The sequence below is a fragment of the Equus przewalskii genome, chromosome 13 (assembly GCF_037783145.1).
Source record: "Equus przewalskii isolate Varuska chromosome 13, EquPr2, whole genome shotgun sequence".
NCBI classification, from domain to species: Eukaryota; Metazoa; Chordata; class Mammalia; order Perissodactyla; family Equidae; genus Equus; species Equus przewalskii.
Genome location: NC_091843.1, coordinates 20,730,712 through 20,859,332, shown reverse-complemented (window position 1 = coordinate 20,859,332; position 128,621 = coordinate 20,730,712). Strand labels below are relative to the sequence as shown.

The following is a 128,621-nucleotide window of genomic DNA, read 5'->3' as shown; positions in this document are numbered from 1 at the left end:
TGTATGACCTTGGACAACCCACGGAAGCTCTCTGGCCCTTAGTTGCATTATCTGCATAAATGGACAAGAGTCAGCTTCTCTCTCAAGCCTGTTCTTTAGAACAGGATGTTAATAGCATTGTGTGTGTGGCCAGGGGTGGGAGTGGGGAGAGATTCCATGATGAATGAGGTCTGGAAGTCTCCAGGTTTAACTAAATTAAGCAGGATTTTTACAACAGGACTACTGGGTGCCTTTAATATGCTACTATGCAATAAGCATCTCTAAGAGGAGGGCTGAGGATGTAGCATTTCCCAAACTTTATTGAACACAGAACAAGGTGGAGTGGTGTTTCATGGAACACAGTTTGGGAAACACTCATTCAAGAAGTTTGTTTGCAGGAAAAAGGTAATTTTTCCTGAGATCAGATGGAATTCTCTTCCCTTTCGGTAGCTTAACTTGCTGGGAGAGTGGGATTGTGGACGTTTGTCATCTCCTTCAGGGCTGTAGAGGACCTATGGGGCTTCTAGCATAGGGACAAGGAAAGGGAACCCGTTTACTGAGCACCTATTACATCCCAGCTCTGTGATTATGCCTTAGGTTATCTTTTGTGATTCTCAAAACAGCCCTTTGAGGCAGGTTTCATTTCAGAAGGCGGTATAATGTTGCAGGTGAAAATGTTGTCTTTGGAGTCAGATAAGCTTGGGTTTGCATCTTAGCTCTACCTTTTGCTAGCTATGGCTGTGTGAACTTGCACAAGCCACCTAACTTCTCTGTGCTTCGGCTTCCGTATCTGTAAAATGGATAATGCGACACCTACCTCATGAGGTTATTGTGAGGGTTTGCCTATATAATACACAAGAAGCATTTACATGAAGTCTGCACATAGCCAATATTCAGGAAGAGGTAACTTTATTATTATCTTATCATCCTGATTATCCCTGTTTTACAGATAAGACGTCTGAGGCCCGGAAATGTAAGTAACTTGCCTAAGGCCACATAACAATAGTGTGTGGCCAAAGTGAGACCCACACAGGACCGAAACCTGCTCTTCCTCCCCAGGAGCCCCGAAGGAGGCTGAGCTAGTCAGAGGCTTACAAGTGAAACACCTCTCTCAGCGCACACCTCACACTGCGTGCCACTCAGGAGTGTGTGGCAATTTCCCCCTGGGATTCAGACTGTGTCACCCACACAGGAGTGTTCAGACCCATTTGGCAACAAGGTACTTGTGTCCAAGGTCCTGACAAATGGGCCTGGAGAACTGAGGAGGTCCTGAGCCTATGAGCATCCCTTTAAGAACCTCCTCATGCAGTGGAGTCTCTGGTCATCCTTCTGAAGCCTAAACCAGCTCCGTGGGAGCATCCCATGGGAGGAACGGCCAATGCAAGTGTTGTGTGCCCGGGACGCCCCGACTATCAACCTGGGATCTTCCCTAGCCTCAGTGGGGGATGTCTTAGCTGCTGTGGGGGAGGGGGCAGCAGGGAGACAACATGGAGGCCAAGGGGACAAGTTCCAAGCTCCTACACGGAATCAACAAACGAGGCTCCTCTTTAAAGAGTTTGTATGTTGTCCTTCCATGTAACTTTCTGTTTGGAAAGAAGGTTTTGCTGCCTACTCCAATCCCACAGAAAAAAGGGGGGAAAGCTCTAAAAACCACCGAACTAGACCTTCATTTTCATTGCATATGTTCCAGAAACTGAGACCCAAATGGGAGGCAACTGCCAGAGGTCCCAGCATGCTGGCGGCAGAATGGGGCCTAGAACTCACATCGCCTGCCTCTTTTTCCACCAGCCTCTCAGGCATCAGAGTCTAAGATGGGTTTATTTTTCGACATCTGAAAGAGAAAACAGCTGATGTTTGTCCTTCATTTTCAAGCTGACTCTTCCCACCTTTGTATCAGAGTCTTCACTCTGGCTGCGAAGCTCACGAAGCTCACGGTGCCCTGACCCTCCCTGTTCCCACATTCCAGATGTTGCAGGTCCAAACAGCCCGGGGGACAGGCATCGCCACAGGCCCCTGGAGCCCCCACCCTGAGGTCTCTGTCCTGAGAGTGACTCAGAGATGCAAAAGGCAGGGAGCATGGAAAAGACTGCAGAAGGAGCTTCGAGGACCCGCTCAAATCCAGCTCAGCCACTTGTTATCTGTGTGACCTTGAGCAAGTCACCAGACCTCCCAGAGTCTCAGTGTCATCAGCTGTAAAACTAAGATAACTTCATATGCCTCGTGGGATGGCTGTAAGGATTGGAGGTTAATTCATGCAAAAACCTGCTACCCAGAAGTTGTGCAACACGTAGTAGTTCATCTCAGTATTATTATCTTAACTATAGCTGGGTTTCCATAAGATTTAAAGTTCTTTTCCATAAATTAAGTGCATTCGGCTCTCTGCACACCCACACCAAGGCCAAGCGATGCTGCCCTTCCACGTGTTCCTCGGGATGAGCTCTGCCCTCCATAGTAACGTGAAGCTTCTTCTACCCGTAAGCAGATATTCTGATGGGAGATCCCAAAAACACAGTGTGATCAGCCTGAGAAGAGTGGTCAAGAAACTGGCTCTAGGGGCTGGCCCGGTGGCCGAGTGGTTAAGTTTGCGCGCTCCGCTGCAGGCGGCCCAGTGTTTCGTCTGTTCGAATCCTGGGTGCGGGCATGGCACTGCTCATCAGGCCACGCTGAGGCGGCGTCCCACATGCCACAACTAGAAGGACTCACAACTAAGAACATACAACTATGTACCGGGGGGCTTTGGGGGGAAAAAGGGAAAAAAATAAAATCTTTAAGAAACTGGCTCTAGAATCAGTCTGCTGGGTTTCATCTCGCCTCCACTACTTAATTGCAGACAAGTTACTTAACCTTCCTGAGCCTCAGTTTTCTTATCTGTAAAATAGGAATCGTAACGGTACCTAATTCATAGGCTCACTGGGAGGAGTAAATGGGATTAGGTGTGTGAAATCCTTAGTGCACTGGCTCACCCTTAAAAAGTGGCCAATAAAATAATAACTCATCGTATGCCTTAAGGGCAGCCCTTTCTGCCCAGAAAGAAAGCATTGAGGGAGATAAAAGTGCTTGATTCGGATTCAAGTGACTTTGAGTGAAGCCCTGATTCTGCCACAAATTAGTAGTGATGCTGGGCATGACCTTGCCCCGCTCTGTGCCTCAGTTTCCCCATCTAAAAACTATGGTGGTTGGATTAGTTGAGCCCTTCCAGCTCTAACTCTGAAGGAGAGCTGATGAGAAGGCTGTACAGCCACCCCATTTGGTTTTTGGATAGCCCTAGTCTTCTTAGCTACTCCAGACAGAGGAGGACCAGGAAGAGGTCTGGGAAGAAGGCTCTGGCCTATTCAAACCAATGCCTTGGTTAGGAGAGTGGCTCTGGGGATGCACAAGCCCAGCTTGAAATTCTGTCTCCACTACTGTGTGTGACCTTGGGAAAGTCACTTCACTTCTCTGAGCCTTAGTTCCCTCATTGGTAAAATGGGACTTAAAATGGTACCCAGAGTAAGGGATTGTAATGACCATGTGAACCAATGCCTGCAAAGTGCATAGCCCACAGAGAAAGAACTCAGTAATAGTATCCTGTTTTAATAATCATTATTGATGCCAGTTTTGTGCAGACTGCATTCCTGGGCATGGTGCTCTTCTTAGAGTTGGTCTGAGTGCACCTGTGTCCATTCCAAGCATTATTTCCGATGACAATAAAGCTCTTTGTGAGGACAGAGGCCATCTGGAGAAGAAGGGTGGGCCTGCCTCTGCATGTCCACCGTCCAGATTCCCATGATTCCAGGTCAGCATGATGGAGGTGACAGCCATCTGTCCTTCCCCACCCTGCCCAGAAGACCAGCTCTTCAGGGCTGGAAAGAACTGAAAGCTACAACATGCCCAGCCCTTTCACCTAGGTTGGGGTGCCAGGAGGAGAATGACCCAATGGAGTCTTGTGGCGTGGTTCTAGACCCAGGACTATAAGAAGTCTGTGTAGTATTGAAAAGAGTAGCTGCGTTTGGTTCTGGCTTCTCAACGTACAGGCTGAGTGTCCTCACTGGACTTCAGTTTCCTCATCTGGAAAATGGGAATAATAATAGAACCTACTTCCCAGGATTGTTGCAAAGATTAAATGAGCGTGCATATAACATATAACAAGGGCTCTATAAACACCATTGATATTATTCATGTCTCTACCATCTATTCCTCCGTCAGTGCTTTTTGGCTGAACCACACTGGAAACACCCAGTGCATTGATTTTTGGATTTCCTTTCAGCCATGAAGCTGTGTGGAGCAGTCAAGTTGGTCTAGGGTGCCTGCCTGGAAACGTGGTTGGAGCCCTGACTCTGCCTCTCTGTTGCTCTGGCACCTTCCGCTGGTCATTTTCCCTCCCTGGCCCTCAGTTTCTTCTTCTATAACAACACTGTCCAACAGAAATACATGTGAGCCACATACGTGATTTTAAATTGTTTAGTAGCCACTTCATAAAAAGTAAAAAGAAATAGGGAAGATCGATTTTAATGATATATTTTACTTAACCCAACATATCTAAGATATTGTAATTTCAACATGGAATCAATATTAAAAGATCATCAGTGAGATATTTTACACTTCTTTTTACACTCAATCGGGGAGATTCTGGCAATTGTCTGGGTTGTTTTCGGTGGTCACAACAGGGGAGGAAGGGGACGGGGGGGTGCAGTGGCTGTGTGCCACTGGCATCTAGAGGGCAGAGACCAGGAAAGTCACTAAACATCCTACAGTGCGTAGGACAGCCACAAGCAAGGGTTATCTGGTCCAAAATGTTAAAAGTGCCTGTTATCACATATACCAAGGTTCAGAAGAGCCACTTTCCAAGTTCTCATTGGCCACATGGGGCTGGTGGCTGCCATATTGGACACTACACCTCTATAACATGAAACATTTAGACATGCACTTAGAAAAGTCACATTTTTAGGAATTTGGGTTTTGGTAAATTTGTTTTCCTGCTCATCCCTGAATAATTGGCCAAATGAGACGTGACTGGTTCACCAGCGCCTGGCTGGCTAAGGACACAGCCCATCTGTCCCTGGCCGGTCAGACTCTTCTAAAGCCACCCGCCCTCCCTGGGAGTCAGAGCCTGGGACAGACAGTGAACCCCATTGTTCTTTTCTGGGGAGACAATGCTGCCGGCCTTGCTACCTGCCTGACAGGGCTATTGTGGCTCAGGGAGAAAAGGGCTTTGTCAGGACAGCAGCCAACGAGCCTGCAGTTCAATGGGGCCCTTTATGTCTGCACTCCCAGGGTGCTTTGGGGATGCTCATGCCAGCCCTGGCAAGGCCTGCCCCCTCCTAGAACAAATGGGGAGCCTGAGGCCCAGAGACCGTGTGGAAGGCCCTCCAGTAGATCCCAGCTCCCTGCACCTCCGCCCATTGCCCTAAAACGTGAAATTTACCTAACTCTGAAGAGCCCAGTCTCAAAGCACAGGGTGAACTCAGTGTTGCCTTTCACTCAGGGCAAGGGGCCCCTGCCGCATACCCTGAAACTTAGCAGCTCCACAAATTGTAAACACATACAAACAGAAATGTATTAAAGAACGTGTGTGCGCCCGTCCCTCGAGCTCCGGGCTCAGTTCCGGCCAAATGCAACCGTAAACTAAACGTCCTCTCTTGTAATTTAAAAAGCCCGGGCCAGGAGGAAACACTCCGTATCTCTAGTCTGATGTCCTTGGAACAAAAGCAATCGAGTTTGAATGCTGCGAGAGTTTGAAGGCTGTTCCCTGGCCAGCCTCAGAGATAGACACTGTTTTGTGGCACAAATTGGATCTGAGCAGCAGAAATGCTTAGGTAAGAGAAAAGACAAATTAAATTCTCTTGTGCAATCCTCCCTCTCAGGTAGCACGGATGCAGATATTTTTCTATAATGAAGTATCACTTCCTAGTGGGGCTAGTCATCCCATCTCTGGCTTCTCTGTGTTCCAATTCATACTGGTCTTGGAGGTTCTCACCTCCATTTGAACTGTGGCCCCACATCCCTCTAAAGTCAGGGGCAGGCCTGGGTGCCCTTAAAGACCCGTGAACTTGGATACATACTGTTGGCAACATCTGTGACTTCCCTTTCCCTTCTAATCTCTGCCCTGCCCACCCACCCTGGGGGAGGGTGAACCGTGGTGGTTCACACACACACACACACACACACACAAACACACACACACACACACAGAAAGGAGCAGGAAGGGCTGTCTTGTTTGACAGGTGGGGAAACTGGTCCTCATGGAGATTAAGTGACTTGTTTAAAGTCACCCAGCAATTAGGGGAAGCCATATGCTGGGAGAGCCCGGCTAGAAGGCCGCAAGTAGAGGGTGGAGTGTGGTGGCTGGGAGGACAGGCTTGGGGGCAGAGCAGCTCCATTTACTCCGGGTGCCCTTGCTTTTAGCTGTGGGACGTCGGGGGCAAGTTTCTCAGAGTGTTTACAATATGTTTTTTCTATATGGGAACTCTCTGTACTATTTTTGCAACTCTTCTGGAAATCTAAAATTATTTCATAATCAAAAGGGTTTTTTTGTTTGTTTTTGAGGAAGACTGGCCCTGAGCTAACATCTGTGCCCATCTTCCTCTACTTTATAGGTGGGACGCCTGCCACAGCATGGCTTGATAAGCGGTAGGTAGGTCCACGACTGGGATCTGAACCTGATCCAGCGAACCTGGTCGGAAGTGGAGGCCGGAAACTTAACCACTACACCACTGTGCTGGCCCCCATAATGAAAAGTTTTAAAATACAGTTTCCTCTCATCTGTGCCACGGAAATAAGAATGGTACCTGCCTCACAGGAGGCCTCGGTGAGATAGCGCCTGTCAAGGGTTAGTGCAGTGTCTGTCCCGTAGTGAAGACTCGGTACAGAATTATTTTTGAAAACTGCCTCGTGCAGGAGGCCAGTGACGGACACTGTCAGAAGTGACCACTGCTTTCTTGGCAGTCCCACATCATCACTGCACCAGAGCAGGAGTTTATTTCAGTCTAAAATGACAGGCAGTTTAGTGTGGGTGCTGGGACCGTGCATTTGATCTTGGCTCTTCCCCTCGCTAGCTGGGGTCTGAGCAAGTTACATGATGGCTCTGTGCCTCAGTTTCCTTTCTGTAAATCATAAAAGTATGTACTGCGTGTGGATGTCATCAGGATGAAATGAAGCAGGATTTTTCAGCACTAACGACTGTGCCTGGCCTATAGCAGGCACTGCACAGTTTTTTTACGGTCCAGGTCAGTATTTCTCTAGCTTCTTTTACTATTACCCACAGTAACAACTATTCTTTCCATCACCACTATTTTTTAATGGTGATTTGGAAAACACCGGTCTCTAGATAGTTGACCCCATTTTGTTTCTCCTATTACTATATAAGGTTCTTGGGGGACAGGCAATTTGGCTCATTTTGGTCTCCATTCACTTCCTTTCCCTCTTCCATTCAATTTACCAAGCTTCTATCACCCATTCATTCCACATGTATGTATTGACCATTTATTGGGCACCAAGATGTGTCTGCTGTGTAGTGTCCTAGTGCCCAGCACAGATCAGGCCTATGTTGAATGAATGAATAAGACAGGGAGGTGGGAAGCCAGGAAAGCATGAAGGAAGGAAAAAACCCAGGGTCCTGGACCTCCTGGCCGGAAAGGGCCCCAACTGGAAGCAGTACCCCTTTCCAACACCCACGTTCCAACTTCCACCTTGGCCTGAAAATTTCCCCCTCCCTCACCATCCTGGGGCCATCAGCTCTGTCACTGAGGATGGAACTGGGTGCGGCTCCCGGCGTCGCTGAGGGGCGGCGCCCAGGGACCCGCTCCCTCGCCTGCTGCCGAGAGCGCCGGGCGGTGACTCCTCGGCGGCGACACGGGCAGCCTCTGCACCCCGGGACGGCGCGCGCTCCTCCGCAGGCAGCTCGAGCGCCGGGCCCCCGGCCCATGGAGTTGCCCAAGACGCCGGCTGACTCCTCCCCAGGGACCCTCCCCCTCTGGGGCGCGTCATTCTCCCCACCCCTGGGTTCCCACCCCGGCGGCTTCTCGCACGCCGGCCACGCAGGGGACAAGTCTCTGCCACCTGCTCCGGAGCCGGGGATCCGGGGGCGCCGTCCGCCCGCGCGTCTGTCCGCGCGCCCAGGGCCCCATGGAGCTGCCGGCCAGCAACGCCAGCTGCGGGAACGGTGCGTGCGGGCCGGGCGGGGACACGGGGGCCTCCGCGCTTCGCGCCTTCCCTTCCCCGCCTCTCCTTTCCTTCGCGTCCTCTCCTGCCAGGGACCCAAAAACTGGAGAGTGGGGGAGATCAGCACGAGTTGTCTCCCACTCAGTTCTCAGGCCCGTCTTGGGGAGGAGCAGGATTCTGGCTGACTTCCCCCATCTGTGGAGCTGGGTGACTGAGAGGGAGAATGGGAGAAAATGGGACGTATGCGGGAGGGAGGAGGCGGAGGCGGGCATTATCCGTTGGGCCAGGTCGACCTAGAGGTGGGGGGTTGCAGGGTTTTTTACGTATACAGGGTGGTTGCTGCAGATTTTAGTACCTGCCCAGGTCTGGCTGTCTCTCTGGAGCGCACCAAAGACAGGAGCGAGGGGCGCAGACTCAACACCCCAAAACCCACACACACCTTTTAGAAAAAGGAAGGAAAGAAGACCCTCAGGAAAGGATACAGAAAGACCCTTGGCTTTACGTTGAGTTCTTACCATGAACCGGGTAGTGGACTAGGCCCTTTACTTGCGTTATCTCATTAATCCTTAATACAACTCTAGAAGGCAGGTGGGTATTATTACCTTAATGTCTCCATTCTGGAGACAGAGAAACTCAGGCTCTGAAAAGTCTGATAGTTTGCTCAAGGTAATATAGCTGGCAAATGGAATTTGAAACTAGAGCCTTTGGATTCTAAAATCTGTACACTCTTATTAGGATCCTCAACTCCTTTCTTGGTATAGCTCCATTTTCCTCTTGGAACTGCAGCTGTGGCATATCCCTGTTTCTCTAACTTCTCTTCTCCAGTGAAACTTTCAAAGCCAGCCTGTTGGGTGTTCACTGGCTTTGGTGTCCTGACCAAGGCAGTCCGTTTCCAGCCTCATCTTCCCCTGGGGAAGAGTGTGTTCTCCGGTCCTAGCCTATTCGAGAAGAGAGGCAGGAATCAACTGGCCCAACGCCCATTTGTCAGCTGAGCATCCTTCTCAGAATGGACTTCTGAGATTTGGGTGATTTTGGCCACCACCCCTCTCTCTTTTTCTTTTTACCCCATGGGAGAACTTAATTCAGTGGAGGGTGCTGCACCCCTTGGGTGCTTCAGGACTCCCCCAAACAGCCAAGCCCACCCTTTGGCTCCACCTGCTGCAGACACACCTTCAGGAGGGCAGGTGAAGGATGTGGGAATGGGCTTGGCCTTCCTCTTGGGAGTCACCTTCCTTGGCCCACATCCTCCCAGGCTCTGGCTCATTTCCTGAGCTCAGGGAACTCCCCAGACTCAACTCTTGTCCAAACTGAGGAACAGGAGTGAGCCATCAGAACCAGTTTGATTAGAGACCGAGATGGCTTCTTGTCTCATCTTCTCTTGATTGTGACACAGGTGTCAGAAAGAGAGATCTCTCACTGCAAAAGACACATGGATGTCCCGTGGGGTGTTCCAGACCCAGCTCTGCTACCAGGGTTTTTGTGAGACTCAAGCAAGTCCTTCTTCTTCTCAGGGGCTCAGTTTCCCCAGCTGAAAGTAGGAGGGTTAGACTGGCTGCCATCTAAGGGCTCTTTCAGCTCTGTTGTTCTGTGCCTCTGTGCCAAGGAAGAACAGTCAACATTGCCCGTACTCTGTTCCACCAAGATGCCACTCTGTACTCCAGATATGCCAAAGCCGGGGCTGCCTGATCTTGGACTTTGCGGCCCTTCTGGTACTAACCTCAAGTTCTAATCGGTCCAAGAAGTGCCTGGCCCAGGCTTATGTCCTTGGCACGGGAGCCCAGGCCTTTGTGACACACAGTTTGAAAAAGACCTCCTACCACCAGAGGTCACAAACTCAAATGCTTCAGGGGCTGAGCACATAACAAAAATGCCTGCAGGGAGCCAGTACAGACTCTGGGGAATTACAAAGAGCTTGTCCTGTCTAGGGGGGCAACCGCTGCTCGGCTGCAGCCCATCATTGCCTGTGGAAAGGTATGCCCACTAAGGTAAGCAAAAGCAGCTCAAAAGCTGAATTTTCATGGGAAATCTCCTGATTTCTACAAGTTGGTACTGAATTCATGTTTTATAATTTCCCTCAAGAAGCCAAATGAAGCCCCACCCTCCTTGCTGCCTGCTTCATGGGAGGACAGGGGGTAGGGGTGTGTGATGGTTAAGAGCACGGGCTTTAGGGTCAGATGGGCTTGGGGAACAATTCTGGCTGCACCACTTGCAACCAGTATAGCTTTAGGCAAGTTACTGAACTTATCAGGGCCCAGCATCTTCAGCTAAAACCCTGGACCTGGTCATTGTGCCCTCTCCATGATAGGAATGCTCATGGAAAGCCGCAGAGCAGAGGCCATGTGAGTACTGGCACTGGAGGATTATTGGCTATGCTTTGTACTGTTTCATTGAACTTGGGCAGCTTAGTTCTTCTCACTGAGGATCTGCCCCTCATGCCCAGGTTTGTCCTGTTGTCCTTGGTGTTTGTGCCAAAAGGGCAAGCAAGGGTAGACTGGATCTGGGGCATGAGGGCTGGTTCAGACTCTTGGAAAGCAAACTAAAGACAGATTCTGCATGAGGTGGTAGGGACACCTATCCCTCTGAGGCCTGAGGGAGGTCCCAGCCACTGACCACTCACACCAGAGGTCTTAGAAGTAAGGGCTGGGAATGGTCAGTTCTAACCAACAGGAGGCTTGTGTTTGCTCATCTTCAGGCCTAGAATGGGCTGTGGACTCTCTACCTTCACTCCCTCGTGTTACCTGTCAGGTGTGTCCTTTATGGCTGGAGTTAGGGATACGTAAGTGAGGAGAAGGAAAGAATCCTGTGTGATCCTGAGCTGTTGGAGGCCGGTGTGCCCAGAGGCTAGGCGGGAATTCCTGTGGAGGGCAAGAGGTTATATTCAGTGATGCCTGAGAGCTTGGGGGACCATGCTTGGTGTATGGGGCATCAGCATAGCTTAGTGGTTATGTGCTGGAATTCTGGAGTCAGACAACCTGTGTTATTGGGCAAGATACCTGACCTCTCATGGCCTCCATTTCCACATCTATGAAATGGGAATTTAACACAGCACTTATCTGACAGGTGGTTGTAAGAATTTGATGCATTCATGCAAATAAAGCCCCTAGCCTGGAGTAAGCACTCAGTGAATGTTAACTGTTATTTTTAGGTTGAGGCCCAGTGTGTGGACAGACCCCCACAGTAGCTGAAGCAGCAGGTCTGAAACAGTGGCCAATTCCAATTGTTAAAGTGTGCAAACGTCCCCAGCATGACTCTCTCTCTGTGGTCTTCCCCTCTAGGTTCCTTGATCAGCCTATACTGCTCCTCCCGACAAGTCCTGTGCCAGGTCGTTGGTGACCTCAGCCCTGAGATGCCCAGCAATGTCACCTCTCACAGCTGGCAGGAGAGGTTTAGGCAGAACTACAGCTTCTACATTGGCTTGGGTCTGGCCTTCCTGTCCAGCTTCCTCATCGGCAGCAGCGTCATCCTCAAGAAGAAAGGCCTCCTGCGACTGGTGGCCTCGGGGGCCACACGGGCTGGTAGGCTCCTGGAGGACGGGTGGGGATGGTGTGCTAGGCAGCTGAGCCCTTAGCCAGCCCCGTGAACCTCCTTACAGGGACCACTGCAGCAGTTTGAGAGCCTGGCCTAGTTGGGCACAAAGGCTCATTGTCAACCCCGTTGGGAATTCAGTCCACCAACAGGTGACCTTCCTTTGCAATCCAATATTTCCTGCCAACTTCAAGATACGCTAATTGGAGTGAAGAGAGAGGAAAGTCTCAGGGTCAAGAATCAGAAACCCTAAGGCTGGTCCTGGTTTTATTTCTTACCAGCTGTGTCATCATAGGCAAGGCAAGTCACAACTTCCCTGAAAAATGGGAATATAAATACCTCTGCCCAGAAGAATGTCAGACACTAGTATGCCCTTGCTTACCATCAAACTGAGTTCCCTTATAGGCCACAAAAGAATTGCTGAGTCTCTGTCCAGAGAGATTTGCTTGTTTGGAAAATAAGATGTGTATCCATGAAATGATTCTTGAGAAAAGGAATCATGTGTAAAAGAATTCATTCATTTAATCATTCATTGAGTACCTGCTGTGTGCCAGGTATCTTGTCAGACAGGGGGACGCAGTGCCTTGTGGGGCATTGAGTTGAGTGGGAGAGACAGGCAAGACAATAGACAATTGTTCTGTAGTGTGTTAAGTGCTATCACGGGGAAAATCCAGAATGCTATGGAATATTTTGGAGGGGCATGTAAAGCTCAGGCTTAGGGGGTAGGGGAGCTTTCTGTAAGAGGTGATCTAGAAGCCAAGAAATAAATAATGAGGAGATAGCAAGGTGGAGGGGAAGAGAGGGAGATGTAGTGTTCCAGGCAAAAAGAACAGCATGTGCAAAGGCTCCGAGGAGAGAGAGCGTGAGTGACACTAGGAACTGAAAGTGGTTCAGGATGGCTGGAGCATGAGGGCTAAGAGATGGGGTGAGGGCCAGACCATGAAGGGTCCTGTAAAGTGGGCTCCAGAGTCTGAGTGCAATTGTCAGTGACTGAAAGGCTCTATGCAGAGGAGTGACTTAGGCTGGCTTATGATGTGAGAATATCCCCGGTTGCTGGGTGGAGAATGGATTAGAGGACAAGACTGGAGGCTAGGAGACCAATTAGAGGAGAGAGACAACAGAACTTGGGCCTGGGAGTAGCAATGAGAGTCCAGAGACAGTCTTTGAAGAGAGAACTTACTGGATTTGGTGTTGACTGGCTCCAAGGGGAGGGTGAAAAACAGGGTCAAGAATGACTCAGCTTTCTGACTTGAGCAACTGGGGAACTGAGGGTGCTATTTTCTGAGATAAAGAATGCAGGAGGAGCAGGTTTATGGGAAGATGTTCAAGCTTGGACATGTTCAGTTTAATGTTCTGTGGGACATTGAACTTTGGAAGCCGATTCCTGGGGCTCCAGCTCCAGCTCTTCAATTCCTGGTCATGTGAGCCTGGGCAAGAAAAGTATTTTTCCTGTGCCTCAGTTTCCTTATCTGTGAAATGGGGATAAGGATAGTTCCAGACTCAAAGACTGTTATGAAGACCTGTAGTGTGTTTAGACAGATGCTTGGCACAGGGTAAGCACTGGTATTAGGATTACAGTTAGCTAAGCGGGATGGCCCAGCAGGCAGTTGGACACCCAGGTCTAAAGCCAGGCTCGCTCTCCAATGGAGAGCTGTGAGGTGTGAGCATGAAGTCTGGAGCACTGGTCATTGCTGCTCTATCCTTCACTTCTGGATAAGTGTTTGAAAGGCCAGAGCCCTCCCAAAGTGTGAGAAAAACAGCTGCTTGACTTCAGGGGAGAGCAGGGGAGGTATCATTGCCCATTCAGAAAGGCACCTTCCCTGGAGTCAACTTTTTCCTCCAATCTGCTATTTCAACATCTTCTGAGATTTTAGCCCTTAGAGTAAAATGCTCTCAGAGCTCTTAGCTTTTATGGGAGAGTCTGACCCCTTTAGGAACCTGATGAAAGCTAAAATCTTCTGAGAAAAATGGGCATTCACAAAAAGCGACATACAATTTTTGGATTTTCACAAAGCTGTCTAAAATCCTTCCATCATTATCATCATCATCATCATCATCATCATCGCTAATATTATTGAGTATTGACTATGTACCAGGCTCTGAGCCCCCCATGTGAACAAAGCAGACACATTTCTGGCTTCATGGAGCTTCCATTTTAGAGGGAGAAATGCCAGAAAATAAACAGATCAATGCAGATAATAAATGAGAAGTGTCATGAAGGAGAAGAGCTGGGTGTGATGAAAGAGAATCCCAAGGGAAATAGTAGAGATAAGGGGGTCATGGAGGGCATCATAGGGGAAGCAACCTTCAGGCAGAGACCTATAGAGTGGGTGTAGATTTACGCAAATATCGTTAAGAAGACTATTCTATTCCAGACATGGAAAAGCATGTGCAAAGCTCTTAAGGCTGAAAAGAGCTCATCATTTCTGAAGAACTAATCGAAAGCCTGAGCAGCTAGACTGTAGTAAGAAGAGTGGCAGGAGATGCCTTTGGAGAGGTGAGCAGGGTCAAAACTAAGAACAGGCTTGTGAAGGATTCTGGTCTTTATCCTAAGAGTGTTTGGAAGGCATTGGCCAGCTGTAAACTGAGGAGTGACATAATCTGATTCACGTTCTTAAAAGACCACAGACTGCTCAGAAAGGAATGGATTAAAAAGGGATGAGAGTAGAACCAGAGGAACCATAGGAAGCTGTTGCCTCAACCTAGGCCAGAGTTGATATGCCTTGGAGTAGGGTGGTGGCAGTGGAGTGGACACACGTGTTGCTTTTTGGAGACAGAATCAGCAGGATGGAGTAGATGCAGAAAGTGGAGGAGTGGGAGGAGTCAAGGGGGATTCCCTGCTTTCTGGCTGAAGCAACTAGGTACATGGAGGTGCCATTTACTGAGTTTCATTTGATGGATAGGTGGGAAGCCCCATAAAATCAAGAGTTCCATTTAAGATGGAGTTTGAGATGCCTGCGAGAGATCCAAGAGTTATCAAGTAAGCAATTAGATATACATCAGGGCTCAGAAGAAAGGATCAGGGTACATATACGAAATAGAGACACCAGCATATAGACGGTATTTAAAACTTTGGGAATGGATGAGCTCACCCAGGAGAGGGCCCGGAAGCAAGCTCCCAGGACTAACTGCAGCTGACATATATTGAACCCTTAGAGACTGGGGAATGAAGGTGCCTGAGAAAGTGGGGCCAAGCTCTAACTTTGTGTCCATTCCTTTCTACAGTGGATGGAGGCTATGGCTACCTGAAGGATGCAATGTGGTGGGCTGGATTTCTCACCAGTAAGTGTGTTCTTTGCTGCTAATGACAGTGACCTATTGATGGCAGAGGCAGAGATGAAAGGAGGGGTGGATGGGGCATTTCCGTCTCTATTGTGCAAAGTATGAACCTGAGCCTTGGCAATCTTTGCAGGTAGAACATCTTACATGTTTCTCAGATCACTTTCTCAGCCCAAAGTCAGTCTTTCGTCCATGAAGCATCTATCCCCAGAGAGGTTTGTACAGAGTGGGTAAATGAAAAAGGCATTTTTCTCAACTTCCCTTGAAACATAGGGAGATATTACTGCCTATTGGAGTCTCCTGGTCTTCTTGCTGGGACTTCTAAGCCAGTTTCCCCATTCCACAGGCAATTTGTTGGCTCACTTAGGATATGGTTGGTCTACCACTTAAGGTTTGCCCAAATTTGCACGTTTACACATTTCTCCTGCTTTCCACCCACCCTCTCTGGCTTTCAAACCCGAATTCCTTTGGATGGAAAATTAGCCAGCTTTCCATTTATAATTTCCTAAGTCAGATTTTGATGTCAGTCTTAGCCAGAGCTATCATATTCATCATCTGATTTCAAAGGGCAGACCCAGATCATTCTCCACCAGCAGAAAGACAGAAAAAGCACTTGCAGGAGTCTGCAAACTGAAAACTCAAATGGGGTGAATTAGGCCCTTTGGAAATATCAGACTTTCTAACCACCTGCCTGTCAGTCTCGACTATCTACAGTTCCTCTGGGAAAGATAGCTACATCGGCCAACGCGTACCTAAAGAATCAATAGCTGTAGTTGTTTCTTTATTTGATAATTAACACTTTCTAGACCTTACCTTGAAGATACAGACCAAACATTGGCAGTCCCTGAGATACACTTAACAGTGCCTGGACTAGAAGCCAAGAGACATCAAGAACAAGAAGGCGTCTGCTACAAACACGTCATGTGACCTTGGACTCTGGGCCTGGCTTCCTCATCTTTAAAACGGAAAGATTCGATCAGAATAGTCTGGGCCTGACCTGATCAGATTCTCCAGGGAGAGAGCGTAATGATCAGGGTTTTAAGGAATGCTGGGCTGGGATTCTATGAATGGTTGAATACTGAACGAAGTCGTCTCTACCCAGATTCATTTGGGCTGGAGATGGTGCATCGGCTCCATACTAGCCTCTTTTCTCCCTTAATTTCCTAGTGGCTGCTGGAGAAGTTGCCAACTTCGGGGCCTACGCATTTGCTCCTGCAACAGTCATCACACCTCTGGGAGCACTGAGTGTCCTCATAAGGTTATTGTCACCTCTCTTGCTGTCTCTGGCTCCTTCCAATTTTCAGTTTGTTGAGGTTTGGAACTGCCAAGTGGGGTCACCTGCCACTTGCAGTCAGTCCCAGCTCCCAGAAAGTGGCAGTGTGCTGTCCAGCACTCTGGACCCTTGGATTGTTTGCTGCCAGTTGCTCTAGCATCCCATTGACTGACTGGGCAATGGAAGGGCAGGCCAAGCCCAAACCAGTTGGAAGGGCTTCCACTGCCGCCAAGCTGAATGTCTCAAGTCAATGTTTTGGTGCCGCACTGGGAGAAGCATCAAAGTCAAAAACATCCTCCCCAGATTAACACTCCCTGAGTTCTAACCTTGGCTTTACCACCTAGTAATTACGTTACCATGGGCAAGTCAGTTAACCACTCTGAGGCTCAGTTTCTCCAGCTGCTAAGTGGGGATGCTAATAATACCTACCTGAAGGCATTGCTGCAAGGACTAAATGACATAATGCACAGAAAGTGTGTGGTACAGACCTGGCACTGAACAATAACCACAGCTAACATCTATTGAGGGCTTACTATGTGCTAAATCTTCTAAATGTCTTGCACGTATCAACTCGTTTAATCCTCACAGCATCCTTCCTAATTAGAAAGTAGGAGAGCTGAGGCAGAGGCTAAGCAATTTGGCCAAGGTCACCCAGGTCCCAAGAGTCTAGGCCAGGACTCCCATCCAGGCAGTCTAATTTCAGAGTTCAGGTGTTAATCACAATGCCATGTTGCCTCTCAAATGTTTCATAGTTTTACAAATAAGTGATGTTAAATGCATGTGATTCCCATTGCCCCATTCTTCCACGCTACAAAAAAATGGTTCCTCTGTGGGGGGTCCTGAAGCCCCATTTGAAGCTGACTCTGATTGTCCGCTTAACCTTGGAGCCCTGGTAAATCCCAGCTAACCACACCCCGTTCTCGTAATTTCCTCTGTTTTGTATTACCGTCTTGATGACAAGTTTGCAGCATTTACTCAGTCAAGAAACAAATAGGACCATGACTCACATGGCACAATTCGCTGATGTAGCTGCGGCACACTATTGTGTGTCTGATTAGTTTATAAATTCCCGCCCCCAGGAAGTTGGAAGAGGCAGGGAATCCTCCAGTGTGACCTCTGCCTGTGCTGATGCCACCAGACTCTCTTGAGTGGGCATTGTGGTTAAATGTTTTTGGTAGTTTTAGAGGGGCCGTGGGAGACATGCAGAGGAACTTGGACATCCGTTCCCTCTCTCCTGATACCTTTAACCAGGACTTCGGAGGCTAGTTGAGTGCTGGGTGAGCCAACAGATTTTTATCCTAAACGGATGTCACCTTTGTAAAGAAACAGAAGTGTGCCCCAGCGATCATGCCTCTCTTGCCCAATTTCCCTCCCTTCTTCCCTCACTCCTGCTGGCTCATCTAAAGGATACGAGGGGAATGAAAATCACGCCACCAAGGATAGCAAGGAACCAGAGGCATTTTGCCAAGAAAAGAGAAGACTCAGGAAAGTCACAAGAATTCTCTTCAATGAGCTGTAGAGGAAAAACCATAGGCTTTATAATTAGACAGAACAAGCCCAAGTCCTGACTTAGCTACTTAGCAGTCGTATGACCTTGCGAAGTCATTTTGACTTCTATAAGACTCACTTTTCCCATCTAAAAAATGGAGATAGCATATTTTACTTCTCAAAGGGTTGTGAGATGTAGGTGAGATAATAAATGGGAAGTTTCTAGCATAATATCTAATACATAATACATGCCCAAGACAGAGTGCTAATAATTGTCATTTGGGTTGTTTATATTGGCTTATAATATATGGAATTATTATAAGGAAATGGAAGAAGGAATAGATTTGTTCTGTATGGCTCAAGGAATAGGAATGGGACAATGAGTAGAAATTACCATATTTTTGGTGAATAATTACAATGAACATATAATAGATTCATTTGCCTCATGAAGGAGTGAGCTGCTTGTCACCAGAGATATACAAGCCAAGGCTGAGAGCCATCTGTTTGCAGTGTTAAAAGAAGATGTGCTCTTTGGGTAGGAAGTTAGACAAGAGTGCTTTGAAGGGCCCTTCCAGCACTTCTGTTTTGGGACACTCCCAGCCTCTAAAATGAAAGAAATCCATGTGTATGTCAATTCCTCCAGCACACACTGTAACCCTCCCAGAAATGAGTTTCTATTTCAGATGTTTTTGGGGGGTCTAGAAAAGCTTTCGTGAGAGAGTAGTGAGTCCTGATCTGTTGTTCTCTGTGAGCACTTGCTCAGCCCCCATTTTTCTTCAGGACCCTGAGGCAGGCATGGCTGCCTAATCTCTTTCTCCCATTTCCACGTGCAGTGCCATCCTTTCCTCATATTTCCTGAGAGAGAGTCTGAATCTGCTGGGAAAGCTGGGCTGTGTCATCTGTGTGGCGGGCAGCACAGTGATGGTGATACATGCCCCTGAGGAAGAGAAGGTCACCACTGTCATTGAGATGGCTGCCAAGATGAAAGACACAGGTAGGCTCCAAGCCCTGGTGAACAGGAAGGCACTGGGGGATGAATCTTGTGGAGAGCCTGACTGGATTCTGAGCATCTCAGGTGCTGCCACCTGGAGGACGAGGCACGCTAAAGAAAGAAAGTTGGGCTGGTCCTAAGGTTAGCTTACAGGTTCCTGACCTGATATATAGTGATGCCATCTATTAAGTGTTTATTATGTGCCAGGCACTGTTCTAAATGCTTTATATGCATTGTCTTCATCAGTTAGGTCTGCTATAGCAGAATACCATAGACTGGGTGGCTTGTAAACAACAGAAATCTATTTCTCACAGTTCTAGAGGCTGGAAGTCCAAGATCAGGGTGCCAGCAGATTCGTGTCTGGCAGGAGCTTACTTCCTGATTCATAGATGGCCGTCTTCTCCGTGTCCTCACATGGTGGAAGGGGCAAAGGAACTCTCTGGGGTCCCTTTTGTTAGGGCACTAATCTCTTCATGAGGGCTCCACCCTCATGACCTAATCACCTCCCAAAGGCCCACCTCCAAATCCCATCACACTGGGGGTAGGGTTTCAGTCTATGAATTTGGGGGGGACACATTTAATCTATAGCATGCGTTATCTCATTTAATCTCCCCAAAGTAAAGCCCTATGAGGAAGGTCCTATTATTAGCCCTATTTTACAAATGAGGAAACTGAGGTCTTGGGGGTTTAATTAATACCTTGCCCAAGTTATTAAAGAAATTGTGAAGCTGGGACTGGAACCCATGTTTGTCTGACTCCAGAGCCCAAGTTCTTAATGCAACATCCCATTGCTGTGGGCAGGGGGCTCTAGGTGCTAATTGCATCCTCTAGAGCTCAGGTTCTCTCTCTTCCTCCCTTCCTGAAGGGTACATCGTGTTTGCTGTGCTTCTGCTGGTGTTCTGCCTCATCCTCATCTTCGTCATCGCCCCACGTTACGGGCAAAGGAATATCCTCGTTTACATCCTCATCTGCTCTGTGATCGGGGCCTTCTCTGTGTCCGCCGTGAAGGGTCTGGGCATCACCATTAAGAACTTCTTCCAGGGGATGCCAGTTGTGCGGCACCCCCTCCCCTACATCCTGTCCCTGATCCTAGCACTTTCGCTCAGCACTCAGGTCAACTTCCTCAACAGGGCGCTGGACATTTTTAATACCTCTCTGGTGTTCCCCATCTACTACGTGTTCTTTACCACAGTGGTGGTTACCTCCTCCGTCATCCTGTTTAAGGAGTGGTACAGCATGTCTGCTGTGGACATTGTGGGCACCCTCTCCGGCTTTATCACCATCATCCTGGGCGTGTTCATGCTTCATGCTTTCAAAGACCTGGACATCAGCCAGACCAGCTTGCCCCACATGCACAAAAACCCAACCCCACCTCCTGCCCCTGAGCCCACTGTCATTAGACTAGAAGACAAGAATGTCCTTGTGGACAATATGGAACTCGCCAGTACCCCATCGCCAGAAGAGAAGCCCAAAGTATTTATAATCCATTCCTAAAGCTTGGAATACGTGAGCAAGAAGATGAGCCCTACGGTACAGCCTGACTTCTCAATTTCAGAGCCACCTGGTTATTTTCAGCACAACTGTTACCAGTGGACTCTCTTTTCTGACACGTTTATTTATACCTCATTGCTGTTTCCAGGAGAAAAGTCCCTACCCAGTGAGTGGTGGTGGTAGAATTTCCTGGAAACACAGCCTCAGTGACCAAATACCCTACTTTACGTTGGTGCCAGCAGGTCCCAGGGACCTGCCTTCTCACTTGTTTCCTCGGTGCCGTCTCTATGTTGTTGGGAAGAAGGTAGAATTTGACCCGTTGAATGTAGCACAGGCCAAGAACTTTCCTGAAATGTTGGTCATCAGGAAATCCTTAGCACTAGCTCTCCTCCTGAGACTGAATCGCCATTCCTTAGCCCAAGGATGAAGTGCAGCTGGCTTCCAGGGACCCAGAGAGCTGTTCGCCAAGCCTCTTCATCCAGAGCTGATAGAGACACAACTAATGTAAGATGTCTTCCTGCTTTCGCCACTTCTTCTTCGGAGACAAAAGCAAGATCTCAGCTGACCTTCTTACTGCGAAAGCCACCTGATGTCTCAGGGAAACATTTCCACCAACCCCATTCCCCGAGCACTCCAGCCTGGAGGTCAGCATCTTAGTTTCCATCAGCTCCACCCTCCTCCCCACCCTTTCCCTCTCTCTATACGTCCTAAGAGGTCAGTCACTGAGACAGTCAGTTATCGTAGAACTCAAAACATCAATTTGCCTCCCTCTGGAGAGAGAACAGCAGTTGCACTGCTCTTAAAAGTAGCCTGGCTGTCCAGCTAGAATTTGGCAGAGTGCATTTTCCTTTTTCTCGAGGAGTAAACCAAAATATGATTGGGGGACCTGGGGAGAAGAGTGAGGAGCTAAGTCAGGATCTGGCAGAAAGCAGCCACAGGCTCTCTGGAAACCAGGGGGCCACCTTTTGTATTTGCTCTGGTGCCCCACCAAGAACCCAGGTGGAAAGGGCTCTGGGTAATTTCTGGCTGCAGCCTCAGAGGCTTGGCCAGTGGAATCAGCTTTGAACTTCAGTGACCACGTAGGGGTAGAGGCTTGGCGTGGGGTGCATTCTGGCTGTTGACCAGATTGCCGCCAAGTCTCCAACTCTCTGATGAACTGCCACACTGGGAAGCAGCGTGTCATGACTGCTCCAACACCACCTGCTTCGGGGACTGCCTTTGGTCCCCTCACATTTGGCCAGAGGCGTTCAAAACACAAGAGCAGCTGGAGAGATAGAATTGTTATTCCTTCCCTTCCTGTCTTCTTTTTAGCTGCAAGAGTGTGGGAGTTGGTGTAAGGACCATTGAAATGGAAGTGAGGGAGCCAGCATATTTGTAAAGAGGGAAGACTTGATCCTCAGCCCCCTAGCTGGTGCAGAGCTTCTCCTGTCTAACTCCACGTCTGTGTCCTGAATTTACGTCCCATGCCCTAAGAGAGGCAACCCCAGGCCAAACTCCTGCTGGCCTTGGAGCTCCAAAGGCTCAGCTGACCAACAGACTGGCTTCCTGCGCCTCCAGCCTCAAATCTCCAGTTTTAAGTGAATGTGGATTTCTGTCTGTAACTAAAATCAATGCAACATGTTGGATCTTGAGAAGAGCCATAATCTGTGGGCCCTGGGAGTGTGGTCTGCAGGGTCAGGAATAAAGACCTCTGAGTGTGTTTACTTGATACTTGCGTCTTGGCCTTCCTTGGACATGGAGCAATTAAACTGGTTCCTCTAGTGCTGGGGGACCAGTCCCACATCTCTGGAGGGTTGTGGCTGCCAAGGATGTCCCTGCACTGCCTTCCCCAGCCATGCCCTCACTACAGTGGGAAAGGCTGTTTTGGGAATAGAGTCAGCTGAAGACACTCTTCCCTTGTTAATGCCTGAGCCCTGACTAGGAGCCAAGCACAGTGTTAAGAGCTTCACGTGAAGTCTTTAAGTCCTCACAAATCCCCAAGGTAGATATATTTTTATCTCCGTTGTATATATGAGAAAAGGTCCCAGGGAGGTTAAGTAATCGCTCAAGGTCACACAGCCAGGAAGAGTTAAAGTTGATATGTGGCTCTGAGCCCACAGTCTCAAGGGCAGTGTGTCTCTCTAAAAGATTAAACTTGTCCCTGATTGCATAGTCTGACATTCCTCTGTTTGTTTCTTCTTGTGATCTGTGCTTCTCCCCTCTGGATGTATGCCCCATGAGAGTTGGTCTTTATTTACTGCTTATCCTCAGTGCCTAGCACATAGCTGGCACTCATAAAAACATATATTGAATGAAGGAACAATACCATTCCAAATAGTCCTTCTTTGCCCAAACTCTCTTGGGGGCCAGTTCCCATCCCAGAACAGATCCTAGTAGAAGCCCAGCATGTCAAGCAGAGCAACTCTAAAACAGACTTAGGCAGCAGTTTCTGAGCACATAGCCTGCACCAGGTATGGGTGGGTGCTTTCACATGGGGCACTTCCCTGGTGATCACGACACTTTTGAGGTGGGTGTTATTCCCACTGTACAGCAGAGCAACTCAGAGTTCTGGAATTTATCCACTGTCACACATCTAGGAAGCAGCAGAGCCAGGATTTGAACCCAGGTCTGTGTAGCCAGGCTCTGTCTTATGCTGCAGACCAGTCCATGACTATCAACCCAGAGACTGGCCGGCAGAGTGGGTACAGCGGCTGGTTTAGATGGGGGTGTTAAGTGGGCAGGGGTGTTTGGGTGGCGGCTCATTTCATGAGCAGGCATTTTAGTAGTTAAAGCATTTGTGTTTCGATGCTTTTGAGGTCCTTAGGCAATCTCATAATGGTGAGAAGTTAGAAAAGTATCATCAGCTCTCAGAGACCCAGGGCTTGGTGAAGATCGGATGAGCTAAAGCCGCATGCTATGCCTAGCATGTGTTAGGAGCTCAGGAAATGTTACCTCTTATTATGATTATTATGATTCCATCTGTCTTAACCTCAAAATTGAGGGTGGGATCCTTTTGCAGACTGGGAAGTACTAAAGGATGTGAGCTGTGTTGTCACACACGGCTCTAGAAGCAGAAAGCACACGCTCGGCACCTGCCCACCCAGCCCAACGGACCTTGGGCAAGTCCCTCCCCTCGTTGAAGTACAAGATCCCCAGGAACAAGATGAGGAGGCCAACAGAGGGTTTCGGCTGTCTCCTAAACGCCATAGTGTAGGATGAGAAATGTCTCAAAAATCCCACGGTCTTTCATGTCTTTCGTGACCTGAGACCTAATTAAACCAGACCAGCCTGTGTCCAGGTGCAAAGGGAAAGAGCCCCCTCGACTGGTCATGGGAAAACCCAGGGCTTTTCTATCAGCTCGAGGTCTCGCATTATGGCCTGATAGGCTGGACGGATGGTCTCTGTGGGAACTCTTCGGAAGAGTCCTCATGTGATGGATCCTACCCAGTCTGAGCAGTGGGATCTTAAAATAAAGAAACAAAACGAATTGCCAAAGCAGGCAACATCTCAAATGACAATTTATTTTAATTAAATACAAACAAGGAAAAAAGGCACCATGGCCCATTCAAGTATTTTGCATAGATGTACAAATATTGTAAACAATTAATAGGTGGACGAGAGAGAAGAGGATCTGTTTTCCATGAACAATCTCCCAAATAAAAAGAAAATTCACATTGCCCTGGATCCCAGACACATACGTACACACAGTGGATGGTTTGAGAGGATGCGCGGAAGGGCGACTTTGGGGGCGCTTGGCTTGGATTCTGCAGAACCTCTCCTTAGCGAGCTTCCCTAGGGATGGGGCGCCTTTCCAGTTGGCAGTCCCACGGCTTTCTCGAGTGTCCAGTAGAGCTGTTATACACACATTTAACGCAATCCCTGACTTTAGAACTGGTCCCCGATGTAAAATATGCAAGTCTTCCAGACCCTCTGCTAAATAAGAACAAATTTGGACATAGGTAAGGGGAGTCTTTATTCAAAAGGATTATTGCAAGAGATGAGGGAACAGCTATTGCAATACCCTAAGATCTGTAACGAGAGACCAGAAGATCTGCAAGCATCTCTGAGCGGGGGCAGAAGAGGCTTTTCCTTTACAGGGAGAAGTAAACAAGGCTAAAAAGAACCTATGGCAAGCAGGTAGCCACAGCCTGGGGGAGGTGCCCTAGCTAAAACTCCCACTGAGACAGAAGACAGGGGCGCCATCTCCCTTGAGGTCCCTTGAGGTTTACATTTCAGAGATGGCTCCCAGGCTCTTAAGAAAAACATTTCCAGGGTTGTAAAACTGGCAGGAGGCTAAGTTAACTTTTAAAAAGATTTACGTACATCTCCAGCTGAACAAAGGGCGGGTTAACTCACCAAGCCGTGGTTAAGTCTCTCCTCCCCACTCGACCCTGAGCCAGGATACAGCCCCTCCTCAGAAAGGCTGAGGACAAAGACGTTCCCTTCTCTGAATGCGGCTCCTTCTAGCTGAGGTCACTCCTTCCCATAAAAGAGGCCTCTTTCTTCTGAGCTTTGAGATGCTCACAGACCTTGCAACAGCTCCCCTGAGCATTGTCGCAATGGCCCCCTGCTCCTCTTGTAATAGTACCTCTCCTGGTCTTGCAGTAATCCTTTCCAAGAAAGTCCCTCCTTCCTGAAGTCTGTCTCTGTTTTTATTTGTCACCTCAAAGCAGCACATGGGCACAGGAGGGAAACAGAGCTTTGTAATGGCCGGTCTTGCTCCCCGGCAGCCTCCTTGGTCTGCCGAAATGGCGACTTCTGGCTCCTGAACAGAACCAGGAGTGAAACAGTAAATAGAACCGGCTGCCAAAACTCTCTATCAAATTTTAAAAATTCGATCGTCTTCCAGTTCACAGTACAATTTTATGGGGTGGAGGTGGTATTAAAAATGATGGAAAACAAAAACAAAGACAGAAAACAGCAACAACCTAGGTCTCTTTCCCATGTGGTTCCAGGGAGGGTGGATATCAGATTCAAAAGACTCATGCAGCCACGGTGGCTGTGGCATTTTCACTTCAGAGCCTCCTGCCTCCTGATGTGAGGGAGAAAAGCTGGATAAGCCATAGGAACTCTGTGAGGCAGGGCCTGGGTTTAAGGGTGATTTTTTAAGGGGGTGTTTTCACCTTTACTTTTCTGGGACCCGGCCTTGAGGCCTGAGGCATCTGGAGCAGCACGCTTAGATGGAAGGCTGTCCCCTGACTTAATCAGGCAGCAAAGAGAGTGGAGATCGGCTACGGGGAGCAATGGGGGCCATGTCAGGGAGACCCAGGGACGCAAATATCACCACTACCTGAGGGAAAAGAACCTCGTTTCCTGAGAGCGTTCTAAATCCACCCCACATGTGTACCCAGGTGCACATCCCTAATATCCCACTTGGCTACAAACCCCAGAACATCTATTGAGCACCTGTTGTGTGCAGAGCACTGTAAGGGCGTCCTGGGGGTGGCTGGGGAGTGAAAAGCTCAAGCCTCTTCTTTGCTTTGAGGTTTCAAGAGTAAACGACTGCTCATGCAGGAGCGGGGCCAGCCGCCCAGCACCCTTCTGGGGGTGGGAGACAGTCCCAGGGAACGTCTCCGGGGACTCGGTGAAAATCATCCTATCTAGCAGAGCACCACGCAGCCTCCTTCTCTGCCGCAGGAGGCCGGGGCCCGTGGGATGGCATCCCCTGGCTGCTCCAAGTTCTCTTTCAGTGAGGGTCAGAGGAGGGCCGTGGCCAGAGGAGAGGACACCAGGACGTGGACAATCAAAAAGCCTGGTTGGCCCCAGCTCAGACCACCCCATCAGGGCTGTGGATTGCTGCTTCTCCAGAGATCTCCAGAGGCAGGTCTGCTCTCTGCTCAGAGGGCAACAATCCTGCCTCAAGTCACTGACCAGACCTAGGGACAGGCTGGGGCATCTGCTTCCTTCATGGCACCTGTGGCCATCCCTGGGGACCTTACTCAGACTTAGGTGGGGGAGGAGGGGAGAAGACTCTCACCCTGCTGAGGTCACGAACACAATGGAAAATAAAGCTACGGCCCCCACAGCCCAAGTCTACTCCAGACAACACTCTTGGGAACCACAGCAGGAAATCCAGTGGCCAACCCTTGAGGCAGGACCCTGATGTGTGGGTCACAAGCACCAGGTCCCCAGGAAGTCAGGACTGCTGAGGGTCCACTCTCAGAGCATCGCACATCAGGTGGGTCCGAGCAGGGAAGGAGAAATCGAAAGCACAGGGCACTTGGAAAGTGCAGAAGAGAAAACAGAAGGCAACCAAGAATGGTGAGAGTGGACAGTGGCACCTTTGGCATTACGGCTCAGAGGAGGCCCAAGCCTGGTGCTCCCCCTGCTGTCTACACGGCCTACAAATAGTACCTGTGTGAGTCAGAGTGACCCGTGTGAATAAGGAGATGCAGGGATTTGGGAGGGTGTTGGGGGGGAGGGACTTGATTTGTTCACATGTAGCCAAAGAGCCGGGAGCTGTCACCTCACCCAAACCCTGGGCAGGGCCACAGCAGTGGCTGCTTTGACTCCTCTCAATCTCAGAGCTAAAAAGGATGGGTAAGTGCCCAGCCTCTATCTAGCCTGGGACCTTCGAGGATGACAGAAGCAATGGAAAGCTCTCATGCGTACCCTCCACCGTAGGATGTGGATGGATGGCTTCTCTAAGCTAAGTCCTGGACTGAAAGACTAAAAGAGACTTTTCCCAGCTGGACTCGCCAGCTCAGACAGCCTGGACCATCTCCATTGGCACCTCTAAGGTGAGGGGCCCGTTGAAGGGAGGTGGGAGGAGAAGCTGCCATTCATCCTCCTCCGTGCTCTCCCTTCCCTACCTGGGGCTGTCTATTGCACAAAACAACACTCAGATACCATCGGATAGCAGTCCTCCTGGGCCTCCAAGGAGGCCAAGGGGGCACTGAGTCAAGAAGGAGATTTGGAGATGCAGTGGTTCCGGGAGGAGGGGAGGAGGAGCTCGGAGGCGGCCAGACGTGCTTCTTCCAGATTCCGAGGTCACAGATCTTCCATGGTGTTCAGCAACCTCAAGGAAAGGGAGAAGCCCTTTCAGATGGGTCTAGATTTTCGAGCTAGTCATCATCCCAGACCTCTGTGATCTGTAATCAGGAAACTGTGGAAAGAAAGAGAAGGGAGAGAGAGACACATCAGCCAAATGCTGATCAGTGGCATCAACGGAGAGCTGTCCTCTTGCTTTTGACAGGTCGGAAGGATAGACAGACCATCAGCTGAGAAGAATGGTTTCCCGTAGAAGTTTGTCGACGTGTCTGCTTGTCCAGATCATCAACCCTACAGTGAGAGGCATGGTGGTGCCCCTACCCCGAGCTGATGAGCCATTCCCCCCTTCCCCCCCGCCCCAAAGCTGCAGCTTAGTCCACAGATTTCCTAGGGCCTTGTGGGAACATAGGGCAGTTAGCCACACTTCCTCACCCCCTCCCCTCTGCCCCAATTCCCAGGACTGGCAGCCTGAGAATATGTCAGCCCCACAGAAGAGGTAATAAGAGGGGCCATTTGTGTGCAGCCTAGCATAGGCCAGCAGTTCATATATAATCGACTGCTTTGACTTCACAGCAACCTGATGGAGCTGGTTATGGCTGCTTCTTATTGCCTCCTTATAGATAAGGAAATGGAGACTCAAGAAAGTGACTTGCTCAGGGCCACTCAGCTGCACAGTTGAAGATCCAAGTTTGAAGCCACTGTAGCTCAGGCTCCTAAGTGTCACTTTTCACACAAAACCAAAAACCCTATTGCCAATTTAAGACAGTCAGGCAGGAACCAAGGAACGCTAAATGTTTGCTTGTCCTTGGCTTTTGTTCTGGAAGCTCAGCCCTACCTACAACAAGAAGCATGAATTGGTTTGTTTGCTCAACCACATTCTTGCCCCATGGAGCTCTCCGGCCCCAGCTTTTACCCCGAGGGCTTCCACAGACTCACCTTTGGAGCAGGTGCTACCAGAGGCCGGGACTGCTGAGGGTCAGCGGCAGTGGGCCGCAGTATGGAGGTGCCACCCGGCCGGGGCAGACTCTTGCGGCCTGGCACTGGGTTAGCTGGGAGCGCCTTCTGGGGTGGCCGAGGCCTGGAGAAATCCTGCGGAGAAAGCCACAAGCCTGACTCAAAGGCCAGAGGGGCCTGTTCACAAGAAAATGTTCCCAATATATTATGGGTCAAAATGAGATGAGAAAAGAGATTTACTACAGGGTCCCATTTAAAAAGAAATTGTGTGTGTGTGCACATGCTCAAGAAAAAGCCGTTTTAGAGAGCAAGTTGGCAGTATCTATTAAAATTAGAAACGATCATTCTCTATCTAATAATTCCACTTCCTATTACCCATGCTAAAGAACTATTTGCACAAGGGCATGAAAATGAAACTGCAAGGATGTCCCTTGCAGTACTATTTGTGACAGCAAAAGAAATGATAAATAACCAACATTTGCATCAATAGACAAATTACTAAAATTATACAGTGATGTATGATGCAGCATTTAAAAAGAATGAAGTAGGCTGATATGTGCTGATGTGGAAAGAGGAGCCAGCCTCACTGTAAGCTGAAGCTCAAATGGTTGAGGTTTAGGTAAAATAAGTCACCATGCACCCCCACCCCACGTAAACGTAAACTACAGAAGGACGCCGGGAAGGACACAGACCAAAGTGCTAACAGAGGCTAGGGAGTGGGCATGGGGGCGCTGCCCAGGTGAACATTCAAGTTTTTTAAGGAGAGCATAAATGTGTATTACGTGCACAAATAAAATTTAGAAAAGAAGAAAATGCGTTTTTTCACACTGCTTGTCTATGGGTGGCACAATTAATGGGGATTCTTCCCTTTAGATTTTTATATCCCCTTCATGTCCTGTCACCTTCTCAATACGACCTTCCCTGACCACCTTATTTAAAATTACAACACCCCAACCCTGGCACTCAGCATTCCCAGACCCCTGTATCCTAATCTACTTTTTTTTTTTTTAATAAATCACTCATCCTCTTCCACATACTATACAATTTACTTATTTCGTATTTTCTGCCTCTCCATCCCACACTAGACCAGAAGCAGGGGCTGGGGTCCTTGTCTCTTTGGCTCACTGATACAGCTCAAGCTTCTAGAACAGTGCCTGGTATATAGGCAAACACTCAACACATATTAGTTGAATAAATAAGTTTCTGTGCTAGTCAAAATTTTTAAAATACGTATTTCTTCTGTGATCAAAAAACATATTGAAGGGGGGAAGAGTGGACTGTGCCACTACTCGCAGATCCCCAAGCTGGTGGGGTGTAAGAGAAGCCAGTTCGATAGGTGGGAGCTCCGCCTGCTGTCCTTGATTGTTCCCCTTCTTGAGTGGGTCACTAACAAGCACAAAAATGACCAAAAGGCAAGCATGTGGAGAGGGCGGGAGCAAATCAAAGAACTGGGATTTTCTGCAAGAAGCTTCTCGGCCATCAGTAAGCTGAAAGCAGAAACTAAAGCTCAGAGAAGAGAAGAGCAGCAGATTCTTGTCACCAAAAGACATATTCTCCAGCTCCATCCCTTCCCCAGAGGACAATGGGATCCCCCACCCTTCCAGCCCAGACAACAGCCAAATGGCCAAATGGCGGTGGTCTCTAGAGGCCAGGACAGAGACCTTCCGAGGGAAGAAACAGCTGGGTGCAGATGTCAGGCTACAGTTGGGAAATGCTGTGCTCCCTCAGCTGCTTGCTGTGCAAAGTGAGCTACTGGGTGGGGGAGGTGTATCCAGACAGGAGCCTTAGCAACATGGCAACACTGGGCCTCCGGGAGCAGCACCCTGCCGCAGGCCACACCTGCTATGACCCAGCTCTGCTGGACCAGGGGCCTCACCCAGCACTGTTTTCCAGAGGGAGGAACAGTCTCTGAACCCCCCCAGCCCATTGCTCCTTCCTCAGGGGACCGCACCTTCATCACACAGGCTGCACAAGCCAGTCACTGTGGTGGGGACGGGGGCAGGGTCTTCTCCTGCCAATCCCCATCAGCAACTGTTCCCCAAGTCTCGTCTATTTTCTCTTCTACACATCTCTCACCAGCTTCGCCCCATCACCCCTGCCCCCTCCGGCTCCAAGCTACCATCAGCTCTCCTCTGGACACCCTTTAAACCTTCTAACCAGTATGTCCGATCACCCAGTCTCATGCCCCTCCGATCAGTAATTTGCACTGCTGCTAGAGTGAGCTGTTCCTTTTTCAAAACTATTTTTTAATTGAAGTGTAATGTACATATAAAAACACGAATCATAAACAAACAACTGGATAAATTACCCCAGAGTAAATATATCTATGTAATCGCCACCCAGGTCAAAACATAGAAAGCTCACAGCCCTAGACACATCTATGGGCCCCTCCCAGGCACTGTGCCTCCCTGCTGCCTAACAGGCAGCCCAAAGCACGATCCTTGTAAATGGTAAATCTGATCACATCACCCATGCCCCACCACTATCCCCTTCCCATGGAATGAGACCGAAGCCCTGACCAAGGCCTGTGGCACAGCCTGGCCCCTGGGCTCTCCAGCCTTAGCTCAAAGCTCCTCGGCCCCCAGGCACCTGGGCCTTGAAGTTCCTTCCACGTGTGGGCCTCTCTCCCATCACTAAACCTCCACACCAGCAGGTCCCTGGACCAAGAAAGCTCTTTCCTGCTAACTCTTGCTCATCCCTCATGTCTCAGCACAAACATCACCTCCTCAGGGATGCCTTCCTGAATTTCCCAGACTAGGTAAAGTCCCCCTGTAATTTTCTTTCTGAAGCTCTCCTTCATAGCACTGATCACTATGGTAACCACATGTATCTGAGTCTCTTCCCCAGCAGAAAGTGAGCTCCGCGAGGCGGCGATGGCATCTGTTTTGCTTAGTGCTGCCTGGTACAGAGGAGATGCTCATACACATTTATAGAGAACAGAAGAGGTTACAAAGCTTCACCCACCACCTCTGCAGGGTGGTGCATGTCACTCAACCAGGAGGTGGGGGAGCTGAGCTCCAGAGAGGGTGCAGGACCCCACGGCAAGATGGCATCTCACTCAGCTCGAGATCCCAGGGTCTGAGCCAGGACCCGGCAGGCAGGTGGTGAAGGGTTTGGAGTCAGACCTGGGTTCAAGTCCTGACTCCTCACTTACAAACTGCAATCATGGGTTAGTCCCTCCAACCCTGTGAGACTCAGCTACCCCGGCGAGAAAATGAGGGTAGCAATAACTTGCTTCTTGGAATGGTTCTGAGGAAGAAGGCAGCTGCCCAGATCTAATCCCTGCAGCCTGTCCTCAGAGAAACCCCTGTCCGGGCCCCGGGGCCCAGGAGAAACTGTGCTTGGGATCTGTGTTTTGGGATGCCTGCCACTGGTTGGAAGCCTTCTGTGCTCTGGTTCCAGCCAGCAGCCACCAGGGAGAGCAGGAGTCAGGGCAGGACATGGAGCATCAGAATTTCTCCCCACAGCTGGATTCCACTACCCCCGGTGCCCCCCTGGCTACTGCTTGGCTTCTTGGGGTGACACTGACACCATCTTTGGTGAACAAGTCTCCAGAGTGGGTTTTTCAGGAATAAAGGTCTAAAAAGGCTGCTCCTCCCGCCCTTCCTCCCCCTGCACCTCTGCTCTCCCCTTACACCCTTGCCTCTACATGGTGGCTTTCTCCTCTCTTACTCCCTTCCTCTTCTTTCCTCCAGTACGGGCTGAACTATATCCCTCCACCGCAATTCATATGTTGCAGCCCTGACCCCCAGTAGCTCAGAAGGCGACTGCATTTGGAGACAGGGCCCTTAAAGAGCTGATTAAGTTAAAATGAGGCCATTAGAGTGGCCCTAATCCAATCTCATTGGTGTCCTTCTAAGAAGAGGAAATGTGGACACACAGAGAGACACTGTGGCACACATGCACCAAAGAAGGACCATATGAGGACATGGGAGAAGATGGTCGTATGCAAGCCAAGGACGGAGGCCGCAGAAGAAACCAAACCTACTGACATCTTGCTCTTGGATTTCTAGCCTCCAGAACCATGGGAAAGTACGTTTCTGTTGTTTAAGCCTCACAGTCTGGTACAGATGATCCCTGACTTATGATGGTTCGACTTAGGATTTTTCGCCTTTACAATGGGGGAAAGCAATATGCATTCATTAGAACCTATACTTCAAATTTTGAATTTTGATCTTTTCCCAGGCTAGAGATATGTGATAGGATACTCCCTCGTGATGCCGGGGCGAGGCAGTGAGCCACAGCTCCCAGGTAGCCGCGCAACCCCAAGGGTGAACAACCGATACACTGGTCCCATTCTGTCCCCAGACAACCATTCTGGTTTTCACTTTCAGTACAGGATTCAACAAACTACATGAGATATTCAACACTTTATTATAAAATAGGCTTTGTGTTAGACGATTTTGCTCAACTGTAGGCTAATGTAAGTGTTCTGAGCACATTTAAGGTCGGCTGGGCTAAGCTATGATGTTCAGTAGGTTAGGTGTATTACGTGAATTTTCGATTTACAATATTTTCAATTTATGATGGGTTTATCAGGACATAACCGCATCATAAGTCAAGATCTGTACTTTGTTACGGCCCCCCGAGCAGACTAACACACTCTCCATCTCCTCTTCTCTTCTCTCTACTCCTCTTGCTCTTTTCCCTTTCTCCCTCCATCTCCACTCTCCCTGTTAGTCTTTGCCCTCCCTTTCTGCATGGATTTTTCTATCCCACTCTTGCCCCAGATGAGAAAAATGGGAGAGTGGAGGTTTCACATCATCAGAGAACCGAACCTGATGCTCTCAACTCTGCTGAACTGTGACAATGCTCCATGTCCGAGGGACCTTCCAGAGCTGGTGCCAACTCTATAGTCTTTAGGGTCAGCCTGGGCCCCAGTGGAGCCCTCTGGACCATACCCAAGAAAAGCAGTCACAGCAGGAAAATGAGCAAGTCCCCTCTCCCACTTGAGGGGTCACACCCAAAACACGCAGGCCAGCTCCGGAAGGCACCACACCTGATCACTGCCCTGGACCCCACTGCCACCCTGGAAACATCTGTGTCTGCGGTGTGGGAATTTCTGCCACAAGGTACAGTTGGAGCCGTCAGAGCACAGACATGCCAGGTGAACAGGCTGCTGAGCAGCGCGGTTCTGCTTCCAACGAACACCAGTCACCGCGAGGGTGTACAGCCAGACCCCATTCACACCTCCCAGAGGCCCCTGCTCCTCGAATGAGCATGGCATCACAGTACCCTCCTCAGTCAGACTTCCCGACTAGTGGAAGACACTAATAGGTACAATTCGGTGGGATAAGTACTATGATGAGAGAAGCACAGGGGCACCAAACTCAGGCTTAGGGATCAGAGAAGGCTCCTCAGGGGGGGTGGCATCTAAGAGGAGACCTAAGGATGCATAATAGGCCAACCAGGGAGAAAATCCTCTGTGGTTTAGGGGCTGCCCAGGGCGTGTATCTCCCCATGCTCATCACCCTTACCTTCTGTGCGACCCCCACATTTACCAGAATGCAGGAAAGGCAGTCAGCTCATGACTCAGTAAGTGATCTGTCATTCTCCGCTGCAGTGGCCTTAAAAGCAACACCCCCGGCCTAGGGTTTCCAAGAGTCCACTTACCTGGGAGAGAATGCAGTTTGGTGCAGGGGGCACTGGCCGGCTCGGAGGAGGCCTCCTGGATGACTCGCTCCTCTCGACTTGGGACCCAGCCCCGAGGGAGTTCCTGGCAGCCCTGCTGAGGTGCGCTGACAATGGTGCAGGTAGGGTCCCGCCATGCAGATAGTCCGGAGGGGGCCGGGGAGGAGGCTGTGAGGGCTTCCGTGGGGTTTCAGGGGTGTTGGTCACCTGGATGCATAAGACAAGGAATGACTGAGACACAGGAACCCTCGATGCACTTAAAACCTCAGGGGGGCCCTTGTGTGTCTCACTGAGATGACCAGAGGCCAAGAGGAGGACAAGCTGGCCTCCTAGATCCCCAGGACCCCAGAGGTCAATGCAACCTTTAAAGTTATTAGGGGATGTCAGAACCAACAGAATGTCTCTCAAGCTAAGAAAGTGGCTTTTATTACCAATCCCACAGGCCACAGGGGCTCTTAGAAAAATCCAGAAGGGTCCTGAGGGATAAAAGAAAAACAGTAAAGTTCAACAGTGCAAATCCTTACCTTTCGCTTGCCCTGAGGGGTCTGTAACTTGAATGTTGGGTTGGCATGGCCAGTTCCACTGTTGTGAGACACCCTGAAGGGACAACTGGGAACAAGGAATGGGGGAAGAGGAGGAAGGGGGCATTTTCATCGAGGGTCAGTGTCTTGAGTTCCCTCTGACCCAAGCACAGCCAAGAAGCAGCTAAATCTTCCCCAGGTCTGCTCTGGAGGAAGCGGGATGGGTCCTCCTAAACCCCAGCTCCCTAGGTATGGAGACAGTGCATGGCCAATGGAGAGCTCTCAAGGAAAGGGAGTTGGCCTTTACGCAGCAGAGTTTTCCTCAGCACCTTCTCTTTGCCCCTTTAAAAACTTTCTCCCCCACGGAGACATAAGGATGTCACCAGCCATCAACCAATTCCCCTCTCCACAACAAGTGTAATTTAATAGAGGACTCAGGGCCTACACATCATCAACATCCAAAGCAATGAACTGCTTAAAAAAAAGTTAGTCTTTGTCTTGAGCTGATGTCCAGCGACCCCTGTGATTGACTTGGGCTACTCAGTCATTCTCTGTTGCCTCAGTATCCTGGATGGGGAGCAAATAAATTCGATAAAGGATGGCAAATCGATTTCATTTCATACTCCAACTTGAATTGGTTGGGAACATTCTGCTGAGAAGGACTCTGAAGAGATGACCAGGCTCAGTAGGGCGAACTTATAATAAAACCATCCAGCAAGGTCTGCCATGGTCATGGAGCATAGCAGATGGGGGAGGGGAGTGTGTACCTTGCATTTGCCTTCCTTGAATTAGATCCACCAACACAACTTTTTTACCAGGTATTGCTTACAGAAAGCTTTATGATCCATAGAGGACCCCAAGTCCTTCATGGTACCCCATCATACCTGAACTGTTGCCTCAACTTGGAAGGGAGGGCCAAGGGCTTGAGTTGGCCCAGTTTGTTGTTCTGTCTACAGCAGTAGTACATCAGCATAAGGGCCACCAGCACAAAGATAGCTGTGAACACTCCAGCTACCACAGCACCAACACCTTCCAGAAACAGAACCGAAGTGAGAGATTTAGAAGCGGTCTGGGCTGTGGATTTCAAACCACATACTCCTAATTCTTCTTCAGATATTTGATTTGCACTTAATTTGTATTACTTATTTTAACTTAAAATTATAATAAAAAACACATATTATGTACCACTGAGAAACCACTAATATTAGCTTAAATAGCTAGGTCAATTTGCTTTGTGCACACCACATAATAAAATTTCTCCAGCCACTTCTGTTTAATTGAAGAGAGTCCCTTTCAGGGCAAAGAGTTCCAGCTCTATTATTATTTATCACTACTTTTCAGCCTAAGTCATCGTTTTCCTAGACACAAAGAAACCAACACAAAACACTGAGGGACTTAGACTGACCTAAGACTAGAACTGTCACACATAATCTACAATTTCACATTTGGTTTCATCAAAGCTGCCCCAATGTTCTCATGAATTATCAATCTAACATACAAAATATATATATACCAGTGACACACTTTTATATATTGGGGTTTCTTCCTTGAAGGATTTTGTTAAAAAAAATACTTTGCTACTATTTTTTTAAAAAGCTTAGAAAGCAAAGCGTTAGAATTCCTGAGATTTCCACTAAAAAACTAAAATTTTCTTAGTGTCTGGTTCCCCATTTTAAGCTTTGTTCATTCAAGGGAATCTGAACCACTATAATTTGCCCCAGGTTCATGATTATTTTTAAGTGGCCGAGAAGGACTAATCGCCAACCTACCCCCCAAAAAAGGATGCAATTATTCAATAACCTACAGACTCTCTTAATCTTTCTCTTTCTAAGCAGGTTCACCCTCCTCAGTAGAAAGGACAGAGAAATAGCTACTGAGCTGAGCCCCCACGCCAGGCTGCTAGCCTCAGCCACTCCTCCCACTCAGCCCCTCTTTTTCTTATTCTCTTATCTACAAAATCAGGATCACGGAGCTGACTCATCTCTCTCCAACATGCCACTTGCCCCCACAGCACCCAACTCTCCTCACAAATGTGGGCAGAGGCCCAGAGCAGGCCAAGAACTCACTCTCAGGGGGCATGGGCCCGCTGTCGATGCTGCCCCCCAGGCCGGGCGTGTTGCAGAAGGGCGGGGCCCAGCCCCGGAAGCAGTGGCAGTTCTGGTTGTTGTTGCAGACCTGGAACGAGGGAAGGGCGGAGGCATCAGCACCCTGGAGAGCTCTGGCCTCCCACGGGGCCTGCTCCCATCGACACCCTCAAGGTGGGGCCCCGGACCCTGGGCACACGTACCCCTTGTCCATTGCACTTCTTGCTGCAGCCTTCCGTTTCAAAGAAGGAGGTGTTCCTGCACTGCCCCTCGAAGCAAATCTGCAGTGGGGAAGAAACCGAACCGTCAGTACAATGGAAGGAACACTGTTGGCAATCAGGAGACTGGGGTTTTGCACTTAGAACATATGGGACTCAAAAAGGCAGCCCCCTTCAGGTTATTTATTACAGTGACAACCTAAAAAGCCAAGGGCAGGACAGTAGTTAACTAAATTCTGCTATTATTTTTGTGACTAGGGAGAAAACAACAAATATTATATTGTTAAAACATTATACTTAATAATATAATATATATGTGTTATTACATTCTACATTACTGCTGTTGGTTATATGTTAATTATTTAATTGTATATTGACATGCACTAATTTTAATATTATACTTAAAAATAATGATGATGATGACAGCAGTCTACTCTGTGCCAAGTACCATACCAAGTGCTTCATATATTTTTTATAATTTCATCCTCATAGTTCACTCTGAGATAGGTACCACTATTTTCCCCTGGGCTTTCCTGATTCCTAGAGGAGTCCATTTCTTAATTCATATGATAATTAATGATGAGGATGATTGTGATAATAGCTAGCCAGTCTAAACGGTTTACAGGGATTATCTCATTTAATCCTTATAACAATTCTATGGGCTGGCTGCTTGCTATTACCAACACACTTTATAAAGGAAGCCACTGAGGCACAGAGAGGTTGGGGAAGGTACGATTCGAGCCCAGGCCTCCTCCCTCCTGAGCTCACAATTCCCAATCACTGCCCTCTACAGCCCAGCCCCTGAGGGAGGCTGGAGGAAGAGACTCACATGGTTGTAGCCACACTTGGTCCCAGTCATCACCAGGCCTGGGTCCAGCATGTCACCCTCCTCCTCAGGACCTCGGTAGACGTGGGTGCCCCGGCATCGGATCTGCCTCCCGTTCATGGTGATGGTGGTTTCAATGGGCACTGCGTTGGACTCCAAGGGCCTGGCCTCGTTACTCTGACACTGGATCTTCCCACATTTGGCATCTCTGGGCCCAGGAGAGGGAGAGAAGGAGGTGGAATCAGAGGCAGAGGAAGAGCTGGGGGGAAGAGCTTCAGTTTCTCTTGACCAGGACAGCAGGCTTGGATGGGGAAGGGGTGAGGGGGCAACAAATTTCCTCTAGGGACCCACCAGGAGAGACCTCATGTGGCCTTAGATCATGGGAAGGAAATAGGATTGTTGTCCCTAAGCAGATCTAGGCCAGAGAGTTGGCCTTGGGAAGTCCTCTTCACTTGTAAGGACAATGACCCAAACTGAGCAACGTGTCCCCTAATGATCCTTGCACCGTCATGCACCAAGGTGCTCCAGCCAGAAGCCTGGTATCACCCCCAACTCCCCATTCTCCCTCACTCTTGGGTTCAAGGAATTTTCAAGCTCTGTCAATCTTCCCTCCTATATATCTACCCTAATTCACCCCACCATCCTCTCTCACCTGGACACCGGGAAACCGATCTCCCTGTGTCCAGTCTTGCCCCTTTGGAATCTAATTTCCAAACTGCTCTCAAGCCACATTCCAAACTCCCCTAACCATGCATTCAAGACTTTTCATGATCTGGTCCCTGCTTAACTATCCAGGCTCATTTTTCAGCAGCTCCCTCTGCATTGTTCCCCAGCACTATACATTATATCAAATTGTTATCAGTTCTTCTGACCACCAGCTTTTCTCTGCTGATCTTTCTGCCTTGGACACTCTCCCATGTACCAGCACCTTTCCCCACCCTGTTCAACTAGATAATTTCTCCAGATCTCAGCTTAGGCATGACTTCCTTTGGGAAACCACCTCAACTCACTAAGATTGAGTTGGGTGGCTCTCTCCACATCTCCATTATCACACTACACCGTATTGTTAATTAAAAGTTCCATGTACTCAGCATGGTTTCTGGCATGTCGTAAATACTCAATAGATAAACTAAGTGGATGGGTGGGTAGGTGGATGGATGGATGGATGAATGGTTGGCTGAAATGAACGAACGAATGAGTGGATGAGTGAATCAATGATGGGCTATTCAGATGAAGGTATAATTAGCACCCTGCAGAAATGACCCAAGGGGGCTGATTCCCTGCCCTACTGTAAGAAGGTCCCAAAAGGAAGTCTGACCAGGTTTCCGGGAAGCATTCCCATCCACACCCTCCCTCTGACTTCTTTGGGGCTGAATGATGCATTGTCCAACAACGGGCCTGGAATAGATCACTGACTACAACCAAATTATTGAAAGGCCCAGCTCTGGGGCCAGCCAAGCTGTGGGGCTAGGGAGAAGTGAGGACAGAGCTCACCCCTCATCTCACGGGGTCTTCCCTATGGTCATCACCTCATGTTGCACTTCTTGTGTTCCCCATTCATGTCCTTCCCACAGTTTCCAAAGGTGTCCCCTGCCACATTCACCTTCTCGAAGCAGAGATCAGGAGCAGGCCGGGCTCCTGGGTGGGTAAGAAACATTTATCAGTACACTAGCCAACTTTAGTAGAAGTCAGAAGCCCCCAAAGGACAAAGCTAGCCCTTGGTAAAATGACGAGGGGAAGAAAGTTTCGGGGGAGGGAACATTCAGCCTTTTCTTCCTGCACCCCCATGAGGTTATTCCACTCCCATCTTCTCAAGACCTACTCATAGAAGGTTTTATATCAGTCCCGTATATCTTATTGTGGTTTCATATCTGTGGGAGGTCTGTGTGCTGAGCCTTCTCTCTAATGAAGGAGCCCTGTCCTACTTCAGGAATTTTAAAAATAGGCAATACGTGTACAAAATTTTAAAGAAATAAAGTCTGTCTTGGAAATTTTTCCAACTAGCCGTTCCAGTTCCTACTTCCCTACCCCCTAGAGAAGCAATCATAATTAACAATGTATCTTCCAGAGAGAATCTAATAAAGAATGGCAGCATATCCTATTCACTGTTCTGCATCTTGTATTTTTTCACCTAATTTATTGTAGGAATGATTTTATTCAGTACACACAGAGTTGCCTCCTTCTTTCATTCAGCTGCATTATGTTCCACCGTACAGATATACTAGAATTAATTTAAGCAGCCCCTACTGAAGGACATATAGGGTTGTTATTGCTATAACTAACAATGCTGCAGTGAATATCCTTGCAAATCTATCTTTACATTATTGTGCAAATACAGGTAAGATACATTCCTAAGTAGTGGAATGGATGGGTCCAATTTAACGGCATTTAAAATTTTGATATCTCCAAATTGCTTACTATAGGGGTTGTATCTATTTCTTCCCCACACTTTCCAAAAACACTATATTATTGTTCTTGTTATTGCAATTATAGTATCATTATTATATTAACTCTTCAGTCTTTGCCAATCCAATATATGAAAAATCCCATCTCATAGTAGTTATAATTTGCTTTCACTTAATACGAGTGAGGGTAAACATCTTTTCATAGCTTAAGGGCCACTTGCATTCCCTTTTCTGGCTCCATCCTCTGCCCATTTTTCTTTTGCATTACTCTTGTCCACCTACCCACTCTGAGAACTTAAAGCATCAAGGGACTGGGAAGAACACTGTCCACTGCCTCTCTCTGAAAGTCTACCCTGAGTCAAGGGGAGTACCTGGAGATGCTGTTTTGAAGCCAAGATTCTAAGCTACCCCGAGTGCCTGAAAGGGGAGGCTGGCTCGGCCATAGGGGGGCGGGGGGCGGGGGGGACCAGCAGAGCACTTACCAGGACCCCACAGCTGCTGGCACTGCTCTTGGTAGGTGAGGCACATGCCGTTGTAGCAGTAGGCCTGGCCACCCTCGCAGGGGGTGCCGTCCATCTGGTAGAAGTTGGTGGGGCAATGGGGAGACTCGCCCGTGCAGAACTCTGGGAGGTCACACTGCCGCGCCTGCTCCCGGCACAGGGTGCCTGGGGCCAGCAGCTGAACCGAGGAAGGCAAGGAAAAACAGTCAACCTCCTACCTGCCCTCAATCCTCATGAGCGTCACTCTCGTGGAACAGCATTTCCCATTACCATTATTTCACAGCACTTTTTACATGACCTCATTCGCTCAAACCATCGTCAACCTTCTAATATGAATAGTGGCTTATGAGTTTTCAAGGTGTTTTCAAAATACTAACTCACTTCCTCTTCATAGCAGTCTTAAGAAGTAGGTTAGAAATAATATTTATGCAACTATTTACAGTTTACTAAGTCCTTTAATAATTACAGCTATTTTTATGGAGCTCCCATTTAAGTGCCCAGTACAAATATTAATTCAGTTAGTTTCATGATAGTCCTATGTAGCGTAATTATCTCTGTTTTATAGATGATGAGACCTGAGGCTCAAAGAGGTTAAGCAATGTACCCAAAGTCTCATGGTTAGTAAATAGCAGAAGAGTCAGCCCCACTAATACATACACACAGATACAGACATACACACACACAGAGGCATACACAAACTCACATATGCAAACATACAGATCCATTTGCAAATATACATCTGCAAATACAATACAAATATAAGTACACATTCACCCCTAAACATCTACATGTATACCCATGTGTGGATACACACACACACTAAACTAGCATTCACACAACATCTTTGAACTTACAAAGCACTTTAGCAATAATACATCTCCATTATTGAGCCAGGCACCAGGCTGAATACGTTACACATATTTGTCTCACGCGATCCTCACAGCATCCATGAGATAGACACTGCTATCTGCCTCATTCTGCAGATGCAGTAACCTATCAACAGCACACCTTGGGCAAATGGTAGACTGAGCTTCCACTCGAGTCTTTCAGTCACTCTGGGTGGTCAGTGTTATCAGTACTCTTCCCATTTTACCGTTGAAGAACCTAGGGTATGATGGTTAAGAGGCTGCCCCAAATCACACAGCCGAGGCTTGCACTGAAGGCCTCAGACTCCAAGCCTCATCTTTCCCCACACACTTCTCTCTAGGGAATCCCTTCTGAAACTCAAACTGAAATCCTGGGATGGAACGAGACGAGTACTCTGCTCTGCATGCTTATTCTCAGGCCTTGGTCTGAGACTCGAAGGACCCGACCCAGCACAGCCTCCCAGGGGGGACGCCGGGTCTGCCCTTGAGTCAAACCAGATGGCGTTCTAGTTCGCCTGAGCCAGGCAAGGAGAGCTACGTCTGAGTATAGCACTCACCCTTGCTTCTGAGTGACTTCACGCCACCCACAATACGTCCCCCCAGAAGACAAGCTGAGAAGGGGCCATCTGAGCAGCTTGCTGAAAGCACAGAGCCTTGTTGCAAGGGTGGGCATGGGCAATGTGTAGAGGTGGAAGCCGCCAGATGCATCTCTCCATCCAGGAGCAGGATGGGGGAAGAGGACTCACCCTGGAGCCAGCCTGCCTGGGTTCAAATCCCAGCTCCTTAACCAGCAGCGGGGTCTGGGGCAGCTTCTTAACCTCTCTGTATTCACGCACCCATAAATGGGGATAACAACCCTCTCGTGGGGTTGCTAGAAGGCATGAGTTTGAATAAAACATGTGAACAATATCTGGCACATAATGAGCACTCAGCAAGTGGCAGGAGGAGCACAGGTCCACAGTTCCTATTCAAAACCTTGGGGCCAGATGGGCTTCGGACTTTTCAGATTTCAGAAGGCAGACAGTATACATATGTGTGCACATATGTGTATATACACATGTACATCACACATGTATATTACATAAGCCCCCAGCAAGGCCTGGGATTACACTTTATAATCAAACACATTAATATTTCTGCAAAGAAATATAAATGTTCACTTTAAGTCTGTGTGTGTGTATGGTTTTTTTTAAAGTCTATAATTAGTCTCATGGCAATTCAGGTCAAATTTTGTAGCCAAATGAGTTAAAAAAAATTTTTTTTTCAGTTTTTAGAACTTTCTGAATTTCCAAATCGTGGATAAGAGACTGTAGGCTAATAGTAAAACCTGTGGTCATATCTTCCACATCAATATTAAGAGCATGGGCTCCAGAGTCAGGGAGACCTGGGTTAGCCCCTTTCCGGCTGTGTGATCCTGGAAAGGTCACTTATCCCCTCTGAGCTCCAGCTTCCTCATCTTAAATGGAGGATAATAATATACATCTCATGGACTTTTGTGAAGACTGAATGAGAAGACATATATAAAATTTTCCACACAGTGCTTGGCATCTAATAAGAGGTCCACTAATCTTGATCAAATTTATGATGATTATTATTATAAGCTCCAAATAAAACCAAACCTACTCTCTCAGGACACTTCTTCTTTTAAAAAGAAATCTCCCATCTCCCAGGAGTCACAGCCCCCTGGGATGATGTCAACTCAGCAAGGCCCAGTGGAAGAAAGAGTAAACTTTGTTCACAGGGCCTTTCCAACTTTGATGCCGTCACTTCCCCAGGATGGAGCCTGCATCCCAGCCGTCACCCCCAGCTGAGCTTTGGGTTCCAGGTCAGACCCCGGGCAGGGGGAAGAGGGCCCCTTACCTTGCAGTGGTGGCAGCAGGATCCATGGGCACACTCCGCCCCTTCTCTCAGGGTGCAGTTGGAGGCATTGCAGCACGGGTTACTACATTCCTGGGGAAGCAGGGGCACGACGTGAGCCTCTGGGGCAGCAGGGAAGGGCGACAGGAGTCTGGGCAGGGTGAGGGCCTTCCCTGTCGCCTGCATTTCCCCGTTCCTGCCCTACATGCCCCTGGATCCCAAGTCCCCTGGAAGTCTTTACCAAAAAAATCACTGCATGGCATTATTGTTAGGTAATGTGTATTTATCATAGAAAATGGACAAACGCATAATCGTCAGTAACACCACAACGTTCAAACAGCTATGATTTGAGTGTGGATATTTTTCCAGGTGTTTTCCTCTCCACATATACAGACATATACTTGTTTTACAAAATCGCAATATCCTCATTGCTTTTTAACTTAACATGGTATGCACATTTCCCCTTGTAACCATGTATTCTTCTAAAATATGATTTTTGGCATAGTATCACACCATATGGAAATTCTGTCTGTCTTGTCCCCAACAGAACATCCAGGGACTCTGTGTTCTACAGCTGCCCTCCCTCGCCCGACACTCCCAGGCCTTGCTGCCCCGTAAAAAGTGGCCATCAGGAGTAAGGGCATGCTGGAACCACCTCCCTCCAAACACAGTTTATGTCAGCTTCCTGGCCTGCTTCCTCAGACTTCTTTCACTACCTGCTGCTCTTCCTCAACCCTCACTGGCCTGGATCTTTTCTGAATAGAAAGTCTCTACGGAGTTCCACGCTCTCCTCTCTTCCTTCCTGCCCTATAGGTCCTGATTTGTTAACATACGTGAGATTTACAAAGATGATGAGACACCCTAATGACTCTGAATGTCCTTATCACACTCCTACTCTGTTCACAGGCCTACCCATAAACCATTTCATGACAATGGTTTGAGCTCCATGCACAGATCCATCACAGCCTGGTGAGGCGGGATTATTCCAATTCACAGATAGGGAAATCAAGGCTCAGACAAGTCCAGTGCCTGGTCGAAGCACACGCCTCACAAATGTTGGAGCCGAATTCAAGCCATTTTTGCCTGGAGCCCACCCCATGCTTATTAACCATATCATAAGCATAACCACGTCCAGGGGTCTAGCATGGCACTGGCCAACCACAGATACCCATCCGCCTGTCTCTGCTAAGAGAAGGAACAAGAACACTTTCCTTCCACTAATCTCCCACCACCCTGGGCTCCAGGCAGACATGTTCCTTCCCTTCTAACATACCATGTTTCTTCCCATCTCAAGGCACAGTTCCTCCCCGACCTGAAATGTGCCTTCTCTCCTTGTGTTCCTCCCTAACTCCTAACTTTGTCTTTGGATATGGGGTCAGAGGTCATACTCTCATCCAGTAGGGTGGCTCCCTTCACACCACATATACTCACTCATAGCCCTACATCACAGGTTGCATTTATATACTTTGCAATTAATCTGGTCAGTGTGTGTTTCCTCCACTAGACTATACACTCCACAAGGACAGGGACCACATCCATTTTTGCTATCCATTCTATACCTAGCATGCAACATAGCACCCCACACTCCTTGCACATGTGTTGAATAAGCAACTGCTCCAAATATAAGCCAACTTGCTGAGCCCACTCATGGGCTGCTCCTCATCCCCACTGGGCTCTCCATGATAACACCACTCCCTCCTTTCTGAAGGGTCTGGGCTTATCCCTCTGAACTCCTGGTGGTGGGGGTGGTGGAGTCTTTAAACAGTTCTTGTTTTATTATGAAAGTTCTATGCTGGCATTAAAAAAAAAATCAAACCACAGAGAAGGTTATACAAATAGCCTTTTCCACATACACAGACCCTCAATCTCCCCCCATCCTTTACTGTTACTCATGTATTCCCCCCAGATTGTTTTGCATATGTTAGCCCACATATTTTCATTCTTCAAAAAATAGAGATGAAACTATCCAGTTCTGCTTTTTGCAGAACAACACACATCTGTTACAAACGACAGAGCTCCGCTGCGTGCTGGCCACACTCATTCTGAAGACAGAAGGAAGGGAACAGCTCCCACACAAACAGTTCTGCTCCTTCTTCCTCCTCGCAGCCCTTTCCAGGCCTGACAGTACTTCCTACATCCCCTTTCAATCATCTCTTCTCCAGGCTAAACAGCATGAGCTTGTTATTTTAAGCATCCTCCTAAGGCCCAGGTTCAAGTTCATATATCCGGCTCTGTGGCCTCCAGAATAAATTCGGTGCAGCTGGAGGGCCAAGGAGGCCAAATGGGGAAGAGACTGTGGTTTCTGGTTAGAACAGATGCTCCCAAAGAGAATGCCACCTTGACTTGGACCTGAATAGTGCCAACCTCAAACTGGGAGAGTCGGCAGAAATGGTCCATGTTTAAGGCCTACTCTCCACATCTGATTTATGATGGGGTCTTTGATAGCCACGTGTATGTAGGAAATGCCTACGACTAAGAAATTTTCAATTGCATTCTTTTTGACATTGAGATTGTAAACCAATGCATATTCTTCCCCTCCCAATAGCATTGCTGTGACACCTTACCTCTTCCTCCCCACAGTCACACTCTTCCCCTTCTTCCAGGTACCCGTTCCCACATCTCCGGCCACCATACAGCGTCCTGGTATCTGGCATGTTGGAGAGACACATCCCACCACCTGATTGCAGATACCTGTCTAGCTCCTTCCTGTTGCATCCATTGAATACTCGGGGGAAGGGATGCCTGGCAGAGAATAAGGTCAGAGTTAGTTGGGCATCTGAGCATCAAGCAGCCAGAAGAGCCATCAATCCTGCTGCCCATTAGGCTGATTCCACCTGGACTCAGACTCCCACAGTCAAATGCACATACATTCTGCTCCCTTAGAACATCACTGATACATTAACTTACAATCCTTTCTAACCACCCCATAATGTTTGGGTTTCTTTCCCACCTTCTGCATGGAGGAAGTATTTGAAAATCAGAAGTAGTACTTTCTGCCATTTGCATGAAGGAGTTGCAATAAATAAAGGGTTATGAGTATGATACAACAGGTTTCTTGAGCCTTAGAGCTGAATTAAATACCAGCCAACCCAAACTTTTCCTGAAGCTGATATTAGATGGAGAATTTCTTGGAACAGAGGACCAGGCTGAAAAAGGCCAAGATCATGGGTTTAACTTCTTCATTGGACCAGTGATTTGATCTCTGTTCTAAGGATGGAGGCAGCACTCCAAATTCGACCAGCCAAATCACAAATGCATGGTCTTTATCACAAGGGTATGAATGGTCCTGGGTCCCGCTGTTGGGAAAAAGAATCAAAAGTCATACATTCCCTGGTGGCAAGATAGTACCACCATTTGGGTCCATAAAGGGAGAATTATCCTGATCCCAATTCTCTAAACCAACTAAAGCTTACGCACAGGGGGTTTCCTTCAGTTGTCGCGTATGTCACAAGGAATTTTTTACTAACGATTGTTAAACTACTAAAATTTGTGAATAGTTTAAAAACAAACTGGAGTAGTAATTAACTCTCAACCATTTGTCTACAAATATGCTTTTTAGATTGGGAGAGAAAGGGGTAGACTTAACAGTGGGCTCATAGGGATCTGAGCATGACCCATGAACCATCTTTTACATATCACAGCTGACAGGTGACAGAAAAACACTGGACACTGGAGCTCCAAGAAAGCTGCATTTTCTCTAAGAAGTAGAAGCAGGTCCTAATAGTCTGGGGTGGGCTCCCACCATGACGCTTTCCAAAGAGTGACTCAGGTCCTGGAAGAACTCAATGCTCTCTGCTGTCTGAGTCCAGACACTAAACATAAGTCCTCTGAATAAACTCCAGAATTCTCTTTCAAAGGCTCTAGTTTAAAAACCCCTCACAACTACAGGCAGATGCTGCTGCCTTGTCCTTGTTCCTTATGGTAAACGCAGCCTGTGAATTCCCTGAGGAGTCACCCTGGGGTGTGTGGATGCTCCCCTTCCTTTTCCTTGTTCTGGATGCTACATCAGCACTTTCAATCAAGGCTGGGACATAACAGCACTCATCAAACTCCCTTGACAAGGAGAGATTAAGGGTTTTGGCTGTTATCAAAATGGTCCTTATCAAAAATTCACGCAGAGAGGGGCTGGCCCAGTGGCGCAGCGGTTAAGTGTGCACGTTCCGCTTCTCGGCGGCCCGGGGTTCGCTGGTTCGGATCCCAGGTGCGGATGTGGCACCACTTGGCAAAACACCATGCTGCGGTAGGCGTCCCACACATAAAGCAGAGGAAGATGGGCACAGATGTTAGCTCAGGGCCAGTCTTCCTCAGCAAAAAGAGGAGGATTGGCAGTAGTTAGCTCAGGGCTAAGCTTCCTCAAAAAAACAAACAAACAAATAAAAAATTCATGCAGAGAAAAAGATACAGGTGGTCAGGCCAATTTTACAGCTGAAGATCTTAAGACAGAAATTAAGTATATCCAGGGTTCCACCAGCACCAAACCTCTTGCTAGAAACCTAGTGCTCCTTCCATACATTTCCTTTCTTGGTCCCCTTCCAGTGTCTTTGTTGTCAAAGCTGCATTTCCCTCCAAGGCCCCCAGCAGAGGTATAGCAGAGGCTCCCTGGGGCCGGCTGGGAGGAGCACATGGGTTGCACCGGCCTCATATGCTCTGCCTTCTGCACCTTCCTATCTGACTCACCCAGTGGCAGCTGCCATGATGCACCCACCGTCGGCTGCGCTGGCTGAGCAGCAATCTGCAGAATCATGGCTCATGCCAAAGTTGTGGCCCATTTCGTGGGCCATGGTGGCAGCCACACCAATGGCATTCTCGGAATGGTCCTGCTCAGAGAGAGAGTTTAGGTCAAGAAGACAGCTCTCCCTACCCCCAACCCTGCCTTTTCTTTAGCCAAGCCTTGCAGCTCTGCACTGATTCCATGATCACCGTGCACACAGGCTGTGATAAAAGCCTATGCTTTTAAGTACCATGCTGCGACTGCTGATACACAGGATGGATACAGAGGGGTAGACAAACCGATCACAGCAGCCTCCTTGATACCTAATTCTCAGGCTAGAATTGAATAGTCAAAACACTCTCACAAAGTCAGAGAGAATTTCAAAGGAAGGTAGTAATTTCCCAATCATGACTTTGAGACAGGCTCTTGTTTCATAATGATATACATAACAACACAAGACCTAGAATAAAAAACATTTTTTATCTCTGTTATCTTACTACTCCCCAACCCCTGGTTTGGAATATATGAGAGATCTAGTGATGTATTAATGTAATCGTTTCAGGGTTCTCCTGAGCTTGAACATCGGGGATTAATTACAAATAAATGAAAATTCACCCCTGGCTACCTCCATCTCTTAGAACTTTATGACTTCATTTTAAACAATTGCCCTTTTTGATGTCAAGCTTTATTTTTTTCTGCAACAATAAATATAAAATTATTTTTTACAAGATGATATCCTGTCTTGTGAGGCAGCTTTCCGCTTTCTGCAGCATCAACATACTGGCTGAGACTCACCATGTTGACGCCTCCAGACTGGTACACAGAGCACATGGCCATGAGAGGGGCCAGGCCGATGGTGGTGCCATGGAAGGACATGCCCCTGCAGGAGGGAGGGAGAGACGGTGATTCGGATGGGGGCTACACGGGCTGTTCCAATGTGCCCAGGAGCAGGTGGTCATTATGGTGTTCCCAGGCCCCACAGACATTCCCAAGGAGAGAGGCCCTGGTATTCTAGCCTAACTGGACAACTTCCAGGTCACCACACCTCTCACTTCCTCTCACCTATTCTCTTACTGCTCCAAAGAAACAGAAAGAGAGAGCAAAAGGTCACTTTTTCCCACAATATGCCCATAGCCCCATTCCCTGGAAGGAAATGGGCAGGGCTTGCAAAGCTGCATCCCATTCCTGCTGCAGAGGAAAAGGTCAGAGGGAGGGGTAGAGGGAAGGGTGGCACAGGTTCTGGTGTTGAAGTGAATCACGCCCACTTCCGCCAGCTGCTGGGTTCCCATGCCACATCCCTGGCTCTCTGGTATGTGTATTGGAGTCGGGTGGGGGGATTGGGCAGCAGCTGTAGGGGCTGATGCTTCATTCCCACATCATTCAGGGGCCAAGGAAACAGATGTGTCCCATCAGGAGCCTCACAAAGTGCAGCTGGGTACAAGGATGAGCTGTTTCTGCCTCTGTTTTTCAATTGTGATCCTAATCTGCCAACAGCCAGACCTACATTCCCCCAGTTTAACACATCCCTCTCTGAGCTGTATACACCCAGGGCAGGGGAGAAGGAAAGAATAAAATACCAGTGTTTCCATGCATGCCACAAACATGTACTTCACTGGAAAGATCTACGTGGAAATTCATTACGTGGTACTTTTATATCTCTTCCATGTTTGTCTTCTCATCTGAAACACGATACCTTTGAGAGCCAAGACTCTCTTATTTATTTGGGGTCACCAGAACTTAGCATAGAATCTGACACATAGTAGGTGCTTAATGTTTGCTGAATTCAAGGCAGACTCTTCTTTAGGGAAACAATCTGCAAAGGAATATGTAAAATACATTCAAATCTAGATGAAGCCCTACAGGTTATTTCATCAACTGAGACATGGCTCTGAGGAAGTCCTTCCCAAAGCAGGACAACAGGCTTCCAGAATTTAGGTAACCAAAACCTCTTCCTGGGTGAATGTAGTGCCATGAAGTAACCACGCACAGACCAGACTTGGGGTACTTCCAGGCTACTTCCCTGGTTTCTTTTAAAGAGTAAACAAAGGTTTAAATGATTGCTGATTCAGAGAGATATTTAGGGAACAGAAGGAAAATGATTTTATTACCTATATGCCCTTGGTTGTAACTGCCTCAAAATAATAAATACCAGAGAATCACCCTCGGGGGACTTTCAGGAGCCACCATGACCCCCAACAGTGTCTATTCTTTTCTCTCCAGGATTAAAGAAACTCCCACCCACCCCCAATGTCTCCTTCCACTGAACACATGGTTCCTGCACTACCTGCCACTTTGACTATCTCGGCTCTCATCCCTGAGCCCCTGGAAATGCAGTGAAGGACCACCCAAGGAAGCCCCTCTCCTGCACCTGCTTTGAGAGCTTAGCTCACACACTAGAAAAAAGCGCCGAGAAGATCACGATGCGCCCCTTAGAAAGTCTGTTTCAAAGAGGCCCATGAGCAAGAGCCAGTCACTTCCCAAACACACCCCCAAACATTTCAGACGTTCAACATCTAAGTCTATTTTCCCATCTAGGTTGTAAACATTTCTTGGGACTGTTACGACTTGTAGGCCTTTTAACATTTTCCGGGGTGTGCTGGGTACAGAGCACAAGTCTGAGAATTCCTTGATTACCTGGACCAGAGAGGCAGCATGGCCTAGGACAACCAACACTCGACACTGGGAAAAGAAAGGGGCAGACAGCACACGCACTGGGGGCAGGGGCTTTGCAGCCAAGGCCAAGCCAACACACATGGAAAAAGGCTATTTACGTGATTAATTGTGCATTGTCATGGTTCTTCTGGGTGAGTAGTTTGCGCCTCCAACTGAGAAATGACCAGAGAGTAGAGTACGGGTTCTCCGAAACTTCACACATGTTCCCATGAGTCCACACTTCCAAGCCCACGAGGGCAATCCGGATGTTCAACGATCGGTAAAACTGAAAGCACACAGAAGAGCCACAGCGTCATCTGTCAACACCACCTGAGATTTACAAGGCCCTAAGTGCTCAGAGCAGACACCAGATTGCTCTGCTGCACATGCTGCCAAGGGAAGGAGACAATAGGTGTTATTTACCTTTTTCAGAAATGGGAACTGAGATCCTGAGAGAGATGCACAGCATTCTAGTGGCAGAGCTGGCGTGACTTAGCTTAGAGAAAAGACTGAGATAGGACATAGAGTTGCTTTCAAATATGTACAGAGCTCTCATGGGGAAAACGGCTCACTGTTGTTCCACATGGCCCTGAAGTAAGGTTCAGTCAATAGGTAAAACAGACAAAAAGACACATTCCATTTTAAAATAGGAAAAACACTTTCAAGTCAAGCTGGTTGTAAGTAAGCTCAGAGACAAGCCTTGCCATTGTCTGTAATAAGTACCCTTGGTCTGACTGTCAGGGATGATTATCCCTCCCAATTCCTTTCCTGGTCCTTATCTTTTTCATACTTGTCTACAATGTTCTCTCATATATGAATTTTTAAAAGCAATTTTATTGAGGTATAATTTACATAAAATCCACTCATTTTAGATGTACAGCTCAATATTTTTTAGTAAATTTACCAAGATGGTAAATTTGGTATTACGGTAAAGAGATCACCATAATCAAATTTTAGAATATTTTCATCACACCAGTAAGATCCTTTATGTCCATTTATATTTATTTCCCATTTTCACTGCCAGATTCTGGCAATCACTAATCTAGTTTCTGTCTCTATAGATTTACCTTTTCTGGACATTTCCTATAAACAGAATTATACAATATATGGTCTTTTGTGTCTGGCTTCATCCATCTTGTAGCCCATATGAGCTTGTCATTCCTTTTTATATTGCTGAATAGTCTTCTATTGTATGGATACTCCAAATTATATATGGATACATTATTGTAAGACGTCTCCTACTCATTTTGGAAGTAGATGGGTATAAATGATATACAAGTAGATAGATATGCTTACTCTCAGAAGTTTCCTTCTCCATCACTGGAGGTGTTCAGGCTTTGGCAAAGATACCATAAACAAGTTGCAAGCATTAGACTGCAAGGTCCCAAATAACCTTCAGGATTCTGTCCAACCTGGAGATCCTGAAATTCTATAAATGAGACCTGACTCTTGGGCTCCTTAAGGCCAGAACTACATCTGACCTTGATGACATGGGATCTTTCATCTCACACACAAATAAGCAGGAAGAGGGTTCTCTTTAAAGCTAAGTACTGGAAGGCCTAGGTTCAAGAAACTCGTTGACTGGCCTAGCCTAGAGATTACTGAGCCAGTGACTTTGAAAAAACAAAAGTCACATGTAAACCTAGGTCACCTGAGCAGGAGACACCACCTTAATCCATAAGTGACACGTACTGCCCTAGCTAAAAATAACAATGGTAAAGCCAATGTTTATCAAGCACTTGCTATGTATTAAGCACTGAGGCTTAGAGAAGGTCAGGAACTTGCCTGAAGTCTCAGCAGGAAGAATGTGGAGCCAGGGTTAAGGCCCAGATTGTGAGACCTCAGGGCCTACACATGATCCTACACTGCTTAAGACTTGGCATAGTTATACATCCAGAGAATCAACTTGCCTCCAAGAAACTGTGGTATGAGATGGGCTCCACGTGCAGTGAAATATCAGTTGATTTCAATGGAAATTTGATTTTCCTCTTTTGTGCCAGGTCAATCATTACAGAAAATAAATGGTTTGGATTCCAATTTGAACTGGCTTGACTAGGAATCTTTTTAAGGACTTAAACTTGGCTTTTTCACAGTTAAGAAAAAACACTTTGGATTGGGTTCAGGATTCAGCAAATTAGTGCAGTTCATTCCAGTTTTAGTTCAACAACAGTTCAGTTTGAGTAGCTGGGTCAGCACGCCTCAGAGAAGTGGATTCGCCTTCCTGCGCCCCAGCTGGGAGGGACTAACATTAGCCGCTGAGAAGAGAACCATGACTGCATCAGAGAATGGACCAGCCAGCAAGGCTGGGGCTTCACGTGAGGACTGGCGTTTGCTGATGCTCTCTTCTCCTTCCACTTCTCATCACACCCTTGGTTCTATCACCCAGACCAGCTGGACAGTTCACAAAGGAGAGACCTAGCCAAGTCTCCCACCTGCTGCGTCTCCAGAACAATAGATGTCACGTGGGTGACAACAGTGTCTGCCTCCTGTAGCTTTTCTTGTTTTCCCAGATGTTGAGTGTTTGGGATGTGGGATAATTTAGATGTTATTGTTGATTGAGCTGAGAGCTAGAGAGAGTACTAAACTGTGTCCCTGGAGTCCTTCCTTCCAGGAAATGCTAGTGTTTGACTTTCACCTGTCACTGACCACTGACTGGTGTTTCCAGAGCCATCTAGGGCAGAAAAGAACCATATGGCATAGATTCTCCCACCTGATGACTTCAGAACACCACCATTTGCTTGTAAATCCCTAAAAAATACTTAAGTTCTCTTCTTTATCTTCTAGTGTTTAGAAAAAAATGACTTCCCCTTTAGACCTGTGATGCAAGAATCCCTAACAGACTCAGAGTCAAGCTTCAGAAGTTCCGAGTGCCCTGAAATTGTACAATAAATGTTACCAGATTCTCAAAGAGACCTGTGACCCCAAAGATGTTAACATCTACTTTTTAAAACTATTTACACTAGCCTATCAAGAGGCTACTGTCGTTCTATGTTACCTATTCTACTGCATTTTGCACTATAAATACCCTCTTTCATATAAACAATATATAAATAAAGTACTCTCAAGTCCCGGACCAGCCTGTTCTAGTAAAATTCATGAATTTGGGTATTTCCGAAGAACATGTTTAAAAGGGTCTGACCTAAGAAAGTTAACCATCCGCACCATCTTTCTAAGAGAAAAGAAATAATTTCAGAACCGTTTTACAGATGAAGACTACTCTGATTGGCCCAAAATAACCCACCCCTAAACTTTTAAGGCTCTCTACCTTTCCCATGCTGAACTACCTCATCCCCTCCTAAGTCACAGAATTCCTGGGTTTTATACTTGGAAGGAACCTTAAAGAACCTTAAAGAACCTTAAAGCATTCTTAAACTGGGCTCCTCCATGTCCTAAGTTCCCCAGGAGGCACTGCAGGGGTGAGGGGAAGGGGTCAGAGGACAGTACTCTGGGTCCTCACCCCTGCTTCAGGTTAGAGCAATCTGTTTTCATCTGGCTTTTATATTAGACATTGGCATAAGATTTCATTTAAAAGAAGGATTCCACCAGAAAAACAAAAATAATCGAAAGCCATTGATTCAGACCAACCCCTCTATTTTGTAAATTAACAAAACAAAACTGCAACCCAAAGAAGATAAGTTACTTGGCTAAGGTCAAAGTGAGGGCTTTGTCATGACCACTCTGAGCCTCTATGGCATTATTATTGTCTCAGAAACTGGTTGCGGCAGCCATTCCATTGAAAGGCAACTCAGGTGCCACGTGATCTCCTATCCTTCGGCCCCTGAAAGGTGCTGGCACCTTTCCCACAAAGTACACACCTGGTCTCACCTTATCAACGTAATTGGCGATCTCCATGAGCTTGTATTTGGTGGCATCCTGGTCTCGTCGATTCTTCTGAAACTAAACGGAGCAAGCAGAACTGGGTGAGACTCCAAAACCCCTTGCAGGACCCCTCCTGTGCCCCATTACTTGTCTTTGAATTAGCTTTTGTCTTCTTCCATCTTCTATGAGCAATCGTTTTTATACAACTGTCTCCCCTACACACAGAGTATCAGCTCAGCAAGGGCAGAACCTGGGTCACATCCATCCTGGTATCCCCAACTACTCGCTCAATGCCGGGCACAGGTTGGGCATGCAATAGTTGTGTAGTGAACTGAATTCTCTTTCTCCAGCCCTTGAAGTCAACCTTGTTCATCTGTCCTTCAAATTACATGGCCTCTTGCAAACTCCCACTGGGACTTAGAAGAGGGACCAATCCAATCCTTGCCTTGGTCATCACCCCAACATGAAGCTACCATCACAGGGATCTCATGAGGCCTCCCTACATGTGATCAGTCAACATTGGTCAAATTGCTGTTGAATGCCTGCTTATGTGCAAGGCATTGTTCTTGGCACTAGGGAGGACACAGAGTGTGAAATCCTGGTACTAGCCTAGGGGAGCTTCAATCAAAATAGAGAGAGGGCCAGAAATAACAATAATGGCAGATTCCGTATTTAAGGAGTATACCATTGAAATGAGCTGAGAAAACGTGCACAGAAATAACTGCAATTAATAACTCAGATCGATTGGCAGTGCCTTCTACAGTGAGAAGAATTCTGAGACTGAATGGGGCTCGGCAGCAAAGAGTGCTGGGCTTGATTAGAAATGTGTGGCACGGGTACCAGGAGGAGGACATTCAGTATGTAGCCTCACATTTATCATTCCTGCTTCAGAAGGGTAGATCTCTTTCAGCTCCAACAATGAAAGAAAGCTTCACAGTGTAAAGATAAAATTTGCTACAACTGCAACCTAAATTTGCAAATGATGAGCATTTCCTGCCACTGCTATTCTTAGAAGGAATCTGGGTAGCTATCTGATTTACCTTTGTTACACGCTACATATGTCATTTCAATTCTAAACTTTCACGTCCATTCTCCACCACATCCCACAAGAATATCCAAGCAAGAAACAAAAAACAAATAAAACACTCTAAGATATTTGTCGGGATGGGGGTGTGTTCCAGCCATGACATAGGGAAGAAACCCACTGTTTCCTATTCTCCCACTGCTTTTGGACTTTCCTGGGCTTCCTCGGAACTGCCACTCATAAGAACTGTCAATTATCTCACTTTCACCGTCGCTTTCTGCAGAGTTAAATTCAATGTAAGGCCCTGTGACTTACAGTTTTCCAAGGTGCTAATCCCGAAATTTCTCACTATAGAGTCACCTCATTTCTAAATTGGTCTCATTGCACAGAAAGTGTTGCAGCATTTAGTGAATATTATTGAACACATTCAGATTTCCTTGTCTTTCAAAGACATTAATTCTGTCTTCCAATGACTGCCTGATAATCCCCCTGTAGTTTAAGGAACGTATCATGTTGGCCAGAAGAATCTCAAGTAGGAGTCAGAAAACTTTATCTGTAAATGGTTTTATTGTAAATATTTTGTAAATTATAAATTTATAGATCTGTAATTATAAATTACAAATATTTGTAATTATTTACAAATATTGTAAATATTTTGGACTTTGCAGGCTTATTTTCTCTATGACAACTACTCAACTCTGCCACTGTAGCTCAAAAGCAGCCACGAACAACATATATGGCAGTAGGCATGGATGTGTTCAGTAAAACTTTATTGACAAAAACATGTGGTGGTCTGGATTTGGCCATGGGCTGTAGTCTGCAGACCCCTGATCTATAGAAAGGAACATTTCAACCTTACACTTTCTAGGGTGACACAGGAAGTAAAACCTGGTGTGTCATCTGGCCTTTCCCAACTACCCCACATTCTGTCCGTATCATGAAAGTCCTCTGCATCTCTGTTTTTACAGCTATCCTGTCCCCTACAACATCTAACCTTGCTCTTCCCCCACCTGCATTTCCTGTTTCTGCTGAGGACTGAACAAGCTGAGAACCACCCCAGGCTCTCCCACCCACGCCCAGGGAGTGAGCAGCTGCTTGGGCATATTGACTGCTGACACCTTTCTCTCTAGGCAGCAACACTACCCGTGTCTCTGCTCCCCGTATTGAGCTCAGAGCCCAGAGGAGGAGCCTGGCCTGTCTCAGCACCAGGCTGTAAATCACAGATAAGGCAGCCCTCCTCTTCCCTGTCTTCCCATCCTCTCAGATTAATTAATTGTCAGGGATACATTTCTGCCTGCAGAGGATGAGAGGCCGCTGGAAGAGGGAGCGGGGAGGGGTGCTGAGGAGGGTGGGGATTTGTGAACCTGTGAACCCAGCCTGGCCTATGATGTCCCTCCCGCTCCGGGAACCATTCAAAGTCCAGGACCCTGAGAAATGAGCACGTTCCCTAGCCACCATGCTGCGTGAATCATGCCCTGCCGGGAACGCCTGTGAGGGTGTGCTGAGGGCACTCTCCTCTGGAACAAGAAGATGGCTCTAGGTGACACCACAGTCCTGGAGGCACCTTGGGCAGACACTTTTCTCTTGGGGGTTTGTGACCCTGGAGGTCAGGAGACTGAAGATGCCCAATCCCTACCCTGCCCCCACTACTCCAGCTTCCAGAGACTCACACCCAATGGGTGTTAAAACCCTGCACCAAGATTCCACCGGGGAGGGTGCAGGGTGGAAGGGGAGGGTCCCCGCACCTTCACATTAGAGCAGCTGCGTTTCTATATGCTTAGCTATCAGCGTCCCAGGAGCTTTCATCTGAACAAAGGATTCTGTGGCTGGAAAAAAAATGGCTCAAGACCACTGTATTAGACGATCTTAGATGCAAAGCTTAAAAGGAAAAATGTCCTGGAGTCAGAGGAGCTCAGCTTTCTTCCAGCAGCCCTCCCAGCACAGGTGGTCCTGCCCAGCAGGGGCCAGTGTCAATTACCTCCTCCCATGACCATAGAGCCTCCTTGGCTTTTAAATTAGCTTCATATTTTGCCCCTCACACTGCTCCCCCATCCTACACACACACCAGTCTTTAGAAAAAAAAAGAAAAAAAGAAAAGGCTGCTGGAGAAATCAATATCAACGCCAATTAAAAGCAAACCTCTTTTCAAGCAGAACATGATGTCCCCTAGGCCTGGAATGCCCTTTACCTCCACTTGCTGTGCAGTTAACAACTCTTTGTCTCTAAGACAACTCAAGGGACACCTCCTCCTGCCACTGGCCCGAAGTCTAGTGTTCTTTCCACTATCCCGCACTGCCTCCAGGATCTGTGCTTTGGGACTGTGCACTAGGTAGATCCGCTTCACAATGAGGCCTTTTGGAGGAGCTGGCAACTAAACCATCTGGATGGGGTACGAAAGAACCCGGAGCTGTGATGAATTTTGTCCTAAGGGAAGCTTCAGGTGAGCGTGCAGTCTTAGAACATGGCGAGTGCTCAGTTCATGATGACTTTCCATGGCCTGAAGATGTGTTTAGTTATGTGGTTGAGTCACTATGTAAAGTGAGAATTGGAGGTAAAATACAGCTAATTTGTGCAAATATGGGCTCTAGGGCCTGAACCCACTCTTCAGGTGTCAGCTTCAACATGACCGCCTCAAAGAAGCTTTCCCCAATTCCCAAAACCACGTTGGATCCCTCATTGTCTGCACTCTAATCCTCTATAATAAACCACCTTAGCAGTTATCACACCTGCAACTAGGGCATTTTTGCACTGCTATTGTAAACTCTGTGATGCCAGGGGTGGGTCTGTGCTTGGCACATAACAATAGAATCAAGAAATCATGGATGAATAAATGAAATAATAGAATGAGAGAGATGAGTTTCATCAAATCTTAGAAGCCAAGGCCTGTGAGAACCTGTTTAATTTGAGGAATATGGAAATAAAGGCCAAATAGCTATTCCTTTAGGTCAATAGTTCGCAAACATGCCTGTGTATCAGAATCCCCTACAGGGCTTGTTAAAATGTGGATTGCTGAACCCCAGCCCCACACTTTAGGATTCAGTGCATCTGAGGTGTGGCCCAAGAATTTGTATTTTCTCAGGTTCTGGAATGCTGCTGAAGCTGCTCGTCTAGGGACCACATTTTGGGAACCAAAGATTTAGGCTCTCATTTGGCACCAATATGATTACAAAAATGGACTCATACATGGGCAAGAAAATTGCATTCAGTCAGATGATTGAGAACACACTAGTAGTGTAAAAAAATATTTTCTAAAGTTCTGTAGAGAATTCATAGACTCCTTAAGAACAAGCATCAAAATCTAAAAGTCTTCAGACCCAGTCTAAGAAATGTTAATCCAAATAACATTAATTGTCTTCATTTTCTATCTGATTAATGTATCAAGCTAGAAGAGACTTTTTCTTGTTTTTTCCCCAACTATGTTTAAAATAGCAAAAACAGCCCTTGGTCGGATTTAAGGTCAAAATCACAGGACAAACCGGAAAAAGATGAATGCTTCAGCATTTCCCCAAAGCAGTTTGAAGCCTGGAATGGAAGCTATCAAGAGAATAGTTGTTCTGCTAAAACTCATTGCCTTCCCCTTACCTCTGCATAATCAGCCACGAGGTAAAGCTCCACATACTTCATGGAGTGTAAATCTTCCCTTTTTATCTAAGAAAGAGATATAAGCAGATCAGAGATGTAGAAATGGTGGACTTGGCCTCATTTCAAAAAACTGCTAAGAAATGGTAATAGTTGATAAGCAGTGGACCTCCTTACTAATTTTGTACTTGGCACTAGAGATAGGCCCGGCTGTGGTCGTCATCACCCTCACTACACCTTCCGCCCGCCATCTCGGTTATCACTGGAGGCTGGTCTGGGACACTGGGTCCTGTCCTTTATTCTCAAAAAATAATGAGCTAGGATGGTTAGTACAGGCAGAACAGAGGCCAACATACTGTGAGAGAACATGCTGACAAGGAAGTTCCCAAAAAACATTTAAACCACACACCTCTATTTGTGGTATAAATAAATACAAGCATTTTGTGCATATGGTTAAGTGGCTATTCCAAAAAGGGAGGCATATACTTTTTTCTCACATTTTAAAGTTTCTGAACTCAGCATCTCAGAATATTTTAAATGTAGTAGTGTTTTTCCCCAAAACAGTTATTCTATCGAATACAAGGGTATCTCACACTCGATAGTGACTTAAAGTAAAAGAAGAAAGTGATTTCCTCTTTCTTGGCCACATCCGTTTGATTTAGAAATACTCCTGGATGCAAAGGTCCTCAGAGGGGACAAGGCTATCCCCAGGCTGACTCCTGTGGTGAGGAACTCACCCTGTGAGGTCGTTTCTTGGTCTGGTTTGTAAACGGAAGGACCCAGTCCCTGGCGGTGGGCTTGGAGTGCTCGAACCCACAGTTCCCCGGGGGCAGCTTGAGATGTTCAGATCTGTAAATTAGGTGGTGGCCCTCGCTGTCAGGGAGGGGCTCGATGATGTAGCTGAGGTTACTGCTCACCATAATCAGTCCTCTGTCGACAGGAGAAATAGAACCTCGGGTCAAAGATCATGGTCTTGGAAAAGTCCCTTGCTCAGGCCTGTTTCCCCATATGCAAAATGACACAGATGATTTTGAATATTGGTTCTTAACCTTATTATGGGGTCATGCACCCTTTGGTGAGAATCTGATGCAAAGTCAGAGAAATAAATATGTATATGAAATGTGGTGCACAATTTCAGGGTACTAAAAGCTTGTCGTAGAGAAGCTCAAAAGGTTCTAAAAAGGCCAGACTAGGGACAGTTAACACTCATAAAGGACAGTAGGACCAGGATTCCAAAAAGCCTCCCCAATCCAAACATGGCATATGACAAATAACAGGTCGAAACTTTATGGACTCAGAAAAAAACAGTATGGTGACTGGAGAAAGAACACTGGCCTGGGGTTGAAGAGACCCAAGTTCTGGTCTTAGCACCAACATTGAATTGTCAAATGCTCTTCAACAAACCTCTTAAATCACTTTGAGCCTCAGTTTTCCCATGTGTAAATGCAAATGATAATTTACTAACTTAACGGGATTCTTGAGATAATTAAATGGGAAGACAAGTGCCTTTGTGCTTTAAAACCAAACCTAGAGGCATCACTAATGGCCTTCCTACCAGCCCCAACTTCCCTAGGTGAGCAAGACAGCCTTTTGGTGAAGTGACAGCCACAACCAAGCATGTGGGGCCACTTTTCTCTCAGTTATAGATGCTAGCGTTGAACTCAGAATATGTGTTCGTTCACTATATTCTTTCACTCACTGAGCCCTGACTCTGCACTAGATGTGATCTAGACATAATCCTTGTCCTCGAGTAAGTCAGCCCACTGGAGGACAGACAGTCATTCATTCCACAAATATTTCCTGAGCTCCTGCTATGTGCCAGGCATCATGCTATTGGATGACATCTATAAGGATGGAGTAGTGAACAAGATAGACACAGTGCCTGCCCTCATGGAGCTTAAAGTCCAAACATGGAAGTAAATCACTAGGGTGTATAACAGAGGCAGCAAAAAGGTTTCATCACCACTAACACAGAGGGATTGGAGGCAGCTGCCTGGAGCAGTGCATCAACGAGGCTTCTGAGAGCTTCGTCTGGATGGGGAGAAAGAGTGCCACGACTTACCGTCAATCACTATCACAAATATCAATGGAAGGGTGAGTAGGGGCCCGTGTAGCAGGTATCTGCCATCCGTGATACAGTGAGATGAACACTACAGTGAGGGAAAGTCCTCAGGGCTCTGGGTGAGGAAGAAGCCCAGCAGCAGTATGTGTGCTCCAAAACCTCAGGCCCTCATCCATCCCAAGATTTCAAAAGCAAAAGTATCTCCAAGCCAGTCTTTGCCACTCCAAATTAGCAAGATGTCTCTTGTGGCTTCTCGGCTTCCATCCTCTCCCTTCACCCCTCGGGATCCCTGCCCAGGTTTTGCCCTTTGGGAAGCGCCTGTGATGCTCTCAGGAGAGACAGTGCCAGGCTCTGATCAGCAGCAGCCCTTCCTGGAATCCATCCCTGGCTGACCTCATTCCAGTGCCATGGAGCCTGACGACTTCCTGGCTGCCTCGCCCAGGCTGACGCAGCAATCCCGGGTCAGCCCTTCAGCGGGACAACCAAGGTGCTCCCTGAACGGCTAGGGGTGGGAGTAGGGCAAAGAGCAAGGGTCACATCTGCTCCCAAGTCCAGACAGGAAAGGGCAGAAGGCAGAGCTGCTATGGGCATCCTGTTCCCAAGCTATCTTCTCATCTGGGCTGACCAAGTTCCCTTCCGTCACTTCAATTTCCCCCAATGGCTACAAATGTGAATAGAGAGATGACCACAAACCAGCTGATGGTTTGTGTGTATCAGGTTGTGGCTGCGGAGATAACACCCAGTGAATGGAAAGTTCCACATAGGGATTGGTGAACGTTCCAGTGTAGTCGACTGGACATCACTTGAATAAGCCTCTGGGCCAAATAGAGACCACACAGAAATTTGGTGCACAGTGAATAATAATCATGGTGGCTATAAATTATCAGGACTTTACTATGAACCAGGCACTGATGCTGAGTATTTCATTATTCACACCAACTTTTATGATCCTTACAAATATTATCCTCTCTATACAAACAAGAAAACTAAGGCTCAGTGAGGTTAATTAACTGACCCAGAGTCACACAGGCAGTAAGAATCTAAGCAGTCTTGTCCCAGGTCCCTGCCTCAGTCACAATAGCCCTGTAGAGAGGGTCAGAAAGACATCTCAGTCTACAGATGGCTACCAGTGACAGGCACCAGCAACTCTCCTCTGAGGTGTGAATGGCTGTTACCCAACTGGCCATCTGAAGTAAGACACCCGCTGGGAGATAAGAAGGCAAAGGAGGCATTCAGCCTCCTTTCCATTTTTACATACCACTTTTTGGGAGTTAACCACAGGCCCAGCACTATGCTTACAACTCTCATTCTTATTTCATTTCCACATCAACACTAGAAGGCACCATCATGAGTCCCATTGTATAGATGAAGAAACTGAGCCCCAGAAAGATTAAATAACAAGCTCTCATGGGTATCGGGAGCCAAAGATTTAAGGTCTGGGAGATTCTGGACCCCACGCCCTTAACCTCTATGCTATCAGCCTCCATCAGTGAGTTCCAAACCCATGTGTCAGAGATCTCTAGGATCAGAGCTTCCAGAGCTATTTATTAGAATATTCTATCGATTATATTAAAAATACAGATGTAGGAGCTATGGATTCTGTAGGCCTGAGCATCTGCATCGTGAACATGTCCCACAGTAGCTCCCTGCACAGCCACATTCAGCAACTTTGGCCTGGAGCCCAGGCTCTGCAGCAGGAGCCTGCCTTTTCACAGAGCCCCAAGCAATTCCACTTCAGGGAGTGGGCACATTATACTTTGAGAAACACAGGCTCACAAGGACGCTGAAGGTCTTTCCAGCAACAGGATTCTGTGGCAGCTCCCCTCCCTCCCCCTACTGTGGCCCTTGGTAACTCACCCCATGTCACAGATGCAATCCTCCCAGACTGCCCGGGATGGGGGATAGGCTGGCACCGACCCCAGCACTCAGAGAATGTCTGAGAATCTAGTTCCTGGGCCCCCCTCCATCGCCATCCCCAAGTCCTGCTAGCTGCCCTCCCCTGAGCACCCACCAGTCATTTATCCTTCTAGCAGCCTCTGTTGATCTAATTTGCTAAATATTAGCACTGGCAGAGCTCAGCTCGGGGCACGGGAGGAGGACCCAGGAGGCTGGGTGGCCGGGACCTCACACGCTATTCTTTGTTCTGCTCTGCATTCTATTTCTCATTGTTAAGAGCTTGATACAAATGAAATTGTACAGAGGAATCCTGGTGGGGCAGGCCAGGCAGGCAGCGGGGCAATTCATGATTAACCCCTGACTGACTAACTGCAGGACTCACCCAAATGCATCCTTCAAGGAACTAGGCAAGAACCACTTCCTGGGAATCTGCCCATTCAGAGCTACACCTAAGGGGACATATCCCACATCCCCACATCCAGAGCTATCTTAAGAGGTAACCACCCTGTTCCCCTTCTTTCCTTCCCCCCTAATCTGCATCCAAGTGAGACAGAGGTACAGGAAACTTCAAAGGCAGCCGAGAAGGGAGGAAAGAAGGCACAGAGGTGATGTGCTCCCTCTGCGATGGGGTGGCAAGGCACAAGAGGCAAGTCTGGGCTCAGGGGTGAGACACACCTGGATTCCAATTCTGGCTCTGGTTTCTACTAGCATTGTGTAAGTCACGAATGCTACCATCACATGGGTTTGCTATGATAACCGACTGAAGTAATGGGCAATGTTTACTAACAATCAAAGTCACATTTTAAAAGAATAGCTAAGAGTCATTGAGTGTGTATTAGACACTACACAGAGTGCAAACATTGTATTCAGTAGGCATTCAACACATATGTATTGAAAACCTGCTATGTGCCAGGAACTATGTTCTAGACAGGGGGATGCAGCATGACAAAAAAAAAAAAAGCCCTTCTCTCAAGGAGTTGGCACTCACCACCTAATGTAAATCCACCAGTGACGTCACTATTGTTTTCCCCATGTTATAAGTGAGAAAATTGACGCTGGAGAACTGAAGTAATCTGTCAGGCTTTAAACCAGGAACTGTCTGACTCGAGAATCTACACTTGTCATGACTTAACAGTACTGTCCTGTGAGGGCTTACTCCCCAAAGTACCTGACACAGAGGTAGCATTTATTATCTATTCTGCTCAAGGAAGGCCAGGTGTTCAAAGAGGAAAGGGCCATGCCACTCCTTGGCAAAGGGGCAGACAGGTATGCACTGGCTGCGTGCATGAGCCTCCTCCTCCTGCACCGGGCGCCCGGTCTCACTGCAGCCCAGAACTTCTGATGCTCAAGGGTCCTTTTCGTGGTCTGATCTACCTTAACGTTTCAGACGAGAGGAACCAAAGCGCAGAGGAAAAGGAACTTGCCCAAGGTCACCCAGTGAGTTACTGTTAGAGCCAGGGGCAGAACCCAGTCTCCCGATGTCCAGGCTCATTACTCCAAGGTGGGGCCCTGACTCCAGCCCCTACTCTCCACCCTCAACTCACAGCCTCCTGCACCGTGAGCACCATCTACAGAACAGAGTAAGGCCTGTGGGAGGCACCAGCCCAACCAAGGCAAAGATAAGGAGAAATTGAAATGAGGAGCAGAAAGCTCAGAGACCACACAGCCAGGAGATGTGGAGGTAGATCTCAAACTCAGGTCCCTCGATTCGAAATTCTGAGCCCCTTCCAGGCCATCATGCGCACACTCCCACACATTCTCTTACATTCGTTCTCAGTCTGATATCGTCTCTCTCATGGAATCTAAGTCCAGGGACCAGGGAACCGGAGTAAGCGTAGGCCCCTGAGTTTTGAGGACAGAGCTGCTATAATATGAGTGATGCATCAAATAGATCACTACAGATGATTGATCGTCTATCTTTGAAAGACTTTCTCTGTAATTAAACTTGCCAGACATTAGTACACAAGATACTACACAGCCATTCAAAGAATGAGATAGATCTATGTGTGCCTAAGACACAACGTTAAGGTGGAAAAAAACTACAGAATGTTTTGTATAGGGTAATCTCATTTGGATAAAATATAATACATCCATACACACACACACGTATTTCAACTGCGAATACCCCAACAGGGATTACAGATCTGGAATAGACTAACCAAGGAAGGGTGGGACAGGATAAAAATCCTTCACTTCTTTTAGTTTTACACTCCTGTATTATTTGAACGTTTAACACACTAATTAGTTATGTAATGATAACTTTTAATAAGCATTTTCTTTAAAAATGAACAACCTACCAATCAGATTAAAAAGAAAAAGGGTTTTTACTGCAATCAATCAATACCGCTCTTGCTGATAGACAGTGAGCTAGGAACACACACACACACACACACACACACAGAGCATCTCCCAGAACCCACAGGTTCAGTTAAGGACACTTCATCCCAGCACTATGTAGATTTCTTCACAAATAACCATTGCTCCTAACATTTATACTGTGTGTTAGTTTGCAAAGCATTTGCTGCGTGCAAGAAGTCATGAAGACATTTAGAGGCTGAGTCCTTAATCAGAGATGGCTTGGAGGGCATGGACACTCAACATCCCTAATGAAATGGCATGCCGTATCTTTTTATTGGTGTATTCTATAGGTATCCATGGCCACCACTTAATTCTCAAAGGGGTCAGTGGCCCAAATAAGATTATCAAGCACTATATCACATATCTCTGTTCTTTTTTTTGCAAGAAATATTTCTAAAAGGATACACAAGAAACTGGTAACAATGGCTGCCTCTGGGGAAGAGGCATCTGGAAATCTACAGGGAAAAAGAGACTTGCCTTTCACTGTATACTCTTTTGTACTATTTGAATTTCTTTTCACTATGATCACTTATTACTTCTACCATTAAGTAGCCTAAGGTATTGCTTTGGAGAGAAGAGGGGCCTAGCAACAATCGAGAGACTCAGCTGAATTCCTCTGTATTTGTATCATCAGCCTGAAGATCCCATTTGGTATAAATCCTACCTATTTTCTCCAATCACAAGGAGCATGTTTCCAGGAGAGAAGCACAATCACTATGGAGATTTTCCATTGCAGCATCGCTTTATGGGTCTTGGGGGGGCGACTTGACTGTTACAGGGGTTTGAAGGCTTCTGCTGCAGCTGCTCCTTCTCCAGAGTCTGAATCGAGCCATCTGGCATGCATCTCCAGCTCTTAAATCAGTCGGGCCACAGACACCCTCGGTTTCTTAAGGTGTAGTGAGAAGGCTGGGAAAGTAAGGCGGGTGGATGCCGCCAGAAGGAAGTGTGCAAAACAGAAACACATGGACAGCTCACCCGGTTTCCCCCTGTCAGCACGGCTGCGGGAATGATTTACAAGCGGCCACGCTGAGTTCCCACTGCTCCAGACCAAGGGGACAGAGGAAGAGGCAGGGAGAAGCAAGTCACACCCGCATGTTCCCTTTCCTCCTTCTTGGGACAGACATTGTTTACTTGCAGACTGCAGGTGGTGGTGGCTGGGCTTGTAAACACCACTGGGAGGCCAGTTGGCTTGGCTCAACCAAGTCACTTGAGCGGGAGATTTGGAGCCACTGTTACGGCCTCCCAGCCAAAGCTTGTTTCCTGCCTAATTCCCTCTGGCCAACTCACCACGGAGCCTTACAGAGGAGACACGTCCCAGTATACAAACAAACACGTGGCATCTGCAGCATGAGGAGCCTTGCATTTGCATGTGAGCCTGGCTAAGTCTTAGTGTGGTTTCACTGTTATAAGATGATACTGATCCTGTACATCTGTTGAGTGCTGTAGGGTCAACACAGCACTTAACACTCTCACCACACCTATCATTGATGCCCACTGTACAGATGAGGAAACCGAGGGCTCAGAAAATGACTTCTCAATGCCTATCTTTCTTCTACCTGTGTAGGGCATGGGTACAGAGTAGGCGCTCAGTATTAATTTGTTGAATGAAAGAAACAATCATTGAATGAATCAATTGACACAGAAGAAAGGTACACAGTGGAAACACCTCCTACTGGCTCCTGAGATCCACTCGTGTGAATATTTTCTCAATTCTGCCTTCAGTAACACCATATTGACAGCTTTAAATTGGTCATGGTGGGAGTATTTTTGCCACCATATTGGAAGATGCTACAAATCAGGGTGCTTTTTTCCTTTTCCTTTTTCATGGACCCAGTTTATCGACACACTGGGTATAGGTACCACACAACACAGGCAACTAAAACCCAGGCAATTAGTACAGGCAATTAGGATACAGGTTTTTCAGATCATCCTCTCTTTCCCAAAAGGAGAGGAGAGTGGGAAGAGTCTAAATAAATATTTATTACTTCAACATACACGTGTAGATCCTCTCACCTGCCAAGCACTAGGGTAGGCTGGAGGAGAAGAACAGATATTTGAGATATAATTCATATCCTCAAGGAACACACATTCTCAGGTACAAACTATAAGGTGCACACGAATCACCTGGGGATCTTGGTAAAATGCAGATTATGATCCAGTAGGTCTGGGTGGGACCTGAGAAGCTGCATTTTGAATGAGTTCCCAGGTGATGTTGATGCCACCCCGCTAAGGGCCACACCCAGGAAGCAAGGGTCTAGGAGGTTACTGAGTGCTCCTATGTGCCAGCCAGTTCTAAACATTAGGTATCTACAACAGTCAGTCCTCATGGTGCTAAGGATATTCTCATCCACGTTTTACAAAGGAGAGCATGGAGGCCCACTGTCCAGCTGGTAAACTGCTATTGGCTCAAACCCAGGTAGTCTCGCTCAGAGAATGAAGAGTCATTCTCTTTCCAACATGCCACCTAGTTGGAACTTTTCAGTTAATTTTCTGTCTTGAAAATTCTCCTTGCTTCTCCTTTCTCTTCCCACCAGCTGCCCATTTCCTTTTTCACCACCTACAAGTACTTCTACCAGAGAAGAGCAAAGGACAAGTGGGAATAAAGGCTCAAACTCATCAATTTCAAGAGTCTGAATCTGGCCTTCTATTTTCTATATTTTGAAGCTTTGACATCTGGGCCTTGTCCCTCCAGGGTTGGCCAATTCCTAGAGATAGTAAACAACTCACCAGTCAGCATGCCTTTCAAATGCAGCTCTCAACACCTGGGCCACGACCCTCTGCCCTGTTCACCCCAGGGCCAGGTACCAGACCACCAGGGACAGCCCCTGTGTCCCAGAGCCCGCTGAAGTTTTTCAAACTAGCCCAACCTAGGCCTGCTTACCCTGCCCCACCTGTTCCTTCCTGCAGAAACCACAGAAGGGCTCTCGCCCACATTTCCCCCCATGGCTCTCTGCTTCCTGGTGACCCCTGTGCTTCCCTCTGTGGCCCCTGGCAAGGCATGCCCCCTCCTCTTGGGAGCTTGAGAAGAACAAACTGTCTTTTCCATGGCAGTCATCTCCTGCTCCGTTGGCTTCACCATACCTAAATAATAATAAAGCCTCAGTTCCTCAGGGAAGAGAAAGCTGAATCTCAGGGAATTTGTGGATTATCTGGGATTTCCCTTGTCCCTCCAAGCTCAGCCCGTCTCAGAGCTGGCTTGCATATACTCTCAATGGACAGTTTCTCGAGGTCCCTGCCCAAGGCCAGCCCTGCTTGTCCTGAAAATTCCATTCCTGGGGAGAGTGCCAGGTGCCCCCCCACACCTTCAGGGCCTCTTACCTCATTCCCCGGCAGGTGCTAAGTGTGACACTGGACTGTTCTGCCTTCCTCACCGTCCCGTGGTAAAAGCAGTGATCCTAGCAGGGAGAAAGGAGGTAGTCAGGCCAAAGAACACTGACAGGCAGGGCAACGCTTATGTCCCGTGAAGGTCACGGACGATTCATGGCTATTACATATCTACCCCTACCTTACAGCCTGCAAAGAGCTCCCGGAGCCATCACTTTATTTGATGCTCATGATGGTCCTGGGAGGTGAAGCAGGGCAGCTGCCATCGTCCCCATTGAACAGATGAAGAAGCTAAGCCCAGAGGAACAAAGAGATTTACCACAGGTCTCCCTGACAGTTGGAGAACCCAGGATTTACAGATCTAGTTCAGAGCTCCTTCCACGACATGAAGTTGGCCACAGGAAACACTGTCTTCTGAAGTGCCTGCCTCCCCATCAGAGTCACCTGTGTGACCCTCCTGTAGGGCTGAATAGTGTCCCCCCCCCAAATTCATATCTACCCAGAACTTCAGACAGTGATCTTATTTGGAATAGGGTCTTTGCAGACGTGATTAAATTAAGATGAAGTCAAACTGGACTGGTGTCCTTATAAAAAGAGAGGACACAGAGAGACACACACACACAGAAGAAGGCCATTTGAAGATGGAGGCAGATATTAAAGTGATGAAACTACAAGCCAACGAGCACCAAGGATGGCCAGAGGCCACCAGAAGCTAGGAAGAGGCAAGGAAGGATTGTTCCCTAGACTGCAGAGGGAGCACAGCTCTGCTGACATCTTGATTTTGGACTTCTAGCCTCCAGAACTGGGAGAATGCATTTCCATTGATTTAAACCTCCAAGTTTGTGGTACTTTGTTACAGCAGCCCTAGGAAACTGAGAGACCCCCCCTTCCCCATCTCCCCTGAATCCCTGGGTGCCTGGATCAGACTTGATTTGGCACCTGCATCCACGGATGCATAGAGGCCTGACGCTGCCCTCTAGTCAGCGTGTCTCTCGGCCATCTGGTCTTCCCAGCTAGGCTGGATTCCTTCATGACTGCAAACAGCTGTTGAGCACCGCTGTGTGCCAGGTCCTCGGCGAGGCCCCTGAGACACAGCGATGAGCACACACACACACACAGCTCCAGCCTTTGCAGGACTTAGGGTTTTGTGAGAGCCAATCTTAATTAAAAAGCTGTGCAAAGATATGATTACAAACCATGAAGAGAGGCTGGAAATAAAAGTTTGAGGTGCCAGCAGAGTGTTTTACAAGTAGGGTAACCAGAGCATTTCTGAGGCAAACCAGGACACTGCTGAGAGTGCTAACACACGCAGACGGGCACAAACCAGGACTGTCCCCAGCACACAGAGGGGTGATAACAAGGGACACGCTCCTATAAGCTTCTTCCAAATAGGTCAAGAGAAATAAGCTGGTCAGAAAAGAGAGAGGGTAAGATGCTCAGGGCAGAGCTAGGTTCTAAAAAGGTCTTAAGCAGTTGCCGACACAGAAGCGTTCTCTTTTCCCCCCTAATACGCTGAGCCCATGCAGCCCCAATCAGGGATCTCTGGCATTTGCCCACATAGCAGTCCAAGTGATCCGTCACCAGGACCATGCATGCTTGTAGTTGTTCCCTGGTCCCGGCAGGCAGGGATGTGACCCAGGAGCCAGCTAACCCATTTGTCCCTATTCTGTGGCTCCAAACTCCCACGCAGCTCTAGGCATGAGTATAGCCTGAGAATTAAATTCAAGCATTTTGGCATAGCCAGGCCAGATTCAAATGCAAGCTCCCACACCTATCAGCTATGTAAACAGTTGCACAACCTCTCTCTGACCTCCAGCATCTTGAGCCTCTACCTCATGAGGTGGTTGTGAGAATAGTGTCCAGTAAGTGCAGGTACCTGGCCCACAGCAGCCGGCAATAAACATTAGTGATCATATTATCGGTACTAAATTCTCCTTTGTCAAAGGCAGAACGTGGCCTTGAGGGAGCTGGAAGGCCACCAGGGGGCTGAATCCTCAGCCTTAGCCGCATCAATTCTACGTCCTACCCAGCCGAGCTGCGTAGCCAGATCACAGGATACAGGCCAGGCTGGCGCTCAACCCAGGGTCAGCAGTATGGTTCCTCCGCCCATTCAAGTTCACGCAGTCGGGAGGAGGGACAGGTGCCCCTCTCTTTGTATCAAACTCTCCTGGACTTCATACATGTCACATTCTAACCTTCACAGGAGCACAAAGGAAAGCCACCATGCCAAGGACACCCCGCAGCAGCTATGAAAGAAGGTGAGGCAGGGACAGCCCTCCTTCCAGCCAGGATTCCATCTGATTTCAAGTGCCAGCCTGTCACAGGGCTTTTCCAACTAACCCAAGGCTCTGGGACCTGGAGGGCCACCATCAAAGCTCAAGTTCTGAACCTGATCTTTAGAATTCAGCAACAGGACCCTGAACAACACAACCCAGGATCACGCATGGGTAGAAGAGGGCACTGGGCCCGTATGGAGTAAACGGGGCTCATAGTTGTTGGAATGACAAAAGTGCAAAAGTTCAGAAAGATGGGTCTGCCATATTTTTGAAAATCCTGGTACTTCTTCAAGCAAAGAGAATTCAAATCCAGGGATGGATGTGAAGAATCCCTCTACCTCTTCCCATCTTTGGACTCATGCTAACAGTATTCACTGCCTGGGGGCTCTCTGAAATAGCATATCAAACGACTGTTGTAGTATGCTTTCAATCTACAAAGGGCTCTCACACATCATCACCTGTGATAATAATACCTGCCATTGACTGTTGTTAACAATAAGAGCTAACATCTATCCAGCTTTTACTGCTGGATAAACAACTTACATAGATTTCCTTTAATTCTGATCACAGCCTTAGAAGGTAGATATTATTATTCCCATTTTTTGAAAAGGGAAACTAAAGGATGGAGAGGTTATAAGTCATGATTTAAGTCAAGGCCACACAGCAAAGGGGAGATTCAAACTGCAGGATCCTGACTCTAGATCTCATGTTCTGCCCCTCCCAGCAAAAGCAGTCTCAGCAAAGTGCAAAAGACTTACTTTGTCAAAGCTCTACAGTCTTCTAGCACTAACAGAGCCTTAAGTTCTAGTCTAAACCTCGCCAGTTACTGGTTATCTGAACTGAAGCATGTTTCTTTTTCTCTTCTCCTCTCCATTTCCTCATCTGTAAAATATGGCATTGGAAGAGATGTTTATAAATTCCCATAAAATGAGTGATTCATCTTACCCTTCCACAGTCCTGAGAGTCAGATCTTAGCATATCCAATTTTCAGATGAGGAAACTCAACACTAGTATAGTCAAAAGGGTTGTTTAAGGTCACATAGCTAGTTAAAGCCAAGACTAACACCCTGGCTTCAGACCCCACGCTCTATAACTCTTTCTACTGGAACACAGTCACAGACCCATTCCCCCAGTGACCTGACCTAGATTAGGGCTGTAGCCTACAGGCCCGGAAGATGAGCTTGATAAGGTTCCCAGAACTCCCTCTACCCCAGGCCAAGTTTGGTAGTAGAGTATGGCCTTCAACATTTTGGTCAAGTGCAGATAAATGCTTTATTCCATTCCCATTTCTTTTTGAGTCCTCAGCTCCCAAATAAGAAAGCTAACTGGGAGCCTCACGGGGCTGGGTGGGAGCTTTACAAGAGTCGAGTAGCAGGCGAGGTGAGAAAACAATGAGTTGTCCCATACTTCAGCTAGGATGTATTTTGGTCCACAAGACCTTCAGGAAGGTGGGGCATTCTGAAAGTGAGGGGAAGTTCTCTCCCATTCCTCTGTTTCTGAAAGGCCTTTACAACATCTCTGCCTAACTCTGAGAGCACAAAGAACAAGTAAATGAACAGTCATGAAGTCATCGCATTCTTTCTCAGCTTCTCGGCCTGAGGGGACCACCCCGAGGGGGCTTTCAAGGCAGGAAGCATGAGCTCATGGCAAACTTGTGCACTGAGACCCATTCTTGATCTGTGGGCACAGAAGTGTGGGATCCAAACTCAGAGGAGGGTGCTTTTGTGAGGTTGTAATGGGTAGGGGCTTTTGAGGCATGCCTGTCTGGGGACACCCCTCCCGGAGGCAGAGAACCGAGGTCTTAAGGAAGGAAGGAGAAGTTTCAACCAAGCACTGAAGAAGGTGTGGAGTCACAGCGGGACAGCTTCCCCAGAGATGAGAAGACACACACAACTTGCCTGCTATGCGCACTGGCCACACGGCCAACACCTTCCCCATCCAAGAAGGTCTTGGAGAAGAAGGCAGCACTGATCTTCATGTCCAACAATCTAACACAACCCCTTACTGTTACTATGCTCTAGACCTCTTAGATCTATCAAAACTTAACTGTCCTCTGTCCCTTTACCCATTCAAAGGTAATCCGATAAAATAATCGGAGCTGTAAGTGACTGACAGTGGCTGTCATTGTCTTCTAAACTTTTGTACTGTGGCAGAGAGAGTTCAAAGAACAAGCCATGTGGGAATCTCAGGTTCCACGGGAAGCCGCTAGAAGATCACTGAGGCAGAGAGGCCTGTCCTGCTGTCCTACACACCACCCCTCCATGTCTGCATGCTACAGAAGTCCATTATGTCCTACCCCAAAGGCAAAAAGCCACTGCTGCTCCTGCTGGAGTCCAGCTTCCCTTCTCCTTCACATCTCATCAGCCAGAGTCTGAGAAGGATCACTCTAATCCAGACTTTCTCAACGGGAGCCTAGTGACATTCGGGCCAGATAATTCTCTGTTGTGGAGGGGCTGTCCTGTGCATTGTAGGACATCTAGCAGCATCCCTGGCCTCTAGATGCCAGTAGCATCCACCTCCCAGACATTACAATCAAAATTGTCTCCAGACATTGCCAGTGTGCCCTCTGTGGCACACACAGTTAAATGGTCAAACAAACAAATGGAATATTTTAGCATAACTGCATCTGATTGAAATTGGTATAAATCATCGTGAAGCATATTTACTTTGCTTTATGTTAGTTACCTACACATTAACAAAAGTTTAAGTAAAAGAAATTATTTAAACCAAAATCACTCTTAGTTGAGAACCACTGCTCTGATCTTACAAATTCTAACAGGTTCCCCAGTAGGAAAAGCTAGCAAACCATGAAGTGTGTACGATTCACTACCTTAAGTGTCCAGCAGTGGGGTGGGGTGAAGCAAACTAAAATATATCCATCTGAAAGACCATTTTTTAAATGATATATCTTTGTGCAAACAGCCAAACTCAAAAACAACTTTGAGGGGAAATATATCCAATATGAAGATAGCAATAAAATAAGAAAATTTTCATAACCTAAAGTCATATTAAAAAGGCAGACTACAAAACCTTACACATCCATATGAAAAAGAAACAAATACCTGATTGGGTGAGATGACAAAATTATCAGTACATCATTTCTTTCACTTAAACTTTTGTTAGTATGTGAATAATTAACATAAAGCAATGAAAATGTATGTTTCACAAAGATTTGTACCAGTGATAATCAGACGCAATTACACTAAAATATTGTTTGTTTGACCATTTTAGCCAGCAAAGGAGAGGGTGCATTTATGAAATGGCAAATCCCCATTCTGCTTCTCCTATTCGCTCCCTTGGTCCTCAGTCAGGGGAAATGATCCCTTCAGAGGACAGACTGTCTTCAACACACTTCATCATCCTGGGGGTGGGGTTGGGATATGGCAGCTGCTTGATAGATATCTGCTGACTGGAACTTACCTCAGACTTCAGCGTGGTCGTTTGAGGGTTGCCACTTGGAGTGTAATGGGTTTCTGTGTAGGCTGGAGCAAAAAGGTGCCTGCAAAGAATAAAAACAGACATTCATCTCTAGAGTTAACGGACTCCACCGTCCCAGGAACAGCAGCCAGTGATTCTTAGTGAACCAGGCAGAACCACCCCAAGCATCTCTATGCAGACGAAATGAGGAGGCCATAAGGGCCTAAGAACAAAAAGAAGACCAGGAGGAAGCTTGTTATTAATTTTGTATTCATTGGGATCATCATTTAGTTCAGACCCAGATGTTCAGTTCAGATGGAGTCAGTAGATAGAATTAAAGCAGTGATCCTAACTTTTTCTGGGTCCTGGGAAAATACACATGCAAATACACACACACACAACTTCCCAGGGTCTGTGGACCGTACTGTGTACCTTGATTGATTTTTTCCAGTGCATCTACCAACTTTTAGTACCAGCACACTGATTTTTCTGTAAGGGAATACCTCTCCCCTGCTGCATGTTTTGGTGAGATGTCAATCAAGGTGTCCCACCCGGCCCTAGCCAAGGGTGGCCCATACTGCAAGCTAGGCCAATGGAGTAGTGTTGCAAGAACTGAACAGAGGGGAGCTAGTCATCTGTTCCTTTGTTCCTTTGTTCCTGCTGTATGAATTCCCAGAGCTGCCTTTGCCTGTCCTTTCTGAGATCTAGTGGTTTAGATTTCCTGAGACCTGGGTGTTCTGTGTGTTATCCCTCCCATAAATTCTTTATTTTTCTTTTCTAAAATTGGACATTGGTTTCTCTCTAGCCACAGACCCCTTGAAGCTGAGGTTAAGAATCCCTCAGCAAAGGCAAGGCGACACCAAACAAGGTTCCTAGAATTTCTCTAAAAGTTAAAAGAAAAATGAAAGAACCAAATGGATGCTTCAACTAGCTCAGCCACATTAAAAGCAGAATGCATCTATAGGAAGTCAAGGTCAGAGGACAAAAAAGGTTTCTAATGGAAGAGAAATTGAGTCTAACAAAAAAACAATTAAGTGGATCTATATGACTAAGATGGAAAGATGTCTAAAATGTAGATAAAAACAATAAATTTCAGGAAAGCATGTATTTTAAAAATCCCTTTTAATGAAAAACTAACAAGAGTATACATTAGTGCATGCATTGAAAACAACTGGAGAAGCAAATGCCCATTGTTAATGGTGGTTATCTCAACGGACTGTGGAAGATATTCACAATGTAAGCTGCATATTTCTGAAAACTGGTGGATTTTTTAAAATAATGATCATGTATTTATTTTGAAAACTGAAACCCTAATTTGAAACTGCTTTAAAAAAGGAAGAAAATATAGGCTGAGGCCAGCTCAGAAAGTGAAGGGAATCTGCAGGGACCACCCTGGTTTTGGAAGAGGCGACATTTCCCAGCAAGAGAGAGTCACTAAAGAGGGTCTCTAGAGTCACTGAAGAGTCACTCCCAGCTCTAAGTTCTGGGACTCCTGACTCTCAGATTCCCCTCTACTCTCAGAGTGCAATCAGAAGGAAATGCCACAAGAACTGCCTCTTGTACTATGTCAAGCCCTTCAACATTCAGCCTTGGACGAGAAGAAAAGAAACCCAACAGCGAAATGTAAAAATAAGCAGAGCACAAAACCCAGCTTGTGTAGAGAAACTCTCATTCACATGGAAACTTTGGGTCACTTGCTAACTTGCCAGCTTGTGTCTCCCAGCCCTTTTTCTTTCTTCTTAGCATCTAACCAGCCAAGGATCCAAGGGAGGCATCACTCACTTGCTTGAAGGCGATACACTGTAAGCCCCACGACGACAAAGGCCAAGCTGTTTTGCTCACCAGTATATATCACTGGTGAACATTTATTCAATGAAAAAACGACTTAACTAATTATTGAATGAGTGAATGAGTGAATACATGAGTTGTTCAGTATACTAGGAGCTTAGAGCATGGTCTGGAGTCTGCGAGACTCAAGTCTCAATTCCAACTCTAACATTCACTGTCTCTATGGCCATGAGCGAGTTACTTGAACAGAACAATGTGCTTTCTCTTCTACCTAACGGCCCTCTCTGAACCTTTGTTTCCTCTTCTGCAAAAACAAGGATAATATACTTACTTGAGAGGGCTGTCTTAAGAGTAAAACAACAAAATGCATGAAAATGGCTTACCACCAGGCCTGGCACACAGTGAAACTCAGCAAAGGTCAGTGATTATCATTATTGCCTTCAACAGGGATTATGATGAGAGAACCCAGAAAAACTGATGGAATTTACCTATTTCCCTCTAACGCCACCCCCCAGCCATTAACTCTCCAGTGTGTCACTTGAGAGAGGTGAAAAAGCAATTAGCTCATTCCTACAGCCCATTTCCTGGGTCTGCTTTCACAGACTGCATAATGGACGGCTAGTCAGGGGTTCAGAGTTTAATGGTCCATCCCGGTGCCACTGGGGAGATGTGAATTTTCCCGCAGGAAATGCACTCCTAGTAAATACACTCTCAGCCTGTTCTCAGAGAGTCTTAGGGGGAAAAAAATCATTCATCCAGTGACGTCAAGATGCTCAGAGCCAGCCCCATGGCCAAGTGGTTAAAGTTCTGTGTGCTCTGCTTCGGTGGCCCAGGTTCACAGGTTCAGATCCCAGGCATGGACATACTCCACTCACTAGCCATGCTGTGGAGGTGTCCTACATACAAAATAGGGGAAGTCTGGGAAAGATGTTAGCTCAGGGCTAATCTTCCTCAAGCCAAAAAGAAAAGATGCTCCAAAGAGAGCAATCCAGATTGAGCCTCAGGTGTCCACATTCTTGTCAGTTCTTGGTCACACATCCTCAGAAGGGCAAGGATCTTTCTGCAGCTTCTTATTCTGAAGATCTGCCCCCATCATCATAGGCCTCTCAGAGCCTCAGCGTTGAAAGGGACCTTAGGGTTCATTTAGTCAAACTCACTCGACTGTGGGCTCCCTAAAAGCAGGGGGAACAGCTGCCTTGTTCAAGGCATCTTTCCAGTCCCAGAACCAACCAGTCATGGTAGTACACGCTTATTCTGTGAATAAGTGGATAAATGAGTAAACGAATGCATGAAAAGACCCTTCTACTTTGTGTAGGAATCTGCTAGCTGGCCATTCGGCATCGGACATCTCCAGTGACAGGGAGCTCCTGAGACCACTCATTCCATTTCTGAGCACATACAGTAATTAGAGAAAGCTCTTACATTGAACCAAAAATTACCTTTCTGTAACCAGCACCAACTGGCCTCACTCCGTCTTCTGAATTTGTCCAGAACAATCTACTTCCTCGTCTACCTAATGGCTCTTTCGGGACCAGCAGCTTCAGCATCACCTAAGAACTAGCTGAAACTGCAGACTGTTGGGCCCCACCCTAGATCTACTGAAGCAGACAGAAACTCTGAGGTGGAGGCCCAACTATTTCCAGTGATAACTCTCTGAGTGACTCTGATGCAAACCACTGCCCTAGACCACAAGTTCTCCACCTACCCTCAAGGCAGGCAAACTGCAGAAATATCAAAGTGTCTTGTTACCCAAGCCCCCATCACCTTCTTGCCTCCATCACATCCTGGAACATTCTGGGCTTCAGAAACCCAGAAAAGTTGCAATCACAATAGTGCACATGTATTTAACTGTTAAATCACAACACACCTATCCTTTTCCCATTTAGTAACTGAGAACACTGGGAACTCGAACATGTAATTTGTCCAGGTTCTCATAGCACAGTGTCAGAGCCCGGTCGGTTGGTACTGACCATACTTTTTAAGTCGTTTTCTGCTCTCTCTTAAAACGTAGAAACATAAAACTAAAGCACTGCCAGGAACCAGTAGTCCAAACTAAGATTTGATGGTGATGATAGCACCCTTGGGGAAATATGTGAGGTCCTAAAATAGAGACCATTAGCTCTCAGATGTGATTATATGCGGAGAAGAGCAATGGGGGAAAGCAATGTCAGGGGGAGGAAAAAGAGGATGGGCACACAAGAATTTCAGGGCTGGCTGTTTTGAAATAACAACCTTTTCCCCAAACGGGGTTGTAGATATTGACCAGGAAGGTCGTTCCTTCTAGAAGCAAAAGTAATGGTCATGTTTCATCACCATCATCTGTACAATTTTACTGATGAGCGAAAACTGCTTTCGAACGCTCCCCACTGCCCCAAGTGAGGCCCCTCTGTGCCCTTGTGCCCAGATGGTGCCCTGGCACTGCTCTTGGGACCAAAGACACTGCCATCCCCTGAGAGAGGGAGTCAGAGGGCCACTGAGCAGCCCAGCTGGGCCCACCCGCCCCTTCTCTGACCACATTTTGCTCTCATCTCCTCCCTGACAAGGGGCTGGCTCAGCAGATAGACAGGAAACTGTCTCTCACCACTGGAGAGTATTAGGATTTTCAGGAAACGAGTTGTGAGTGATGTGTGTCCAGGAAGAGAGGACTGTCCAAGATTTCCCACCCCGCCCCCTCCTTTTTCTGGCTCTGAAGGAAAATCAGTTTCTGTCAAGCGCCTCCCGCCCGTGCCTTCCAGGCTCACAAGCCCACAGGCAGGCAGAGATCCTCAGAGATTCTCATGGCTGCTAGCAGCAGCCAGCACTGGTGTGCTCACTGAGTGAAATGAGGTCCATCAGATCCCAAAGTCCTCAAGCAAAATCTGCATCTTCTGAATCCCACCTGGGAAAACAAGCTGCCCCCCAAATACCGGACAGAAAACATAAGGTCGCTCTCCAGGGAAGGACAACAGAATTGCCCAAGGCGGCCTAGAACTTGTTTGTACACCCAGCCAGACCTCAAAAGCACGATGCCATCTGAAACAGCCCTGACCAACCTTTCCTAAGGCTCAGAGCCTTCAAATCCAGAACTATCCCTTTAAGGACTGTTTACTGTTAGACAAATTTCAAACGCCTCTCCAAGCCTCGGATCTCTAATCTCCCTCTGGGGAGAGAGAAGCGGCAGGACTAAATCTGTATTTTTAATATTTCTTCCAGGTGATATTTCTTCAGGCTCTGGGAATTCTCCTAGTCAGTTTGATTGATTTTAACATTAAAAATGTTTTCCCATTTCTAGCCTCCTAATCACCCTCCTAAAATCTAAAGATGATATTAGCACAGCACGGAAGGAAAGTCTAGGGCTCTGAAAGCTTTGGTTTGAGTACCAGCTGCACTACTCTCTAGACGAGTGTCCTTTCAAACCCTGGAGATGAGGCGAAAGACGACCGCGGTTCCTTTCAATGTTGTACAAGAGCACTGTCACATTGTGGGCTCTAAGAGGCCTGTCTAAGGTTCTTTGGAACCTTAGCAGCTTTTAAAGACTATTTACAATTAACTAGGGCAGCTCTTGCACAACCCTGTACAATTAGATGTTAAATGGTAAAAACCTAGTAAGATATGACAGAGATGCAAATGATTTCCATCCGGAAGAAAACATAACTCCCAAGGTTATGGTTTTCCTGCCCCTAGGATATTAATTAAACAGTTGTCTATCTAATTTAGCAATCCTTTTTTTCAGTGTTGAAAAAAATACATATATATATGTTTCCCTTATCCAATTTTTAAACCAGTTTTATCATCTTGCTGGTTGACAAGCGCTCACTACGTATTTGTATGAGAACTGTTCCACCTGAGCCTCCCATTTTCTAGACTGCAAATGGACTGGGTAATAATTACTCTCTCGCAGCATCGTTGAGACAATGAAATGAGAAAATACATTCAAATACCAGCTCTGATGCTTAGAAGTTCTGTGAGCTTGGGCAAGTTGGTTAACCTCTCTGTGCCTCAGTTTTCTCGTCTATAAAATGAGGGTAATGATGGAATCTACTTCATAGGGTTGGTGTAAAATGTTAGAACAGTGCCTGACTATGAATATGTGTTAAATAAAATGAACAAGTGTGAAAGAATTCTTCGTAAAGTATAAAGTATTTGTATTCTACAGGTATAATTGTTATCATTTTCTCCAGGACTAGCTACGTGCACATGTGGCAAATCTTGATTTCTGTTCAATTGAGATAATGGTTTTCTGAGGGTTCATAATATTAATGTCTCTCCTTTTGGGTAAGTTTGGAAATTCTGATATTAATACTTTTTAACTAGCTAGGTGATACTATGTAAGTCACAAGCTGCTCAGCCTCAGTTTCCTTTTCCATCAAAAGGAAATGGTGATGCCCAGGACAGGCAGGCACTGGGTAGGATTTTTGAAAAGCAGAGGGTACTAATCTAACGTAGTGGCCAATGCATGCCCATATTTGGGACAAAATAACCAATTCAGTAAGTATTGTTTCATTTTGTTTTTGAACAGAGAGAAAGAAAAAGGGTGAAGAGATAGCTTGAGCTGTTTCAGACCAAGATTTCTGAACCAGTGCTCATTCCACCTCTGACTCCAAAGGAATGGAAACAAACCAACATGCCAAAGGCATGGCTCTAAAGCCAAATAAGGGATTGACAAGTCCAGGGACCCATAGGCAGAGGCATTCCTTTTTGAAGGAACAGAAAAGCCAAGGAAGAAGGAACTTTAAATGTTGCTCCTAATGTAAAGACTGGGGATCTCCTCTTAACCCAAGGACTCACCTGAACAAGCACCATTACTGCCAGAGGACCAGCTCCAGAAACAACACTGTGAAGCAAGATGGCACCACCCACAAGCCTGGCAAAAAGCCAAAGCTACTCAGCATGTTTTCTTTAACCTTCTATTAAGGAAGCTTCCAAACAATGCATTAAATCAACACTCCTTTTTACAACTGCTTCCCATTACATCTTCTCCCAGTCCCCACGAGACCTGGCACTTTTCCGACCAGCTCCTGGTCCTGTGTTTTGCTTTTAGGTTATATACCAAAGGATGTTTGGATGAGCACTGTTTACTGCGCTGACCAGCAGGGTCTTTATTTAATCCTCTTCATGCTTCCCTCTTGGCTGCCTCCACAAAGATAAATAACCTCTCTGTGCAAATAGGGCCGATTTCTTGGGATCAGGGAACTTAACTGGCAGGGACCTTGGGGGCGCCCTCAAAATGGCTCACCCAAGAAGAGTTTACAGGTTTGTTTTACAGTGTCCTAAATAGCCTATAATGGGTACTTACTGGAACCGGATAAGACCAGTTAAGGGAAATGGGGTACCACGTTCACTATTTCTGAGAAAAACAAAAAAGTGAAAACATTGCCTGACAGTGGCCTCTCTAGCAACCAGTTTTTGGTAAATAACCACAGTGTTGGTTTATCAGATTAACCTGACGGGAAGAACTAATGCAAGAAGTAATGACTATATTGCAGAGATAAACTTTGTAGATAGGACACAGGGGCAGTGAAGAAAAGGAACCTCTAAGACCTCTGGACCTTTGAGAATATGCTTAGAAAGAGGGGACCTGGTGGACCATCCCATGAAAAAAGCAAACAAACAAAAAGCACGTGGATGAAGACCACAAACCAACCTGCCCAGAATGTGGGTGCTTGGTCCCTTTTAGGCTCTGAATAAGTATCCAGCAACTTTGATAAACCTTACCCAATGTTAGCGTCCTAAAGCACAGGTCAAGAAGGTTAGAACTTGGAAAACCCACTTAGATCGTCGTGGACATCTGTTGTTCCAGGCTCCAGCATCCATACCACCTTCTGGGATAACAGTTCCCCAATGTGCCTTTAGAGAAATGGTCCCCTCTTGCTGCATGCTGACCAGGGGCACCTGGAGTCACTCACAACAAGCCAGGACAATCAGATCTCATTTCTCTGAATTTCAAGATGCGTGACACCTGGTACAAATGGCTGGAGGAGAGTCACCCCAGTGGTGGCCCCTGAAGGGACTCTCTGAATTCCTAGATCCTGTCCTTTTCAAGCCCTTAGTTCTTCAGCTTTTCCCTCATTCTATGTGGTGCCCCATATCCTTTTCATAAAGTTTTTTTGGAGGGGAGGGTGGTTAGCATATAAACTGCAGAGTCTACTGGAACAAAAGAATCTTTATACGCCAACCTCTGTCCAGTGCCTCCACCACTCCACTTTTACAGGTGAAGAAGCTGAAAAAGAGCAAAAGCAACTTACCTAGTATCACAGTTATATTTCGCTTCTAAGCCCATCAGTCTAAATAAACCAGAATAAGCTAAATGTCAGTGGTAGATAATTCAAGAGTTAGGCCATCCAGACACTCCCAGAAGGCAGAGAGGAAGGATGTTCGTGCAATCTCATCAATAATTGCTTATTAAGCAACATAATACAGTACAAACTGCAGGGCACATGGTATCAGGAAGACCAAGTTCCTCCTGGCTTGAATTCATCACTTGTTTGCTCTGGATCTTTGGCCAAGTTGCAGCACCTCTTCAGAACCTCAGGCTCTGTGTTTGCAAGCCCACTCACTCATTCCACAAATATTTATCGAGGCCAATCGTGTGCCAAGCACTGTGCTAGGGGATGTGAACGAGGCAAGCACATTTCCTGCCCTTCACCCGACATCTCCCCTCATGAAGATTAGAGCCAGCTGAAGGGGGCAGAATACACCACCCCAAATATGCCACTTCAGCAGAAGGATCATTTTGAGCTGAAGGTAACCAAGAAGAAGCAGACACAAGAAAAGCTCCCTATCCTCCCCCTATTTGCCTAAAAGCAGGACATCAGTTTTCAATGGCATCCCTCCCACCCTCTCTACCATTAAGGACAGAAGTTAATCACCAGAGACAACTTTAGACCCTTTCAGCCCCGAGAAGGCACTAGAGGAATCTACACAACAAACTTTACCCATTCACCTTTATCTGTCATTCATTTCCCATATATTTACCTGCCCACAGTTTACCGCTTTAGAAGCCTAAAATCTCTTTCCTTTGTCGTGTCATTTCTCTACAAATTTATTGTTCTTTGTTGAAGATGCTACAGAAGTCTGAATTCTGAGTTACACACGTTTTCCCATATATACGTGTATCTCCCATATACATGTTCATAAAATTCTGTTTGTTTTGCTCTTGTTAATCTGTCTTTTGTCACAGGGTTCCCAGCTGAGGGGAAATTATTTTTTTCTCTCCTACCAGGTCATTTGTAAAAGTACTCTGCAAACACGAACAGGCCACACAGAAGGCAGGACTTACCATCTTGTCCCTGGAAGCCAAGTCACTGTTTCACAGCCCAACTTCCTTCCTTCTGAGGAATTTCTGAGAAGTGCTGCAAACCAGTGCTGCAACCACCTTCCAATTTCCCCTAACAAGCTGTCCACACAGCTATGGAGAGTGGGTGCATGTGCATGAGTGTGCGTGCACCTTTGTGTGTGCGTGTGTGTGTGTGTGTGCATTGAGGGCAAGAGAGCAAGGTCACCCTAGGGATCAAGAACTCAGGATCCTCACTCAATGCTGCTGATCTCCTTTTCCACAGCCATATTCCTGTCACCACGTAACTGAAAGGCCAGTTTAACCTTTGCATTCTTCCCCAAGCCCCAAATCTAGCATCAAGAAGTCAAGAGATAAAGAGCTTCCAGAATTCAAGGAGCCTGACATCTCTCCCAACACTTACATCACCTCCTTCCCTAGCACTCCAGTCTCCCTCCAAAGGAATCCTTTTCCATGACTTGCCCTTCCTTTCCCCACAAATGGGTGGGGGTGGGGGAGGACTTGGAAAAAGAAACCATGCCTGATATAATGCAGCCATTATAGCCCCTCAGCCCATCTGGACCTCTCTCCAGGGAGACTGATGCAAGAGAAGAAAATGTGGAGGCTGCCAATTTTCTGCAAATCCATAACCTTGGGTAAAAAGAAAGAGGAAAAGGGGGCAGTGGGGCACAAGGGAGCTATGGAAGGGACTGGAAAAGAGCCATAAGTACAGAAGTCATAAAGACCCCATTTCTCCTTAAATTGGCTGAGGAAAGCCTGGCCCAGCTCCACCTACTCAATGATATCATTGTTTACAACAAAAGCCGGTTTGAGAACCCCCAAAGAGGCCCCCAGTAAGGCCTCAGCTGCTAGAATGGGCAAAGGTCTCACCAGTTCCTGAGAGATTAAGTGCTTAGAATTGTAGATAAGGAGGGAAGACTATGTAAGAGCCCAAATTACAGAGGGAACCAGGGTAAGCACAGACTTTGCTTCTTCCAGGCCTTTTAGGGTCCTGGAAAGAGCACAAGACACTACTTTTCTTATAGGTTTTATCAGTGGATCCCCACCATGATCCTGCAAAGTTGGTGACTGCAGACTATTACCTTCACGTAGTGAGAAAACTAAAGAGCTGAGAAAAGAAGTGGTTTGTCCAAGGTCCCACCACAAGCTAAGGACAAACCCAGGGACTGGCACTACTTACTCAAGCAGGAACCTCAGACTGGATCTTAATCCATTTTCTCCCTCAGCCCATATTCAACCCACCTCCCCATCTCCATGATTCCACCATGTAAATATCTCTGCAATCCACCATGTTCTCTCCACATCAGTTACGTCTTCCCCAAACTAGATGACCATAATTTCTCACTTAGATTACAATAAAGCTTTTGAGCAGGTCTTATTACTATTGCTAATCTTGCCCCTTCCACTTCATCCTCTACACTCCAGTTGAAGTAGTCCTTCTCAAATGTATTTTGGATGCTGCCACTATCTGGCTTTTAAAATATTCTTCATCAGCTTCCCATTGCCCTCAAGATAAACACCCAACCTCTTCGGGGAGCCTACAAGGCCCTTCTCACCCCTTCCTGCCCACCTGGCCAACTTATTTTCTCACCACTTCCTTCCTCCCTATCATTCTGCTCTAACCATAAAGAACTTCTTTTCTTCTTCAAGTGTTACTCTTGCCTTTGGACCTTTGTTCCTGCTGTTCGTGCTGCTTAGAACCCACCTTCCCTTGTATACGTCAACTCTACCACTCCCTCTACCACCGCCTACTTCTTCCTTACTTCACTTCATCCTAGAAGCCTTCCCTGACCCCAAATCCAGGGTAGGGTCCCCTCCCCATGTTCCCAGGGTACCATCTGCTTCCTCCATCACAGCATGCCCCACATTGTTCAGTAATGGTTTAGTTCTCTGTCTCCTCCACTAAGCTCTAAGCCCCATGATGGCAGAGACTGTTTTGCTTGCCATTGCTCTCCCAGAAACACCCAGGACCTAGCCCAATACCTGCCACGTACTTAGAACGCACAATATTTGTTGAATGAAGGAAGAGAAGGAAGGAAAGACAAGTTAAGAATTCCCAATGAGTAGTCCAGAGCCCCATACACTAGAGACTCTTGTCAGAGAAGCCAGGCACTCTGACCCCATATCCACCCCCAGTTAAATTTGAGCAAGGCCTGCAACTTGCCCCAGGGTGCCCAAAAGCCTATTCATTTAGTACTCAAGGTGTCAGCCAAACATCTGTGTATGCCACTGAGTTCTAAGTAGAGAAAGAGTAAGCTTACTTTTTTAAAATCAAAATACTTCTGAAGTGCAATGTAAATGCAGTTTCATTTCCAGGACAGAACTAGTCCAGAGGCCCCAGTATCAGCCTCCTCCTCCCATAGATGTTTTTTCCCAGGATAGTCATGCTCCATTGCCCAAGCAAAAAGGTTGGAGAGTAGAAACATCCTCCAACTTCCAGGGAGTCTGGATGAAGAGCTTCAGCACATCCTTAAAGCTAGGGAGAAATAGAGGTCTGGAAGATGAGACTTCCAGTGCATCTCCCAAATCCAAATACATTCATAAATCCATCTGTACCCCACCCACCACGCCCTGCTTCTCAAGGGATTCCCCTGCCTCCCCAAGTTGTGAAGAAGCCATCTCTGCCCTGTGCTCAGCCCCTTGCAGTCCATGACTCCATCCACCAGGCACATCTCTGTCCACTCAGCTCGGCCCAAATTTCCTTTCAATAGGGAAGGGCGGGGGAAGAACTTCTTCTCATCCAAGGTGTAGAAAATACAGCCTAGCTAGTGCATCTCAACCATCTTTCCCTAGAAGTACCATACCCACCTCCCTGACCACATAGTTTTACCTGAGGCAAGCGAGAGCCTAACTCAAAGTCAAAAATAGGAGAATGAAAAATTGAGCTTTAAGCCATTCAAATCCTCGGATAGCTGAGCCATGGAAGGAAAAGAAACCCCCTCCTCTTTCCCCACATACCACTCTTCTGAATTAAAATGACTTGGCTAGTTGGAATACTGAATTCCTAAGAGACTATTAGCACTACAGCTTTGGCTCCCCTTGATCCAGACGAACTGTTTACGTATTAATTTCTCAGTCTGAATTCCTTCCTCATTCTTCCACTCACCTCTCCTCTCCCTCATCCAAAGCCTCCCCTCCTTGCTCCTGCAAGACAGAGCTCCAAGGAACCCCCTTTAGTGAAGCTTTCTCTATCCCTCAGTCAGAAATTCTCTAATCCCTCTTGCCTCCACAACCCTTTTCTTTCAACTCTATTATGTAAACTTGTAATCTTCCTTGGATGATGCTGTTTGCTTACTGTCCCTCTCACACAGAGTAAACTGCCGGAGGGCAAGGATGGCGTGTTTGCATCTACTCCCTAGAGCACCTAGCATAGGACTCTACACATCAGTGCTCAATCAATATTTGCTGAAATCAACCTTGTAAAATGGAGACAAGTTATCTCTGGCTTAAAAGGCAGGAGATCCATCAACTGATAAACGGACAAACAAAATGTGGTATATCCACACAATGGAACACTAAATAGCAATAAAAAGGAATGAAGTACTGACACACGCCATTCAACGTGGAAACAACTCACAAACATTACACTAAGTGAAAGAAGCCAGTTACAAAAGACCACATATTGTACAATCCCTTTTAGATGAAATATCCAGAATAGGCAAAACTATGGAGACAGAAAGAAGATTAGTGGTTGCCTAGAGCTGATAGGGTGGGGAGAATGGGTGGGGAGTCGGGGGAGGGGGGTGACTGCTTATATTAGTTTGCTAGGGCTGTCTTAACAGAGTACCACAAACTGAGTGTTTTAGAAAACAAATTTATGGGGCTGGCCCAGTGACATAGTGGCTGGGTTTGCACACTCCACTTCAGTGGCCCAGGGTTTGCAGGTTTGGATCCTGGGTGCAGATCTACACATCACTCATCAAGCCATGCTGTGGTGGTGTCCCACATACAAAATAAAGGAAGACTGCCATGGATGTGTGAGCTCAGAGACAATCTTCCTCAAGCAAAAAGAGGAAGATTGGCAAAGGATGTTAGCTCAGGGCTTCCTCACCAAAAAAAAAAAAGAAAGAAAGCAAGAAAACAAACATATTATCTCACAGTTCTGGAGGCTAGAAGTCTAAGAAGAAGGTGTTGGCAGGGCCATGCTCCCTCTGAAGGTACTAGGGAAGGATCTTTCCAGGCCTCTCTCCTAGCCTCTGAGAGTTCCTTGGCTTGTGCCAGCATAGCTCGCATCTTCACACGGCATTCTCCCTGTGTGCATGTCTATGTCCAAATGCCCCATTTTATAAGGACACCAGACATACTGGAGTAGGGGCCCACCCTACTCCAGTATGATCTCACCTTAACTAGTTATATCCATAATGACTCTATTTCCAAATAAGGTCACTCTAAGGTACTGGGGGTTAGAACTTCAACATATGAATTTTGGGGACACATTCAACCCATAACACTGTTAATGGCTTCTTTTTGGAGTGATTAAAATGTTCAAAATTAGAATATGGTGGGGTTGTGTAACTTCATATGTATACTAAAAAAAAAACTGAACTGTATGCTTTAAATGGATGAACTATACATCTAAATAAAGCTGTTAAAAAAAAAAAGTGGGAGGGTTTGGGTTTAAAGAGTCTGCTCAAGCACAACAATCAACCCATCAGTGAGAGTGTGTGAAAACAACACTCTCAACAAGGCTGGTGGGATGTAACTTATAGAGAAACCAAAGGCAACGTGCCTTTACCCATCCATTTGTTTCACCTAAACTCCCTTTGACCCAGTGATTCACGATTAGGAGGTGATCCTCCAGAAGTATCTTCCAAAGAATACAAGGGTGTTCACTCTAGCACTGTTCGTAAAAATGAAAAAAAAAAGGAAATAGCTTGAATGCCCATGAATATAGGGTGATCACATTAATCTTGGCATCTTGATTATTACCGAAACTGGATGATGGGTATATGCAGATTTATTACATGATCCTCTCTACTTCCGTGTGCATTTGATAATTTTTCATTATAAGAAATTTTAAAAGTTAATTAGGGCATACATATACAAAGTAATATCAAACAGCCATTAAAAATGATCCAATAAATTTACATGGAAATGTATCTATAACATACTCTCATATTCCACGGTATGAAGGTAAAATGGTACAGTCTTTGGAGAGTAATCTGTGGAGTGGGAGGTATAATTTGTCAAAATTTAAGACATTTTAAACATGTGTGCTATGGGACCTTGCAACTCTACTTCTGGGTATCAATCCTACAGAAATACTTGCAAATATGCTTAAAGATTATGTATAAGTCCATTACTGCAGCACTATTTGTAATAGCAAGAAATTGGAAACCTAACTGTCCATTAACAGAGAAATTAATACATTTTGGTCCCTCCATTCAATGGAATCCTATGTCACCATTAAAAAGAACAAAATAGGTCTATAAATGTACTAGTGTGGAAAGATACTCAAGACAAAGAATGAAAAAGCAAATTGTAGAATGGCATATAAAGTATGATCTCATTTATTTTAAAACACTATTACTTGTATAATTTTTTTCTGGAATTCTATTATCAAAGTTTTCAAACATTCCTGAAAGGTCTCGTGCACATTTTTTCAAATGATTTGAGGATTGCCCAAGCTATGTTTCCAAGCAAAAAAAAATAAGTTACAAAGCTGAGGATACAGTATACACATAGGATTAAAAAAAAATCTATGTAAAATAGCACATTCATGGTAAACACTCACTCACTGGATGCCAACTATCGTTGTCTTAAGGCTGTTTACTTTAAGATACCCTGTTTACCCTGTTGGTAAAGGGATCCTCAAACTCACGAAATCAACCCTGACTTCCTCCAAGTGCACAGCTTCCCTTCCCTCCGACAAGGGTCGATCTGAGGTCAACAGGGCAGCTGACAGCTTCCTCCCATTCATTTTACCCCATGCGCCTGCTGAAGGGCCGCCAGGAGAAATAAGCTTGAGACAAAAGAAAACTGTGGACATCCTTCCTGGCTACACAGGCAGCCCAGGCTGTGGGTCCCTGGAAGGAGATAGAGCCGGAACTCGTGAACAAACCCCGACCTCCTTATCGGACAATTCGGGGCCTTGCCAAGGGAGGGGCTGGGCACCGATTCTGCAGGCACAGAAAAGAGGTACAGTTTGGCTGACCGGAGAACCCTGCAAAGCTGTGTTGTTGAGATACAGTTAGGTCAGACTGGGCATGGCTGGAGAGCAGAAGAGAGTTTCCTCCCAGGAGCAACGGGTTTCAAGGCCAAGTCTTCTTAATTACATTTGGAAACCAACTCAGGGGAATTCCCTCTTACTTCATTCTTAAATGTTTTTCCGACCCTGCAAAATACAAATAATAGCGACTATTTACTGGGCTTTCACAGAGCACCAGGCAGCATGTAAGTCCTTTAAGAGCATGACCTTACTGAATTCACGTGACATCTGACAAGGTGGCCACTATTATTAGCTCATCATGTGAATGAGGAAACTGAGACTCCAAAAGGTGAAGTGACTTGCCAAAGCTTACATCACCAGTGGGTACAAAGAGCCAGGCTCTGAATCCAACCTGCATGGATTACACCACTACAGTACATGGAAATCCAAATTCGAACCAGGGCCCATGGAAGGCAGAAGGAAAGGGAAGAGGGAGGGCAGAAAAGTAGAGTAATAATGCCAGTGCTAACCAAGAAGAGCATACTGAGCAAGGACAGGGCATCCAAGAGGCAATTTAACGCCACGGCTAAGAGCCTGGGCTTTAGAGTCAAAGAGATCTAGCTTCTCGTCCTGGCTCTGCCCTTCCCACCCAGGTGACCTTGGGCATGTCACACTGCTCTATGCCTCAGGGTTCCCACCTGCCAACAGGGCTAATACAGTTACCTACATCTCATAGGGTTGTTGTGACAATTCAAATAGATGAACCATGTAGAGATTGCAGAACAGAGCCTGCTATATAGGCACCTCCTACATGGTACCTATCACCACGATCGTTGACATCGTTATTCATATCTGACCACCATTCCTCAGCCAGAAGTTACCTGAAGGCAGACTGAGCATCAGAGAACATGACCTGGTACTTAGGAAATGCTTATAAACGTTAACCACACACGCTATTTCTCAATATGTTTTTCTCTTGTCACTTTCATACTTGAAGACAGTCACTGTGACCACATGCAACCCTTTGCACCACTAAGACACTTTAGAAAACACTTGTTCTTGATTTTGCACTAATGAAACTTAGCATGTATCAAAAACTTGCTTGTTACATGCCAGGCATTGTATTAAGCACATTATGACACGTTATTGCTAAACCTCAGAAACCCTGTGGCTTCTGTGTAACAAATTCCCACAAACTTGGCAGTTTAAAACAACAGAAAGTTAGCCTCCCACAGTTGTGGAGGCCAGAAGAACAAAACCGGTATTATTGAGCCAAAAGCAAGGTGTCAGCAAGGCTGTACTCCCTCTGAGAGATTCCATTCTTTCCCTTTTCTGGCTTCCGGTGGCTGCCTGCATTCCTTGGCTTGTGGCTGTATCACTCCAATCTCTCCCTCTGTGGCCACATTGCCTTCTCCTCTTCTGTCCTCGAGAAAATCTCCCTCTGCCTCCCTCTTAAAAATATACTTGTGACTGCATTTAGAGCCCACCCAGCTAATTCAGGATAATCTCTTCTCAAGATCCTTAACTTAGTCACACTTACAAAGATTATTTTTTGCCATATAAGGTAGCATAGTCTCACATTCCAGAGTTTAGAATGTGGATATTTTCGAGAGGTGGGGGACATTTTTCAGCCTACCTCACCCTGCAATGAAGGTATTAATGTCTATTTTCCATGCAGGCAGTAGAATATAATAAGAGGTAGGTAGACCTGAGTTCGACTCCTGGCTCAACCTGGCATTGGGTAAGTTACTAAATTCCTCACAGTTGAGTTTCCTCATTTATAAAGTGTAAATAACAATAATATTTCTTCAAAGGGCTGCCACAAAGACTAAACAAAACAGCATGTGAAGTGCCTTTGCACAGTGACTGGCTCTCAGTAAAGGTTCACTAAGGAGTGAGTGTTATTGTGAACACAGATGAAGAAATAACATTAGGAAGGCAAGTGATTTGTTGAAGGCCACCTAACCAGGAAGTGTCGGTACCTGGAACTGAATCTGGGTCTCTCTGGCACCAAAGCCCAAGCCTGTTCTACTCTATGGATTATGGTGTTTCAGGCTTATGCGCTCAAGGCCTTCAGAATCAATACATCTAGGTTATTTCTATTCCAGATGCTCCCTGACACTCTCCTCGGGCAGCCGTTTAGCTGCATCCCTTCATATCACCACTTGTAATTACTAGACTGAGTTTACGCAATGGACCGTAAGAAAGCAATGTCATGTTTCCAAAGATTAAGAAATAACGGGGACCCTGCGTATGCAGGGGTGGGGTTGAGAATTTGTGCAAAGATTGTATCAGATTGGCTGGCAATCCATTTGGCCTGCAACTCCAGGGGCTGGAAACATGAGAACTGTAAATGAAATCAGTCTCAGTCTGCAAAGCCGCAGTTGGAAACTACACCTCCAACAGGACCACAAGATCTCTCTGGAGCAAGGTGCCGAGCACAGCGCTTGGAACTTAAATTAGCTTACGCATTCACTGCCTCAGAGTCAACGCAGCAGGGTTAATTCAGTTCCTGATACTTAAAAAAAAAAATGTTTGAAGCAAATTTCAGACACTCACAAGTAGCTCTCATCAAATTCTGGTGTCTCCACCCAGCCGTCCAACGGCTTCCTCGGCACCAGTCCGCTTGGCTCATATAGTCTCAGCTGCGGGGAATGGGGAGCCCAGCTGTGGGCTGAGTTTGGAAAAACATTTTGAATACTTTAGATCTGCCAAATACTTGGTTAAAAAACGACATCCTCTAATTTCTTAAGCCATGTGTATTTTAAGTGAAATGTAATCCATATGTCTGTGACTCATTTAAATGCAACTCAGTGAAGCACAGTTTACCAAAAGCATCGGGATGTCATCTTAAGCCTTTCTTAAGCTTCTCTTTGATCCAGGAAATTGCATTTTGCCAACAACAAATGAAGCTCCTGACAAGAGAGAGTCAAAGAGAGCTGTCCTTTGTCCTAGATAAGATGTTAAAGTCTACTCTGGACCCATGAGGGAGCTGCGAAGGCAAGGGTGGGGGAGAGCTCCATGGCCTGGGTGGTACACAGGGTTTTGCTCTGGATCAGCTACACATTTCTCCCAGGCCTCCTCGGAAGAGAAGTGCAGCAGAGAGAGGTGGTAACTAACCCATCCTGTCTACTGCCGAAAAACTCCTTTCGTGCTGCTGATTCTCCCCTCCTCAGGCCCTCCAGGGTTATACAACTCAATAGCGGAGAGGGAAAAAGGAGAAAATGAGGGAGCTGGATCACTCCATTTGAGTAAATGATTGCTCATTTTCCAGGTTTGTAGCTTGATTTCCAGGACAACAAAAGCAGTCTCCTCCCCTATGGTATCTCTGAGGGAATGATAAGAAGTAAGAGACGTGAAAAGAGGTGAAGAGAGAGAAAGTCAGAAGTAACGGTGGAACTATAATCAGCAAACCTCTAAATGCCCAAATTCTGCGTTGATAATCATTGTTCCCCATGAGGTCAGGAGGTAGATAAACATACAAAAGAAAACAAATACCCATTCTTACTAGCTAGACTTGTACAAAAAGGATATCTCTTTAGCTAGGGCTGGAACACAATAAATGGGGGAGAGACCTAAGAACAGCTCTCCCTTTCCCAAGCCAAAACCTAAATCTTATCACCATTTGCACTCAAGGAAGACAGTACAGTGAAGAGATGAGAGTTCCAGAGTGTGCTTAAGAGACTAGCAGAGAGAAGCATACAGCCAACGGTCCTCTGGGCACAATGCCCACTAGTTGAGCTGCTCATTTGCTTTTGACGGTGACCTTGTAATGTAGTGATCCTGCCCTCTAGTAACGCAGCCCAATGAGCAGCCTGCAAACTGGTTCAACAGTTCAGTGTGCCCTCCTCTTGAAAAAAAAGTAGAGAAAGGAGAAGGGAGAGAGCCAGGGTCAACATCTCCCTGGAGGCATTCATCTCCCCAGACGCCTATGGCCAAGGAAGATTCCATTTGATTCCAGCAAACAAGTTTTTGTCCAATATGCTTTCTGGGTTGACAAGGCAGTCCTCAGAGCATGGGGAAAATTACATGGAGAAAAAATCTTATGGATTTATGCCTCAAAACTGTGGGCTGTGGAAATAGCAACCTATAATTTCTTCTCTGTAATTTCCGTTCTCGTGTTTATATTGCCATACGGTGGGTCCTGAGCTAGCATTTCATCCTCAACTTCAAGGTCCATGGTTTTGGGGGCCATTTGCCTTTATCTTACTGCCCTATTTCCAGGGATGTTCCATAACTGCGAGCAAACCTCTGAGACAGGGAATTCTTTTCCGTTTGTCCATTTACACAGTATCCTTTAAACAGGTAGTGCGGGAAAAGCTCTCAGAGCCCAAGTGGCACAAAATCCCCATTATACAGATGAGAAAGCTGAGGCCCAGGAAGGCCAGCTGGCTGGATGACCAATTCCACATCATCTGTCTCTGAGCTCAGTACTCTCCCTACTGTACCACACTGTCCCGATAGCAAGTAAGTTTCTCCTAACAACAGCTACACACCAACATATGTAAATTATGTATACATGCATGAGTAAATGTAAAACAATGTAATATGTACTTTATTAGAGCAGAGTACTACCTTCATGACACACAGTTGAGTCTAGAAAAACAAGTGTGGAACAATATGTATAACAGAATCTCATTTCTGCTCCTCCCTCCCCAACAAAAATAGCAGCCTGTGTGTGTGCTTCTGTGTGACTGTGTCTGAGATCTATGTGTGTGTTCTCAACCTGTAGGAAAGGCCCAGAGTATGCCCACCAAACTTTTAACACTCGGTCCTCCTTGTGGGTGGCAGACCCTCATTCTTTTACTTATTATCTTTGGTATTGCTACATGTTTTACAACGAGCATGTACTGCTTTTGCAATTAAAAAATCACGAGCGAGAAACAGCAGTTGCCATTGACTGAATATGGAATAAAAGTCAGGCACTATGCTGACCCCTTTACACACATCTCATTTCATCCTCCCCAAGGCTCTACAGCGTGGGACTATCACTATACCCCACATATGGAAACTGAGGCTTAGAGAGGGCACACAGCTAGTAAGTGGCAGACCCAGGATCTGAACCCAGGTCTGAGACTAAAGTCATATTCAAATCATCCTTACAATGTCACTTTTTCTCAGCTGCACTCAACAGAGAAAAGGGTGTGTGTCTCCCATGGGGATGTCATCCATTTATCCTGATTTGCTTCACAGCAGAAAAAGGCTGCTGGCTGCTGTGCTGTTGAACTAAGGCATCTTGGGGTATCTGCTGCCTGAGCCAAAAGCCGGCTTGCTCCATCCCCTCCCTCCTGGCCCATCCCCCGTGCTCCTCCGTCCTCACCATTCTTGGCCATCTCTCCATGTGTGAATGCCATTACAGGCCTGCTCACTGCTATTTTGGGCCATGCATTAGCACGTGGGGTTTGATTTGATGGGAGAAGGCCAGACACCTCAGGATGATGAGAAAGAAATTAGAAAGGTCCTCCCCCTCCCCTCAGAGTCCCAGAAGCCTTTGCCCACAATTCCTGGGAAGCCTGGGTCTCCACTGTATGGGGAAGTGGGGAGGGGAGTGGAAACCTTCATAAATCTGTTAGGGCCTTTGAACTTGGCTGTTCCTTCTCCTTGCAATTGTCATCTCCTAGCCATCCACATGGCTCACTTCCTCACCTCCTTCAGGTCTCGACTCACATATTAATTCATCACCAAGGCCTTTTCTGATCACTATTCCAATATAGCTCTTCCCTCCCCACCCCCTGCTCTCAAGTCCTTATGTTCCTTTGTTTCCTCCACAGCGCTTCTCATCAGACATACTCCACATTCACTTCTTTATTTGCTTACTGTTTCTGCCACTAGAATATAAGCTTCGTAAGGGCAGAACTGTTTTATTCACAGCTACATCCTCAGTACCGACACTGGTGCCTGGAATGCTACAGATGCATAGTAGATGAAAAAAATGAATGAATCCATTGAGGGAGTTAAGAACCAGATTCTGAGGAGTCACTTAGCACAGGACCTAGCTTCCCCTCAAATATCACAGGATTATAAAAACTAACACAGCAATTTGAAAAACCAGAAAAGCATCACCACCCCCCCCCCACCCCCCGCCAAGCTGTTTTGAATCCAGACTCGCACGCACCATGAATGGGAAGGCTTTGGGAAATAAACACACTAGGAAGTCGTGTGCGGTTGGAGTTCCGCTTGCTAACACGTGTTCAAAAACAAAAAGCCCAATTTAGACGAAAATAGCAGGAAGCCGTCCCCCAGGGATACCTGGTGAGGTCATATTGGTTGGCTCTGCTGCTTCCATTTTTGTCAAGTCTCCTGCCTCCTGCCAACTCAGGGAGGCCGGGAACCACATCCAGGCCCCCGCCAGTCACTGGGAAAGCACAGAGCTGCTGGGAGCAGCAGACAATAGAGCCGCATCATTGGGCTCTCCTCTGGAACCTCAGTGGAGGACAACAAAAATCACAAGAGTAGTCGACCACTCACCAGGTGTTCTGTAAGTACCCTGTGCACATCACGTCATTCAGTCCTCACAACCACCCTACGAGGTTGCCCGTACTAGCCTCATTTTATAAGTGAGGACACTGAGGTTCCAAAAGATGCATCAATCTGCCCCAGGTTAAACAGCTAGTAAGTTGAATCTGGGTTTCTATGACTCCAGACCCAAGCCAAGAACACAAATGAGCCTAGTCTCCTCTCTCTCATTTACTTTCTGTGTCACTTTAGACAAGTGCCTATCCCTTGAGTCAAATTTTCTACATCCATGCATAGGACCGTCACAGTCAGTGTTTTCTAAGGCCTCTTCCCGCTCTAACTTCCTATGACCTCTTGCAAAGTTTCCAAAATACGAGGGAAGGATGGGATCCCTGTTTGGCCAGTCCAGCTCCTAAGGATTTGCTCACGACATCACCTCCATCACTTGGACTATCCAGAGGAAGCTGAAGGGTCAAATGCTCTACCTGGGGGCAGAACAGGACAGATTAGATTGAGGAGGGAATAGGGACCCTTTAGACTAGACCTGGAGTTCAGGGGCCCTGAGAAGCTAAAGCAGGCCCTCGAGAGAGACTGTCAGGAACAGACCCTCTAATGGCTTTTTCCTACAAGACCAAAGGAAGAAAACGCGGGAAGAAATCCCAGGTAGGCAGAGCCTGCACCCTCTGGGCACTCAGCCAGCCAGGTCTGTTCCAGGGAAAGGGACAAAAGGAACACATTCCTGGGATGGTTGTACTCTCAGGAGGAAAGCAGCAAAAATGACCGAGAAGCTCATCTCTCTGGCTTCCCGAAGGCCACCATATACTGGAGGCAAAGGGAAGACGCGGACGAAGCCCCGTTACTGCACATGCTGTTTATGTTGAACTTTTACCACACTTCTGACTCCACTCACCCTATTTGCAAGTGTCCAAAAAGTCCAAATTTGGAATAATTTATATTCTCACTTTCCACCCAAGCTTAGCAGCCATTCCCATCCTTCTGGATATGGGAAGGTCCCTATCCATCCCTTTCTTGGCAGTGATGTGTTTGATTACTCATCTGCTCTCAGAGGACTCCGGAGGCTGCCAAGAGGAGACAGGCAGTTCTCTGAGCCATGCAGTCTTATCTGCAAGGTCTGTGCAGCAAATTAAAAATGGGACCATTGGAGGGGAAACACCAAAGGCCTTCAGGGTCCCCCAGCCAAGTAAAGGAGAGCCGTCCACTAGTCAAGCAGATTAAGAATGGCCAAAGAATGAGCAGCAGATGCAGCCATGCACTACGTCTATTCATCGGCTCAAAAATGAATCAAGATAAAACCGTGCTTGATGGCAAATCAATGTGGAAATATTTTTGAGCCAGGTGGCCACCCAAGATGAATGAGGTTAAGAACGTGGAGGAACTGGCTCGAGGAAGCCAGGAGACTGCTGACCATGCCCTTATTGGCAGAACCTCAGATTTAGCTGACCCAGAACAGATGGAGCAGCCAGGGTTTGAGGCGCCAAATCCCACAACACTCCGCCTTGCCTCTCTCCTCTCCACTGTTTTCCTCTAATCTCCTTCGCTTCCTGCCATGCGCTGTGCTGCAGCCAGTAAGACAGCTGCCGAAGTCCTCCAGTCATCCCTCCCTCATCTCCCACACACACGCACACACACACACACACACCCTGTGTGCCTGCAGTGAACTCTAAGAAGCCCCGGAAATACAGCCTAAAGAGATTCAAGGAAGATGTCAAACAGTCCAGTAATTTCACAGTGATTCAAGAAACTGGAAATGCTGTCTTTGCAAGACACTCCCCACAGAGGAACCAAGGATTGAGAGCTGAGGTCACTTCACTAACTGCTTCCTTCCAAAACAGCGGCACCTGCGTCCGGCGTTGACATGGAAGTGAGTTGTTTCATTTTACACAAAGGAGAAGTCCACTTACTCATTCTTCTCCAGGTCCAGGATCAGTTCTCGCCCTTCAGCCATTACCCTGAGCTCAGCTTTGAGTGGATGCTAAAAGAACAACAAAAGAATGTCAGTTCCTCAAAGCAGGGAATAAGATTCCCAGGAACGGGCACAGGCTTGAGCACAGAGCTCTCACATTGATCTACAGGAAGTGAATGAAAAGGGTCAATTGCATTTCCAGCCCAAACATGAAATAACTTCAATCCCAGAAGGACCCAATTCCCCTCCCCCATCTGCCTTCTCCTAAAAGACAGAGGAAAGGAAACTCCAAGCTGAAATGTGGTGTGAGTGCTTGCAGGTCTGGTAAAGGCAAATTTGGGAAAACACGATCTTCAACAGCAAATTTCGTTTGGAGCCAGATCTGGATTCAAGTGCTGGCTCTGACACTGCAGTAATATGAACTCAAGCATATTACTGATCCTCCCTACAGCTCAGTTTCCTCATTTATAAAGTAGAGATAACAACAGTCAACCTTACGGGGATCTTATGAGGATTAAGTGACATAGTGAACATAAAGAATTTATGACAGTGCCTGGAACACAGGAAGCCCCTCATACATGTTGACTATTATGTAAAATACCAGGAAAGCCTCTTTATGGTAGGTGCTTATTTTATTTTGGCTCTCAGGTTGGAGACCCCAATCATCTCAGAAGAGACAACTAGGAACACTTCAAACTAAGGTTTTACAGGTTTAAAAGAAGATATATTTTACACACAAGAGAAAATTTGCTGGTGGCCAAAGTTTCTATGCACCCAGCATAGGTCATTTAAGTTATCATACAAATGGCCAAGAAGCATGAAAAACATGGTCAGCATCACTGGTAACTGCTCCCTGCTCCTTTTTTTTTTAAAGATAGCTTTTAAAAAATCAAAGTGATGAAGCTCCTTTAAAACCAAAATCACAACGCAGTGAAGCACACTGTAAAATTGGCACTCTCGCACCCTACCGGTGAGAATTTAAATTGATACCAACTCACTGGAAAATAATTCGATAGTATGGACCAAGAGTTTTAATATGTCGAGACCCTCTGACCCAGTAGTATAAGACTGTGTCTGAAGCCAACAAATGGAAGGACAGGCAAAGGTCTGTACACAAGGATGCTCATTACTTATAATAACAACTAATGAAATATAACCTAAATATGCAAAACCAGGAGAGCGGTTAAACAAACGATGACCCATTCCAGTGATAAAACATTAAAAACAACGACTTTAAATAATTTTTAAATTATCAAGAAAATCTACATGACAGTTATTAAGCGCAAAGGTTCAAAACACAACACTGTATATTTTAGTTAAATATACTTTTGTAAAGGAAAAAAGAAGAGAGAAGTAAATCAAAGGGTTATCATGGTTACTTCTGGCAGCGGGATCATGGGTTAGTTTTATTTCATGCATCTTTCCTTGTTTTTATAATTGCTTTTATATTTTTTTAAACGGGCTTTTTATTTCTGTTCTGTTTACCTTATTCGTGTGGAAAATTTCAAAGAAATCAAAAATAAAAGTCATAATAAACTTCCATGCTTCAACAACTAAACTTAAGGCAGTTAACTTCTTTTTAAAGGAAGAAATTATTTATTTAAAACAGGAGTTTTACATATTTAAAACTATTTAAAACAGGATCAGTTCTCTGGAGTGTTTTATATACACGCTTTCTAACTTGAGACGGAGGAACCGGTGAACTCTTGAAGTCTCTTTCAATCCACAGAAGCTCTGGCTACAACGGATCTTCTTCCCCGTTTAAGGTTGACCCTAAAGCTTAGTTTTTGCGTGTCTGCTTTGCCACCTCTAGTTAGGAGCCTGCCTCTTCCGAGCATATTCCTCTTCTTATTTGCCCCAAACTCTACTTCCCAGTAGGGTCCTGAGCATCCCTGAGATTTTGGGGCCACCAAGAGCTCTGATGAGATCTGAATATTCTGATCCAGGACACTTGGGCAACCCTGTCCTTTGCTATTTTTTGTTAACTTATCCTGTTGACTTCTCTTAAGAAGGGACATTTCAAAACCATGGGGGGAGGAAGGTGAGGATGTTTGCCCAATAACTTTCACTAAAGGATTCACTTCTCTGTTTCTGATGCCCTGATTCAGCTCTGCCAACGCCTATTCTGGTTCTTTGCCACTTTACTCTGGGGAGTTCTGGAGCAAGTTCCCTGCTCAATCACATCAAGCATCAAGGACACAGTACCAAGTGGGCATTTGAGGAAAAGCACATGGCAACAGAGCTGTAGCAACTCCCTTATCCAAGAGGTAGGTGGCCACGTGACAGCCCACACAAAAAAGGAAAGGTGACACAAATCAAAGCACTGTCACCTCTCCCCCAAAGAGCTACAAGCTGCAACAAGAGTAGGAATATTTATTTTTAAGCGGGTAAGCCAAAAATATTTCTCTCTGGTCTGGAAAATGCTCAGACACTGATATTTAAAGTATGATGTTCTTTGTTTCCAGGGCACATTTCAAGCAAAACAATGAAGCAGCATTGCAAGATCTATGCAGCTTCCCTGTCCAGCTTTACTCAGCTTTTCTCTCAGAACTCCACTCCATGCTAGGAAGAGGCAACATCACCTCTCCTGGGAAGTGCAGGAAGCCAACCCGCTATTTTTACTTCCCCCAGGGATGGGTGAAAATTCCTTTCTCTTCAGGGTTGGATTAAACAGATCTTCAGCTCCACAGGGTATTGGAAATCTGTCCTATATATCTGCATCCCCCTTAAGATCTAGCACAATATTTGGTATACAGTGAATGATCAATTAACGTTTGATGAATGAATTAGATAATTGAGAATAAGAGGCCTGAGTGGACCTACCTTCTACTCTCTCTGTCTCTTTGACATTTATTTATTTGTTCATTCAACAAATACTTATGGTGCCAGGCACTATGCTGACTATTTCTACAAAATACAGTGACCCAGATTCTGGGCAGACAATGGCTAGAAACAAAGACAGGATCTCCACTTTGTTTCTCAGGCTCTTCCTGAGGATGCCCAGCATCCCACATCTGGAGGGAACAGAGAGGCCTCTACAAAAAGTATCAGATCCAGCCCTCAGGCAATAATGGATAGGTTGGACTATCCAAGATCTTAACTTTTAAAAATAACCTGCTCTATGAGGGCCATCCATTAACTTGTCTAGACGTTTCCTGAAGCTATTTTCAGCCTCTCCTACTTTTTGATGACATGAATTCCACACATTTACCGTCTTTAGGATAAAATGTTACTTGCTTTCATTTGTCCTAATATTTTCACTATAAGTTCCCTTATTTAATCCAAATCGGAGCATTTTTGGACAGGTCTGTATTACTCTAGCCATAACTTCAACGATTCCAGGCATTTCTCCTCTCCATTTACCTTTCCAGATTCAAGAGTCACAAAGTCTGAAATCTTTCCTGACACAGCTCTCTCCTTTCTCCTACTATAATCTTGCTCTTACACGTTGCCCAATAAATCACTGACCGTTTGAACGCAAAGGGATCTTATGAACTACCCCCTCTCCCCAGCTCTCTTCCTTCTTATTCACTCTAAGCCCTATTTTATAAATGAGGAAACTGAAGTTTAGAAAGTGGAAGGTCCCACAGTTGGTTACCAGCACACAGCAATCACATCATCTTTTCAAGCTTTTTCATGTCTCACTTAAACTGTAAAAACCTGAAACACAAAAAGTAACCTAGATGCACAGGTCCTCTCTGTAAGAACAGGATGATGTTTTCTGTCTTATTCCCAATCTCCATGATAAAGCCTGTGCATTTTGCTGGTATCAGAGCCCAAGGACCCTACTGGATTTTTAGACATATTCCCAGCACTAGGTCCCTACCCTGTCTCTTACAAATAAAAGAGTTTAGAGGGCCAGCCCGATGGCGTACTGGTTAAGTTCATGCACTCCACTTTGGCAGCCTAGGGTTCACAGGTTCGGATCCCAGGCACAGACCTAGCACCGCTCTCCATGCCATACTGTGGCAGCATCCCACATAAACTAGAAGATGGGTACAGATGTTAGCTCAGGGCCAGTCTTCTTCACACACACACACACCCACACAAAGAGTTTGGATTATCATTTTTCTCTCCAAGTACATTATCTCATCAATAAAATAAAGCATTTATTATGCAGAACAAAAATAATAATGACAATATTTAATCAATTCCAATTTAGAGTCAGTGATTTCTGTAACACATATTTGCACTTAGCTTGTATCAGCATTAATGCAGATTTTCATTTCCTCAACTAATAACATTCGGAAGTGATCTAAAACTTTGTCACACATGAAGGAAAGTCCCATCTAGGATTTCCAAAACCAACACACACGATAGAACGGGCCAGAAACAGAACTAATAGTGATGACTGGGCCTCCAGGAAAGCTGAGTAGGTCACCCCAAGCCTCACAGAATAGAGTGGTCACTCCTGCCTGTGAAAATGAGATACTTTGAGTCTTACCTTTTCTTTCGTGGGGCTTTCTGCAGTCTTCCACTGAGGTATTGTCAGTTCATGCTGTAGCAGGGGGCTGCCTTCCCCACTTCCTCCTGCCAATACAGGATGCACAACCATTGGAATCCCAGACCTCAGCAGCCTAGCGAAGCCAGGCAGGCACTGCCAAAGACCCCATATTGGGTCACCAGAAGACCTGCGGTATTGCAGGGCCCTGGTACTTGCTGCGGGTCAGGCACTCTGCTAGGTGTTGGCAACATAGCGGTAAACAGGGCTAACAAGGTCTCTGTACTCCTCACAAAGTTTACCTTCTAGAGGTGGGAGATGGACAGTACTATACATAAATATTCTCAAATGGTACAACAGGGTCATGGAATAAAGAGATGCCGAAGAGGCCGTGCCTATTTTAGAAAGGACGATCCGCAAAGATGGCATTGAATGGAGAGCCAAGGGACAAGAAGAAGGCAGCCTTGCAAAGATTTGGGGGAAGAATGACCCAGGTAGAGGGCCCAGCAAGTGCCATGGCCCTGCCTGAGCAGGGACAGACTTGGCCTGTTTGAAGAACAAGCAGAAGGCAGAGGTAGCTGGAGTCTAGTAAATGAGGGGGGAAGTTGGTAGGAGATGTGCTCAGCAAGGCAGCCATGGGTCTGATATCGCAGAAGCCATGGAAAGTGTCTGGATTTTATTATAAATAGACTTGGAAGGCACTGGAGGGTTTAGACACAGCAATACGATCTGTGTTCAGTTTTAAAACGATCACTCTGCCTGCTGGGGGGAGAAGGGGTTGGGGTGGGGGAGGGGGGAAGAGTGAGAGTAGAAGCAGGAAGGCAGAGCTGAAAACTTGCAGGAGCCCTGGTGAGAGATGATGGTGGCTCAGACTAGAATGACATCAGTGGAGAGGAATGAAGCAGTTGGATTCTGGGTATATTCTGGAGGTCAAGCCCATGGATATTATTCCCATTGAGCTTCAGTTTTCTCAACTGTAAAATGTAGACAATGATACCCGCCAGCCCATCTCAAAGCATTACTGGGGAGTGTCTCTTTGAAATTGCTTCCCAATCCACAAAGCATCATGGCACTAACTTGAGCTTCCTAATGGCAAGTTTGCATTTGCATATCACTTCCCAGTTTCCAAATCACTCTCCCAACCCAGTTCTCCCTCATCCTCAAGGCAACCCTGACAGGTAGTAGCAGGATCTTACAAGAAAGGTGAATTGAAACTTGTTTGAGGAGACACTTGTTGTGGGCAGTGCAGACCTCAAACACTGCTTGCAGACAATCTTCATAAAGTGGGAATTTCTCAAGACCTAGGTAAACTAGTCTCCACAAGAATAGGCCAAATCCATAGGATTCCTGGAGATGGGGGTGAGGACTCCAAAATCTATTCTCTCTAAACCAACCACAGAATATAATGAGCGATATAAAAGATGGCCATAGTTGTTCTGTTGGAGTGGCCGGATTATGAGTGATTAACCTTTCTTTCATATTACTGATATAATGTATTCTCAATCAAAATATATCCTAAAAAATAATCTCCTTAGACTAGCATTAGTTTCATTATATTGGTAAAAATCAGAAACAATGTATTCATTTATTCATTATGTGTTTTGTGAGTACTTAACTATGTACCAAGTACTATGCTAGGTGCTTGATATTCAGGGGGGACCAGAGAGACATAGACCCTGCTCTAGTGGCTCTAAGAAGTCTGGATTCTTTGCAACAAAAAGGAATTATATGATGTTTAATGAAATATTAAAGGAATTAAATGATCTTTATGATTGCACAAAATACTGAAAGCAATTTAAAGGCTCAATAATAGAGGAACACAGCACATCTTAAGAAAAATTGTTCAAAATCTGTAAATAAGGCAAAAAGCCAGCAGGATGTCTTTCAATCCACATTGGAGCATTGTTTGACAGGCCCTCCCATGGATCACTGAATTAACTAGGGGAGTGTACCTTTGCTTGACTTTGTAAATTGACTATTAATTAAAAGATTATACTCTGAAGTTCTGGGTTAACTCTAGATTTCTGTGGGCTAGAGATGCAAATAACTTCAGTATAATAGATAACCAAGAATCATGGTTGTTTGGGCCCACGGGGCATAGACCACTTTGTATCTGTCCCAGCACATGATTTCAACATTCTTCCTCCAATGCCTGTACCACTCCCGTTCTTCTAATGCTTTCCATCAGCTTTACCCTTCTATTCAATGCCTCATTAATGAATTAAATAAATCTTTGCCACCCATTCATCCTGTATTTGTATAAGAGTCATGTTTTTAACTTTTTGAAAATTATACTTCTGTGATTTCTTGATGGAATTTATAGTCATTAAAATCATGTTTTTGGAGAATGTAATGATGTGGGAAAATAATGTGCAGTGGGAAGTGCTCATAACGTGCAGTGGAAAATGCAAGCCACAAAACGGTACATATGGTATGGTTCCAATTTTATCAATATATATTTATAGGAACACACACACAAAGAAAAGGAGACTGGGAAAGCAGCGGACAGAGAAGCCGAAAGCAGTAAAACAGAGGAAAAAGAGAAAGAGAGAGGAAGGCGAGCGAGGGAGGGACCGGCTGTTTTCTGCCTGTCCTCGGTCTCCCGGACCTCCAACCACCTCCCGGGGCGCACAACGTGGGAACAAAGCCTGGGCTCCCAGGCTGGGGGCCGGCGGGGGCGCAGCCCCCCGGACTTGCGGGGGGCGATCCCCAGGTCTCCGGGCCACCCAACCCACCCGCCTCCATCCCTCCCCAGCACCCCGGCGCCCGGACACTTACTTCTGGTCCATCCTGGCAGGGCGAGCGCCAGCAGGCAGAGCCGGGCGGCGCCCACGCCCCCGGGCATGGTGGCAGCGGCCCCTCGCGCGCTCCGCTCTCACAAGCACGCGGCCATGCCAGCCCCCTAACCAGGCGGCGGCGCGTCTGGAACCCACTGCTCACCCTGCGCCTCCCAGCCCGGCTCCCAGCCATCAGCCGCGACGCTCCGCCCTCATCCCCGCAGGGCTCCGCCATGGGGTGGAGGAGGGGACGCGCCCGCCAGGAGACGGCGGGAGGGACCTCGAGGGGAGGAGCCAGCGGGACCCCTGGGGAGCCGGGCCGGCTCAGGTGATGGGGAGCAGAGGAGAGGGTCGGAGCCCGAGGAGAGGCAGGGATTCACGGTGGGCGCGGCCTGGGCAGGGTCGGGGGCTCGGCTTCTAGGAGTTAAACTGGACCCCTCTTGGGACAACTGCCCGCTTACTCCGTGTCGCACTGTGCTAGACGCCTTGGGTGACACTCAGAGGCTGCACAGCCAACACCGTCTCCCAGAAGCTGCCACTCTTGGAGGCAGGCTCCGAAAGAGTTAAGTGATTCACCAGGCACAAAGAACTAAGTGCTATATGGAGTTGTTTTCTTAGCAGGACACAAATCAAGGAGCCATTCCTCCTGACTGGGAGGAAGCGGGTTGTGAAGAGAGGATTCCCAGAGGAGAAGACATGTGAGCTGGGGAGGAGGAGAAATGGAGGACCAGGCAGGGAAAACGGCCTAGACAAACCGTACTAGGGCCAGAAAGCCCATCGGCTGCACTGGGGGGAAACTGGAATTTGGGATGGTTAGGATTTGGGGCTTTGGAGGTGACAAAATAGAAATGGCAAGCAATAGGATATATTGGAGTATATGAGGAAGCCATTTGGTGTAAACCTAATTCGGCCTGACTTTGTTTTTCCAAAAGGACCTGACTGTGGCTGTTGAGCACATATTGTATATCTACTTTAAAACATTTCCTGTGGCAAGAACAAAGGCCCTTGAGATAAAGGTGCAACTTCCTCCCACATTGGCATTTCCTTAGGGATAAGCATCTTTCCTTAGGCTAGGAACTGATTGCTGTGCTCACCTTTGACCACCCAGCTCACCTGTGACCACCCAGCTCCAGACAACAGACCTGCCACCCTGCCGTGTTCACCGGGACAGCAGACCTACCTGCTGTTTCCATCAATCGCTGTGCCAACAGAGCAGTCTCGCGACTATTGTAAAAGGGACATTTCAATCATGTGTGAAACATCCTGTTTGGGTGTATATAACCACTCTGTGCACCCCACTTATTTGGTGCCCTTTCTTCCTTCAGGAAGAAAGGCACCGGGCCATGGTCCTCAGATTTCAGCTCAGAATAAACTCTCCCAAATTTTCATTTATAGATTGGTTATAGATTATTTTCGTCAAAAGAGGGCAATAGACGGAGATGGGACCTGAAAATAATAACAGTGACATTCACTCACTGAGGGCTTACTATCTGCTAGAATAAGAAAACAATATAACTAAGACTGATAACACCCTTACTAAGTGCCAGACACTGTCCTCAGTACTTTGCATACATTAGCTTAGTTAATCAAGGAAAAGAACTACTTTTTATTGTCCTTTAATATGTTCCAGGGACTCTGCATACAACATCTCTTTTCATTAGCCCAATAACCCAATAATCTCCTGGGGTAGGTACTGATGCTGTTCTGTTTTACAGAGGAGAAAACCAAACCTGGGAGGCTAAGTAATTTGCCCAAGATCACACAGCTGATGTCAGAGTCTGAATTCAACCCCACATCTGTAGAACTCCAGAGCTTGAGGCAACACACCTTATTTTATAGATGGATAAACTGATAATCAGAGAGAAATGGCTTACCTAAGACCCGTTAGCAAATTTTGGCAAAGCCTGGTTCGAGAAACTGAGCCTCAGACCTCTCTGCCCTCTGTTCCTGCCAGCTGAACCTCTTTCTTCAAACCCAGGGTTGCACAAGTAAACAGGATGCTGTGGACTGGGGAGGACAAGGCACTCCTGAAGGTGATGAGTAGGTGGGTCTGTCAAAACCACTGGGCATCCATGGGATAAATAAAAGATACACTTTTTGCCATTGATGTATTTAGAAGCTGTATTAGTCTGCTCAAGCTGCCTAACAAAATACCCAGACTGGGTGGCTTAAACAACTGAATTTTATGTTTTCATAGTTCTGGAGGCTAAAAGTCCAAGATTAAGGTGCTGGCTTAGTTGTTTTCTGATAAGGCCTCTCTTCCTGGGTTATAGATGGCCATCTTCTCACTGCGTCCCCACATGGCCTCTTCTCTTGTGTGGAGACAGCATGCTCTGCTGTCTTCCTCTTCTTGAAAGGACGCTAATCCCCTCAGATAAGAGCCCCATCCTTACCATCTCATTTAATCTTTATTACCTCTTTATAGGCTCCATCTCCAAATACAGTCACATTGGGGATCAGGGCTCCAACATATGAATTTGCGGGGGAACACAGCTCAGTCCATACCAATCTGTCCTTTGGCCCCCCAAAATTCACGTCCTTCTTGCACGCAAAATACATTCACTCCATCTCAACAGCCCAAAAGTCTTAACCCATTCCAGCATCAATTCCAAGTCCAAAGTCTCGTCTAAATAGCATCTCAATCAGACATGGGTGAGACTCAAGGTGTGATTCATCCTGAGGCAAAATTCCTCTCCAGCTGTGAACCTGTGAAACCAGACAAGTTATGTGCTTCCAAAGCACAGGTGCAGGATAGACGCTCCCATTCCAAAAGGGAGAGATTGGAAAGAGGAAAGGAGAGATGGGTCCTGAGCAAATCCAAAACCTAGCAAGTCAAATTCTATTAAATTTTAAAGCTCTAGAATAATTCTCTGGCTAGATGCTCTGCCTTCTGGGCCCACTTGAGCAGTAGTGTTACCGCCACAGCCTGAGGCAGCAGGCCTGTCCTCTTGGCTGTGGGGAGCAGCCCTACCCCTGTGGCTTTTTGCTGCAGCACGGCACCTGAACCATTGGGCAGGGGCAGCCTGGCTCCCTAAAACCAAGAGGGGGCCACATCCTCTAGAACCAAGAATGGAATAGCCTTGCTTTCTGGGTCCTGTCCTTTAGTATCCCAGAATTCCAAAAGCCTTCCTTTATTTCATCCTGTCTCTGTTCCCTTTGGTCCAAACTGGCACTGTCTCTGCTGGTATGATCCCATCTCTATTCCTGGTTTCTGCTGACATGGCTGATTAAGTGCACGGGTCATCTCCTTATAGAGTGATTGTCCAGCCAGACCCTTGGTGTCACCTCTAGAACATGCGTTCTCGTTTTTGCAATATGGATGGGCTGAGAATTTTCCAAATCTTCAAGCTCTGGTTCCTTTTTGCTTTGCAATTCCTTCAATTTATCTATTTCCTTTCGAATATTACTATAAGCAGCAAGGAGAACACAGGCCACACCTTCAACACTTTGCTTAGAAATCTCCTCAGCCAAATATCCAAGTTCATCACTTGCAATTTCTACTTTCCACAAAACACTAGAACGCAATTCAGCCAAGTTCTTTGCCACTTTATGAGAAGGATCACCTTTCTTCCAGTTTCCAATAACGTGTTCTACATTTCCGTCTGAGACCTCACAAGAATCGCCTTTAACATTCATACCAACATTCTGTTCACGATGATATATGTCTTCTCTAAAGTGATAGAAGCTTTCTTTTCAGCTCTTCTCTTTTCTTCCTGAGCCCTCAGCAGAATTGCCTTTAACATCATATTTCTCCCAACAGTCCCTTCAAGGCATTCTAGGGTTTTTTCTAGCATGTGCCTCAAAGCTTTTCCAGCCTCTACGTTCACCCAGTTCCAAAGCCACTTCTATATTTTTAGGTATTTGTTACAGCAGCACCCCACTTCTTGGTACCAAAATCCATATTAGTCAGCTAGGGCTGCCATAACAGAATACCATAGACAGAGTGGCTTAAACAAAGAAATGTATTTTTTACAGTTATGGAGGCTGGAAGTCCAAAATCAAAGTGTTGGCAGGGCTGGTCTCTGGTGAGGTGTCTCTTCCTGGCTTGTAGATGGCCACCTTCTCACTATGTCCTCAGCGTGGCCTCTCCTCTGTGTGAGCATACAGAGAGAGAGAGAGAGCCCTAGTCTTCCTCTTACTATAGGAACACTAATTCTATTGGATAAGAGCCCCACCCTTATGACCTCACTTGACCTTTATTACCTCCTTATAGGCCCCGTCTCCAAATACAGTCACGTTGGGGGTTAGCGCTTCAACATATGAATTGGGGGGTTGAGGGGAGACATAATTCAGTCCATAACAGGAGCTTCAGCCCTAGTGCCATGAGACTAGAACTTTGGTCCCAGTTCTTTCCAACCAGCTCTGTGACTTTGGGTAAGTCCCTTCTCCTTTTTGGGCCTGAGTTTCTGAACAATGACCTGGGAATGGTAATGGTTGCTCCAATCTAACGCAGGAGCTGTGAGAAGCTGTTGAGATAATGGTGGTGAAAGAGCTGAGCCAAGTAAAAAAGGCTGAAGTGCCAAGTCTAACTGATTCTATGGACAATGTACTTGCAATAGGCATATAAACTCCATGCCTGAAATTTGCTTCCAATTGCTGACACTCAGCTGATCAATATTTAATCAGCAGGTACCCCGGAAAAATTGGGAAGTTGCTCACAAGAGAAAAAGTCCAGTGGTTACTTCACCGACCAAGGGGTAGGGAAGTTCCCAATTCTGTCTCTCATTCACCACCCTCCACATTTATTCACAGGAATAAGCATATCCACACTTTTGATTCCCTGGAAGCCTTTCCATTTATTCGGAAAGAATGTATTGGTTATTTATAAAGAATACTACATCTCCACATAATCTTTAAACTATTCATGACATTTAACCTAGTAATCACATTTCTGGGAAACTATCCTAAAACAATAATCTGCAACACACACAAAGATTTATGGACTAGAATGTTCATAGTGGTGTTATTTATAATAGTGAAAATACTACAAACAACCTAAAAATCCAACTGTGAAGGAACAGTTAATAAATTATAGAATATCCATATGATGGATTATTATGCAGCCATTTAAAATAACATTTACAAAGAGTTTATGCTCTGATATTTAGTGAAAAAAAGCCGAGTCCAAAGATACATTTAAATATGATCTCAGCTATGTAAATAAAAGACATTTAAAAAAGGAATAGAAGGAAATGTGCCAAAACATTAGCAGTGGTGATCTCTGGGTGACTGATGAGACTGCGGATGGATGAAGGTTTTTTGTTTTTGTCTTTTTTTTCTTTCCGATTCTGTTTTTTACAATACTTGTGAGTCAGTTCAGTAATGGGGGGAGGGGGGGTATATGTTAAACACAGGGAAGGAACGCTAAAGGAATAATGGTTTATCTGGTGTCTTATGCAGAGTTTTGATCTCTCTACACATGCTTGACTCTCTCTTCTGATGTTAGGGAAACAAGGCCAATTAGAGCAACCAGTTTCAGAGTCCAGGTGACCCAGCTCACTGTTCTTCTCTAGCTACAGTATACTATCGTGGTTTGGATGTGGCCATCCTGCCAGGATTTAAATCCCTTTGCTGTCCTTTACTAGCTGTGTGACCATAGGCAAATAAAGTTTTCTGTGACTGTTGCCTCATCTATAAAAGATGCTGATAAATACAGTTCCTAGCTCATAGGGTTTTTGTGAGGCTTAAATGGGTGCTTAGAGTTGCACCTCTCACGTAGTAAGCAGCCAATAAACGCTTGCTTTCATTATCCTCGTTCTGCTGCTAATAAGTGTGAGGGTGGAGAGAGTATTCATAATGCTTAGTTTGTGCTTTTAGTTGTGTGATGAGTTAAGAGTCTAATTAAATACTGATTCTTTAATTATTATCAAAGATAATGATTGTGTTATACTGTAATTGTCTTTTTCCTATCCCAACCCCACTGCATTCTGAGCCCTTTGTGAATAGGAGCTGGACCTTGTACTTCTCTCATCCTCCCAGCACTTAGAAGAGACAATAAATGTTTCATTAAATAAACTAAAAATTAGGGGCCAGCCCCATGATGTAGTGATTGAGTCTGGTGCACTCCGCTTTGGTGGCCTGGGTTCATGGGTTTGGATCCCAGGCATGCACCTACACCACTCATCAGCCATGCAGTGGTGGCGACTCACATACACCATAGAGGAAAACTGGCAACAGATGTTAGCCCAGAGCAAATCTTCCTCACAAAAAAATAAATAAATACATAAATAATAAATTAAATAATTAATAATAATAATTTTATTCTGGCTTAGCGTAAACTTCCAAGACGCTTGTGGGAGAATTGTCTTCATTGGTCCTTACTATGGGAATAATGTTGGCCCTGTGATAACTTTACTCTGTAAACCATTTTCCTAGCAACTAGCTCTTTTTTTTAAAGTCTGGTTTATTTGGGAGTAATTTATATACATTAACATTCTCCATTTTTTTAGTATATACAGTTATGAGTTTTGATGAATGTGTACAATTGAATAACCACTGCCACAATCAAGAACACCCCCAAAAACTACCCTCCTGTTCTGTCACTCCCAATTATGGCAATCACTGATCACCTTTGTGTCTCTATGGTGTTGTCTTTTCCAGAATGTCATATAAATGGAACCACACAGAATGTAGCCTTTCGAGTCTGGCTTCTTTCATCCAGCATAATGCATTTAAGATTCATTCATGTTGTCAAATGTACCAGTAGTTCCTTCCTTTTTACTGTTCAGTAGTATTCCCTTGTGTGGATGTACCACAGTTAGTTTATCCATCCACCAGTTGAGGAACATTTGGGTGTTTCCAGTTTTTGATGATTATCAATAAAGTCACTATGAATATTCAAGTTTTATGTGAAAATAAGTTTTCATTTTTCTAGGGTAAATAATGAGAAGTGGACTTGTTAGGTCTTGTGGTTAAATATATGTTTAACTTCATAAGAAACTGCAAAAAGTATTTTCCAAAGTGGCTGTACGATTCTGCACTCCCACCAGCAAAGTATGAGAACTCCAGTTGCTCTGCATCCTCATCAGGACTTGGTATTGTCAGTTCTTTTGATTTTAGCCATTCTAATAAATGAGTAGTTCCCCAGCAACTCTCCTGCTCTTCAAATACTCCACGAAGCAGCCAGGTTAGGATTACTGAATTCATTTTGATAGAAGGAATTAAAGCCTAAAGAGGGTTTTTTACCCAAAAGTCTCTTGGTTATGTTCAAGATTTTAGTCTTCAGTTCTGCTTTTTTCCTCTCCCCAAAATCCACAGGAAAAGAAAATCCCCCAAATCCATGAGAAATACATATAGATCTTGTACATATTTTGCTAGATTTCTATCTAAGTATTTCATTTATGGGGATGCTAAGGCAAATGGCATTGTGTTTTTAATTTCAAATTCTACTTGTTCATTGCTGATATATAGGAAAGCAATTGACTTTTGTATATTAACCTTGTATCCTGCAACCTTGCTATAATTGCTTATTAGTTCCACGGATTTTTTTTTTATCAATTCGTTCAAATTTTTTACATAGATGATCATGTCATCTATGAATATAGTTTTATTTCTTCCTCTCCAATCTGTATATATTTTGTTCCCTTTTCTTGTCTTATTGCATTAGCTAGAACTTCCAGTATGATGTTGAAAAGCAGTAGTGAAAGGGGACATCCTTGCCTTATACTTGATCTTAATGAGAAAGCTTCAGTGCTCTGAAGTTCCTCCCATTTCAGTGTGAATTCAGGCTTTGTCTCCAACCTAGCAGCTTTTGTATTAATTGATTTTCTCTATTGATTTCTTGTTTTCAATGTCATTGATATCTGCTCTAATTTTTATTATTTATTTTCTTCTGCTTACTTTGAATTTAAATTGCTCTTCTTTTTCCAGTTTTCTAAGGTGGAAGGTTAGGTTAATTTTAGATCTTTCTTCTTTTCTAACATGTACATTCAATGCTATAAATTCCCTCTATGCACTGCTTTCATTATATATTTACAAATTTAAGTTGTTTTCATTTTCACATAGTTCAAAATATTTTTTTAATTTCTCTTTAGATTTCTTCTTTGATCCATTTGGTTATTTGTAAGTGTATTATTTAATCTATAATTTTGAAATTTTCCAGTTATCTTTTTGTTATTGATTTCTAGTTTAATTCCACTGTGGTCTGAAAGTTGACATTGTATGATTTCTATTCTTTTAAATTTGTTAAGGTGTAAGATCAATGGAACAGAATTGAAAACCCAGAAATAAAACCACATGTCTACGGACAGCTAATCTTCAATAAAGGAGCCAAGAACATAAAATAGAGAAAGGAAAGTCTCTTCAATAAATGGTATTGGGAAAACTGGACAGCTACATGCAAAAAAATGAAAATAGACCATCATCTTACACCATACACAAGAATTAACTCAAAATAGATTAAACATTTGAATGTAACACCTGAAACCATAAAACTCCTAGAAGAAAATATAGGCAGTACACTTTTTGACATCGGTCTTAGCAGTATCTTTTCAAATACCATGTCTACTCTGACAAAGGAAACAAAAGAAAAAAGAAACAAATGGGAGCTACATCAGACTAAAAAGCTTCTACAAGGCAAAGGAAACCATTAAAAAAATGAAAAGACAACCCACCAACTGGGAGAAAATATTTGCAAACCATATACCTGACAAAGAGTTGATTTCCAAAATATATAAAGAACTCATATAACTCAACAACAAAACAAGTAACCTGATAAAAATAGGCAGAGGATAAGAACAGACATTTTTCCAAAGAAGACATGCAGATGGCCAACAGACAAATGAAAAGATTTTCAACATCACTAATTATTAAGGAAATGCAAATAAAAACTACAATGAGATATCACCTTACACCTGTCAGAATGGTGATAATTAAGAAGAGAATAAATAACAAATCTTGTAGAGGATGTGGAGAAAAGGGAACCCTCATATGCTGGTGGAAATGCAAACTGGTGCAGCCACTTTGGAAAACTGTATGAAGATTTCTAAAAAAATTAAAAATAGAGAGCCAGCCCCAATGCCCTAGAAGTTAAAGTTTGGCACACTCTGCTTCAGTGGCCTAGGTTCAGTCCCCACGTGCAAAACCATACCACTTGTCTGTCAGTAGCCATGCTGTGGTGGTGCCTCACATAGAAGAACCAAAAGGACTTATGATTAGAATATACAACTATGTACTGGGGTTTTGGGAAGGAAAAAAAGAAAAGAGAGGAAGATGAGCAACAGATGTTACCTCAGGGCGAATCTTTCCCAGCAAAGTTTTTAAAAAGTTAAAAATAGAAATACCATATGATCCAGCTATCCCACTGCTGGATATTTACCCAAAGAACATGAAATCAACAATTCAAAGAGATTTATGCATCCCTATGTTCATCACAGCATTATTGATAGGCAACCCAAGTGCCCATCAATGGATGAATGGATAAAGAAGATGTGAAACACACACACACACACACACACACACACACACACACACACACAGTGGAATAGTACTCAGCCATAAAAAAGACAAAATCCTGCCATTTGCGACAACAACGGGTGGACCTTAAAGGTATAATGCTAAGTGAAATAAGCGCAACAGAGAAAGCCAAACATGGTATAATTTCACTCATATATGGAAGATAAAAAAACACACTGATAAGGAGAACAGATTTGTGGTTACCAGAGGGGAATGGAATGGGAGGAGGGCGAAAGGGGTAAAGGGGCACATGTGTGTGGTGACAGATAAAAACTAGACTATTGGTGGTGAACACAATGCAATCTACATAGAAACTGATATATAATAACGTACACCTGAAATTTAGGCAATGTTATAAGCCAACATGACCTCAATAAAATAATTTAAAAATTTTAAAAATAAATTTGTTAAGATGTGTTTTATGCCTCTGAATGTGGTCTATAGTGGTGAATGTCCCACGTGATCTTGAGGAGAATGTGTATTCTGCTATTGTTTGATGAAGTAGTCTATAGAAGTCAATTATGTCCAGTTGATTGATGGTGTTGTTGAGATCAATTATATCCTTACTGATTTTCTGCCTGCTGGATCTGTCTGTTTGTGACAGAGGTGTGTTGAATTCTCCAGCTTTGATAGTGGATTCATCTATTTCCTTTCGTAGTTCTATCAGTTTGTGCCTCACATAGTTTGATGCTCTGTTGTTAGGCACAAACACATTAAGGATTGTTATGTCTTCTTGGAATATTGACCCCTTTATCACTATACAATACCCTTCTTCATCCCTGATAAATTTTCTTGCTTTGAGGTCTGCTCTGTCTGAAACTAATATAGCTACTCCTGCTTTCTTTTGAATAGTGTTAGCATGGTGTATTTTTCTCCATCTATTTATTTTTAATACATATATTTAAAGCAAGTTTCTTGTACACAACATATAATTGGGTCTTGTTTTTTGATCCACTTTGACAATCTCTTTTTTTAATTTGTGCATTTAGATCATTGACATTCAAAGCGATTATTGGTATAGTTAGATTAATATCTATTATATTTGTTACTGTTTTCTATTTGTTGCCTTTGTTCTTTCTTCCTGTTTTTGTCTTCCACTCTTTTTCTACCTTTTGTGGTTTTATTTGAATGTCTTATGTCATTCCATTTTCTCTCTTTTCTTAGCATATCAGGTATACTCCTATTTTTTACTTTTTTTACTGGTTTCCCTAGAGTTTGCAATATGCATTTACAGCTAATCCAAGTCCACTTTCAAATACCACTACACCACTTCACAGGTTGTGTGAGTACCTTGTAATAACAAAATAATCCTAATTCCTCCTCCTGTGCCTTGTATCATTGCCTTCATTCATTTCACTTACATATGAGCATATATAAGCATAAATATACATATACACAGGCTGATGCTTTGTTCTCAGGTGATGCTGATGCTGTTGATTAGGGAACACATTTTGAGAACCACTGCGTCTGGATGCCATTGAAAGGAATTGCAGTCATCCTTTTGCCTCACTTCCAAATTTGGGATAATTTTTCTCAACAGTTCTCCTCAAAAAATCAGGAGATTTATTTCCTTATTTTTAATCCTGATCTTGTCTTCTTTTGAAAAATTACAAAGACAGGCAATAGTAAGCCTAGATTCTCCCATCGTGACAATTGGCTGGAGACCAGTATTAGCTGCTCCTTTTAGATAGAACATTTGTTCTCCATTTTGTCACAGTCACCACCACCCCCAGCTCACATCACTTATTTATTTTAAAGGCATTTGATTTTGCTATCACTGCAAAAGATAGTGGAGACATAAGGCAGAATTTTGAGAAGGGGCATGAGCATAGCTGGTTTATCCTATCTGATTAGTTCAGGCACTCAGGGCTGACTTCACAGAAGTGTGACCCGGGCAGTTGCATAGGACCACGCTCTCAGAAGGGCTCCATACTTGGCCTAATGATCTGCTGTTGCTATCTTGAAATTCTTAATAATTTTTTAACAAGTGGACCTACATTTTCATTTTGAATGGGGACCCGCAAATCATGTGGCTGGTCCTGTAGCCACCCCACACTCAATGGTACCTTTTTCATCACCAGATTGCTAAGGAGGAGGGAAAGTTACTCCTGGGATCAGAGATCTGGGTGGCACTTCAGAAACCATCTTGGTCAGCAGATGGTAATTATTTCATTTTATAGCTAGAGCTACGAAGGTCCAGAAAAGAAAAACAGACTTCTTCAAGGTCATGGACAAACCCTGAAAAAGGAGCCAAATTAGAAGTCTAAAGTGATGAGTCTGCAAGGCAGTCAATACTGAGGTTGCCAATGAGTTTATGTATGTGATGTACCTCCGCATACCAACGAGAAAATTTCTGTTTGTCACTTAGCTCAGTCAATTCTGGGTTGAACTGATTGAAGCAGGAGAAGGAGGTAAGTAGAACGGAAGGCTGGGGGGTGTGCTCTTTAAACAGATGAAGAAAATTGTATAAACAGACCCAGTTTAGGACTAGGGTTGGGAAGGAGGAAAATGTTATATATGAACTCCACCTCTATGTTTGTTACAAGGGGCAGACCTCCACCTGAACCCCACATAAATTGCAAAGGGCAAAGGCATTCAGGGAATGCCAATCTAGTGCCCGATTAAAAATGGCAATCAAGGTTCAAGGAAGCACTTAATTTCAGCTGGTCCCACTTAGCTGGAAAAATAGCTCAATTACTTGTAGGTCTCAGCTGCCTGGTTTTAGGTTAATGGTTGCATATACCCAGTGAGAGAGCTGAGTCGCTGCAGCTGGTTGAGTGGTAAGTTAGACCAGGAGTTAGGCAAATAAATCAGCCCCAGGTGGCTTTGCACCTGTTCACATCTGCGCTTGTGGTTTGTGTGGGGTGAAGCCTCCTCTCTCACCCCTCCACCCCCCCAGACATAGTCAAGGAACCACGCCTGGGTGTAGAACTTCATCCCCATACCCACTGTGCTTGGCTCAGTGATGAGTGTGTAGCCCTAAGTGGCACCAATGAGCATCCTCCCCAAGACTCTTGACAGCCATATCAAAAAGTTGCTTCCTTTTCTTCTGAGATGGTGAGCAATGTAAATCTGGGACTATGGGTGGTCCTTTTGCCACCATGTCAGGAAAGAATCTGAAAATAAAGTCAAATAGTGGCAAGAGATAGAAAGAGAGAGAAAGGAGCTAAATAATATTATTTAAACCTACGGATCCAGCCATGTCTGAAGTGAATCTACCCCTTGAACTTCTGTATTACATGAGCCCAAAATTTTCTTTTTTTGCTTAAGCCTGTCTGAGTTAGGAGTTTGTCACTTGTGGCTGAAAACATCTCACTAATATAAAGCCCTTCTCCATCCTAGGCACTGTGCAAGATGCTGGTATTACAACAGTGGACAAGACGCACATCATTCCTACCTTTGTGGTACCTAGAGTCCAGTGGGAGGATAGAATAGGCAAGCAACTACACAAATAAATAAAATAGAATCATTATACATTGGGATTTGTAAACAAAAAGAGCTAAGAAAGGAACACTGCTTTAGGCAGCATGGTGGGGAAAGGACCTCAGCTGAGTGTCTTTTAAGCTGAGAGTCAGTGGTATGGAGAACAGACGAAGAGAGTTCTGAGCAGAGCAAACAGGAGCTGCTCTTAGTCTTGAGAGGGCCTGATTCGTTCAAGCAACTGAAAGAAGGCCTTGATTTATTCATCCATTTGCCTGTTCAGCAAACATCTACTAGGCGTGGCATGGTGCTAGGCACAGGATACAAAGATAAACAAAAACAGTCCCTGACAACTGGGCAAGATATATTGAAAGCCATAAAAATGTTCAAACCATTCAATTTAACAGTTCCACTTCTAGGAATTTAGTCAAAAGAAAAAACACCACAAGGATGTCTGCAAAGATATAGCTACAAGGGCGTTCACTGCAGCATTATTTATTTTTTCTACTTTGCATTGAAGTACAACATACATACTTGTATTGAGTGCACATATCATAAGTATACAGCTCAACTATTTTCACAACCTAAACACACCCACAAGATTGGTACCCAGATCAAGAAAGAGAACATGGCCTGTACTCCAGAACCCCCTTTTGCCCCCTTTCTAGTCACAAATCTCCTTTCCATCAAGGGTAACTATTAGCCTGACTTCTAACAGTATAATTAATTTTATCTCCTTTTGTACTTTATATAAGTAGAATCACACATTATGTAGTTAGGGGGCGGTGGGAGTTGGGATGTCCTGGTTTCTTCTGTTTAACGTTATGAGATTCCACTATATTGTTTATGTAATGATAGATTGCTTATTCTGTATAGTATTCCATTATTGGAATGTACCACAAGTTATTTACCTATTCTGCTATTTATAGACATGTGGGTAGTTTCCAGACTGAGACTATTATAAACAGTGCTGTTGGGAACAGTCTTTTGGTTAACGTATATCTGCATTTCTTTGGGGTATATAGCTAGGAATGACTTTGCTGAGTCATAGAATGCTGGGTCCCGGTATGTGATCCACTTTAGCACATATTGCTAAACAGTTTAACAAAACGATTCCACCAATTTACACCCCTATCAGCTTTGTAAAAGAGTTCTGTTTTCTTTACATCTTTAATAACACTTTATAATGTCCCTTATTAAAAAATTTTAGCCATCTGGTGGGTGTGTTAGTACCAAATTGTGCTTTCAATTTTCATTTCCCTAATGATTAGAGAGGTTGAACACTTCTTCATGTGATTATTATTTTTTCTTTCAATTTACGTGTGTTATTTTTTCAAATGATTACCAAGTTGTTAGGATATAAAAATTTACTAAGTTGTTTGCATCTAACTACTTAATAAACAGAATTATTAGGTATCTCTTTTGGCCTAGAGGTGCTATAGAAAAATTACTGAGACATTAAAGGTGCCATGTATCAAGAAAGTTTGCGGGACTGGGGCCGGCCTAGTGGCACAGCAGTTAAGTTCACACATTCTGCTTCTACGGCCCAGGGTTCGCTGGTTCGGATCCCGGGTGCGGACACGGCATGGCTCAGCAGGCCATGCGGTGGTAGGCGTCCCACATATAAAAAAAAATGTAGAGGAAGATGGGCACGGATGTTAGCTCAGGGCCAGTCTTCCTCAGCAAAAAGAGGAAGATTGGCAGCAGATGGTAGCTCAGGGCTAATCTTCCTCAAAATGAAAGAAAGTTTGGGAACTTCACTGAGGCAGAGTCTAGGGCAGTGCCCATGATTCCACCCTGGTGTGTGTGTTCTTGTGTGATCCCCTCCTTGCGAGTGTGACTTGCTTCTAACCAACAGACTATGGCAAAGGTGATAGGATGTATGTGACTATATGTATATGATTATGTTACGTAAAATTGTACCATCTGACTTGGGAGGAGTCTCTCTCTCTCTCCCTCTTTCTCTTGCTTTGAAGAAGCAAGCTGCCATGATGTGAGCTTCTCCATGGAGAAAGGCATGCAGCAAGGAGGTAAGGGTGGCCTCAGGCCAACAGTCAGCAAAAAACTGAGGCCCTGTTTGGCAGCCTTCAAGGAATTGAATCCTGCCAAGAATCACATGAGTGAGACTCTTCCCCAGCTGAACCTCTGCTGAGACTACAGCCCCAGTCAACATATTGATTGGAGCTTTGTGAGACTCTTAAGCATGCCCAAACTCTTATCTACAGAAACTTTAATAAAGTGTGCATTGTGTTAAGCGCAATTTTGTGGTAATATTGTTACACATCAATAGATAACTAACACACTCGCCATATGGATATCTCATTTACCAGCGTCATGTAATGAAAAGACCATTCTTTGCAATGTCACTTTTAACATAAATCAGACAGCATTTTTTATAATAATGAGAAGTAGAAACCACCTGAATTTCTAATAGAGTTTTGATGAATAGATCATGGTACATTTTATCCACTTGACAGGATAATAGATGGCCAATAAAAATCATGTGGTGGGGCTGGCTCCGTGGCCGAGTGGTTAAGTTTGCACGCTCCGCTGCAGGTGGCCCAGTGTTTCGTTGGTTCAAATCCTGGGCGCGGACATGGCACTGCTCATCAAACCACACTGAGGTAGCGTCCCACATGCCACAACTAGAAGGACCCACAACTAAGAAGATACAACTATGTACCAGGGGGCTTTGGGGAGAAAAAGGAAAAAAAAAAGAATAAAATCTTTAAAAAAAAAATCATGTGGAAAAGTAGTTAATTACATGGTAAAGTTTTCGCAATATGTCACTAAATGAAAAAATGAGTTAGAAAATCATACATTCAATTATATCCTAATAGTGTCAGATGTGAGTTTTGTGTGTATCTGCATTGCAAAAAAACTGTTAAAATGTCTTTGGGAGTCCCTAGGGAGGATTACAGATATTCAGCAACCTTTTTGTGCATTTTTTATTTTTCTACAGAGAAACTGCCTACAAATTTCATACAAAGAGAAAGTATTACTTTTATACACACACAAATTCATACACATATTTTTTCAGTCAAAGAATTGTCCCTGCCTTGAAGGAATTTACAACGTGGTAGAAGGAGACAGGCAATAGACAAATAAGGGCACTATAGAGTTAGAGATTGTGTGTCCACAACCATTCAGAGACCCAACCAGAACCATCTTAACACAAAAGTCTTGTGGACTGTGATTGTTTTCTCACTGGGGTTAATACCATCCTTGCATCAGTTGCAATCGCCAGAATGTGGGGTTCTAGGCCAGCATCAAGAGCCCACCCTGGGGCCAGCCCCATGGCTGAGTGGTTAAGTTTGCGCAGTCTGCTTCTCCAGCCCGGGGTTTCGCCGGTTTGGATCCTGGGTGCAGACATGGCACTGCTCATCAGGACATGCTGAGGCGGTGTCCCACACTGCACAGCCAGGAGGACCTACAGCTAGAATATACAACTATGTATTGGGGGGGGAGGGCCTTGGGGAGGAGGAGGAGGAGAAGAAGAAGAAGAAGAAGAAGAAGGAGAAGAAGAGGAGCAGGAAGAGGAAGAAGGAGGAGGAGGAGGAGGAGAAGGAAAAGATTGGCAACAGATGTTAGCTCAGGTACCAATCTTTAAAACAGAAAGAAAAAGCCCACCCTATGGAGAGTTGAGGGGAATGTTTCCAAACAAAGGTGGTGTCACAATCAGAAGAAGAAGGCGGATGAGAAAGGGGACAGTGAAAGACAAAACAAGAAGCAGTCAACACTGCATGGAGGAGCAGGGCAAAGGCAAGAAGGAAGTGATCATCGAAGGTGAGGCATTTCCGGACAGCTGGGGTCAGGAGGGCATCTGGAGAGGAGAGAGGGAGAGGTACAAACAACAGTGGTAAAGGGAGCCAGAGACACAGATGGAGACCAGGTCATCCGGAAGTGGCTTTTGTATCAGGCTAAGGTGTTGAACCTTCCTCCTAAGGATGATGGCAGCTCCAGAAGGATTGAAGGCAAGGACAGATGCGTTTGATCACCTTTGTTTCCCCCAAAATATACAATGCCTGGTGAATACTATTACAAGCAAGAATGGTGATAATATTTTCTGTCTCCTGCATTAGACTCCATGAACTCTCAAGTGACTGTGAGGAGGACAGTTTGAGAAATCTTGTACAATAGCCTCCACAAAATCAGTGTGTCTTCCTGTTTTTGACCATGATCCTCAATAAGAAATGCCTTTTACATCACAATTCAAACTGAATTTCACTGAATTGTGTTAAAAACAAACAAACAAACTTCCCTAGACCACTAACTCCATGACGGTAGTGACCGGACTGTACAACTCTTGATTATCACTATAGCTTCTATGTCTGGCATAACGCTTGTCCCATGGTGGGCCCATAATATTACTATTATTACAAGTAAGTATTTACTGAATGAATCGATAAATTATTCAAATGCCTTGCAAACTACAAAGAGTTGTACAGATGCAAACAATTGCTGTTAGCAACCAACTTCAACTTATGAAGACTGTGTGTTAGATAAATCACCAGAGCTGGCAGTGGGAGTGGATGCTGAAGGCAGAGTAGAGTTGGGTGGGTGGGTGCCCAGTACACTACATTGGAATGATTCATACTACTTCCTGGGCCAGAGTCCTTCCCCACAGCTGCAATTCCTCTTTTACAGACCATGAATAATTTCAGTGGTATCCAGGAATCATGATTCAGAAACTGGAAGTGAGAGGGTTTTCTTTGATGGCTGGAAGATTCCATCGCAAATGCGCAAGGTAGTTTTTCTCTCTGAATAGAGACCTGGGTTTAAAAAAGTCACTGCTGTAGATATCTTGAAAGTGCATCTGGCTCAGGGATGGTCACCAGGGACCACTTAAGCCCATCATTTCCTCCCTGCCTCTTGAAGCTTATTGATCAGTATCAGTTGCAAAGCCCTTCCCACATGTTCTCTGTAACCAACGTTCTCTAAGTAAACAGCCAAGCCAAGGAAAAAACTTTAAAAGGTGCAGTTTGCCCAAAGATTAGCAATGCTAACTGGCGCTGAGCAATGACTTCCTCCCAGTGTCAATAATCCTGCAAAGTTTAAGGACTCAGATCTCATTTGAAGAAGGGCTTGTCAGAAGAAATAATGATTTCCTGTCTTTTTCAAAGAGCCAGAAACCTTCATGATGGATGAAGTCGTCATTAAGGATCTTTAGTTCAGGATTGCTCTAACTGTTTAACAGTTATAGATGACTGGCGGGGGGCGGGGGGGAGGTGGTGGAATTTCCAATACCAATCACACTGAGACTTTTTCATTCAACAAGCAAGCTGAGAATTAAGACCATGTTCTAAAGAGTCCTTAGGGTTCAAGATTAAGGGACTTTGGGAACACACAGACCTGGGCTGGATTCCAGTCTCTTCCCTGTGCCTTTTAAGTAATCACTTTGGTCATGTGAGCCTCAAATTCCTAAGCTATAAAATTTCAAAATAAAATTTCTGAAGATTAGAAAAAAAATATGGAAAAGAATTTAGCACTGTACCTGGCACATCGTAAGTGTTGAATAAATAGTTGCAGTGGTGGTGATGATAATGACGATGATGATGGTGATAATCCTTATTATTATTTTGCTTTAAAGAAACATAAGCTCAGGTTCATATTCCAAATCCAGTTGATGAGTTGGATTCCCAAATAATCACAATGCTAAGCCGTATTTGAGAATGACTAGTACATTCCTATCCTCTAGCCTTTGTCTAAGCTGTTCCATCTACTGGAAAAGACCTCTCACACCATGCTCACCTTCTCAAATACAGCCAGACTTAATTTCAAGTGCTGTTATTCTACTGGGCTCCCCTTGGTTGCTTAAGTCAAGCAAGTTGTCCTGCAAACCCTCTGCCCCCCACCCCCACCCTTTGTTTGTGTAAGTCCCCCTGTAGCCTTTCAATAAACACTGATGTCTACTTGAGCTAATTTGAGTGAGTTTGTGCTTCTTGCAAACCAAAACAGGTTTGATTCAGGTACCACCAATGCATGTGTTTTTAAACATAGTAAGTGTGATGCTGTTGGAAACACAAAACAGGATGGAAGCAAGCCAGGAAGAGGGTGAGATGTGAGTCACAGACTGATTACCCAGAGACCTCTGTGGAGAGAAAGAGAAATGAGAGAAAAGACTGGAAACATGACCAATTTCAAGAACTTAGATAAGTTCTTCTTTCATTAAAAGAAACCGCACTACTGTTGAGCATCCGGTGTGTGTGGCCAGGCACTATGGAGGCTTTGAGAGAGGATACAAAGAAGAACAAACACAACCTCCGCCCTTTGGGAAATTACGGTTCCACCTAATCGACTATTGAGTACAGATTAAGTGCAAGGACGATTATCTTGCAGTTCTTTCTCTCAGGGGTCCTAAAGCCTAAGATGAATGAGTCACACAAGATCAGATCAAATAACATATTCAAAAGTGCTTGGTAAATGGAAAATAGCTTTGTAAATATAATTGACATTAGTATTCAGACCAGAAATAATAACAGTCTACAATTATGGAGAAACTACTGTACCAATCAAAGTAGCAAATCTTTTATATGTATTTATTCTTTGAAAGAAAGTAGGTACTATTATCCCATTTTACAGATAAAGAAATGGAGCCTCAGAGCAGCCAAGTATTTGTGCAAAGTCATGAAGCTAGTAGCAGAACCAGGAGTAAACCCGCATTTATGTTTAGCAGATTTTTGACAGAAGTGTGAAGTTAATTCAATGGGTAAAAGATGATCTTTTCAGTCAATAGTAATGAAATAACTGGATATCTAAATAAAAAAGCAATCTTGACCTCTACTTCACATCATACACAAAAAGTACCTTGAAATAAATCAAAGAGTTAAAAGTAAAAGCTAAAACTACAAACTTCTAGAAGAAATCATAGGAGAAAATATTCATGACCTCGAGATAGCCAAAGATTTCATGGACAGAACACAAAAGCATATACCATAAGAGAAAAAAACTGATAAATTAGACTTTGTAAAAAAAAAAACGAAAACCAAACTTCGGAACTTCAAAAGACGCTTTTAAGAAACTGAAACAACAAACCACAATCTGTAATATTTGTAATGCAAATACTAGATAAAGGGCTTTTAACTAGAATGTATAAAGAACTCTGAAAATTCAAGAAAAAGAAAGTAACTCAATAAAAAATCAATGGACTGAAGCTTTGAACGGACCCTTCAAAAAAGATGCCAACAAGCATATGAAAAGATGTCCAACATGATTAGTTATCAGAGAAATACAAATTAAAACCACTGTGAGAGACCATTTTGCTCTGAGAATGACTAAACTCAAACTACTGACGATACCAAATATCAGTGAGGAGGTGAAGCAACTGGAACTTTCAGATATTCCACTTTAGGAAATGGTTTGGCAGTTTCTTATTAACTTAAACATACACTTATTCTACGTCCTTTCACTTGTAGGTATTTGCCCAAGAGAAATGCAGGCAGATGTCCACAAAAAGATTTTTACATGAATGCGCACAGCCACTTTATTCATAATAATCAAAAACCACTAAACTCAAATGTCTAGACAGATTGTGGGACATGCATACAGTAGCACATTACTCTGCAGTAAAAAAGAGCTATTAATATGTGCAGCAACACTGATGAATCTCAAAAACTTTAGAATGAGTGAAGGAAGTCAGGAACAAAATACTATATACTCTATGATTCAATCTATATGAAATTCTGGAAAAGGCAAAACTAAGTTGTAGTGACAGTAGGTAGATCAGCAGTGGCTCAGGGTGGGGTGGGGGAAGATGATTGGCTGGAATGGGGAGGTAAGAATTTTTACAGTGATGGAAGTGTTCTAAATCTTGATTGTGGCGGTGGTTGTATGATGGTTGTATGGGTGTACACATATGTCAAAATTTATCGAGCTGCGTGTACTCTTAAAATGGGTGCATATTAGTACATGTAACTCACACCTCCAAAAGTGATTTAAAGTAGAAAAAGAACCTTGAAGCATGGTGAATTTTTCCACAGGTGCTGTGGCAGAGAGGGCCTCCTTGGGTAGACATACTGTGGAAGACGTGGAAGTAGGCAAGGGCTGGAAACCTTCAGGGAACAATTTAGTTTATAAAGTCACTCTCCACTTTGCAAAGACCATTCACGCACTTAGAGTTTGCAATCCGTCCTCAGGTCCCCTGTCAATATGAAGTGCTGGCCTGGCAGGAAGAGAGCTGTCCAAAGGACAACAATGTGGAGAAAGAGGCCTTTTTTTCCCACTCGCTCCCTGGAACCCAGGACAGATAATTTGATTTAGTTCTGAGTTCTCCATAAAAACCTTCATGGCCTCTCTCCTCCTGCCTCACGTCCCTACCTCCCTTCCTTAGGAGTCTGTCTCTCTGGCTCTCACTCAGATGCCAGGGGCCCCTCCCCAGGTTGCTGGGCTGCACAGAGACTGTAACAGCCATCCAAGTGCTGCGCCTTCTTCTTCAGCGAGGCCATAGGAAACACTGGATGGAATGAATCTTGCCAGTCACAAGTGGTCAGACATTGTCATAACTACTGTTCTTTTAAAAAGCTGGAAAGTTAGGTTGAGGAGTTTGGGGCTATTATTAGCACCAAACACTATAAAAAGGAAATGCCACTGACAATCTTAGATGTCTGTATTTTTATATGGGATAAATCAAGCTCGTTTCTTAGAATTCCCAGTCATAAGAAATCCTTTATAAAAATACTACCTCACATCATACCCTCAAGCCCAGCTTAACATTGCTGAAATCCTTTGGGATTATTCAAGTCAGGACTGACTGGGACAACTAAGATTGTATATTTAGCCCATTCTTATGGCTGCCCCCTTCTGAATTGCTCAAGTCTGTCCTACCAGAGGAAAATAATCAGTTATTCAAACTACATGCAAATATTTATTTGTAGTCACTATGTGGAGGCAGCTTGGCAAAGGGGTTGGTATGCAGGCTCTTAGACTTAGTCAAGGCTGGTCCCTGTGTGGCATCAGGCAAGTTGCTCAACCCTTCTGAGCTTCCCCTACAAAATGGGTTGTTGTGAAACCTTTGAGCTAATGCCTGATGTCTGGCACTTAGTAAATTTTCAGTAAATGTTAATTCATTATTACTACGTGTTTAGTCACGTCTCATCATGGGGACTGCAAAAGTGTGGTTTTGTCTTGGGGAATTCTACACTTTATCTTCATACACAAAGCATGCAGACAGGAACATAAAACAACAGAAATAATGAGATCTTGTGTTGGTGGAGGTGCTAAAAACCCTGCACTTTAGTCTTTCAGACGCCGCTGGCCCAGAGCTTCGAGCTGTATTGGTGAGCAATTTGTCAGTGTGTGTCAAAAGTCTTTAAAATATGTTTGCTCTTAAGGAAATAATTAAGCTTGTGAACAAAGATTTAGCCTAGATATTACTTAGAGTAGCAAAAATTTGATAACAGTCTAAATATCTAGCAACAGAAGTTCACTGCACATTTAGACATTACAATTGATGAAGATTTACACAGAGCAGGTCACAAAACAATATGCACAATACGGGTCCATTTCAAGGGCATCACCTGATGTAGTGTTTTGATGAAGAATTTCTTGTGACCGAGAAGGTTGAATTATTCCCATATAAAAATACAGATATACAGGTATCTGTATACATATATAGAGAAAAGATCTATAGACTTTGGCTTAACACAATGGTTTCACATGTGTGTGGCACTTTTGAGTTGCTTTTTTTTTTTTTAAAGATTTTATTTTTTCCTTTTTCTCCCCAAAGCCCCCCAGTACATAGTTTTATATTCTTCGTTATGGGTCCTTCTAGTTGTGGCATGTGGGATGCCGCCTCAGCATGGTTTGATGAGCAGTGCCATGTCCGCGCCCAGGATTCAAACCAACGAAACACTGTGCCGCCTGCAGCGGAGCGCGCGAACTTAACCACTAGGCCACGGGGCCAGCCCCTTGAGTTGCTTTTTTGTTTCGCTTATTTGTATTTATATGGAGGCCCATTGCTTTCATAAAAGAAAAAAATCCCCCGAAATTAGAAAAATAAGCAGATCCACCAATTTAGAAAACAAAGAGAGAACAAATACAGCACAATAGTTAAGTAAGAAGTGACCGATTTTTTATTTGACATTTCTGAGAATTTTGTGCCTTCCCACAAATACACTGATTCACTGGGGCAGGCTTTTCTCCTCTCTACTCTCAGTTTTCCTTCTGTAAAATGCATGAGTTGGGCTAGGTCAGGGGTGGCAAATGACATTTACCTTGAGTGTCAACTTCATATTGTTGCTAGGAACTGCCAGGACCACCTCTGTGATGAGAAGGCATGTCTGAAAGAAGGCAAGAGCTCTGCAACTAACAATATCTGCCATGGACAAAAGAATGAGGAATAACAGAGGAGAACCACGCAGTTCATACATGGAGACTAGAAAACTTTAAGATCTCTTAGAATTCTATGAGTCTGGGGTTCTGAAAGCAAAAATATTAATCTGAATATGTAAAGTCATAGGGGTTGGGGCTACCTCACTCCATGTATTCATTTTCTTTAGGTTGTACCAGATCACTAATTTTCCATCTTATTTCATAGAATTCAACTTGGGATTTACTGAAGGAGAAAATAGTCATGGCAGTTGTGTCTCCATTGTATTTCACCCATCACCTTCCATCCCAAGAACAAGGAATAAATCTGCAGTTGTTATTTCAACTTCTTCAATCTGAAACAATTTGAAAATGACAGCTGTTAGAGGCATAAACCTGATCCCAGCTTTGTCCTTGGTCCATGTCTCACGTTTCGTGGAATTCTCTAAAAGCCACACTTCTGGGGGTTGAGTTAGAGAAAGCCACTTCTCCTAATCATCACGCTCCCAGGAAGCAGAAATG

General features: G+C 45.5%; 2 protein-coding genes across 3 annotated transcripts; one reads left to right on the top strand and one right to left on the bottom strand.

Moving 5' to 3' along the window:
- Positions 1–7,736: 7,736 nt before the first annotated feature.
- NIPAL4 (NIPA like domain containing 4) lies at positions 7,737–21,873 on the top strand. Its single transcript, XM_008515031.2, has 6 exons — positions 7,737–8,119; positions 11,394–11,633; positions 14,869–14,925; positions 16,090–16,180; positions 18,517–18,677; positions 19,540–21,873. The coding sequence occupies exons 1-6, from the start codon at positions 8,083–8,085 to the stop codon at positions 20,166–20,168; spliced, it is 1,215 nt and encodes a 404-aa protein (XP_008513253.2). The 5' UTR covers positions 7,737–8,082; the 3' UTR covers positions 20,169–21,873.
- Positions 21,874–23,645: 1,772 nt separating this feature from the next.
- On the bottom strand, positions 23,646–105,175 carry ADAM19 (ADAM metallopeptidase domain 19). 2 transcript variants are annotated; one of them, XM_008515043.2, is made up of 23 exons: positions 104,923–105,175; positions 102,148–102,233; positions 97,702–97,772; positions 74,118–74,196; positions 68,416–68,492; positions 59,519–59,711; positions 58,785–58,850; positions 54,185–54,256; positions 50,479–50,645; positions 48,503–48,587; positions 47,674–47,813; positions 45,561–45,738; positions 43,000–43,089; positions 40,256–40,451; positions 38,898–39,006; positions 37,372–37,576; positions 36,528–36,605; positions 36,307–36,415; positions 35,125–35,269; positions 34,244–34,328; positions 33,702–33,926; positions 28,071–28,223; positions 23,646–27,249 (listed from the first exon to the last, which is right to left on the bottom strand). In XM_008515043.2, exons 1-23 carry the CDS (start codon positions 104,987–104,989, stop codon positions 27,196–27,198), a joined length of 2,730 nt encoding a protein of 909 aa, XP_008513265.1. In that variant the 5' UTR covers positions 104,990–105,175; the 3' UTR covers positions 23,646–27,195. The 2 variants fall into 2 exon arrangements, with proteins under 2 accessions (XP_008513265.1, XP_008513289.1); XM_008515067.2 differs by lacking the exons at positions 97,702–97,772; positions 102,148–102,233; positions 104,923–105,175 and adding an exon at positions 82,127–82,176.
- Positions 105,176–128,621: the final 23,446 nt, after the last annotated feature.

Bases quoted from the DNA above. Each gene is read 5' to 3' on its own strand.
- NIPAL4 (XM_008515031.2), top strand. From the start codon at position 8,083: ATGGAGCTGCCGGCCAGCAACGCCAGCTGCGGGAACG. The intron at 8,120-11,393 runs GTGCGTGCGGGC...CTTCCCCTCTAG, and splicing joins CAACGCCAGCTGCGGGAACG to GTTCCTTGATCAGCCTATAC. The intron at 11,634-14,868 runs GTAGGCTCCTGG...TCCTTTCTACAG, and splicing joins CTCGGGGGCCACACGGGCTG to TGGATGGAGGCTATGGCTAC.
- ADAM19 (XM_008515043.2), bottom strand. From the start codon at position 104,989: ATGCCCGGGGGCGTGGGCGCCGCCCGGCTCTGCCTGCTGGCGCTCGCC. The intron at 97,773-102,147 runs GTAAGACTCAAA...TTGTTCTTTTAG, and splicing joins AAAGCCCCACGAAAGAAAAG to CATCCACTCAAAGCTGAGCT. The intron at 27,250-28,070 runs GTGAGTCTGTGG...TTCTTTCCACAG, and splicing joins TGGTAGCACCTGCTCCAAAG to TTTCCTGATTACAGATCACA.